Genomic DNA, 141428 nt, shown 5'->3' with positions numbered 1-141428 from the left:
GTAGTCAGAGGGCCATGTTCAAGCAGGCCATGCGTCACTGGGAGAAACAGACGTGCGTAACGTTCATTGAGAAGACAGACGAGGAAAGCTACATCGTGTTCACCTACAGACCCTGCGGGTGAGTTCGGTGAATCTCTCTGCGTGTGTGTGTGCGAGTGTGTGTGTACCTAGAGTTCAGTGGTGACCTTGTCACAGCGAGAGACGATACGGTCACTCAACAATGGCTCCACTTTCCTTCCTGTCCTGCTCCTGTTTCCCCATCCCACCAATCACGCCGCGCAGTCGACGTTTTTGTATGTTCGTGCAATTTTTTTGCTCGTGCTCTGCAGAAGTGCATTGTTCTGTTGAGTGGCAGCACGGCGGGGTCATAGTGTGTTTGTACAGTGGTGGCACTTCACCGACTGGTTGTAAGTTGTAAGGCTTTGGAGCGGCTGACATCAGGATGCTTGGGTTTGTCTCTCCAAGCTGCTGTTGTGCAGACGCTTGAAAGAGGATGTGTAGGATATTTGATACGAGCGCTGGAAGGACAAGTTGGATAAACTTGTTAGATGATCAACAGAAAATGAACCAGCAGCGTTTGTGATAATCGATTATTTAAAGTCATCGGTCAAGCAAAAACAAACAGTCACTGGTTGGAATATCAATCGTGAGGACTCGCTGCCTTTTTTCTGTATTTCATTCAGAGGTTTTGACTGTTAGTTGCACAAAAGAAGCCAATTGAAGACATCACCATCGGCTCTGGAAACCCGTGATGGACATTTTTCAGTTTTCTGATAAGCTTTCGACCAACAGTTTATCACAGCGTAGAACTTACTTCTCCTGCAATCCAGCCGGGCATATATTCATATCTTTGGAAGTCTTTGAGCCCTCGACCACAAGTTAACAGGCCTGAGTATCAAACCTCACTGATGATTGACGAAATGTGTCCACAGCGCCAAGTACTGAAAACTATCAAGTGCCAAAAGCATCGGCTGTCAGGTCACATTTGTGGTCTTGTTTATTAGTTAAATTAAATCATGGTTTTAGATTGTACTTTTTTCACATTATTCAAGTTCTTGCTTGGCTGCTTGTGCTTAATATTAACTGAATATTTGATTGAAAGGTCTGCGTGTTAACTGATGATGCTGGCCGTATCGTGCCCTGCGATAGGCTGGCTCCATCAGAGATTAGACACTTTAATCTGATGTATAAATACCCTGCAGCTTGGATGTGCAGCTTGTGTGATGGAAAGAAACGGAGAGATGCAGAAAAATAAGTGATAGTTCTTGAAAGAAACGTTACATTTGAGGCACCTGTTGTGGCTGAAGCGGTCGTGCTCTTAACTATAGAGCTGCAAATGCTGGAAGCAAAGCGTCTATCTACTCCAGTGACTCCTGAGCCTTACCCTGCAATCAGCTCGCTGGATAACTTTAATCAGATTTGCGGGCCTGGCACGGACGTCTCGGCTAACCAGAAAAAAGAAAGAGTGTGTGTTTGTGTTCTGTGAGCAGCGATATGTGAATTCTCACAGCTTTTTCACGTCGGGTTATGAAACCGCTGCGTTATCGGAGCGTTGTATGTAAATAAATCCTGCCGCTTTTCCTCCGGTGGACGTAGTACGGGGCAGGAAATCCTGAAAAGACTCTGTGTGTGCGCGCGCGTGCGTGCGTGTGTGTGAGAGAGTGTGTGTGTTTCAGTACAGCACTGCTCATGCTTTTTCCACTGCCAAACGTGGAGTCAAAATCATCCGCCTGTCTCCCTGCCATCTACTAATCATTATTAGGTGTTGTTCCTATGTGGGTCGTCGTGGCAACGGGCCCCAGGCTATCTCCATAGGCAAGAACTGTGACAAGTTTGGCATCGTGGTGCACGAGCTGGGTCACGTCATCGGCTTCTGGCACGAGCACACGAGGCCTGACCGTGACGATCATGTGACCATCATCCGGGATAACATCCAACCAGGTGAGACTTAGTACCCAGGATGCAGCGGGGTGGACAGCAACGAAGTACATTTACTCAAGTACTGCACTTAAGTACAATTTTGACTTACCTGGACTTGGACTTTTTTTCTTTTCATGTTACTTTATACTTCTACTCCTTCTATTGTGCTTTTACTTCATCATCATCGTCATTTAGTTACTGGCTACAAACAGAGTTTTACAAAGTTTTACACAACGTCCCAACTTTTGTGGAATCTTACTTTATATACATTTTCCTTATTGTACTTAAATACTACAAGTAACATTATCAGGAGTACTTGTAACAGGGTATTTTGGGGGTTTGATAGTCATATTTTTACTTTAGCAGAGGATCTGAATACTTCCTCCTCCACCGGTTGGAGTCGTTCAGGGTTGTTTCCAGCTGGGGACGTTTGTGGACGTTTGTGCAGGTTTTTCAAATTCTCACTTGTGTCCGGCTCTGCGTGTGTGTGAATGAGGCTTTTAATGACTGTGAAGTCACCTCAAGTCTCTTCTCCTCCCACGCACTCGTCTGCACCACAGCGCAATCTGACAGGTGTTAAATCACATGACAGAGCGGTGTGTGAGACCTGACCGCAGTTTTTATTTAGAAGCATGTTGCAGAGCTACGTACGCTACTGTACTGGACTTCAGTAAAATGCCATATCTACCCAGACTTCATCACTTTGATTCTGTTTTTTTGTGTAAAAAAATGTATTTCCTGTTTGCGTTAATGGTAGCACACTAAATGGTTACACTAATGCTGCTGTCCTTGCATGTGTGTGCATTCGTATGTGAATATGTGTGGTTCCCAGGCCAGGAGTATAACTTCCTCAAGATGGAGCCAGGGGAGGTCAACTCTCTCGGGGAGCCATATGATTTTGATAGCATCATGCACTACGCCAGGAACACCTTCTCACGGTAACCCGCGGCACAATCGCTCGACTCGTGTTAAATTTATAAAACAGATCCGACACTCAGTCTGCCAAAACAGATGTTTCTCAACTTTAAAGTCAGCTGTGTAACTTTGAGAAACGGTGACCGTTTTGGACTCTCTCCGTGCTGACGTCGTTCAGTGTTTTGGGGTGGAGCTGACAGTTAGAGCTACGCCTGACCAGCTTTCATCACCCAGGGCAAGTTAAGGCTCAACGTGTTAACAATTAAGACAGAAAGAGCTGCAACTGTTCTTCTTCCTCCGGACAAAGTGAATTAACCTCCAGACGTCTTTAATATTAACTGTGTTTATCATGGTTATTGCCGTGCTGTGCTTGAACAACTCTTTACTTTTATTAAGCGACCAATGTGTAACAAACAGAACAGATGTCCTGCCCACATGTGTTTGGGTGACTTTCTGAACATGTCGACAGAATACTACAGGAAACAAATTCTAAGCCAGCCAGAATGTGTAATTCCGTATAAACTAAATGCTAATATATTAGTATTTGTACACTATAACTATAATACAGATGTTAAAGAAATGTGCCAGTAAGGCAACTAGCAGAGTTTCCCAATCTTTTTAGCTCATGACCTGTCAAAACAATATCTCCTTGTCACCTTCTGTCACTAGAAGTTGTCTTCTGTTTCTGACAAGTTCAAATAAAAAGTATTTTTTTCTGTTTTTCCATATTTCAAGCAATTATAGTCAAATGCACGCATGCAGCAGGCAGCTCTAAAAACCCACTGTTTACTACCTGCTCAGCACCAAGCAGCAGACAGACACTGTTAGCAACCAGCTGGTGAACATAGTGCAGCATTTAGGAGCTAAAAGCTAGAAATGGCGCCTCCGTCAGGGGTGGTGGAGACCAAAAACAGCAAAAAGGGGCAAATATTAGATTTACATTCCCCGGGTGTCCGGAAACACGATTCCAAATAAATGATAATGCTGAATTTGTAAATAAGTAATGTTTGCACTCAGGTTTGCCATGTCAACTCAGAATGTGATGAAATGTCAATGTTGTGTTTGCAGCTTGTTACAGGTTTAAACCACTTTCAGAGACCAGAAAAGCTAAAATCATCTTGTATTTCAAATGCCAGAATATAAGAGGAAAGTCTAAATTAACACATTTTGTGCAGCAAAACACGTTTTTTCTCATGACCACATAGACTCGTCCTGCATCCCTTTGTGGGAGTTCTCGATTCTCAGGTTAGAAACCGCTCAGTGTCTGAGTTGTTGACACTTACAGTTATAACACACTTGCTTTGGAAGAAATTATAAGTAATTGCTCACCAGCGCAGTAAAACTAATGGAAACTTGCATGAAATCTGTTCCCGTGTTTGAGACATCTCCACCATCTTACAGTCAGCCAGTTGTTTGGCAGCGAGCGCCGTTACGGGTTTGCTTTCTATGCCTCCAGCTCCAGCTCAAACATCAGACAAAAACACAAACACAGCATCAGGGGGGCGATCAGTATTCGCGTTGAGGTGACGTCGCTCTCAGAACATGAATTATATTATTCTGTTTTGAGTCAAAATGTGCGTGCGTGTTGTAATCTTTGATTTGATTTCCTCGAAATCTGAGCATGATGTGTGTTAAATCTCACTTTTCCTCCCTGAAGGGGGATGTTCCTCGACACCATCCTTCCATCCAGAGACGAAAACGGCGTCCGGCCTGCTATTGGTCAGCGGACCAGGCTCAGTAAAGGAGACATTGCACAGGCAAGGAAGCTGTATAGATGTCCAGGTACTGATACATTTACTATGAGACCACCGTGTGTGTGTGTATGTGCGTGTGTGTGTTGTTGAAAAAGAAGATGACCTCTGTTTATCTTTGGTGTAAAATTTTCCCGCCCCAGCATCCTCCGAGGCACAGAGGTGAAGTTGGGTAATTTGTTTTTCCATGTGTTTCTCTGTTTTTGGGTCTCACACACACACACGTCGCACACACACTCTTCCCATGAGTTCTTGCGCACACCCGTGCTCCTCTGGCGTCCGCTCTGTCCCTGATGTACGGCTCTGACGTGATCCGGATCTGCTCTCAAGCCGATCAAGTCGCAAAGGTTTACGATCGTGAATGCCGGCGTCACATCTCGGCCCACACACATGCACACGTCCCCACGACGAGTTCACGCTTTCGCTCATCGTGTACGCATGACGCACTGTATCCGAGACAAACATTAAATAATATCCGTCGTCACTCTCGTCTGCTTAAATTCACCGATGTCACATGTAAGTCATTTAATCTATTTGTTAATGTTAGTAACTACATATTTATTACAGTATAAATGTTAATCTGTTATGATTCTAGAGAGAGCGACTGTGTTGGTGCGTCCCAGCTGGAAATAGATACAACTTCACCTTATAAGGTCATATTTGAGTGATTCCATATTCACTGACAGATGAACAGAGCCCCAGGGCATTGTGGGGGAAAACAGCATGCATGATGGGATAGGAGGGGCGCATTTGGCTAACCTCCTTTCGAGAGGGAACGACAGCGTTAAACTCAGAATGTGGAGTAAAGAGAGCAGCATCGTCCGATAATTTCCCACCAAGTCCGTCCAGCTGTACTTGTTTTCTCTGTCGTCTTCATCGCGATCAATTTGAAGTCGCTCACGCTTGTTCGCGTACAGAAAAGCCTACGACCGGGGTGTGTTTAATGTTTCTGCTCAGTGGTGATGAGGCTTAATGACTGTGGTCGGACCTCACATGCGTACTGATACACACAGGAATACAAACACGCACGCTGCAGCCTCCAACATGCAAACCTCAGACACGCCAAAGACAACATGAAACATGAGTTTGTTTGGGAGGGTGATTTTAATTCCTGTGCTGCTTTCCGAATCGGAAATACTGTACATGTCTAACAGTTTCCACATGCGCAGATCACATATTATAGAGTGTATTCTGACAAAATCCACTGAAGTATATTTATCTTGTTAAATCGGCAGTAAAAGATTGAGAATGATAAGCCATGAGTTCTTTAGTAATGCACCGATTCTAAGTGTCCGTACACAGCTGAAAGGATTATGCACAACAGCAGGACTCACCACAAAAATGTAACCCCATCTCTGTGTGCGCACGTGTGTGTGTGCGTGCATGTGTGTGTGTGTGTGTTGTAGCATGCGGAGAGACGCTCCAAGAGTCAACGGGCAACTTCTCGTCTCCTGGTTACCCCAACGGATACCCATCGTACACACACTGTGTCTGGAGAATATCTGTTACACCTGGAGAAAAGGTGGGTGCACGCACGCACACACACACACGCACACAGAGTTGTGTGTCTATTACACTGACTTACCTTCATTTCCTGGAAACTTACCCTAACCAAACATAACTTGCTGAGCCCTAACCTTAACTTAAGTCTCATTAGTCTCCTAAAATTTGATGATTTGCATTACAGACACTTGAATTTCGTCCCCTAAAGGAAGCTAATGCCCACAGTGTGGCCATGTAAACAGATTTATGTCCCCACAGCGTGAATAACACAGGTTCACATGCTCAGACAGACACACAGCAGCACCCTGCAGTGCTGTGAATGCGCATGCAGTAACAATAAGACACTGCTGACAGCCTGACTGTGTATTGATTATATCTCAACACCACAGGTACCGTCCTCTTCCTCTTTTCTGCCTCCCCTCCTCTGATCTGCAAACATCTGTATTACATACCTCAAATATTGACTTTTGCTCCTTCAGATCGTTCTTAACTTCACCACCATGGATCTGTATAAAAGCAGTCTGTGCTGGTATGACTACATTGAGGTTCGGGATGGATACTGGAGGAAAGCTCCACTGCTCGGTAAGATCAAGAAAGCGCAGGCCAAAATACAGAAACGTGTTGTGAGTGGTACAGATGACAACATCATCTGTTTCCAGGGGACACTGAAAAGTGACGAACGTGACTGGGACAGGCTTGATTCCCTGGTTTGGGACTCATGAAGTTACTGACGTCGTGTTGAAAAATGAGCTAAACTGTTGTTTTGGTGGGACAACAAGCGTGACCCAGCCGTGTTCGGGCGTGTTCGGGCGTGTTCATCATTTTTTAGTGTCCCCTGGAAACAAGTTTCTGTTATCGTCTTTACTACTTGCAGATTTTCTGTTTTTTGTCATGTTTTGTTGCAGCTTTTTTCTAAATGCTGCACACGTGTCGTCAAATCGGTGATGATGTTTTCTTAATTTGCTTGTCTTTTTTTCTACTTGCATGTGTTTTGTCCAGTTGCATTGTGTTGAGCTCTCAGGGCCACCGTAGCAAGGCCACGGTCAGGCTGACAATAGCACAATATCAGTCATATCGTATGAAATGTATTTAATGGCCAATTCATTGTTTTGCCAGCTGACACTGCTTAGCGTTGCAGCAAAATTTGTTCCAGGGTCAAACTTTTTAGCCGGATGATTCTGTGTATTTTTGCCAGAGTTGTGCGAACATGCGCTGAAATGATTGAGGAGGCTGTGTTTTATGTGCGGTCTGAACAGAGACTCTTCACAGGAAGAAGTGCGACGAGGTTTAGAAGTGTGTTTCTCAGATATTTCACGTCACACTTCTTACGCAGCTCTGGGTTTGTTCCTACGTGTGTGTTTTACAGGCAGGTTTTGTGGAGACAAAGTTCCTGATGTCTTGATCTCCACTGACAGCAGGATGTGGATTGAGTTCCGCAGCAGCAGCAACTGGGTGGGAAAAGGCTTCGCTGCTATTTATGAAGGTAACTCCTCTGCCTGAGAAACAAACAAATAATGAATGAACGCGTCGGAATTGGCACGATTCGTACATACTTGAGTTTCAGGCGGTGCTGGTCAGTGCGGTTAATGTTAATGCATCCTGTCCCTCCGTCCGTTCGTCCGTCTCTCTGTCCTGTGCAGCGATCTGTGGAGGGGAAATCACGAAGGACTCAGGACAGATTCAGTCTCCCAACTATCCCGATGACTACAGACCCTCCAAAGAGTGTGTGTGGAGGATCACTGTGTCAGAGGGATACAATGTCGGGCTCAGCTTCCAGGCCTTCGAGGTGACTCACTCCTTATGTGTGTTTGTGTGTGTGTTTGTGTGTGTGTGTGCGCACGCTCTCTCATGTTGTGTGTGTGTGTGTGTGCTCAGGAATGTCTGGGTCAAATTTCACGCTCGTATGGCCGCTAGAAAGTTAATAACAGTGATGGTGCGTACGTGTGTGTGTGTGTGTGTGTGTGTGTGTGTGTGTGTGTGTGTGTGTGTGCGCGCCTGCGTGTGCGTGTGTGTGTACAGAGACACACAGCAGGCAGTTGAGGATTAGTTGTGTAGTTTGAGCACTGTAAAAATGTCAGCGTGCTAAATGACTCAATCTGTCTCAACCTGATTTCACACACGTCGGGTCAAAGGACAAAGTTCGCGTTCACTCAGGAGCCGAGTTGAACCAGCCTCACACACTGTTTGTGTTGTGTTCTATTCTATTCTATTCTATTCTATTCTATTCTATTCTATTCTATTCTATTTGTATTACTATTATTCTTGTTGTTCTGTTCTATCATATTTCCTGTTCTGTTCTACTGTGCTCCTGTTCCGCTCTTTTCTACTTTATTCTATTCTGAGCTTTTTGTTGCTGTTATGTTAATAATGTAATATTCTGTTCTTTTCTATTGTACTCCATTCTGTTCTATTCTCAGCTCTACTGTTTTCTAGTTTATTCTAACCTGATCTTTTTGATACTGTTGTTATATTCTGTTATTCTGTTGTATTCTATTTTCTGTTCTATTCAGTCTGTTTTATTCTGTGCTTATCTTTTCAATGCAGTTCCCTTCTGTTCTGTTGTATTCTATTCTGTTCTTTTCCATTGTGTTCTACTCCATTCTGTTGTTGTTTTATTCTACTGTCTGCCTGACAGGCTCTAAGAACCATATTCTTTAAAAGAGGTTTCAGCCGCTGCAGCTCCACTGACGATGTTAAAGGATAGAGGGATGTTGTTATTGTAGTTCTTCGGTCATCATAATATTTTGCTCCCAGACTGCACTGATGAAATCTGAGGGGTAGTAACGTCGGTACAGAGGAGGAAGCATCAGGAGCAAACCTGACAAAGGGAGCGTGGTTGTGCTGCACAAAACACCAGATGTGTTACGTCACAGAGATATTTGATGGCGACGTTGACGTGACTGTAAACCTGAATGTTTTTGTAGATCGAGAGGCACGACAGCTGCGCTTACGACTACCTGGAGGTCCGAGACGGCCCTCTGGAGACGAGCCCTCTGATCGGTCGATTCTGCGGCTATGACAAACCAGAGGACGTGCGCTCCACCTCGCACACGCTGTGGATGAAGTTCGTCTCGGACGGGACGGTCAACAAGGCTGGCTTTGCTGCTAACTTTTTCAAAGGTGCGTGTGTGTGTGCGTGTGTGGGTGAGCTGATTGTGTTTTCTCAGATGGCTTTTAACCAAAGCATTCTTTATGCGTGTGCAAATATGCTCTGACGTGTGTTTTTCAGAGGAGGATGAGTGTGCCAAGCCAGACAATGGCGGATGTGAACAGAGGTGTGTAAACACTCTCGGCAGCTTCAAGTGTGCCTGCGACCCGGGCTATGAGCTAGCTCCTGACAAGAAGAGCTGCGAAGGTAACTGTGCCTGCGCATGTGTGTGTGCGTGTGTGTGGAATGCTGATTTCATGTTTGTATGTGCATTCCTTTGTATGCCCGTGTGTGTTTCTGTAGGATATGAGTCTAAGCCATCTGAAAAAAACATCCTCCATCAACAGGAAAAAACATCTCTCTGACACAAAGCCACATGCCTCAATGCCACAAATGCTGCGAAGGTCCTTTAATCCCACGAAATAAATTAACTACCCGTAATGACCCACATACTGAAACAAGCCACTTATGACGCAGAGAGAGAAAATGCTTTGCTAGTGGAATATCCAAAATGCGGTTTTGCTGTGTATCTTTGAAGAGCAGTTGTTTTTTTGGCATCTCCAGTGAAGAAATGTGTGGGAAAATGATGCAGAAAGTGGATTTTCAGCTGCTAAGTCTGCGCACACAATTACAGTGGCATTTCACCATACCTACCTCAAAAATGAGAAATGTTTGGTCATCTGAAGGAGAGGCAGAACAAGGTCAAATACAACAATAATCACTGTGGTCAAGAGGAACAACACGGCAGAGCAAGAAACTGGGTTGATGCTTGAGGAGAACCTGTGGTTAACTCTGCAGGTGTTTTTGACTAGCTCGCATCAGGTCACGCTACCTACTTCCCCTTGAAGTGAACAAACATCAGCAGTACGCGTTTGACTCTTCCTTTGAGCTGAATCTGGTTCCTCTATGACAAATATTCCCAGAGGCATCATCAGCCGACGACGGGCCTGTTTGTCCTCCACATTCCGTGTTGAACTACGTCACATCCGAAGTGGACCCCTCCTGACTCACATCAGTGTAGTATGTTCATTAACAGTGTGACACTAAAATCTGCTCATTGCTCAAACCCAGCTGCTCAAACTTGTTGGGAACATTGTGGATTTGACGGGTTCCAGGCTGAACCAACATTTCTAACTTTTAAAAGCAGTGCATTTCAAATCTAAATTGTCCTGGCTTGGCTACGCAGTGACCAGATTCACCACCGCCCGCTCACGTCCAGTGCGGTTTGGCGGGCTCCTCCCGCTATGATGTCAGATAAAACAGATCAAAATTCCTACTTTTTCAGCAGTTCCGTCCTGGTGTCCCGTGTGTCTCTGTGTCTGAGTCGTTCGTTGTGTTTCCAGCGGCGTGCGGCGGTCTCCTCTCCAAGCTGAATGGGACCATCAGCACGCCCGGTTGGCCTAAGGAGTATCCACCCAACAAGAACTGTGTGTGGCAGGTGGTCGCTCCCACTCAGTACCGCATCTCCATGCAGTTCGAGGCCTTCGAGCTGGAGGGAAATGAGGTGAGCACGTCCGTGTGTTAATAAAAGGATGCTAATGTAGTCGTCACCTTGTCGATGTGTGTTACAAGAGCCTTATGTGTGTGTCCAGGTGTGTAAATACGACTACGTGGAGGTGCGGAGCGGCCTGTCGTCCGACTCGAAGCTGCACGGTAAATACTGCGGCACTGAGGTCCCCGAGGTCATCACGTCTCAATACAACAACATGAGGATAGAGTTCAAGTCTGACAACACCGTGTCCAAGAAAGGCTTCAAGGCTCACTTCTTCTCAGGTAAGACACCTGTGTTACATCTGTGTGTGTGTTTATGTGTGTGTGTTAGTCAGGGGTGGGCAGCATTTTGTTTGGAGCACTGAGCGTACAGACTAACAATGAAGACGTTTATGATGCTGCAGGATCTGTTTGAGAAGCGTCTCGTGTGAATGTTGAATACTTTCATTTCCCCGATGGTCCAGATGAAGTCCAGAAGCCGGTGCAGATGATTATGTTGTTCTTTATACTGAAAGTGCTGCTCGAGTTTTGACCTTCTCAGACTTTTTCCCCTCTCCGTGCACCTTGGAATTTGGGGAAGTTGTGCCAGAAATATCTACTTTGTTTCTACGATACTTTAATTTCTGCATGAATTTGGCTCGCGGCTGGAATTCGCTGTAACTGACGTAAATCAGAGCTGCTGCCCTCGTCGCTGTAAACATTGAGATTTTTGTAATAGCTCACCCAGAGCTTTGCTGGTGTTTAGAGTTTGCCCACCGAATCTCTTCACTGGGCTGCACCAAATAGTCAGTTTGCAGGGCTGAACTTTCCATCGCTAAAATACACTGAAGTTAGACGAGCCTGCAGCAGCCTGCAAAATTGTTAATTGGCAATGTTTTGTCAGTTAATTACATCTACAATAATCCTCCTTAGTGACTGCTCCGTGGTTAAAACGGTGAAGTTTAGACATCTATGAAAGGTTAAGGAAGGACCATGGTGAAGTCTCTCAAAGCCAGCTGCTGCTGTTGTGTTTTGTGTCTTCTGCCCACCTCCACTGTGTGTGAATCTGTGTGTGTGTCAGCTGTTATTGAGTATGTGTGAAGATGTCCGTACGTGTGCGCACACCCCTGTGTTTTTCTGCCTGTGTACGTGTGTCCGTCTGTCACGCTGTGTCTCCTGAGCCTCCACCCGCTCCCGGGCCTCCTGCACCCACCCTGCGCTCTGCCCTCTCTCCCTCAGACAGGCTGGCTCTGTGTCCAGAGCGCATGATTGTGTTTGAGTCATGCCAGGACATAAAGCGCAGCCGCTCTCCCGCTCGTGGCCTCGTCAACAACAAGCCGGCAACCTCGTCAAAGGTCAGAGGTAACAGGACCTCACAGTCGGTCTCTGATTGGCCACGGTCTACCGTGTGATGAGGGAATGGATGGATCCTGTTTTAATGGATCATTGTTGAATCCATTCTCCTCCAGAGGGAAACATGTGCTCTGTCCCATTTTCATGTTACATACAAATAGTACTGAGTTTCAACTGGGAATGGAGATAATACAGTATTAACATTTATCGCCTTTAGAGAAGAGATTTACGCTCATGAAGAGTCTGATCTGCTTTAATGGTCTCATACAAACAGCAGAACACAGTTCACTGGCCTGAATATATGTTTGATTATTTCATATGATTTATATCATTTTGTATGCGTTTACCATAATTTGATCTATTTTTATAATTTTATACAATTTCCCTGTTATTGTTTCCAGTAGGCACACAAGAAATGGATGTACTGTAAAGCAAAGAATTAATGAAAGTCAGTCAAACTGCAGCTTTGGGAAGCTACAGCCAGTTTTTTTTGTGTGTGTGTGTGTGTGTGTGTTCCAGAAATGTCACAACTATCCACAATTTATTTCATTTTTAAATGAACTGAACTGAATTCAATTAAAGTAGATTTAATAAGTATGCAGTGTGAAACTGGGACACAGCTATGATTCCCCACAACAAACGTCCCCTCCTCGCCGTTGCGGGGATGAATTTGTTGGATGTTAACATCATAATAACAACTTCAGGAAGTTGTCCTGATGAAAAGATCCAAGTTTCTCTTTACTTACTCTTGAACTTCCAGTAACTAAAAGTTAAATGATGAAACTGATCCGACAGGCAACTTCAGTTTAACGTTTTGGCCTTTTCCTCCTTCAGAGGAAGTACAGCTGTCACCTGGATGAGCTCCTCAGAAATCACCTACCTGCAAACACCGGGGAAATGTAGTTAAACCGCTCAGTGGAGCGTGATTTCACAGAGAAATTACTTACTCAGATTATAGATTGTGTGTGTGTGTGTGTGTGTGTGTGTGTGTGTGTGTGTGTGTGTGTGTGTGTGTGTGTAGAAGTTGCTGTGTGAGTGGCTCTGCTATTGTCAGAAGCTTCCAGGGATAGCTTTTGGTTGGCTAAGATCCAGCAGCTTTAGGGAGGTCCCTTCGGCCTCCCACACACTACTAATCCATGTGAGTGTGCGTGCATGTGTGTGTGTTGTGTGTGTGCGTGTGTGTGCGTGTGGACATTGTGTGCTTGACCTGAAGAAAGCTACAATGAGCACTGTGTAGCATCAACTGCAAAGCTTCTTAGCCTGTGATAGGGTGAGACGGAGCCCACAATAGCACCGTAATACCACATCAGACACAGACAAACACACATACACACACACACACACACACACACACACACACACACACACACACACACACACACACACACACACACACACACAGCGAGAGAGAGAGAGAGAGAGAAGAGGATTTAGTGGTTTCATTAAAAGCAGATCTAGTTTGATTCACAAGCTCTTGACTTGAGGTGAGACTCGGCGTCTGTGTCTAATCTCACATCTCTTTATAGGAATCTGTCTCTAGTCACAAACACACTCTTCTGTCTCCCACACTCTCCCCGTACATGCTCTGTCTGCCCGTGCGGTCATCTGTAAATCCCCACCTCTCAGCTTCTGTCTCCGACACCATCGTTGTTGTCAACGTGGCAGCCCCCCCTCACAGAGCGAGTCTTCTCGTTGCTCCTTCCACGTCCGCCCCGCGAGCCCGGGCGCCGTTCCCTCAGTGTCCGGCCTCACTGAAGGGCCTTTGTCATCACCCAGCCATACTGAGGGGAAGCCGTGCGGTTGGAAGAAGCCACAAATTAAAGGATGAGGGCGAGAAAATGGGCGAGAAAATGGGCGAGAAGCGAGAAAACAACTCCTTTCGGTTTTCGTTTTAAGCCTATGGATATTTGAACGCTTTAACCTCTCAATGAGCAGCGGCCTGCCCGGGGTCACTCATTACAGACTCTCGCTGCAGCTTTACAGAGACCTTAATTTCAAGCTGTTGTGGGGATCCCTGATTTTCCAAAAACACCAAATATGTCAGGCTTAATTTTATGGAAATGTGCGTAAAACATTTGACAAGACATCTGGAAGTCTTGGTTTTGAATATTTCTCTCACAGTAAACATCAGTGAAGGTGTGAAGAAAATCTGCGTACGAGCGCGTCAAAGCTCACTAAACACTCCACATCTTGTTTGCTTAAGCTGCACAACAAGAAGCACAAGTTGGTTTTTATGCGTTGGACTGTTTCTTGGTCAGGCACAGCGACTTCCTGTTGTCATAACCGTAAGCAGCGTCTCAGACGTTGTGGTGACGGTATCTTGTTACCTCGGAAAGCTAAAGCTTATGCTAAGCTAAGGTAACATACCCAGCTGCTGGCTAAAACTTTATCCATAAAAAAACAGAAAAATAATTCTCTAGCTTCTTTTAGATCTCTTCTTAAACCTTTTCTTTATACGAAAGCTTTAGGAAATGTTTGACATATGTTTTATTTCTACTGTTTTTATTCAGATTTATTTAATCTTAGTTAATTTCATTCTATTGTCTTCCTCTGTGCTCATGTCCTTGGCTTTTTTTTCTGTTTTATCTGCCTTATCTGGTTTTATTTTTTTCTTAAGTACAGCACGTGGTCACATTGTTAAGAAAAGTGCTACATAAATAACATGTATTATTATAATTATTATTATTATTATTAGCATACAGGTTTCTTAATTGTATTTGTAAATTGATTTTCAGCGCTAGCTATGCTGATAAAATCATCCTTATAACACATAACTTACGTTTTTGGCCAATTTAATCCTGAAGCACTTCAGTTTATAGCCAGGTATGCTAATAAGGTGATTATTATTATTATTATTATTAATTAACCAAAAAAAATCCTGACGAGCAGCCATTTTCTATACAGCAGCAAGGCGTCACTGTGCTGTCATGAAATCAGTTCTCCTTGTTTGTGTGCAAATTTATGGAGCAAAAATCAAATTATTCATGGGGGGAGTTTGTGGTCTACATTCAGGCGTCACCATGACAACCTAATGGCCCACATATCCTACCATGATACCGCGTGGACATAAAGAGTCACAGAGAAGTAGGTCTCCAGTATCTTTCCAGAGGCTCAGGAGATCCCAACGTGGTGACAGAAGCTCACGGTTTCCCCTCAGTTGGCTGGGCGAACACATCAGACCGTACAGCTGTGGCGGTCTGGCCCGCAGAGAGCACAGCTGATCTGGAAACAGCTGTTATGGTCAGAGGCGATTCAGAGCCAAGGCCAGAGGTTGACCACAGAGAAACCATCACCATGAACCCAAAGAGCAGCACAAAGACAGTTTTACAGGCCAGCAGAACCACACACAGACGTACACACACTGACTAACTTAACCCTTTGTTGATGTTTGCTGCTGCCTTAATGCTGACTTCGGTTATTGGTTTCTTTTATTTTGCTTCCCCCTAACCTTTCTTTTGGAAAGTTCCACGTTAGTATTTCAAAACAGTTGGGCTGCAGACAATATTTAAAGCTGTGATGGCCATACCTAATTGATCCTTCACAAGCCCCGCCCCCCATAGATACTGATGCCACACCTGTCAAGCTGTCCATGGTAGCATAGCACATATGCACTTCACAGTGACAACAGCAGCAGATTTACCACTTTAAATACTTAGTATTTCATGAAACAGTGGGTCCCTGATTTCACACAGAGATGAACAGAAGCAGGTAGAGGTGCAGCATTGATCTCATGTACAACACCGGGGTTTACTCACGCTTTATATTTCCTCCTAAAAGTGAACATCACTTTAAGATGAGACAGGTATGCAGTTTATGCTAGAACAGACCGAAACTGTTCAACCCTTTCGTTACACATTTTCTCTTCTGTTTTTATGCTTAAAGAAATGCTAAAATCCAATGCTTGACAGGCCTGTGGTGCCTTGAAACAGCTGCTAAGCTGTGATTGGGCAGTTGCTGGCTGGGGGCGGGGTTTAGCTCATTGTTAATTGACCATCTGGCTTTAACTCTCAGCCCGTTAATAAAATGTTGACAGGTGAAAAATGAACAGTATCTCGCAGTCTTACACTTGTTGTGACTGTGTTTGTGTAGCATGACTGCGAGATATTTCTGTTCCTGTTTGCTCTTCGTTGCCATTTGTCGCCGTCTCTTATTTGTACCGTACATTTTTTTGTTGACCTTACCTTCCTACTCTGATTTGATTTCCGTCTGGTCCTCGCTGTTTGTCTCTCCTGTTGTCTCACTGCTCTTCTTATCACCTCTTTTTAAAAAAACTCCTCCCTTTCCTTAAGGTCTCGTCTTTCCACTCCCCCCTCCCCGCTCGACCTCTTCCCCCCTCCACCATCTTTTTTGCTGTCTCCACATGAGTGATGTGTCGCATGTGTATCTCTCACAGACAAAGATGAGTGCAGCAAGGACAACGGCGGCTGCCAGCACGAGTGCATCAACACAGTGGGCTCTTACGTTTGTCAGTGTCGCCATGGCTTTGTACTGCATGAGAACAAACATGACTGTAAGGAAGGTGGGTTTCACGTACATTCACATCAGCACACACACTGGCACAAAACCATTGGACCGCACATGCATGCACTGCCACATTCACACAAGCATGTGCTCATTCACAAGAACAGCCATCGTCCGTCATACAGCCCTTACTCTGTTTATCCACACCAGAGCCCGCCTGACAGCAGGCTGGCTCTTTCCATCTGAGGAGTGTTTTCTGTACAGTGATGGATCTCCACAGTCAGAGGCTGCAAGCAGAGCTGTGGACTTGAGGCTTGCGACGTGTCACATTAACTTCCTACAGTAAAGATTTGAGGCTCAACTTTGACTTGAGGACTTGACTGACTTGAGACTTGAAAACATTCAAGTCTCAAGCTTTGACCTGCTAAAATGCTTTGTAGCATGTGTTAAATAGTTAATTATTATATATATTCTGTAATTTTTTATCCATCTCCATTAAAGTCACTCGCTGTCAGATATCGTTCTTGTCCCAAAGGACTTCAGACTTACTCTAAAAGACCATTTTGTCATAAGACGGAAGTACAGTAGTATCATGGGTCACATTAGCTGGTGAAGTAAGGCAAGCTAGCCATTTAACATATCCACTTACATAGCATTTTGCTAGCAATAATAGAAGTGAGCAAGCAAGCTATGGTTAGCCAGCTAGCTGTAGCTTAGCTACGCTGTCGGTGGTTGCTTTCTAACGTTAGCTGTAAGGCAGCCAATTTACCAAGCAGATCCGCCCCAGGACTCTGGATGCATTAGCTGATGTTGTCCACTCAGGATAGTATTTTGCTGGCTTTTCGTCTGCCTTATGAAGAAAGCTAATGTTAGCTAACATTAGCCGGCTAAAGCTCTAATCTCTGACACATCACATCCACTCATGTATGTTGCAGAGTTATGACACAGCGTGTTTTGCATGCATGCTACCAGTCCGGCTCCAGGGGTTTTGGGCTCTCTTAGATTTACTGCGAAAGACTTGAGACTTAACTTGAGCTTGTCTCAACTGACTTAGAAACAGCTCTGCCTGCAAGTCACTGAGGGTGTGTTGAGTTGACATATTACACTCAGCTCTTTGAAGTTGAACTTTTGAACGTGTGCACGCAAACCACATCAGTACACACCTACACACCTCACTACAGGCTCCCTGCGCTGCTCATAAAAACACTCATGTTTCAAACATCTGGGTGCTGGAAAGCTTCACACGTCTTCCTGTGTGTGTGTACGTGTGTGCATGTGTGTGTTTACGTGTGCATTAGACCAGCTTTACCCAGTAACCTTGCAGAGTCATGTAAATCCATATTCCCATCACACATCTTGTGTCCGTGTTTCATAATGTACACACACACTGTATGTGCGTGTGAACGTTTTAACATGTGGATATGGACATTCGGATAGTGTGACGTGCTGTTCGCATGTTGGACTGATAGAAAAGTCACCTTTCACTGACAGTAGTCACCTGCCAGAACACTATGCAAAACCCACAGTGGGAAAAAAAGACAAAAGACTTAAAATTTGTATTCTTTATGCTCTCAGGGATCCCGTTTCTCATGAAGGGAAGACATGTGTTAAACTTGAAACTGTTTGGTTATTGACTGAACTGCTGGTAAACTTAAGATGCTGTGGCATTGTAGACTCTGTCCTGTTACAGACGATCACTTGATGATGTGGAAAGATGCTTTTGCTGCTGTGTCAGACAACACAGTCGTGGCACATGTTGTTGTCAGAGCTTAAATCTGTATCATGTAAGTAGCTAGACTTTCTAACCGCACAGGGTGTGAGGGTTGTCTGTTACAGTGGTGTGTGTGGAATATGACATCTGTGTTTAATGCTTTGCCTGTTGGGAAACTCTCCTTTACATTTATACACTGTTCTTGTGAATTCATCCATCTCATTGTGTACACAGGTTCACTTTGTCTGACTCTAAATAAAAGCTGTCACTCTGGAATACATCTGGTTGTCTTGTGCATGCCTCCTGCCTCCCACCACCTCCATGAAGCCGTGGCATTCATTTAACTCACAGCACACACACACGGACACATGATGAAACTGATCCGAAAGGGCTGCCGCGCATCGCTTCTGCTTTTTAACTGATACGAACTCTCCAGGAGGAAAGACGTCAGCAACTGCAGCCAGAAGGAGTTGCTACACAGTCGTTAGCATGCTGCCGTGTTAGCCCACAGCTGGTGTGTTGTCCTGAAATACTGTAGAGGTAAAGTTAGTAAGAAACAACCCAAACCAATCTGATAGGGCTCGGCAGCACAGAGTCTGCGAGTAACTCACAAAGCAACAACAGAGCAGTTGGCAGCAGATGAAAAGTCGCCTGTTGGCTAACCTTTGGTGCATTTAGAGAAGTATTTACAATGTGCACTGTCTTGTTTACTTGGTGTAGTACAGCAGTGCAGGTCCCAGAGGTATGTTTATATTTTTATGACAAAAGAACTTTTGTTGCTTCGGAGGAGACTCCAGCCGGAGGCGCAAATCAGCCTTTAGCTGTGCTGAGATCTGGTGACCCTGACTCAATAGCATAAGAGTCACATCATTTTCACACTGGTCAGATCACTCAGTGAACCCTAAAGAAGCATGTGAATTCGTTATGTTTCTCCGTTTGTTTATTCCGGGTTTTCCTTTCATTTGTCACTCTGCTGTCGTTGCTGAACTCGTCCAGAATGGATCCTGAATCCTAAATGTGAATTCATGCAACGAAGCTCAGTCTCTAACTGTTTTTTTAAGATCAATACTTGGATATTTGGGATCCATTTCCATTTCAGAAAGAAGTGTTAGCAGTGAGCACTGTGTTTCATAGCAATGTTTAAAAACACTAAGTAACTATACATTAGGAATTTCTGCTTTGTGTCCATGAGAACAGATCACATTCAATGTTCGGCAAACATCCTCAATAATAACATTCATTTAACCTTTAAATATTGTAGGCTTGTGCTACAACTACTGCTAACGGCTACATCTTTGTGTTTTGGCCCTCTGTGTGTTCCTCTCCATCCCTGCAAAGAGCAGAAAGCTTCCTGCCGCAGCGTTGGACGTACGCATGCATGCGTTCATGTGAAATTCACTCTGAACTTGTCATCAGGATGTTTCTTTGAAATCCTTTCTCTCTCTTTCGATTCTCTGGTTTCTCTCCTTCCTGTTCCCTTTCCATTTCCTTTGACCTTTTCCTGTGCAGCCACGATTTTAACTTCCTCTCTATCTGTGTGCTTATGTATGTGTGTGTGTGTGTGTGTGTTTGTGTGTCCAGCTGAGTGTGAGCATAAGATCCACAGCCCCAGTGGGACCCTGAGCAGCCCCAACTGGCCAGACAAGTATCCCAGCCGTAAGGAGTGCACCTGGGACATCACGGCCACGCCGGGACACCGAGTCAAGATCGTAAGTGCGCTGAAATCGAGCAGATTTCGTGGCTTCTGAAGGATTTCTCTTTCACGCTTCAAAGCCTTCAGCATTACTGGCCTTCTTCCCTTCCTCATAACAATACATTATTCTGTCCGTGGGGTCATATTGTATGTAACAGCCTCAGGCTGCGCTCCCCCCTTCTTGCTCGATGGTCTCTCTTTCCCATGTTCCACTTATGAAACCTAAATGTGAGCGGGGGAGAGAGTGCACGTTTGTATATTCGGGCTAACTGCAAGCGTGTGCTCATGCGTTAGAAACAGGCCTTGGGCAGTGGCCATCTGTGTCCTTTCTGTGTGTGTGTGTGTGAGTGCGCTTAGCCTGCATGTGCACACACATGCGTGCACGTAAACATTTACGTGTCAACACAGATAGTCAGTTCCAGATTTTTCGAGTTACTGCAGATGTACATATTTAGGAAAAAAAAACATACAAACGTCATATTTTGCTCTGCTGTGGGCTTCATGGAGGCTGAAAACTTCTTTTCTGCAGTTGTTTTTTTTTGTCTGACGGAGACGGAAAGCAGAGGAGATAATCTGAACTTCTGTGGCAGCGTTAGCTCAGACAGATGGTGTTTGGCTAACTGTGTTAGCTTTGACACAAATGGAGTTCCTGCAGACTCAGGTGCATTCACACAAGATGCTCAACTTGCAGACACACGCACATTTGAATTCCTAAACTTGCGAGGACCCTCTTTGGCTTCAGACTCTTGCTGGCCCTGACCTTAATCTAATGTCAACCACATGCCTACCCTCATCACTTGGAGCTAACCTGGAGGCTGAAGCTAAGCGTTAATCATCCAACAGCCTTTGGAAGAAGTGAGGACCAGACAAAATGTCCTCGCTCTCTGGCTCTACATCCTGTGATGCGCTCGCTTTTGACCAACATGGACAGACGGACAAGCAGATGTGAGGCAAGCTGCATTATTCACATACATTCTTGCATTTTTTGTACCTCGAGGATTAAAGTACAACCCTGGCTCCAACTGTGTAAAACAAATAAAACAGAATGTTGTAAGTTGCTTGACAATATATTTATAGTTTGACCTCATCAGCCGCAGCGGCAACAAGCTCGATTACCTTCTCTTTGAAACTTTCTGCCATCGTTGTCTTCATTTGTTTGGACTCAGCTGCTCGTCTCCTGATGCTGCTCCCTCTCTTCATGCGCCGAGCTGCGTTTTGCTGATGCGTTACTTTCATTTCTAAGGATGCATCCAAGCAGCACTGCACAGCAACTCAAAATGTGTCCAGTTAAAAGCATCAGCTCAGCAAACAACGGTTATTGTCAGTAGTTATTAGTCCCCCCAATTCATCGATTAGCCATCAGAAAATTGCTAACTACAAGCCCGAGGCGACGCCTTCAAGCTGCTCGTTTTGTCTAACCGACAGTCTGAAATCTGTAGATATTCATTTGTTTATTATCACATAACAGAAAGAAAAGCTTGACTCACAAACTCATCAGCTGATCAGTTAATCTAACATCTCAGTTCATCTAATCTCCATCCTGACACTCAAACTGGACCTCACGAAGATACAAGCACAGGCGCTCACATGCTCTCATTCACACAGCTTGCTTCAGATAATCCTCCTCCACTCGTGCTCCCAGATAGTGTCACACACACACACACGCGCACACACACACCCACACACATGCACACACACACTCTTATTCTAACCTTACCCTTCAAACCAGGTCTTAACCCTCAAACATCCCTTTGTAAGTCTGTCCAAAGTGACGTTCTCACTTCCTGAAAACGTCCTCACTCTCAAGGTGATTGGCTCTCTCTCTCACACACACACACACACACGCACGCACACACACAGTACAGCCCTCGCCTCACGTCCACCCTGCAGCCGCACACTGAGTCCGCAGCATGTTATCAAAGTGGTCATCAGCTGTCATTAGTTTTGATAATCTCTCATCACCGCTTACATAACTGAAAATGCAAATTACATCATCAGCCGTCAGGACACATTTAGCGGGTTTTGCACCCGTTTTGAATGTGTGGCTACATGTGATTTACACACAAATTTGGAAAGTTGTGTGTGTGTGTGTTGAGATTAGCAGGCATGCTCTCTGTATCCACAGTAATGACATCACAGCGGGATAGATTTAATACCAGAAATCTGAGCGTAGACGTGAAGGTCATTCTGTTATTGCTTCCTCACTCTCTGCCTGTCTCACGCTCACACACACTTTCACACACTTCATTCTCCTGGGAGTTGTAAACAGATCACAAACCGGCGTCTCAGCCGAGCCGCAGTCAGAAACATCTGGAAGCCATCGCGAGCTCGGGATCAAACGCCCCCCCCGTGTCGGTCCACCTTCGCTCCGCTCTCTCCTCCCGTCTGCTTTGTTAAAACACGGGCTCGCTGTGGCATCGGTGGCGGCGGCGTGATGGAGCTCGGCTCAGTAGAGGTGTGTGACCGTGTGTGGGAGGGAGGCCTGCAAGGTGTTATGACTCAGCTCATGGAGGCTTGATTGGATTATGAATCGTGACGGCGTGTAAGCGAGGGCTCCGCTTTGTAGTATCAAAGAATATGCAAATATTTTTACTTTGAATTGAGTTTTAAAGGCGTGAAACACTGAAGGACGCGCCTGAAAAATGAATCGCAGCAGCCCATGAAGTTACTAAGGGAGAGATTTGTCTCATTTTGTGGCTGCAATACATATTTTTAATATTAGCAATGGGCTCACATGACTGTTACAGCAGCGTCAGTGCTCCAGTTCATGCTCACTGCTGCTGGCTGATGGACACAGAGGAGCGTTTAGCAGATAAGAAGCCAGCTGGTGGAGACCAAAACAGAGCTAAAAATCCAGTGAGAGCTGGATTTGTATTCATTAAGAGGTCAGAAACGCGACTCGGGATGAATCCTCAGCTGTGGGATGAGTTCATCATGTCAGCGTAAAAGATGGTCAGTGAGGAGTTCAGTTCAGTTTGTTTCTGCTGCCAGCAGATCAGCTATTGCAGGTTTAATTAAACAGTCGCTGCTCAGAGTTTAATGGATTTTTCTAGCTTCCTCCTACACGAACTGAGCTGAATGGTTAGATCCCGGAGACACACTGAAGCGACTCAGACATCATAACAAAGGCTCTAACGAGGGACACACTCTCACACTCCGCCGTTCATCGTCGCCGTTCTCTGGTTCTCCACCTTTCTTCTTTCATGTCGTGCATTGGTACATACATTTGTGGCTTTGCTGTCGTTTTTGTAGACATTAAGAGCATCACCGACTCTGAGTTTGGCCGTCTGTCAGCTCTCAGAACAAACCGGACGCAGGCCACAAACCGGCCGGTGCAGACAGAGCTGATGTAGAGGCAGCGTTGGGAGGTCAAAGCTCCACCCTCCTTTCCCCTCACTCCTCAGAGACTGTTCTCTGGACGGCGAGGTCGACTGTCCACTCGTGTCTCACTCAGCCACCTCTCACCCTCTCTGCCTCCAGACATTCAACGAGTTCGAGATCGAGCAGCATCAGGAATGTGCGTACGACCACCTGGAGGCCTTCGACGGGGACAGCGACACGGCGGCCATCTTGGGTCGACTGTGTGGCAGCAAGATCCCGGAGCAGCTGGTCTCCACCGGCAACAAGATGTACCTGCGCTTCATTTCAGATGCCTCAGTGCAAAGGAAGGGCTTCCAAGCCACGCACTCCACAGGTGTGTGTGTGTGTGTGTGTGTGTGTGTGTGTGTGTGTGTGTGTGTGTGTGTGTGTGTGTCTCTCGCAGCACATCAGGTGTGAGTTTCTGTCTGCAAAGAGCATCTCTCACAGTGTGAATACTTTTTAAGAGCAACATCTCCCTCTAGTGGTCCGCAGCAGCACATGCATGATGAACTCGTGAAATCTGACTTTATTACCACCTGGAACAACACAGATCCTCCATCAGCCTCATTCATCAGATAAAAGATGTCTCTCTGTCCCCGTCCCGTGTCCTGCAGAGTGTGGAGGTCGTCTGAAGGCAGAGGCGCGTCAGAAGAACCTCTACTCTCACTCCCAGTTTGGAGACAATAACTATCCGGGTCACACTGACTGCGAGTGGCTGCTGATGTCCGAACAGGGCTACGGCATCGAGCTGAGCTTCATCACCTTCGAGGTGGAGGAGGAGGCCGACTGCGGCTACGACTACATCGAGCTGTACAACGGCTACGACGCCAACTCGCATCGGCTCGGCCGCTTCTGTGGTTCAGGGGTAAGTTTGCTCACCCAAAGCTCGTTTTACGCTTGTTTTGATTCTGAACTACAATGTCATGATTAAATACTGAACATCTTTACTTTGAGATTAGTTTTTATTAATTTGCGTTTGGTACAAATCTGGTCTTTTGTAATAATCACAGGCTCACCAATAAGCTTTGTGCCACCAAAGCCTGAAATATCTTATTGCTGTTTGCTCTGGAGCTCGAGATCAGATCGCTGATGCTGTCACAGCACAAAGACAAATATCGAAGTATCAGTACTTCTGACAGCTGGCAGAGTAGTTAATACCATCCTGCTGACGAAAACACTCAAAACACCAAATCTGTATTAACATGCAGATAAATTTAGTCGCAACATAAACACTATTTAGTCCTGTTTGAGTAACATTTAGTAAAAAACTACAAAACCCAGCTGTTTAAAGAGTCACTTTCTTAAAAATAAAACTGTGTTTGAGAACCAGTGAGCTAATTTAATCAGAACTTTTATGTCAGTATTGAACATTATTCCTTAAGAGCAGAATTTGCTGTTAAACAGAAAAACACATTTATATTTCTTTGAGTTTTTGGGTTTTGGCCCTGACATCCAGGTACTGTGTTGATTCTGGTACCATGTACAAATAATCGGTGTGAGGACGTGTGGAGAATCACCTCAGCTGATTTGCAGTTAAAGGGAAGCTTCGGTATTTTTCAGTTTGTGCCTTATTTTGCCGTGTTTGTGTGTCTAAATGACGAACGGGAACAGTGACTTTTGAAGCGGGTCCAGTTTGGTGGCAGCTGTGCAGCGTCAGTGCGTCCGCTGACGGGCTCAGACTGGTGATGGAGACGGTCTCTGCAGAGAAATAAAAGGTCCTCTTTACCCTTCGTGTGATCCCGCCTGTTGTCTCACCAAGTCTCGCTCAAGGACAGGTTTCATTTGGAGTCTGACAGGTGACTCATCGCCACTTGTTTATAATATTCGCTAAAAATCTTTCGGATAACACGAAGCAGCGCTTTCGGTTTTGGACAGAACAAACTGTCCCAGCTGTCTGTCCTCCCTCCAGCTGTCACTCATTCAGAACGAGACTCCTCACTCAGCAGGACTTGATGAGACACGTTAACAGACAGGATCAAGCAAAAGTTAAAGAGACACACCTGTAGGCAGGACACGGTCTTTTAGTGGACGTACATTAACCCATTTGTTGATGACGGCTGCAGCGCTGTCTCTCAGAACTGGACCAGGTTCAGAACTTCTTTTCAGTCCTTCAGACTGTGGGAAAGTTCAGTCTAGACTGAAAAATCCCAAAGTTTCCCTTTATTGAGTGACATGAACCTCTAAGAGTCTGAGAAAGCGTCTCACACGTCTTTCTGTCTTCCCGTCTTCAGCCCAGGGAGGGAATCTACTCGCCCGGAAGCGCCATGCTCATCCGTTTCCATAGCGACGACACAATCAGCAAGAAGGGCTTCCACATCCGCTACACGAGCACCGAGTTCCAGGAGAGCCTTCACACCAGGAAATGACCTCACACGCAGCCCGCGACCTCTGACCTCCGCGCATCCCCGCCACCGTTACCCCGACCTTCACCACGGCAACAAGAACAGCACAGCCTGCCCCCTCCTCTCGGACCGGCAGACGGACGCTCGCCAGCCGCGGGAGGAGGACGACGCTCACGCGAACGTTCGTCCCCCTCCGTGGCTCCGCGCAGGTCGTCGGCTCGGGCCAGCGTGGGGGACACGCGCCGCCGCCTGAGTGGAGGAGGCGGTTCTGATTGAGCTCCCCTCGCTGTGGACGGAGGGCTGCCGAGGGTCCACATCGGTTTACTCACTGATGCACAAACGCAAACCGATGAGTACAAACACACGTAAACACGCTTGAGTCATATTTAGGTTTCTGAACTGTGGACGCTCGAGGAGTCGAAACGCGTCCGACGAGGGAGCTCGACTCCTCGTGATCAGACGGCCGCTCGTCCCCACAGACTGACGCTCTGAGGAGACGTCTTCTGGCCTCATCAGCCCGGCTCAGAACAGCCGCGGACGCTTTTATTTCACGTGTCATTGTAAAGCCCGTTGTGTTTGCTGTGTGTGTGTCCGTGTGCGCAGAGAAAACCAACACAGGCCGATTCGCCCTTTCGCTTAACGCTTGTGCAGACGACCATCGTGGAATGGGGAAAAAAATAAAAATGCAAAGACTTTCCAAACGATCTGTGATGTTAATGTTGAGCCTTGCTTTATGTTGTGTGCGTCCACGCTGTTTTGTTTTTTTTTTTTGTTTTTTTGTCATGGATGTTTCCAGTTTCCACCTCAACCCCTCCAGAAACGTCTTTTTTCCGGTGGATGTCGGAAGGGAATATTTTCACAGCTGTCTCTCAGAGTGACACGACTCCGATTGAAGGAGAGATTCCCATGGTGCTAAAAATAAAAACACACTGAACGACTGCAGACGGAAGTAAAGGTTTGAATGGGAGACGGCCAGCGTGCAAACAGCAACTAGTCCTGTGGAACTACATTATTGCCTTAGAACCAAAGCGTTTGCTATCGGAGGTCGCTCCTATGCTCTTGCACAGGTGTCTTGTGTCAGCGGAGTGCTCTCGAGGTTTTTTGGCAGCGTGTTTCGTTTGTTCCGAGATCTTGAATGGCTCATAATGTAAAAACAAAACAAAAAAAAAACATGGGAAATGTAGTCTGTGTGTGAGATAGAGCGTCAACGGTGCATGTGTGTGTGTGCGTGCGTGTCATTCTGTAGCTGCTCTCGGACACACACGTCCGCGGATGCACAAAAACACACCTGTGTGTTTCTGACTGGACATATCCGAACACGCTCGTCTCTTTGGAGCGTGTGGAGGAAAATCAAGGTGCGTTCGATGGAAACGTCCAAGTGTGTGTTATAGGAGAACATAGAGAAACAATGTGCGTGTATGTGTGTAAAGTGGATGTTTTTAAGTGGACTCATTCATTGCTGTACGTGCCAAGCTCCAGGTGACCCACTGTAGTTTCTGTCTCATCATCTCCACCTGTGTGTCCGCAGCTCAGAGACACCGACACCACGTCCTCTGCGTCAGTCATTAAAACACTCACAGGTTCAAAACCACACACATCTGTGTTTCATGGATTCTTACCGCTGCGTTTTGTCAATGAATTCATGCTTTCTGGGTTTTTTCAGTCCTGTCCCGAGTGCCAAATATCCAGCCGTCAATCAAATCCTGGCATTTCCTCTCTGTGATGATTCTGTTGAAGTGTTTTCTTTCACGTGATAATTATATTCTGAAAGGGCCTCTGGTGGTGTTTAATGGTCTGTTGTAATTTATTACTCACCTTCCCGGTCATAGTCAAATGTGTAGTAAAAGACGCTACCCTGAAAACCCTGAAAGCCCGTTTGAGTGTTTTGTTAGACTGACTTTTGTTTCCTGTCTGCAGCATGAATCTGCCTCCACAGCCGTGTGTGTGTGTGTGTGTGTGTGTGTGTGTGTGTGTGTTCGAGTGAGTCAGGACAGTGAAGCCAGACTCAGTTTGGACTGTTTCAGTGTTAAATTTATTAAAATTGACGTGCATATTTGCTTTGTTTCTGAGAGTTAGATGAGAAGATTGACCACTCTCTCGTGTCCGTATGCTAAATATGAAGCTACAGCGAGCAGCTGGCTAGCTTAGCTTAGCATACTGACTGGAAACAGGGGGAGACAGCTAGCCTGGCTCTGTCCAAAGGTAAAATCTACCTTACATGATGGTTTTTGTACAAGACGTAGCGTGTTCATTCCTGAGCTTTAGGTGGATTATAATTTTACATTTTACACTTTAGTCTTCTGGTCATATTCCAGCTCACAGTTAATTTGTTTTTAGCTTTGAAAATATGTGCAAATGCCATAAAAAAGCTAAAAGATATGCAAGCTGAGTGCCAGCTGGACGTCAAATGGTGTCGACAGGAGGTCTGACTGCTCAGCCGATGACCTCTGACCCTGCACAAATCCTTCCAACACAGAGCAGCTGATCAATCAGGTCTGATCATTTTTCATGCAACAAATTTGTACTTTGTGAATGTGTTGATTTATAAACTGGTTAAACACTGAAAACGTTTAGAATTACTCTAGAAGCATCTTCCAGACTCCATATGAATTCCATATTGTACCATAGATACAACCAGCGAAGCACTGGAGCGAGAGGATTTCTAATTCTGAATGAAATAATAGAAACATATCAAAATACATCTTTGATCACTTCAGGTTGGTGAAACAGTAACGTTGCTTGTTTACTTTTGACCCATTTCAAAGACAACAGCTTGGTGGTATCTTGAGGATAAGCCACTTACCTTTACAGGATCAGGTAGGTGAGCTTCAGTCGTCACATTTGGTGCAGCTCACACCTCCAGCTGTTTGCTGCTGTACAATCAGTTCGCCACCAGAGGGCGCTCAGTCTGAGCTTTTCAGAGGTCAGCGCTCTGCAATGGTTCAACTGTTTCACTCAAAAGTCAACATATTTTTAGTGCTTTTTCTAAAAATGAAGGCTGTAGGTTTTTACCTTCTCTGAGATGGATTCACAACATTGAACATGTGTCATAAATGCCTTTTTTTAAGGCGAGAGAACACCTTTAAGTTGAAGTGCTGTAATCAGGGCGAGGCTCTGTGCATTCATGTTGAATTAACACCACATGCTGTATCAGGATGACTCGGTCAGGCTGCAGTTTCAGTGTTTTTCTGACCCTCTGAAGCTGCAGCAGAGCATCAAATCTGCTCCAGTGTTAAGCTTTGACTCCATCTACAGTTCATCCTCAGAACTGCAGGCAGACTGCTGTAACCATCACTGAACGTCCAGGCCGAGGAGAAGGACCACTTCACTCAAATTAGAGATAAATTATCTTCTTTCATTTAACTCTAATGCTCTCTACCCTTAAATAAAGTTTAGCGATTTGAATGGAATTCAGTTTAGTGGTTTGTTGCACCACAATGTGGGATTTAATAAAAACCCCTTTTTACTCATTAAACCCTGATGAAGACCAGCAAAGGTTCAAACTGGTCCGTTTTTATCAGTAAACTCGAGTAAGCCACGTAAAGAATTGTTATTATAAATTTCTCAGTGGTCCAACTCTTAAAAAAGTCAGTGCCTGAAGTTAAGAGCAGCAATTTTTTTTTTTTTTTTTTTTTTTACAGAAAACGAGAGTACCCAATGAGCACAGCACTATTTTTCTTGCATTGAAAAATTACAAAATTATTTTGAACTGCCATTAATCAGTTTCATCATCGATGATTCTGCTCGTTGTTTTCACGATGAATTGATTGCGTTTTCTCCAGAAACTGTTGGAACACAGAAAGTTTCCTCGAACCCCCAGCTTCATGTGCAGATTCCTGTGTTTGTCGGTCCAAAACACAAAGATAATGCAGTTTGCTTTCATACAAGACAAAGAAAAGCAGCAAATCATCACATTTTAGAAGCTGGAAGCAGGAAATTTTTGGCATTTTTGCTTGAAAAATGGCTCAGAACTATTAACAGATTCCTGTCAATCAGGAAAAACTTTCTAGAAAAATATTCTGGTTTCTTTGAGATATACCCAAACCGCAGTCCACAGTTCAGTGGGAAGTATTTTCTTGAAGGAAAACAGAAGATGAAATCAGGTTTTCTGCCTACAATTCCCACAATGCACCACATGTAGGAACGCTAGTTAAAGATTATTTTTGATTATTTTCTCCATGAATCAAATGATCTGTATAACACGTCTTGTTTTGTCTGACCAAGTTACCGTCTTAGATGACTAAGAAAAGCAAAAAAAAAGTGTTTCTACTAATCAATGAATTGACTAGTAATCTGAGTTTTTATGAGGATCTATTATCTGAAAGACAAAATGAAATCTGACCATTTGAAGTTTTTGAACATCCATGACTGTTGAGTCTGTGGCTCCTCGTTCTGCCTACAGTTCCCACAATGCACCATGTCTGCACTGTTGTGAGAGAAAAACCCAGAGTTTCCAAATTAAACTCAGTGTTTTTACATTAAAATCACGTCTGAGACTCCAGATTGAAAAGTTCATCCTCGACTTTCCTGTGAAACTGAAGTTGACAACTGGGCCGACTCCACCTGCCGAGGAAGACCATGTGACGTGACTGAAAGCTCCCGAGCAGCTCAACTGCTTTTTCCAAGGCCAATAATGCATTTTCAAACTTTTAAATGAACATGGACAAGTAAAGAGCTTAAACCGCTCAGAAAATTGGACATTTGCACATCCTGAACTCCCTGACGAACTCCTCCAGATGAAGCTCATGTGATACGACTGAAAGCTCCGGACGGGACTCTAAACGAGCCTCGTGTCGAGCTCGAGTTGACCTGAACACGTGAGGGGTGAGGTGCAGCTCATTTCGTCCAAAACGACGTTTTTGGTCACATAGCATCTTTAATACCACCATTATAATAATTAGGATATCAAAAGTATCGAGTATACATACATCATTTGCATTGCGGTACACAAATCTGAGCTGATTTATGTTTTAATATCTTTCATTCGTTGTTCTCATGATCGACTTTTATTGTCTCGACATTGTGCTGATACAGTGAATCGTCCTGAAGAACTTGACGCTATTTCAGGAAGGAGAACATTTAATTGGACATGTATTGTTAAGTAATATAAAAAGTTTTCGATATTTCCAAATGTAACTTGAATCCTATAGTCTACTACTTTCCAATACCAATAGTCAAGAATCTTGATATAAGCCAAACTAGAGTCCATGTCACCAAAGTACTTCAGGTAGGGTTCTTCACCTACAGCGGTCTTGATATTCTGTAGTTTTCTTCTCTTTTTTGCAGTAAAGTTCTTGAAGCTGTGGGAACAGTCTCTTGAAGCCATGCCTGTTTTTGTAACAGTCCCAGTAAATGGATTCTCAGGAGTCTGAAGATGTGTGTGTGTGTAGGTGTGAGTGTGTGTGTGTGTGTTGAGGACAGCGAGGGCGGAAACGGTGAAAGCGCCTCGCGTCCTCTCTCCTCCACCACCGTCACGGTCTCAGTCTGTGCCGCCCGTCAGACGCTGGTGATGGAGGCCAGGCAGTTCGATGACTTCTGGAGTTTCTCAGGCTGCGTGGTGGGGGGCTCCGGGATGGCGCGAAAGCTGAATGGCAGTCCGATACTACTGGTGCCAATGTGGCCGGGGCTCAGCGCGGGATTCTGCCGTCTATTGCTTTCCACTATGCTGGATGTGTTGGATGCAAGGCTTTCGCGCGTCCTGCACGAGAGACAACAGAAAGTCAAAAACACACTGAATTAAAACACCAGGCGAACGATTTCACTTCGTGCTCGTCTGCAACGCTGCTTCCAAAAAAGTGAGGACGCTTAATAGAAACAATGTGACGATTTGCCCACATTTAACTGAAAATAACGCAAAGGCAACATCTCATGTTGAAACTGAGAAATGTCATTGCTTCTGAAAAGGATATCCTCATTTAGAATTTCATTTGGCAGCAACACATGTCAAGAAAGTTGAGCCAGAGGCAACAAAAGACTGGAAAAGTTGTGAAATGCTTAAAGAAAACAGCTGGTGGGACATCTCATGGTTAATGAAGCTAACGGGCAACAGGTGAGTAACATGACCAGGTATAAAAGGAGCTTCAGAGAGGCCGAGGCTGTCTTAGGTGACGATGGGGAGGGCTTCAACACTCTGTGACAGACCGTGCTGGAAACTAGTGCAACAATTTAAGAATAATGTTTCTCAATGTAAAAGTACAAAGAAATCGAGGGTTTCATTGCCTACAATCCCACGGCGGGGAAATTAAATTACTGTTACAAACAGCAAAGAATAAAAGAGGCACAGAAAGATCAAAAAGACAATAAAAAAGGATACTGAATAGATAATAAAAATCAACTATATAAACACAAAAAAGGCCCATTAACACACTGAAAGAAAAATGGTCAGAGCTGCTGTAGCTAGCTGCCACTCTCGCGGCGCCATCTTGACACATGATGTCATTATTCAGAGAATCTGAGTAATGCGAGGGACGAAGGCCAAAACCAGAACTGGCTGGCCGTGATCTTCAGGCCTCAGACGGTCTGCACTGAAAACAGACGCGATGTCGCTCCATGGGCTCAGAAACACGTCCAAACGCCACCGTCAGTGAACACGGTTCATCGCCGCAGCCGCAAATGAAGCTGAAACTCTGCCGCGCAAACAGGAAACTGTATATAAACCAGATCCAGAGACGCCGCCGCCACTTTCAGAGTGACATCAGCTGGTCTCTTCATTTCGTGCTAAACACGAATCTGTCCAAACTTTTCTGAAACGTGATGCTGCCATCGAATTCTAAATGAGGATTTAATTCAAACTCTTAAATTTGTCAGCTTTGTGCTATTTTCAGTGAAAAATTATGTTTCAATGTTTTACAAATCATCACGTTGTTTAACATTTTACAGTGTTCAAAGCCTTTTGGACATGAGGTTGTAGACGGAGGGCAAAAGCTGATAAATTGTGCTTAATATTATTACTAATTATTACTAATTAATATTAATTACTTAATATTGTAGTTAATGAGAATAATAAAAAGAGAAAATAACCTCCAGGACAGAGAAAAGTTTCCTTCATTTAAAAAAGTTTTTTGGAGGTCATCAAAAAGTATAGACACACAGAAAAGAAAAAAAAAAAAGATTTAAACAGCTTTATGAGTGTAAGTAGAAGCCATAACATTTTAAAAGCTGACAGTTAATGACATCATATTAATATAATACATCATAACTATGTATGTCTATAGTATGTTATGCACATGTCAATGCTAAAGCTACATTATTTTTTCCTCATATATTTAATCCCAGTATTTCTGTCTAAATAGAGTTTGCATTAAAGGGTCATTCCGTGAAGTGAAGATCAGAGCAGAGTTAGAAACCGGCAGAGGGTCGAATGTCGGGTTGAGTTGCATCATGGGAAGCGTTTTTGGAGCTTAACCCCTTACTGGACAATAAAAGTCAGGATATCTCGTCCTCTGCTGCTTTGATCTTTATTTTTTTAGAAGCTGTCTCTCACCAGTACAACAGCTTTATGGAGGTGCAATATTAAACTGGTGGAATGGTCCTTCTGGTAACTGTCGGCTAAATTGCGTTCAGATGGTTCACAAGTGATTCATTGATATTAAAGTGCTGCGCAGTTCACGTTCGGCTCGGAGAGGAGGATTAGCCCGCTGCCTGCTGCACTTGTTTGTCTGATGAAGAGATGTTTACAGCTGTTTAGATGAAGCTTAAATCATTCATCTCACGTTAACACTTTTTATCCTTTTTGCATATATAAAATGTATTGGTTAATGAGGTGCTCGTTACAACCTTTACGCCCTGTTTCATCTGACGTTGAAACAAAGAAACATTTATTTTTATATATAATCTGTTTCTATTACAGTCACTTTCAAAGGTTCGTTTGCCTTTTGTTGCCATCAAGATGAAGGAAATACAGCAGTGACACACTGCAGTGTCACTGCTGTGTGATCCACGCCTGTGAATCTCCAAGCTGCTTAAAATACCACTCCGGTTATTCACGCACAAACCGACAGAATATGATCAATACGTTGTTGGATGGAGTTGTCTGTTTAGCATGAAACTGGTGGTAGTGCTTTATATTTTGCAGACTTTCATGTTTGTAATGAAAGAAGTCAAAATCTGTGCATCATATTCATTCAAATGAAGTGTGTGTGAGCTAACCCTGAAGTCCAGGCTTGGAGCGCGAGCGTCGATGGTTATCATCCAACATTCAGTAAAAAATGCTTTATAGTCGCCGATTGTGGGGGGAGGGATCTCAGCTACTCATAGATCAGTGACTACTCAGCTTTCCCATGTGTTATAAGTTTCTAGGTACTCCATAAGTACTCTATTTTGCTTAAACCTCACTTCAACTGAACTCCATCTCCTGCAGAGGAGGAATTGTGTATTTCAGTTGTCACAGACTTACTGAAGGCTACTTGTTCGTTGCTCCTTGTGAGTTCTTTCACTGCTCTGCCGATTGAACAGACCCACTACAAGCTTGTTTTTGACAGAATAAAAACCCAACAAGATTGACTTTTTGTGGTTCTTCATGCTGTAGCATTTATAGCCAAGGTTATGCCGCCACCTGGTGGAGATCCCGATACGCTACAAAGCCGTCAAACTGACCGAACTGTTACACCAGCAGCTATAACAAAACGAAACAAATCTCGGAAATAGGCGATATGGCCAAAGGTTGATCAACAACTGGTACCCACTGCAGAAAACATGATCGTAGCATCCCTACATGTGAAACCTCTTACAGAAACCAACATTTGACTAGTTATGAGAGGAGTCCTCTCAGAAATGTCACTAGACTGTTCTTAAAGCAGGAACCTGGTCCTTCTCACAGTTTAACCAACATTTTATCTGGTTAAATAGCACCACTGAAACACTATTTCACTAAGTGCTGCCCCCCAAAACAGTACAAAAAAACGATTCTCAATATAAATATGTACTCAGTTTCCACTTTATTAGGTACACCTGTGCAGTCTAATGTAATCCAACCTTAATAAAGTTATAATTCAATTTAACGTTTCTGAGAATGTCACCCAAAACTTTATGAGCTTCACAGAAACAGAGGTTATGACAGGGCGGTGTTGAATTGCACTGTACCTAATAAAGTGGCCACTGAAAGGAAGATACAAAGTCAACACCTGAATTTGACTGAATGCATGAACCTGGGCGCCTTTCTATCATCTATCAACCTGCTACAGTTTGCATTCATGAGAGTGAGCAATAAACATAAATGATAATATTAACAGGTGATCACATGACCACAGCTGCACACTGAGGTTATGTGATGACACCTGAGCACAGTCCATCCACTGAGGAAAACTGAGATGCAAACAAAGACTCCAAAAAAAGCTCGTAAACTGACCTTGAGTTAAGGTTTTTATTCTAATTATGAAGGACTTTCGGTTATATTTCGTGAATACTACATATGTGGTTGTCTGGTTTGACAGCAATGCAGCCGTTTGGAGATATTTTACATCCCACTGCGTTGTGCTTGAGTTTGCCTCCCACACTTCACCGCTAACGCTGATTTAAGACCATTTGAGTGTTGTTCGATGATAATGCTCATGCACAGTTCATTTAAGCACATACCTGGGGGAGTTGAATCCACTGTCCACCGTGACGCTGCTGCTGTCCATGCTGTCCAAACGGGCAGAGTGGGCCGACTTCTGGCTGCTGCTGTTCTCCGTCTCCTTGGGGCTGAGTAAGGTCAGATTGGTCTCCAGTTTCCGCTGCAGATCATGGTCCTTCTCCCGCTCCAGTAGCCACTGCATGGTTCCCTCCCCGCCACCGCCGCCACCTCCACCGTTACCACCCCCTTCCCCGTGGTCTTTGTTGTCCTCTGCCTTCGCCAACTCTTTGTGCGAGTCCTCCTCTGCCTCTTCCTCTTCCTCATCGTCTGATACATTATAATAGTCAAAGGAGGCGGAGGGGACTGTTGGCTCTAAGCAGCCCTGTAAAACTGCAGGTGACGCTGAGGAAGTGGCTGAATTGGAAGGCTGCTGGGGCTCAGGATTGTCTAGGGCCTCTGTTGATTTGGCATGTGAGGCTTTCCGCAATGTGCCGGACTTGGTGTAGCTGCTGTCCACGTAGCCTGTGGACAAGGCATTGTGTGGAGGTTTGAACAAAGTGTCCTTGCTGAAGATCTCTTTCCTCTTGATCACCATACTGCCTCCTCCCCCACCGGGATCTACATTGTGTTGGTGCGGCGTCAAACGGGCATTTTGCACCGGCTCCGGCGTCTGGCTTGGCGTCAGTCGCACTGAGCCGTTCTGTCCCTTTGCTGCCGACAAATCCTCTTTGTACTCCATCGTGTGAGGAGAGGTGAGGTGAGGCGTTTGGCGGTCAGCCGGAGAGCCCTTTCGGAGTCCCCCTGATGAGGTTAATGTGTCATATTCTGATTTTGCCTGAGGCGAAGGGGCAGTTAGGATTGTTTCATTTGACGTATTGCACTGGAAGTACTCATCTGTTGAGGGCTTAGGAGAAAGTCCCATTAGCTCATTGTACGTTGGCAAGCTGTCTCTGCTTTTGTTCCTCTCCATCGTACTCCGGATCCTTGACTCGTCCAAACTCCCTTTCCCCAAATCAGGCACATTAAAGTCAGAGTGGAACTTAGCAGCAGAGAACATGATCCTTGAGTAGTGGGAGGACTTCTGCGTGGCGCGCAGGGTGCCGTCATCAGTGTAGTAATGACTGCGCTCCTCCAGACTGGGTTCAAAGTCTTCTGGCGCTCCCAGCGACGGGCCCTTGAGGGAGTTGTCCATGGACCGAGAGCGTTCCTTAGCTTGATCTGACCTCTCGTGACGCGACTTCCTGTCCTGATTGTGACTGTGACTTCTTTGCACTCTGGACTGGCAGGTCCCGCGCGATGGCTCTGGGAAGGGCATCTCGGTCCGTCTCTTGGCGAGCTCCCCGGACACGTCCCACTCAGGGGTAACCGGGCAGTACGATTCAGTAATGTTGGGGTTGCTATGGACCAGGTATGTCGCGCCTCCACTTCGCCTGCGTTCCAAGGTGTACATGGCCTCCCGAGGCGAGCGAACTAACGAGTGGCTGAAGAAGCGGTAATCCCTTTCCATGAACAAAAGGTCCCAGTTCGAACCCTCAGACGGGTCTCCCCTGGAGGTTCGGGGCTTGCTGTGTGAGCGGGACTTGCCATGTGGGGCCCTCCTGTGTCCCCTCCCCCTCCTGCTGCGTGCACTGTGCTGGGCCGAAGACCCCGCCTTGTTCTTCTGCGTACGCTCTTCCTCCAGCCTCTTCATCACAGCCGTGTGCCTGGCCACGTTCTCCACTGTTAGGTCAGGGTTGATTCGGCGGATTATCTCCATCTCCACCTCTCGGGGAATGGGCGTGGTTGGCACGTCCTCGTCACGAAGAGGCCACTCCTCTGGGGGGAACTGGGCTGAGAAGGTGGCCAGCTGCCTCATTTTGTCCTTCTTGAAACTCAGCCTGAAGAGCCTGAGACCGAACCTTTTGGATTGCTTCTCGCCGCTTCCGCTGCCACCACTTCCTTCTTTCTTTTTGGTCAGAGTGTCAGTTTTATAAGGGAAAGAAGTGATGCTTTTACTCTTATCAGCGGGATCTTGAGGCGGCGGCTGCTGGGCAGGAGGGGAAGTGGGAAGAGGGGGATAAGGGTATGACGGCGGTTCTCCTCGGTGCTCCTTGGCTGACGTGCTTGGCGGAGGTTCCCCGCTGCTGTGTTCCTTGGGTGGCTTATTTTGATAAGAATCTCCCCTGTGCTCCTTTGGAGACTTAGTTTGGAGCGCGGAGGTGTGAAGCCTGGACGTGTCTTCGCGATAGGAGTTGTATGAGTCACTGTGATTCTTGCGAGGAGGCCTCTCTCTCAGGCAGCCAGGTGTGGATGGTGTGACGTTGCCAGACTGAGGCGAAGTGCATTGCTGAGGTTGCTGCTGCTGCTGCTGCTGCTGCTGTGACTGCTGTGGTTGGCGCTCCTGCAGCCGATCATCCAGGTGATACCACTTGTTGTTGGTTCTGATGAGGGAGGGAGTGATAAAGTAGGTCTGGGGGGTGACAATGAAGTAGCCCTCTGGAGTTGGGTAGATCTTCCTCTCTCGCACCAGCATGTTCAGGGTATGTCGCAGAACCTCGGAGCTGGGTGTAGGCACGCCTGCAGAAAGCAAAGTTGAAGCACAGTTGTATAAATTTCAGCTAAAGACAGAAAAATAATCGAAATAAACACGTTAAAGGTCAAGAAGGAACCCCTGAGATTTCTTGTTTGTCACAATGTGAGAACTGCTATTAAGACATGATGGTGAGATCTAACAGAGGGGACGAAGATTTGTGAGGGCAAACAAAACAACCTCAGCTTGTCAAGGAGGTAAAAAAATAGCTTGAGGCCAATTTTAATATGAATAAAATGTGTTATTTGCATGAAGCTTCAGTCACTCAGTTTACATATAACTTAAATTGTATAAAGTCATATTCAAGAGGGGTAACATGAGTGAAAGATGTGAAAGATGGTAAAAATACAAACTAATAACTAATTCTTACGACATTTTTTTGAATATTCTGGGGACCGACTAAATTGAAGTGCTGTTTAAACCTTTTTATCTTTCAAATTAAAACAAAGACGAACAGTCAACAGTTTCACATCCTGCATTTATTCTTCATCTTCTCATTCCAGCGTCTCCCTCGAGCTCTGTGAAGCTCACGTACTCTGGAACGACTTACCTGCCGTCATCAGGCTCGCTAAATCTATCCCTGCTTTTAAATCTCCTCTTTCATTCTTTTTTCTTTCATTTATTGTATTTATTGATCATTTATTACAGTTTTTTTGTGAAGCATTCTTGTCACAAGAAAATTGCTGCATAAATAAAGTTTTTCACTATTACAACAGAGGTATTGTGTAATATTTCAAGTATCTTTGGGAACATTATGATCTTACTAGAATTTATTTTCATTATTAAACCCTCGAGAAAACAACGGAAATGGCCGCATGTCTAGGTGAGCTTTACATGACATAAAATGGGCTTTTTTTTTTCATTTTTTGTTGACTATCCTAACATTTCCTCAATCAGCCCGTACGTCACCTCACACAAACCCACATGCATGTACGTCCTTGTTTGACTCGTATATCTACCTTCATACGATTGGACAATCTGAGATTTAATCTCTATGTTCAGACAAATGATAGTTAACAAGCTAAAGATGACTCCTGATGACATTCAATCAGGATCCAAAGCACCCAAAGAGCTCACCTTTACATAAATGACCTCATCAACATTAAAAGAAGTCCATTTCAAACACCATTCATAACCTTTGTCTGACGAGGCCTCGTGTTGCCTGACGTTACATCACCCCTTTGTTAGTCTCTTACACAGAAATGATGCAACATATAAGTTCAGCTAGATTCCACCCCGGCATTGTATAGAAGCAGGGATGAATTTGAAAGACGTGCTAACAATTAATTTTGACTGACAACATGACAACACAGTCAAACCTCGTGTTTTCATACATTTCCAGGCTTGTTTCACCTGCTTAAAGATCCTGGATTTAACTGCTTCATACATTTTGGTTAAGAAGCTATGCTGTTAAAATATTACGTACATTCAAACCAGTGAACACTGTGAACATTTTGCTGGAGTGCAGCAACAATTTAGAGACAGTAACAAATAAATAATATGTCTGTCCAAAAACAATGATGTTCCCTGTGTTTTAGCCAGTTTTACGCCTTATTTAAGGAGTAATTGAGGACTTAATATTCAAGTTTGTCAGAAAATACTGAAAAAGGTCCACTGTAGGTTCACAGAGCTCGATGTGACGTCTTCAAATGTCTTATTTTGTCCCGTTTACTGTCACATATGATGACAAAATCCTCACGTGAGCAGCTGGCACCTTTCAACTGACTATTACACCGATTATTAAAACAGTTGCTGATTATTTTTCTGTTGTTTGATTCATTTCTTTAATAACTAATATTTTCAGATCTATTCCTGTTGAAACATTGTGATGTTTTTTTGAAGATTTTATGGGATAAAATATCTGAATTAATCAATGAAATGTGTCCTGAGGTGAGATCAATAGATGTTTAAAGCCTACACAGATCATTACTTCGCTCTTTGAGCCTAGCTTTTATGTTCGGTGTGAGTAGAAAATGAAAGCGTGTCAGTCCTTCATTTACTGAGAGGATATTAATAAGCAACAAATCAGAAGATAATTAACCAAATTTTGACATGCACAGACGTATAAATCAACATTTCGACCTCAGTATTAAGAGTAACTGCAAATTTTCCATCACGATATGCCACAATAATGTGTTCAAAACTCAGTTTGGGCACGCTTTAGTGCAGCCCCATCTTAAGAAGGAGGTCAGAGGAGCGTACCTGGGAAGCTGGCAGTGAGGTGCTCCACCAGAGCCTCCTGGTTGACAGGCTTGTGGGCAGAGTTCATAGCAGAGATGGCCAGGCACAAAATCTCCCCCAGCGGGATGAACTGTGACTGGCTGATAGGCGACATACTGATCGGAGACACGTCACCTGCAGGAGGAGGAGGAGGAGGAGGAGGAGGAGGCACAAGCACAACTGTGAGATCATGAATGAACAGCAGGCGCAGCGTGTGAAGCTATGATGTAATGGTCAAACAGCAGCAGTTTGCATGCTGGCTGGAACAGCTCCACCCCTCCTCCCTGTGCTTCCTCTCGCTCCTCCTGTTTCTTGTAGGTTAGCAAAGCGAAGCAGCTGCTGCAGCAGCCCGAACCGTAGTGTGAGATCACCTGAGTCTTTGCAGCCCCGCTATTCATACATCCAGCAAAAAAATGGAGCTCATGGAGTGTCAGAGCCAGCGTATTCGATTTTTTTACATGACTTTTTGTGGAGTTTTCTTTTAAAGACTGGAAAAATAATACAATTGTGTCACCTGGACACAGAATATACCCCAAAAACAACAATAGCCAGACTACCGATATATACATATACATACTAAAGCATACACTCATGCATATATCCACATGCACACATATACATAGATGTGCATGCTCACCAACACAAACCTCCACCTGCATACACAACAAATATTCACATTCAGAGCTCAAACACACAAACTCTCTGCTGCCTTTGTTGAATTAATCTGGCTTTGCTGTCAGCAGGAGCGAGTAGTGAGATCATCCTCCCACCAGACGGCCCGGCTTCCAGCCCCTCCGAGAGCAAACATCTGCCCTGCTGGAAGGTCGTAAAGCGTCACGCTGAATCCGCCGCTGCAGCATCTGTGCTGTAGCTGACCCCGTCCCCTGCCCTAAATCTGCCGATCGATAGAGAGTCGCACGGTACGGTGGAGAAAACGCACCCGCAAGGCCTCCGTGGTTCATTTCGAACCTCACGGGAAGCCTCAGCAGATAACCAGCAGAATTAATGGTGCCTTATTGAGCGCTGTCTTAAAGTTCTGCTACCATCTGCTGTCCACACTTCTTTTGGCTGAGCTGAGATCAGTGCAGGGCCCTGCCTCCTCGCCACACTCAGCTGAATGGTCAGTTAAGCAACACGATGACGTTATCTCTGCTTAGTATCACAGCCCCTTAAGCTTTATGTGGCTTTACGAGGCTTTACGCATTTTTTATATTTTTTTTTTTAGTGAACACGAGAAAAGCTGGATCTGCCAGTGAACAACAAACAAACACAAACCACTCTCACCCTGCCCTGAGCTTTTGTAGTATTTCACTATTTATTTATTTTTTTTGGAAAGGTATAAACAGAGCACATCTCTGAGGGGTGAGGGAATGAGGTTGTAGTATTTAGGATGCACATCTGACAATGAAAAAAACATTTAATGAGAGGCTGAAAGATGTGATTTTCATTAGGTTGTGATGTGAGATGTCCCACAAGCACAAATACCAATCTGTCACTGAATTTGACGCAAAGGTGATGCAACTCATGCATCCTTCCACGACTGCTCAGGAGAACGTGATGGAAAAACGGAATCGATGGACGTACATTTTTCATAGCATTTCACCATTGGTTCCTTTTTTGTTTAAATATGGGTCAGTGGATACGAAGGATGTGTGAAAATATGTTCGGAAGTAAGAAAGTTAGAGAGATTTGGACCCTCTGAGAGACGGTTTAATGAATTTTAAAACAAGGCGAGAGGCGAGAGAAAGCTTTGGATTAAATAATTCAAAATATTTCTTCTTCTCTGATTCTGCTTGACCTCCTTTGATACATTAGAGAAGGAACCAAAGGGGACGTCACCAGCATTTCCTACACGAAAATATCGCCAACTTTGGCCTCTTTGCTAACTCCGAGCAGCTCTGCGTAGAGAGAGGGTGGAGCTTCTGTTGGTGGGAGTGTCAGACTCACCTGGCGCACGGTAACTTGGCGGGGACGGAGAGAAATGAGGAGGAGGAGGGGGAGGAAGATGCTGCTTCTGCACACGGATGTCTTTCTCACTACGGGAGAGATTGTGCTCCAGCGGGCGCTCGGCGAGCTCCAAGCTGGGCCAGGCCCGCCGCAGATTGCCGCTGCGGTTCTTCTTCATCGCGACCCCTTTACCAGGTGGCCTTCACCCCCGGGGGCTTCTGGGATAAGGTGAAGGAGGGCAAAGGGGGGGTCGGGTGGTGGAATGGGGAGGAAGGGGAAGGAAGGAGGGAGGTGGGGAAGGGGGTGTGCAGGGGGAGGTCGACCAACCTCAGGCTCAGTGCCTCCCCCGCATCAGTAAGAACGTCCCGCTAGAGCGATCACACACCAGACATGGCAGGAACCAGTGTGCACCTTCACACACATACACACGTCTCATTTACATCCACGAGCAAGCTAGAAACGACTGTGTTCGCACTGTGGGTGGTTGTCATCGGCTGCTGGGCTCTCCCAGGCTGATCTGGAGCGACGGCAGCGGCGGAGGTGCAGGTGATTGCGCGAGGCATCACCCTTTCATCGGCATCAGTCCCAGCCACCATTTGTAGCATCCCCATTTGCATGCGTAGGGAGGCACATTACGTAGCCGCTCTGATGTGGGAGGAGGGAGCAGGAGAGAGGTGGGGGGGCAGGGGTAGAGATGAGGGAAATGGGGCATTGGAAGCAAGGAGGACGGCGAGGAGAGATTTCAGTGGAGGTTTTGGGATCCGCTTGTTCCTTTTGAGCAGAAGGTAAAGGGGGAAGGAAGGGAGGGGATGGATGGATAGTCAAAGATTCAAAGCTTGAGAGGCCCAGTCCTCGACAATAGCTCAATTCACCACAGGAGTGCTCGGCCGATCCCCGGAAAACAAAAGAGCCCACTTAAAAAAAAAACTGAAATAAAAGCTCCATTCACCCCAATGGGCAGTGAAACCTCAACAGTATGCCAAGCACCGGAGACGCCGCGTTCACCTCCATCTTTATCCGATCAAGCACAAGACCCCATCGTCCTTTCGACAACAGCACACCAGGAGAGGGTGGGGAGAAAAAAATGGAGAGCATAGAAATAAATAAATAAATTCAAGAATAGATATCCAGCGTTTCCCGCAATCCAACGGAAGAAGCTCCCGAGCCTATCGCCGTAGCATCCATTCATTAACGGGGGGGGGATGCAAACTCCAGTCAACGGCAAATCTCTTTCAACGCTAATGCTGCAGCTGCTCCCAGCACCTCCAGGAAGGGTGTGTGAGTATGTGTGTGTGTGTGTGAGTGTGTGTGTGTGTGAGAGAGAGAGAGAGAGAGAGAGAGAGAAAGTGTGTATGCGCGCATCCGCCTGCTGCGCGCGATCCTGCGTGACCATGCATGCGTCTGTGTCTGGGTGATTGAGGCTGAGGGGAGGGGAGGAGAGGATGCAAGAGAGGGAGAGAGAGAGGGAGGGAGAGAGAGACTGAGGACATACATGAGGCAGAGAGGAGAGCAGATATCAACAGCTCCACACACACACACACACACACACACACACACACACACACACACACAGAGGAAAAAAATAAAAATATTCAGCCTCAGATGATGTCCAGGGAATAGCTCTGAATCTTTGGCTGGATCTCCATCCTCACCCTGCACTTCCTCTCCCGCTCCCTCACCCTCTCTGTCTTCCTAGCTCTGTCTTATCTTGCAGGATGAGGGGCCCCTTAAGCCCCCAGCCTCCCTCTTTTTGTGTCTCACCTGACCGTGAGACCAAAGCTACAGACTTGACGGGGGCCACGGCCGGAGGGGCTCGTTTTAAAGGGCTGCTGATTTATTTTTTTTGTCTTCCTCATCAGAGCTTTTCCACCGGTTGCTTCAGTCAGTGAAGAAGAAAAAGCCGAAGCATCACCTTCATCATGTCCGGAGTGGCAGCTCCTGCCGGCTGCAGACTCCTGCTGACTCACATGTGTGGAGTGTGAATGGACGGTCGGAGGGACAGAATAAGGAGCAAAGCGAGAGGGCAGGACGGGGCACGGGTGGAGGGGGAGGTGGGACGGTGTCACAACCAATCTGCTCCAGTTCACTGATACCGAAGAGAAAGAAGAGAGGGAGGGAAGGAGGGGTGAGGAGGAGGAGGAGGAGGAGGAGGAGGAGAGGGAGAGCGACACCACGCCGGCCATTTTATTTCTCAGTAGTGCTGCAACAGCCTTTGTTGCCATGACGACGCAAGCCGATGATCTCATAGCTGTTACCTTTGAGCGCTGCTCCCTTAAAGGGCCAGTCACCCAAGACAGAGGCAGACAGACGCCACGCAGACGAGGACCGAGCGTCTGTTTCACGGACGGAAAACGCTCCCGCGTCGCCGCCGAGGTCCATCAACGCTTCGCGCGCCGTAACGCACAATCACATCATCTGAAAATCCCAAAAAATCGGACAGGAACTTTCTGCTCGTGTGTCCAAATTCAGCTACGATGATTTTAATATCAACTGGAAAATCCTGCTGACTCCAAATGTGAGGCCATGGGAGTTGGGACGATTAGTCGATTAACTGATTAGTCTGATATTTGTCAGCTTTGATTATTGATTAATTGTGTCATTTTTCAAGCAAAAGCGCTCAACCCTCATATGTTTTTGGGGACATACATGACAGTAAACTGAATCTCTCCGGGCTGATGCATTACTGCATTTTCACTCTTTATTTTTCTTACATCTTGTGGACAAAAAGATGAATTTTGAAAATAATCTGAAAATAAACAAATGAAAATAATAATAATAAAGCCTGCATGGGTACGACTATGCTGTTGTTATTGAAGGAGGCCTTCGCATATTGACCAAAGCCAAAACTAAGGAAGATGAAATAGCTTAAATCAAGGCAATGTGTGCTTTATAATGTGTGTATTTACCTTGTTTCATGCTTTTTTGTCGTTCTTTGTCTTGATAAGACAACAACGTCAAATGTTTTGCTCTTAGTCTAGACTATTTTTTAAGATAACTGTGGCCTCTTTGACACCCAATATTTTTACTTGCTTTTTGTTTTACTTGGCTGAGTGAAATTTCCCTGTTCTGTTTGCAGATTATTTTGCTTATTTTAAGCAAAAATCCCCCCATTTTACATCTTTTTTTCTTGCTTTTGAGGGCAGATTTTTTGCAGTGTGGTCTTAGAGCCCCTGAAAATGAGTGAAAATGAATAACAACCTTTTGAAAATACAACAAAAATCTGTCTTTCTACAGTCAACGGCCGCGCTCGCAGCAGCAAGATGGAACTTTGAGCTAAATGCTAATGCCAGGATGCTAACATGCCCACAATGATGATGCTAGCACGTTGATGTCTGGCAGGTGTAACGTTTACCATGTTCACCATTGTTGTGCTAGCATATTAACATAAGATGTGTAGTGCAGCGGAGTTAGATGGTTTTGCAGAAGTCAGCTGATAATCAGTTGGAGGGGAGATGAATGTCTGTATCAAACTTTATAACAATCGAACAGTTTACAAGACTTTTCCCTCTGAGCGTCTGACGTTGTGTCCTGAGCTGTGAAGCATGTGTGACCTGTTAAACTTCCTCTCAAACAGGCCGTTCATGCCAGTGCTCTGCCCTCCAGTGGAACATTTCTGACAACACACGTCTTTTCTCAGCAGGCTCTCGAAACCTGGCGCTGAATAGAGAGACAAAAGAAACACATCCTGATCTGACATGAAGATACGCCGCAACAAATCTGTCTGCCGCGTCAAACATTTCCCCCGATTCTCTGCCGAGACCCTCCCTTTCCTTCCAGCGCAGACCCGGGCTGCAGCAGGGAATGCAGTGCAACATGTTTTCCTGAACAAACGCTCCACTTTTCCTTCCTTAAGAGCACACACTCCTCCCAGCCCATTGTTCAGGGCCTGCTAACGGATACAAAGTCCCTGAGTTAATCAGATTGAATTGTCAGTTTTAAAAAACACTGTTTCCACACAGCTGAAAATCCACAACTTTTGTCTGAACGTATTAATCCAGCTACTTCTTGGCCCTCATCAAACATTCTCAGGCAGTTCGGGGGATAATCTGCATTACATAAACTTGTAGCACTCGTGTGAGTAAAGGCACTATATGTTTAAAAATCAGATCTCAAAATGCCTTTTTAAGTGCTGTCTGTCAATTATCTTTAACATGCAGATTTTCACATTCCTGCTTTCCTGCAGCTTTAATGTCTGAGCAAACCGCAGAGAGTGTCTGAGAATTACATTACTGCCGTCTTTTGTTCAACTCATGTCCGTTAAAGCGTCTTTTCCTGTGCGTGTACTTGTCTCAAAGCAGTTTGCATGTAAAGCGTGTTGTACGCACAGTCGACGAACAGCCTGTCTTGTCCGAACTTTGTTTGAACTTGTCTCCCAAACTGAAGTTTTGACACTTCAGCTGAGACAACGAGCTCACGCCAGACAATCAATACTGCAGTGGTTTTCCTCTGTTTACTGTTATCGCTGCTCCAGGACATTCTCCACAAGAATTAACAGCAACAACGCTGCAATTAAAGATTCTGGGTACTTAAAAGGTGGAAAAATCCATCCATCAGCTGTTTCAGGTGATCAAAGAGGGAAAAAGTGTTAAAATTTAACTCCGGGTTGAAATCACATAGGTTTACCATTAAACTAAAGATTGCTTATGCCGCCCAATAATGTGGAGGCCACACAGGCGAGTACTGAAACCTGCACTGTGTAACTTTCCACCAAGTTCACACAGTATGCATCTTAGATTACGGGTTTGGTAGTGGAAAATCTATATTGCACGAACAACATATCAGGATCTAATCTGCATCTGAACCAACAGCATATAAACTCTGTTGGTTTTGGCATTATGGAGCCTGGTGAGTTATTAGCTATAAGACAAACATTCCACAGCTTATCGGTGTTTGCTTCAGCAGTGAGAGAGCAGCTACGTCACCTCGTCTGAGAGACGGACCCAAAAATCACAATCTATCCTAAGATTTACCTTCGGGCTATGACAGACCCGAACCTAGAGAGGCTTTTCAGTTCAACACAATCACTGTCTGTGAGCTCAGTGCACAAGTCTGACAGCATGACAGGAGCTGTGGAGGTGTCTGAACACTCAGGGAGCAGCAGGCTGCTCAGCGCTGCTCAGCAGCAGGTGCCACAGGTGGAGTTGTTTCGCTGAGCTGTTTGCTTTAAGTTAAAAGTTTATGTGTGAAACTTGCAGATGCTGTAACACCAGAGACCGATGAGAGCGATGTGTGTGAATGAAATCGATAAAGCTGAACCAAAACTAAGTTACTTTAAAGTACTTGCAGGCAGGTACTGTCACACCTATATGAAGTACACACTACAGGGTTTCCCCCAGGACGCTGTTCAGCAGGGGCGGTAAGACCCCGACACTTGCCGCCTTGCAATCGTTGCACTCATCAAAGGTGATATTGTTATTGATATTAGCTGAATTTGAAATCTGGTGAAGGGACTCACATTGTGAAGAAGGAGCGATGCGATACTGATGCTCCTTTTTGCCCTCCGCCAACACCTGAGGTAAAATCTGCCACTTCAGCTGCTAAACTCTTCACTTCGTTCACCTGCTAGTCGCTAAATTGTAGGTGGAGTGTGAACAAAAATCTGAAAATTGTGAGCTGGAAAAACCAAAACAGTAAACTGCGGTACCTGTCTGTCATTACCTGTAACACCTTTGGCGTTACACAACTCATTGTTTATATAAAAACCCTGATGAGTGCAGGTTTAAATACACTAAACCTGAACGATAATACACCGCTGCAAATGCTAATAATCGTACTTTCACCCCTTCAAACTGCAGAACAAATGCAGCGGTGGGACTGATGCTCTAAACTGAGGCTCTATTGTGAAACAGACATAAATAAGGTGATCTCTGACATGCTGCACGCCTCTCATTCACACACACACACACACGCACACACACACACACACACACACACACAGGCTCAGGTAAGGGAAGGCTGTGAGGGCAGCGTGACGAGTGCAGCGGTTAGACTTGCTGACAATGCCTGCAGTCGTACAAACCTGTCCCAGCACATACGTGAGTTACAGCCCTGTCAGGAGAAGATGAGTATGAGTGTGGGAATGTTCAGCTGGAGTCAAACTGGGCCGAGGTCCTTCTGTCTCGATGAGTAAGCCTGCGTGATATGAAGCGGCTGAGGTGAGGAGGTGACACGCCGCCTGAACGCCTCGCATCAGGCGAGCTGCGATTGGTTTCGTGCTACCTGCTGCCTCGACTCACAGAGGGAGCGCACATCGCATAAAAACCTCGGGGAAAACTATTTTAACTCAATTAAAAAAAAGAGGAGGGCCGCATTAGGTTGAGTGTCAATCAGCAGCACTTTCCAGCTATTAAAGAGGTGTGGAAATGTGGATGTGTGGAAACAGCCAGCAGAGCTCTGAGGAGCCACAGACTGCAGGTAAATCTGCCAGACAGATGATCAAAGGTAACAGCCTGACAACAACTCAGCCGGCGGCAAACGCTGAGAAGCTGCACGGACGAAGAGAAACGGCTGAGACTGACCGGCGTGACGTGACGCACAAAATGCTTTCAGGTTTCACGTCCAGCGAGTCGATCGAGTCTCTGGAGGGAAAGTCTCGAGTCAAACCAAATCTCTGACAGATGCAGGTTTCTTGTTGAGCACCCACAGGCCGTGTTTTTACACGTCCTGGAAATCACCCCGATGAAGACCCTGCCGCCGAAGGCACAGGCGGCATGAAGAGGAATCTTCCACTTAAAACTCAAGTCTCAAGTCCTTGAGGACACGTCCGAGTTAAGTCGGTCAATAAGGTCTCTGCACTGCGAAAAGCCAAATCCAAGTCAGATGAAATATCTGAAATAAGCTGACAGGATCTTCTTACTGGGTGCTTTTAATGTTAGAGTTCACATGTTTCAAGCTTTTTAATAAGATACCTCAACTTCTTACTCAGGTTTTATTACTGGTTCTGAGTAACTTAACGCTTGAAAGTAGAATTTCCTTAATTATAAAGCTGTTTGATCGACAGTGACAAGTACAAACGTGCTGTGTTGAAGTCTGAATTTCTTTGAATCCAGATAAATATAGTTCTTTTCTGTCTTGCTGCACTTCTTTTAAGACAGACTAGATCTTTCTAAAGTAAAATCTCCCTGTTCTGTTGAAGGATCATTTCGGTTCTTTTGAGTGAATGTTTCGCCCATTTTATTCATTTTTTCCCTTGTTTTTGAGAGCTGAGTTTTAGCAGCTTGAGCGTTAAAACATTTCCTTCAAATGCTTCAGAAGTTCATTAAGCTTTTTTGTTTAGGTCTCATTCAGATAACGATCGTCACAATAAGCAACAAGTCAGTCATCACAGAGTACTTCATCAAAACATTCACGAGTCTTAGTAAAACATCAGTGAGCTGAAGTTAGTTTGTTCCCTTCAGTCTGATGTGCAGCTATGCAGGGCCTCCCTGATGCGGCTGCATTTGTTTTTCTTATTGTTTTATTGCAATGCTGCATAAAAACCTGCCAAGTGGATGTTTTTGCACTCAAGTCTCAAGTCAGCTCAAGTCTTTTGGGAGTCAAGTCTCAAGTCTAAAGCTCTGGACGGACAAACGCACTATTAGAACAAACGCAGGGGAGTAAACATGGCCCACAGGAGTTCAAAGTTTCAGTGACTTCATTGATGCCATCGCGTCCAGTCACTCTGACAGACTGGTTGGAGGCCGAGATTTGCCAGATTTCACTGCCTGCACGTTAAAGCTGCTGTCCTTCTTTCTCTGAGCATCTCTCCTTTATAACTGCGGGATGAGTCTGCTTTCACGAGCCTGACTTTGCGCCACGCAAAGATTCTGCGCCACCTCACATTTTTAGTGCAACAGCACGGCTGCACGCACGCACGCACGCACGCACGCAGGCATCCTGACTGCTCCTGCACAGCAAACCCACCTATGCACTTGATGTCAAAGCCCTGCGGTGGCTTCAGGGTCCGCCTGGTCCATCCGTTCCTGAGGACTTGAAGGTGAACTTCTTTGCCCTGGATCAGCAGCACGCGCTCATCGATCCAGCCCAGGAAGAAGATCTCGGACAGGGCCTGAGTCAGCGCCTTGTTCCAGAAGTGCTGCATGTTCACGGATTTGAAATTGGCGAACACCTCGTAGCCGGTGTGATGCTGTACCTTCAGCGGGAGCGCGTCCGGTGATGGAGGGGGACCCTCGTTATCTTCTGCGCAAAGCTGCGACAGCACCAGAGCCAGAGAGTGCGGAGCCACCTGGAGGAACTTCTCCATTCCCGCTTCTGCCGCAGGAAACTTCACTCCACATGAAAATCAAAGAAAACTATTGTTTGATTAGCTGCGCGACATAGTTGAGACCTCATTTCTATCCCCAAAAGTTCCTGATAATCTGAACTGGCCCAGGCATGTTGGACAAATGAGGCGCAGGCTGGAAGAAAACAGCGCGGATCCAGAATCTGCTGCTCGACGTTAGAAATAAAGGCGCTCCATGTAAAATCAGGGAAATCAACAACCTGACACGACGCACTCTGCGGCCAACTAAGCCAACTGTCAGAGAGTATTAGGGCCTATTTTCAGCGACGAAAGAGGCGAGGGCTTGTGCTGCGTTCAGGCGCTTCTCGTAAACTTCTGCTTTGCCCTCGGTGGACCACCGAAGGCAGCTTTTTCTTTGTTAGAGACTGGCTCAACAGCACACCGAGATGACGAGGAAAAGCGGCCAGAAAAACAAAAACACCCTCAGCATTGAACAGAATATCAACTTTATTGTCAACAAAGGGAAAGTTGTCTCGAGTCCAACCATCTTCATCCAAATAAGTCACCCAGCAGTTAAGACAGGAGCACCATCAACATCCACCAATATCATGTAAGAGACTGACCATCAGCGGCCTCACCCTGAGATGATCGGTGGTGTCTGTGCATAGTATATTGCACATATTGAAAGATGTTAATAATGATTTTGTCCACCTCATTTACATACATAAGACGTCATCTGCAACACAATGCACCATCCACCACAAAACACAGCCTAAAAACCACCAAAGGGTTGAACCAACACGTCAAATAAATTCCACAAAGGTCTAAATTCTAGTATTTATTACAGGACCGCAGTACTGGTCTGTATTATAATGTACCAGAGAGGATCTCAAGTATTTGCTGATGATATATTGGTGGAAGGGACATAAAGGTGTTTGAATACAGAAAATTAGCCCATTAGCACCTCCAACTGGAACAACTCACAAATCATTTACTTATATAAATATGCAGCTTACAGATCAACACCGCCTTTATGGACACTTGATTGTAGAGCTGCAGTGATGCGTCCATTAGCCAAGCAACACAAAAGTCATTTATTAAAGCTCTGATGAAGTAATTTTTCAAGTTTTTGTAAAAATGACACAATTTGAATATTTGATGTAATTAAATCGGCTGTTTTTTTTTCGTCTTCACGCCCCAAATGTTAAGAAAATTAAAATGCAGGTGTGCCTGTATACCAGGAGCCTCAGGTGGGAAGATTCAGGTGCAGTTTGTTAAATCAGCATCTAATTTAGCGGTCTGCATCATTGGTGCACGTAGGTGTGGTATACATGTCAGCTGAGCCTCGTTCTCAGGTTGCTGAGTATCTTGTTGCTTGTGAAAGCCAGTTTGGTTAAAGTGCGTCTGTGCTGGCAGCGAAAGAACCTGAGGCCCAGTTTTAGTTGGCATGGCTCATCAGGATCTGGTGGCCTGGTTCCTCTCACCTCCCTGCATGTCCAATCTGAGTAATCCTGCCCTTTCACACTCAAGAAAGCGTGCACAAGCTGGCTCTTCATGATGTTTGTGGAGGTGAACTCTTCCATGAGACATGAACAAAAAGTTTAGAAAACATCTGTGGATGTTCATGATCTTCACGACTGTTACAATGCACGAAACACCAACACAGTTTTACAAGACAGGACAATGAAAAGTGGCCTTTATTCAGCACCAACCTCACAGTACAGCGGCTTACAAAACAGTGATAAACAAAAAACCCACAAGTGACGTTCATAGCAAAACGGCCCAAAATTCTACGACTGAAAAACTGGATTGTCAAACATCAGCGTGATATTTTAACAGCGAGTGATTTCGGCCTTTATTCTGTAAATCTTGCTGACAGATGACCAGGACCTGGATCGATACACGATCCAGCTGAGCTTTAAAAGCTAGATTTCACTCAATGCTGATGGTTACGTAGAAAAGTCTGACTCAGTTACACAACAGTTTAAAGGATGCTAATGATTGTACCTGTGACACTGAGGTGAAAAGGCATCTAATCTGCCGTTTCAGTCTTAAAAAACTACAGCAAAAAATGAAATGTAAAGCCGTGCCTCGTCAAAACTTCCTCTAATAAGAGCATCGTGCAGGTGGGCTTTCTTTACTCATGCATGCTATGAAACCTGACCCCCACTAACTGAAAGGCAACAGTTCATTCACAGAAAGAAACACATGAAAAAAATTAGTTCTGAGCTTGAAAACCAACAAAAACCACGACAGCTTAACGGACGCTCCTGAGTCTGGAGGTAGGCTTCGCACAACTCATCAGGACTAATCTGGTGATTATTCTAGTTGTGCAAACCTCGTGTCACTGGCTCAAAAAGACACCATGGATGTAAAAAAAAAAAAAAGAAGAAATAAACATGCACAGAAATTACACACATGATCCCATCGAAATCCTAAAAACGCTGATGCTGGAGTGCAGGAGGCCCGTCTACAGTTTCATGATTAAACACATGAAGAAGAGCACTCTTATCCTAAAACTGGCTCCCAAAAGTTTTCCCTGAAATGTGCAGAGTGTAAACAGCCAAGAGGCATCTACTGTCAGGATGGAGTTTCAGAGTCAATTACATTTCATCTTTTGAGTCATGATCATTTTTTTTTTAGAGAATAACGTAGTTTTCCTTTTAATGCCTTATTCTTCTGAGCCTCACTCAGAACCTTAAAACACCTTCGCATCTACCCTCCCAGAAACATGTAAGATGAGGTTCAAGACATGTTCAGTCACAAAGTGTAAACTCCACCTCACACACATCCTCGCGCCTCCGTGCTGCAGATGAAGGCTGGCGAGGCCGAAGTCTTCCGCAGAGACGACGTCAAGGGGAGAAATACATCTCTTTGGTCAGCATTGACACGATGCATGGGATTTGTTTCTTCGCATTAAAGCCTGGCGCGTTGGAGATGGACTCATACTCTACTGCCACCTTGTGGTTCACTCGTGTCATGATGTGAAGGAGCTCCAGTTCTTTGCCATATTTGCTGAGGAGCTCGCACAGAGACTGCATGAACCAGGACCCGGTCATAGTGTTCCGCCATGAGTAGTAGCCTGTGGACAGATACAATAAAGGCTGTATCAGTGAATGAAAAGGGAACAAGAAGTGTAGAAAAGACCCCGTGTTTGTGTATCAACCTGGAGCTGTGGAGAAAGCGTAGAGGAAGTCAGCTTCCACAGGGATCTTGGTAGTGCCATCGTCCATGCTGTCGGCTTCAATGCCCGGATCCAGATCAGTGCCTCTGCAAGCCTACTCGACACGAGCACAAAACAGGACCTGGTTTCAGGTCAGACACCTAAGCAAACAGGATGTCCAGGATGGGGGAAAAAAAGACTCTTACGATACCTGGATGAAGAAGAGTTTGGGCTTTCCCACCAGCGATTTGCAGCGATCACCTCGAAAAAGCGACGTCAGGTACCGAAGTTCTATTGAGCCGTCCGTACCGAAGAACACGCCCTCGTCTCCGTGACTCAGCAGAACGCAGACGAATGAGGCGCTGCAGCTGTGATCTTCCTTTGACACTGGAAAAGACGGCAGGGTGTCAAAGACAGCAGGAGGACAGAGGCGATTCGGGGTCATTCTGTTCGGATCCGGCATCGAACTTACCAGAAGTCAAAACCTGTTTCAGCTGCTCGACTGTCTGGTCGTTGTAAATCTTCACTTTATAGCCCAGCTTGGTGAAGACTTTCATCGCGTTGGCTGCATCGACGTCTGTCCCATTTCGCTGATTCATGCCTTTAAAGACAAAGCAAAAAAAAAAAAGTGTTCTGGTAACTGAAAGGTCACAATGAACATGCAGCTTTTCGTGGAACCAACTTTTAAGGAACCAGCAGCTGTTGCTTCCTGTTCAGTAAATTTAGCTGTTAACACATACTGTAGGTAGTCTGATACAAGACGCATTTTGATTTCTTTTCCAGTAATCCTAAAGGCCAAAGGAACCTGCTGAAGTGGAGTGCAGGCGGCATGTGATGCAGCAGCTATCACGCTGAATTTCTGTTACAATAAATGTTGAAATGCTGTGATAAACTTTCATTTTATTGCTTTACGGCTTGAAAAATGAGGAGAGTACAAAACGTTTCCCTTCGCATTCAGCCATGAAAAGCCACGTGAAAAACGTTATTACATTAGTCTCTTCAGGCTGGCACGGAGCCGCATCTGATGCTTTGTGAGCTGAATCAGAGTGAAAGCCTCCCCGGCCTGCACGAACTGCCTCTGTGAGGGTGGAGTTTTGGAGCGCACCCATTCTTTTTAGTACATGACGCCCGGTTTCATCACATAAGCTCCACATGTCTTCACCCTAATGAGGCAGAAACAGTGAAAAAGCCTACACAGGTGTAATTAATGAAATGATTGATGGCTGAATTCCATGTTCTGGTAACTTTCCCAGATCGTTCAAAGTGCATCTCGCTTAACTGGCGTCTTGCTCTAACTTCCACCTGCAGCCTAACATCACTACACTACAGTTTGCCGCGTTCTGTCAGACGACACATCCAGGAAGTTGGTTGTCACCTGCTATGTCTGTAAAAGTGTGGCTGCAGGCCACAGCGAACCTGCTAACCTTTACATCAAATCTAAAATACTGCAGCTCTTTCAGGAAACAAGCATGATGGATTGCCAAGTCACATCTCTTTGTGGTTGAACAGCGGGAAACAATCACATGAACTTGTAAATACAGGCTTAACCACATATGATGAGAACATCACACTGTTTGCAGACCCAGCAGTCATGTGTATTCAGTTAGTCCTGCTAGACGAGTTCAGCGACATAAGTCATCACACAGTAGCTCTGATGCTCTGTAAGAGCAGACTGAAGCTGTATATACTTGCATTGATGTCCAAGGTCTTCTCAGCAAGATAAGAAAGGCTCTTTCAATAATAACAGACACTGCTCTTCAGCTTTTCAAGCTCATATTGCACAAACTCCCTAAAGGGTAGGCAAGGACGGAGGTCAGCTCAAGGTTTCGTTCATCTGTTGTAGACATCCGGCCTTTATATCCTCAGAGAAGGAAGCGCTGGATAAACATTCCCCTGCAGATGCTTAACGGGGCAGACATGGTCGCGCTTCACAAAAAGATTATGAACATCCAAAGGACGAATGTGACAAAAGCTGTAATGGCTGTCTCTCTGCAGCCACCTTGGCCATTAAATGAAGTACAGGGAGAACAGTCTGATGCACAGAGTTCTGCACAGTCCACATCAAACCTGGAAGTGGAACCAATCAAACCACGTGACGCATGTCGAATCTAATTAACCGCCACGGGATGCAGCTAAGTGGCATCCACAGCAACAAGTATGAACTGGGTCCCATAGCACACTTGAAGGTGTGGATGGTTGAACTGCTTTGCTGTACGGTGAGAGCTACAGGCCACGTATCATCAGTCCTGCGGTATGCAACGTGTTAGAGCCCACCCCAAACCCTGCACAGAAGTGGCATCAACCCACAATTACGAGCAGTTTTACAGGAAGGACTCGTCTCCTCGAGCGGTCTGACAGAGATGCCTCACGCTGACTTAACTGATAACAAGTGACGGAGCAAGCTTTAAACCAGCTGGAAATGCTACTACAGCTACCACAGGTGTCTCTACGGCTCCTAGTTAAATATTATCAGCCAACGTTTGAGCCACCTGGACTACCTTGTTGGTTTAGTCTAGATTAACCACACGTTTCAAAATACAACTTGTTCAAGCCCCAGTGGGCCTTTTTCCGGGCTGACCCTGAACTCCACATAAAGAGAATAAACCTATCAAATGGAGTACGTGTACATGACTTCATTACCTTATATGATATTTTTTTCTTGACATTATTAACTAACATCTGTTCTACGGTTTCACTTTGAGTGTTTTCGTCTGGAAACAAACCGACCCGGGCCTGAGCACAAAGCCCCAGATACGCACCCGTCCGTCTGTCAAAGTTCTTGTTGTTGATGATGACACACTGGCCGATGCTCGGGAAATTCAGGCTGTATCTGAAGCTGTGGGAGCTGGCCTTGGCATCCACGTCCATAGGGGCGGAAGCGGACAAAGAAATCTCCGACCTGAGGGTTAAACAACAACAACAACAACAACAACAACAACACGGTCTTTACTTCAAATGTCAAGTAACAAAACCAAGTGTCACTTACGGGCCTGCATTAGTGCTGAATATTTAACATAAATCACTCCTGAACAGCTTACAGGACTGCACGCAACAGCTAATAAGTAATAGCTAGCAGGTGAAATAATACGCTAGTAATAGGGTAGACACCGGTTCTGGATATCATCGAAGATGAGCCGCTTCCTCATCACTGTCTGTACAACAATGAGCTTCTGGAGATAAAGATCGCTATCTAGCCAAATTAACCGTGACTCACTCTTGTCCGTCGCCTCTCCTTGCGTCTGTGGAGTCTTCCCCCGGTCCGTTTGCCGACATATTAGTTGACTGCGCGAATTAACCACTAAGCACACTGAAATTACACACCCTGTGCGATAAACAGCTGGCAGCTAAAGCTAATGCTAACGTACAGAGAGGCGCTCGGACTGAGGATGTGTGTTAGCTAGCTGCGCCAGGCTAGTAAACAAAGGTGCTGATGTCATCCGGAGATGCGCTCGTTTTATCCCCCGCGCCTGCCGTGTGAAGGGCGCGTCACACCACAACCTCTGCTGATGAGGGCCGTTGCTAGGTTATTTGGAAATAATGGCCAGAAACAAACAAGGAGATTAAGAGGATTTTTTTATATTGCATTTATTCAGTTAACTAAAATAAAAATTGCTTTGACCACTCCTCCCCGCCCCCCACATTAATGTCTACATCCTGTTTGAAAACTATTTCTCCTCCATACTGCGACAGCTCCTGAAATCTAAACTTCTACTTGAATATAATAAAACACTATGAAATTACCCTGTAAAATACTGTTAAACTGTAAGTTTCAGGTGGTGACTAATTCCCACCCAAGTTCAAAAACCCCCCCAAATCCCCGAACAGGCCGTGCCTCTGATTTTACTCCGTGTTGTGTCAACAGATGTTCATGCATATATACTTTTATTTTCGTTTACAGCAGTTTTCAAACTTAGTTCTTACTTTCTCTCACAAATAAACAGTTGCATCTCATCCTGGAGCCATATCATGTAATCACAAGCTTCTCGCTGCCTGTCACACATAAACAGACGTATTCATCAGAAGTTGTTTCAAAGATGTTATTATACTGCTCAAAGATTTATGCTGATTATCATAATTTTGATCCTTCTCACAAAACTAAACCCTGACAAATCTAAAGCCGAAACAGCCAGACTTCCTCACAATAAGGGATATGTTTCCATGGTAAAATCAGCTTGGAAAATATGAATTATTATAGAGAATAAAAAGTACTCACAACTATCTCCACATTAGCAAACTACAACATTTAAATACTGCTTGCATATTAAAGCATGAGTGGTCATGAGAGTCACTTTACTTTTGATACATTCGTCCGTTGTGCTTATAGTATTTCTACTTCTCTATTTTACTTGAAGGTAATTTTAGATGCAGGGCGTTGTCTTGCAACAGTATTGTTAGATAATGGTATTGCTTTGCTCAAGGAAAGGATCTGAATACTACATTAATACTTCTATTAATGTGACAACTGAAGGGCACACAATGCTAACACATAATTGTGGCTGAACCGGTCCTTTTCTTTTTACATATATTTTGATGTCACATTAGGAAAAGCACGGGTGTAAATTATACGACTAGTGATGGTTGAATTCCATTTAGCTGCTGAAGTCTAAGGGTCTTGGTGGTGTACTGGCTGGCTCACTTGTTGTTAGGGGCCTTAATTACCCCGTACAAACGTAGGATTAAAACTACATTAGTAAAGATAATCTTCAGCACAATATGATTTCTGTCATGGATGAGTATCATCAGTGTTTCCGGCAGCCTGTAACTCATGTAATGAATGTGGTTAATACTGTCTGTACACCCGTATAAGCAGGGTAAAACAAACATAACGCTAACGAGTTTAAGCCACTTTGTGATGCTTCGTTCAGGTAAATTCAAAACACCAAAGACATGCACTTCATCTCCATTCACACTTTAATATTGCCAACCTCTACAGTCCTGCTAAACAAAGAAAGAAACAAACAAAAAACTGCATTGGAGGACACAAAAGGTGGAAAGGATGCTGAGAACAGTGAGGCAACACATAATAACTAATGGACACATGTTTGCAGTAAGTGAACGCGGTTTAGGAAATGTTTTCAGAACAAACTCAGAACATGACAAACTCTTCAGTAGCCAGCATCAAAAGCTGACTGTCTGTCAGTGAAATCCCGCAAGGCATGAAACACAATGGATGTAATGTACGCAAGTGCAAGAACGCCTTCAGTCTACATTGTTTACAGCGACAGTCTCCACAGAGCGGGGCAAACGAGGGGAAACGAGGAGTGAAAACGGTCAAAACTTAACAACAAAAACAGTTAAAAACACACAGATGGAGCGACGGGACTGAGGAGATGAGAGCAGTGGCTACAAATCAGGATTACAGAAAACACACGCTGGAAAAGACAAACCGGACTGCAGTGAGCTCAGCAAGCTGTACGCGCCTCGCACACTCTTCTTCATCGGTTGAAATGATGTATGCAGCAGCAGTAATTCATAGTAGGGAGTGGTTCAGAGACGGGAAGCTGTTGTGGCTGCTGGAGGCTGACTCATGGTACAATCAGCTACGACCATGAAAATGCAAAAGGAAAAACAGAAGTGCATCACGTCCGTTAGATTCTCCATCAGTGTTACCAGTTAACATCACAGTTACTTTACTATTTAACATATTTACACACAAATATTTGCAACATCATGTTTTTGTGATCTTCGTTTTGAGTGTTCTCCTTTTAAGTACACTTGAATATAAAATGAAATTCAGATTTTCACACTCACGCAGTCCTTCCACTCACACGACAAACAACAGAGACAAAATCAGCGACAGAATTCAGTTTTCGTCCTCGCTTCACGTTTCATTTTGTGCCACATGCATACGCACTGAGGCACTCTTATTGCTTTCTGTTAAAAGTCTACACCTGCCACACCCTAAAGTCATCTAAAATCAAGATTAAAGCTATGAGAAGTACGCATGAAGGAAACCACAGAGCTCATTTCCCTTCACGTCACCAATCATCGAGCCAGTGGAGACCAGCACAGATCTGCTGCTCTCAGATTCATCTCAACTGTTCCGTCTCAATATTTACTTTAAAAGCAGAATCGAATACTTGGTTGATCCAAGCAGCAGTAAGAGCACAAACTTTAGGGCTGAAAATGGAGAGTCTAAAGAGCCACATTTTATCTTAAACTTAAGGATTATCTTACACACACTTCATCTCACGAGGCTCTTGCTCTCAGCAGCTACTTTCTTTAAAGAACAACTTAACGGCCAGTTTGAGCTCGAGCACGCCGCCTTCACACAGAGAATGCACCCGCCACCCCTCCCCCACGTCAGGAGGGGTGAAAGGACGTTGCCTTGTAGTTGGGGGGGGGCTTCACAAGTTTAGTGTCATTCTTAAAAATGCAGCGCTGAAGGACAAAACAAACAAAAAGACGAACTTCTGAATCCGCCGCCGCTGTAAATAGTGCCGTTGGTATTTTCATACTTCATATTTTCATTTGTACCTCTATTTCACTTCATATAGAATTCAATATGTTATCATTTTAAATAAAGGACATCTACTCTATTTAAATGAATGTCCTACACATGAAATATCATAACTCTTCGTCAATAAAAAAAAAGCATAGAAAAAACATGAAATGTCATTCTTATAGAGTGAAAAAAGGTTTAAAAACGCTCGTTCATGGAATCAAGTCTGCAGCTGATTACGACTGCATTCTTAATCTCTTCACCTTCACCACCGTCATGTGTATGTCACGTATACAGGGGGGTCAGGGGAATATCAGGGACTAGATGGGTGACAGAAAATGGGGAAAAAAAAGGCTAATATGTAGATATAATTGTTGTTTCACTTCAGGGAAAAAAGTCGCACCGCAAAATACAATAAACTCAAAGGCAAATGTCATATTCATATAGTCCAAAAGTAACTGCTGTAATATTCCACTGATTACTTCTTTAAGAGAGCTCGTACATCCAAGCATCTGATGTGCTGTGAGCCACTAAAAATGTTGGGTATAATTAAACTTTCGGCGGTGCTGTGCTGAGGAAGCTGCAATGAAGCCATCGCTAAATAGTGATAATCAGGAATGCACAACAAAGACAACACACAAATGAGACGTCAGGTAGTAGGTCAGATGTCTGGATGAGCTACGCCTTGGACAACAGTGCATTTAAAGAAAATACAAGGTGACATTATCAGAATACCGTGTTATTAACACCTGCTAAATCCAAACCGAAGGCCGCAACCAGGAGCCGAACAACAAGCAGTGGACCGAAGATAAACATCAGAGTTTGAGAGGCAGTGAGAGGGAATCCTGAACGCTAATCAGCTGCAACGCTACAATGTGCACTGCATCTACGTTGAGGGTTAAGTCCAGATGCCCTCAATCCTGAGCAAATCACTGCCGGAGAGGAGGAGCAGAGTGGAGTGATCGGATGAAGCTGCAGACACTGAAGATCGGCTGATTCCCCGCTTTAGCTGTCGTAAGGTGGGTCACCTCTTACCACCTGTGCACGCCACAGAGGAAGACGCGCTGACTGGGCCGGGATCAGAAGATGTCAGGGCACATGTCCCAGCCGCCTTGGTCCTTTTCCTCCCAGTAACCGCCCTTGTAGACGTGCAAGGTCTCTCCAGACACGGGATCGTCTAATTTCTCAAACCACAGTGCTTGGTAGTTGTCTTGATGGGCACCTGAAGGGAAAGAAAGGAAATCTTTTTACCAAGAAGAAGCTTCAGAGGGTCCTGAGATGAGGGTTAGGAAGTCACTGAGCCATGACCACACATGGTGCTTATATTAAGATCATATGACTAAAAGACGAAGGCGTGGTCTTCACATTCACCTGATTCAAAGAGAGAACTAAACAAAGGAGGGAAACACAGCCAAGAGCTCCTCTGCTCAAAACTAAATCCCCAACTACTCAGGACCAGGTCTGTGCCAGTCTACAGCCAGCTACAGTCTTCTACAGGGTTCCCTGGAGACTACCAACAAAAAGCTAAATAACAAAAATACATAAATAAACAAAATGGGGGGACAAAGGGGAGCAACACCGATGTTACTTGCTTTTGACTTGAGCTCCATAAGGACCTTCCTTGCCTTCCACTAAGAGAGGATGTAAAGAGGAAATGATGTAAGATGGACAGAGAGGTTCTTAATCTGGATTAAACTGCTAGAATGTTCGAAATAACTGCACTGTATGTGTTCAGTCATGGTCAGAATACTTGCTTAGGTGAGGGGGGAGCGATGGTCCATAAGGGGCTGAAAACAGAAGATTTAAGAGTGAATCTCTGAGAGTTCAAACATTAAGGAGTGGATATGATCTGAGAGTGAAGACAGGAAGAAGAACAGAGAGTGAAATGTAAGAAGCTACTTGCATGCAACGGGTGTATGAGGGGGAGAGTCCTCTGTGTCAGCTTAACACAGCACAGAAAAAAAAAAGATGTGAATCCACAACCCAAACAGTAACGAAAATCCACACAAATCTCCTGTTAGTGCTCATTTTAGAAGCGCTGTGTGTAGCATTTTCAGCACAACAGGCCTGTCGAAGAATACTGCGACGGCTGTACAAAAAAATTTCTAATTATATACAAAAAACAAACAAAAAAAATATGCAAAAAACAATTGTCAGGATAATTTTTGACCTCTAATTCAAACATCACTTCCTGTCACAAAGGTGACTGTACTGTCTCCCCATTTGTCCTGTAAGGCAGCAGTTCGCAATGGGGGCCCAACCTCCACTATGGATGGCCAAAGCCTTTTCATTCATTCTGTGAAGAAAACTAAATGACATTATCATTTAAAGTTGTGTAACTAGCAGAGAACAGTATAAAAAGTTCCTAAAAATATTAATAAAAGTCATCTCTGATGCAGCATTCAGGGAAATAATCTGCTTAAAATTCATCCGAATCAAAAACGGGATAATATGGACCCAGTATATAAATATATATATATTAATATAGAAATATGGAGTTAACAGCACGTTTTCTCTGTAGTCACTCTTTAAGTTATCCTTTATTGATCCACACAGGGAAATACATTCTCTGAATTTGACCCATACTAAGTCTCAGGAGCAGTGGGCAGCCACTGAACGGTGCATGTTTCTGATGGTGGGGGGACACCAGAGCACCCAGAGGAAAGCCACGCAAACACTGGGAGAACATGCAAACTCCACACAGACAGGAAGCTCCGGCAGGGAAACGAACCCAGAACCTTCCTCCTGTGAGGCTGCAGCGCTAACAGTGCTAACGGCGCTAACACTGAGACTCTGATGCCGCGGTGGCTCAGGTTAACGCAGCTCAGTTGTTCTGTACTGTTATTGTCATGCATTGAATATAATATGAAACATCCACAAAGTATGTGACGCAGTCAGTGGTTGTCTGTTTACTCAGTGACAGAAAAGGGGTCACAAGAAACAAGCCCATCGACTTCCCATGGGTTTACTATACGGATCAAATCATCCATGAAAATGCTACACACAGCGCCTTTAAAAGTACAGCACAGAAGTACATAAATCCATGAAGTGATACTTGCTTTCATCTGAAACCTCGTTTGCTTCTGCGTCAGCCTCCCCTGCATCAGCTAAACGGAACAGAAATGGATGAAGGGATGGTGAAAGGTGAAGGACGTGTGTGTGTGTGTGTGTGTGATGATGATGAGGTTAGAGGGCGTGTAGCACCATTCTGCCATTACACACACACACAAACACACTGCACAGGTGTTTTTGCATTTGGAGGTAAATCAATAGCGTAGATCAGTGGGGGGGGGGACTAAGAGAAGAGTACTTGCTTTTCAAGGGTGAATCATTGAGTGACTCCTCAGTGACAGCTTAAGGATGAGACAGAGACAAGCAGACAAGGTATTCCCAGACAGACAGAAGGGACAAAAAGATGAATGGACAGAAAAACATTGGACAGAAGCACAAGAAAAATCGAGAAACTCCAAAGCAAAACTAACTTCCTTCTTTCTTTTTTTACCTTCCTCTGGCGAGCTGGCGGCTTTAATGGCCTCCCTCTCTCTTTCTCGACGGGTGTTACGCTGTTTCTCTTCCAGCCGCTGTTTCTCTGCATTAGCCTCATCCCAACGGCCGTCCTCCATTAACCGCTGGTCGGGGCGGCGCCGGCTGTCTGTCGGCGCCACTCCCTCTTCAGGTTCATTGAGTGTCAAGGCCAGAGAGGAGAAGTAATACATGTTCTCTGCTCCCTCACTGTAAAAAAAAAAAAAAAGTTATGACCACAAACAATCAAAGTCAATCAATCAATCAGGTACAAAGTATGACAGTTTAGCAGGTGTGTTACTGCCTGTCCTCTGCAGCTCCTTCTGTTTACAAGCACGTTCACTTCCTTTAAAGCAGAAACTCACGGTAAGGGGTTCTTTGTCCAGATTTCTTTGGCTTTGAGGGTCTGATAGACAGTCCTCTGTTTGCCTTCAGCGCCGTTCTCGCCTTTACTGCTCTGCATTACCCTGGAAAACTCCATCTTCTCGTCCCAGGTTCCCGATAGCACGTAATGGGCCTTCCCATCCTTATCCGTTACGACTCCTGTTACCTGAGAGACAAACGCAGCTTTCAGTGACGAGTGTAACCAAAGAGCCAAAGTGAGGCAGGACGTGGATTTACATTCAGCTTAAACTCAGTGGCCTTTTTATTTGGTACAACTTCATGCAATTATACACAAAAGCTCTGATTAATGCTGGATGAAAACATCAACCTCTTTGGCAAAGGTAACCAGTCCTATTTTAGATATAATCTAATGACTTCAGCTATGAGGCACACTTAAACTTTGTCTTTTTTCTCTTTTTATATTGAGTATTATGTGACTTTGCACTGAACGTCTTCCTGGAAAGAAGCACATCAGCTCTGGCTTTACACACAATAAGTACTATTTAATAAAGAGAATGTCAAGAAAATCTCACCTTTCTTGGAACATCTCTGGAGAAGTAACTGTAGGGAGCAAACTTGAGGTGGCAGCGATCTCCTGTCCGATGGTTCACCACATCGATCTCCCCTGACTGGTCAATCCATAATTTACCAACAATGATGTTATGGACTGTTGTAGTCACTTTCTTCCAGGAGTAGTGATTGTTGCTCTTGTCAAATATACACTGGATAGAACCTGGGGAGAGACGGGGGATAATGTTACCTGTTCACCCAAACTAGACATGTCATATTCCACATCTATGGTACAGACTAAGGTATGAGTCTATATATAAGCCCCTGCAGTGACTAGCAGCGAATAGCAGGTAGTTTACAAGTAAACTACAATTACCGCCTCACAGTTGTTTGCCTCCACCAACCAGTCAAGTTGCAGTTCACATCCTTAAGCATAGCGTAAGTCATCATTACTGACATGCATGATTCACGAAAATGGAACGGACAGACAGCATTTTCCAACATGGAGGCATAAAAACAACAAGCTATACGAACTGAAAACCACAAACAAGCGTACACTCCTCAAGCTGGACACACTCACCCAAAGGCATGACAGACAGATATTTTCCTCTAAACTTGCTGGCCAGGGTGATCTCTTGTCTGAGCATCCAGCCCTTTTCGGAGATGGCGTGGTGAGCTGCAGCAGGTGGGTGGTGGCTCACCTGAGAGGTGGTGAGAGTCAACATTTGACCATCACAGCTATGCGATGGCTTAAGACTATTCAAGAAAAACATTCCTGCATAAACATACTTCAAGTGTTTATTTTTTAGATCTGGGATCTGGTCAAACATGAATCTGATCTTGTAGCTGAAACTAAAAACTTTCAGTCTGAACGGAAACAACTCTTGTCTGCAGAAGCGACTTGTGGTTTCCACGTACCTGCTCACAGAGGGAGCGGTAGCCACACTCCCTTAGCCGATCGAGCTCAAAGGTTTCCCCCAGCAGAGGATTGAAGGGCTTTCCTGTGCGGTGGACAGTGGTGGAGTAGGAAGAGACTGTGAAAGCGGCCACATAACACATCTGCTCCAGAGAGCTTTGACATTTAGCAGCCTTATCCAGCAGCTCGTAGTACTCCAGGTCTTCAGATAGACGCTGCAGCATTGAGAGCGGCTCGTTGAAATTCACCTAGTACGTAAAAAGTCATAGAGGTGAGATTACTTTAGATTACTCTCACACAGAAAAGCCACATGGATGCTGATGAGAGCACAGGTTGCTTACGGGCATTGGTATCTTTGAGAGCTCCTTTCCAATGCAGTTCTTCATGACGCTCCACAGATTGAGGTAATAGTTGGGCTTGTCGGGGATACGAGTCCGTCTTTGTCGTACCGGCTCGAGCTCAAGGGGCTGCGGAGACTCTGGATTGGATGCCAAAGACAGCTCGTCGAACTGGAACAAGAGAAGGACAACAGTCCAAGGGTCAGGCGACTGCGGCGTGTTGACAAACAGAAAACACAAGTCAAGAGAAATCAGCAAAAACAAAGATGACACACATTTACCGACTGGTCGTCCATTCCAGTCTCACTGCTGATCCCGCTAACGTTGCTGCCAGATCTCCTGGTGGACAGATAAACAAGAGAGCGCGCAATTTAAACAGGACTCAAGGAGAGAACATAAGAAACCCCCCCAAAAACAAGGTTTACTTTAAAAACTAAAATGACTACAACAGACGGGTATTAACCTGTGATACTTGGGGTCAGCAGGGACGGTAATAAACTCTGCCGGGTCTTCCATCGCATCAAAGAACTCATTGTCATCATCCTCGTCACTGGCGTCGCCTTTTCTTGAAACACTACCTATGGTGAAGAGAGACAGTTTGACTGCTCTGACTGGCACAGGTATGTGGTACGGCGGCTATGATCTGAGTACCATCAAGGGTCCAAAGGTAAAAGTTCGGGGGGGGGGGGGGCTTACCTTTGTTACCTAAGGCAGGATTGCTGAATGAAGGTGGGAGAACTGTAGCTCCTCTGAAAGCTCTTTCTAAATGGTTGTGCTGTTTGGCCAGCTGCTCCAGAGTCTCCTCCAGCCGTATTCTCTGGTCTCTTTCCACCTGTAAGGCTTTCTGCCAGCGCTTGCTGTGGCTCTGGGCCAGGGACAGGAAGTCTCTGCACGCCTTAGGAAGCACGCAGCAACAAGAGCAACATTTCAGCAAGAGAGTCGACAACAACACCGAAGCAATGAATTCATCGGGTGGCTTACATTGATCATGGCGTTCGAGGTGATCCTGAACAGCGTCGCTCTCTCTGTGACCTGTCTGATCTTCTCCCCCATGTCCCCTCCAGCACGAATCCCCTCCAGCTCTGACAAAGACCTGCATGTGTGGGATAAGTGGAATGAATGAAGAAACAAATAAAGAGGCAAACAGAATAAATTACCTTCACCCTTCTTTTCTCTGGATAATCTCGTTTTTTCCTGCAGTAATGAAAGAGCTCAATCTCATGACCCATACCTTTGGAGGGCGGACCCGTGCTTGACAATGAGATCATTGCAAGTGGTCAGGTCCTCCACCTTGCTGTTGAGTGTGCGTAGTGTGGACTGGACTTCTGCGTTACGGCAGCTCCCACCCTGTCCTGAGGTGGGGGGCACTGCGGGGCAATCGTCACCTGAGTCATCTGAGGGAGAGAAAAGAGAAAATGCTTTACCTGCAGAGAAACACACACATTTAAATGAAATATGTGTTTTTCTATACATTTTCCTATACGTCTCCTGCATTCTCTAAGCCATCAGTTTTCCCTCTCACCAGATTCAGCCTGCATGCGGACGGCCTTTGCCTTAGCGAGCTCCAGAGCAGTGATCCATCGCTGGCGCTCTACTTCTGAGTTGGCCTTCAAGTGGTAGGTCTGCGCCCCCCCGTTGGAGATGACAAAATTGCACGAGTCCTCCACAGCAATATTGGCTGTGGCCAAGTTGATGGTGCCTCGGCATGTGTGACCCATCTCTGCCTGGGTCCTGGAGACAAACAGAATGAAAAACGATGAAAAAGAGTCTCTGAATCCCAGTTTTGTGTAATAAGAAATCCTATTATTTGGTAAAGCAACTGATATTTGCTTAAAATTGTACATCAGATGCTATTTAAGTACTCGTTTGAATGTGCTGCTCATTTCAATGACCTTTAAAAGCAAAACTGAAAGACACTGGGGTACTGCCAAAGAAAGTACACATAACCAAAAGTTGTAACACCCTTTGTGTGCCATGCCCCCTCCCTTAGTACCACCTTGGCTTCCTGAAAAAAAAAAAAAAACTCTGAAAACTCTGTGCATTCATGACAAATTCAGTTGTGTTGCTCACCGGTAGTAGGACAGCAGTCCATTGCTCAGAACGAACCAGCGTCTCTGGTAACCTTTAATGTAGTTCGTCCATTTGAAGAGCCAACCCTTGTACGTGTCTCCAGGGGTTGGAGTAGGGGGTTTAGGCTCCGACATCACAGCAGCCTGAGGGTTCACGGGTGAAGTTAGAGCCTGTGGGGGAGAAAACCTCATCAATATTTACTGACATTTCATGGTTGGACATGCTGCTGTTAAGTGTGCTTAATGCACATATGGGGAACATGACCAAACCAAACCTGTCTTACGGCTGCTCTCCCATCACTAAGTAAATTGCGGTTAATGTTCACACTTTCCGCTTGATTAATAAGTTCATTTTAATTAGCTGTTTAAGGCGTAATGATCTGATGGTTTCACGTTCTGATGCTTGATATTGAGATATTTGTTAACATCAACAAATACAAAAATATACTAAACCATTACGTAAATGCCAGTCTGCTGTTTAGCTTTTGCGAATAGGCAATTTAAACTCTGCAATAAGGCAAATGAACGTTACGCCGTTGTGTGAATGAATGCTGGCTGGTCCACGTTGGACAATGACGTTTAAGGCTACAACAGCTGTCAGTGTTAGCTGGGTAAACATGAATCGGAGATCAGGATACTGAGCTCCGAATCTACAGTATCACTATGACAGTTGCGTTAACGTGGAACCTGCAAATTACAACAAATGGGGAAGTGCTGACACGACTCCTGCAGTAATAACCTGTTTAGCTATCGTTTAACGTTAACGTCACTACATTGTAACGGCTACAAAAAACACAGAACACGGCTCGCTCATTTTAACCCACCGGTTATTTGCCAGGATGTCATCCAAGTGTCAAGTAAACACAGCCTGGATATTGTGAGGTACTTCCAGGTACAAGACGCCAATTCGAGTCATCAAAGCTACTTAAAACAGTGCTCGTCCGTCACTAAGCTTGCTGCTAGCTAAACAGGAAACTGTCAAACAGCCGGCCACGTCGCAGACGGCGCTAACGACCATTTTCAACTGTGCAGCTCTGTTTCTTTGTCCGATACGTAAAGTGACGTTAAGACATGGTCATATTTATCGCTTACCGTGTGAGACTTCTGCTATTAATAGTGTGCATGTCGTGTTCGGTGAAGCGGTGTTAGCTCGCTAGTGTTAGCTTTGCTAACTACTTTCATGGATGTATTAAGGAGAATAGCTACTTTGCTACAGGTTGTGCAGCACAAAAAGCGTCCGTCAAGCCCTTTAGCGGTCAACGTTAGTTCCGCTGGTGACCGGCGACATGAACGCACTGACAGAAGGCTGAAAAACAAACCTGCAGGTCGGAGCCATGAAACGAAAAATAATCTGGAATCATTCACAGTCCTGATGATTATCTGATGATCTGAATGAGTGTGCGAATGTCTCACCTAAAGCACATTAGCACACATGCCATGTGTGCTGTGAAACATTACACCGTTATTTTTGTGCACTGTCAGCGTATGTGGAACACACATTCATAATGTCGGCTTTTTATCTCTAATTTGATGTCAGTTAACCAAATTCAGGCACATTATTATGCAGCTCACTTCCTGTGAAAAATCATCTTACACTGTGTAACAGATAGGATGAAACCATAGAAATTTACTTTTTTTCTCAGTAATGATCATTTTCAGTGTTTTAATTGTGGCATTATTTTCTTAAACCACAGTTAACTAAAAAAAGCTGAAAAAGTTTACTGTCTACTTTCACTGCCTATAATAAGAACCCAAATGCATTCCAAACCTTTTTGATAAAGTTTTTCTGCTTGTTAATCAATACTGGACCTGTTCCTGACACCACAAATGTACTATTGAAAAGCACTTTTTGACATTAAGTGCTATATAAATAAAGTTTATTATTAATTCTAAAATATGGAATAGCTGTCATGGAACTAAACAAAGGGGTTGAAAATGTAAGAAAATAAAGTTTTCATTAAAACAATTTTCCCACCTCACCAATTTGTAACACAGAAAATGAAAAAACAAACACTTCTCTCACTGGTATTCATTTTATTGGACAATTATTTACTACAACTACAAAGCTTGTATGAAGTAGGTGTGAGCTTAAATCAGTTACTTTACTTAAAACATCCTGTGTGTATGTGTGTATCTGTGTGTGTTTGTGTTTACGATGATTCACTATTCCCCAAAACTTATTTGGTGATGGTGTTTGCATTCATACTTTTCCCACTCCCACTAAGCACAATATATGGTGTTTTCTGGGATTTCTGCTTCTCTTGAAGCAAAGCAACCGTCCCTAGTGGGGTATCACTGCTGCTCATCTTCTTCAGCAGTGCCTCTTCCTCCAGCTTTTTCATCCTCCTCTCTGTCTTCATCTTTCCAGACCCTTTCCCATGGAATCGGTGTGAAAGCTGCCTGAAAGCTTCTTTTGGCGTGAGTTTCCGCCCAGATTCATCCACATACTCAATCTTGACGTCGGGCTTGTAGCCATCCTTCTCCTTGAATTCTTGAGTGAAGCCTCTGTATTCCTCTCGACGACTGTATTTGTCATCAAAGCCCATCTTGTCCTCGATGCAGTAGTTGTCATTCGGCAAGGCGCCCTTTGGTGCTCTGACACGTGCTACCTTCTGCATCTGAGTGTCCAACAGACCTTTGTTTTTGCACAACAGCAAGGCAGCAGCAAGGCCAGAGTTGACGATGGGCTCTTCATCCAAAATGGTAGCAGAGGCTGTGGAAAAGTCTGGTTGTTTCTGCTCTTCATCCAGGTTAACTGTGCTCCATCCAACATTCTCATCCATTTCCGAGTCTGAATCTCCAGCATCGTCTTTCTCTTCTTCTTGTTCAAAGTCCATTATGTCTTCTTGGTCCTCTCTGTTGCCTGACAGTCCATAAGTTGGAATATCACCCAGAGTTCTGCAAAACTCTGAGGTGGCATTGAAGACAATGTTGTTCCTCTTCTCAGGGTCGTTGTCATTGTCACCTTTGTCAAGCTGGTTTATCTTCTCTATCACCTTCTCCCCGGAGTCTTTGAGAAGCTGCTTTTGCTTCAGCTTCCTCTGCTTCTCCAGTTGTTTCTGCAGCTCCTGTTCTGCCTCATCCTCCTCAATTACAACTGGATCAGGAGGTGTGAAGTCTTCCTCGTCGCTTATGTCCATTTCTGCCATCCTGATGTCATCAGACATTTGAGGGGTATCCTGTGGTACTCCACTCTCCTCCACCTCCTTTATTTCTTCGCCATCTTCATCCAGCTGCCTGCGGCCTCGACCGCGTGTCCTGGAACCAAAATCGGAGTTGCGAGTGTCATCCATCTGGAGTTCATCCACCCATGTCTGCTTCTCCTTCTTCCTGATCTTTTTCACACGGCGTTTTGTCTTTTTAAAGCCCACCATTTCCTGAGGCGTGTAATACTCAGAGGCGATGGTGAGAGAGGGCATTTCCAAGGACTGGGCCTGATTGCGCAGAACCTCTCTCATCGCCTGAAGCTCCCGCTCTCGGTCCCCATCAGCGAAGCCTCCTGTATTCAACCGGAAACTCTTTTTCTTTTCACCCTCAATCTCCTCATCATACTTCGACAGAACAGAGTGGGCCTTGAATGTAACCATGTCGTCCACGCTCTCCTCTTCTTCATAGGGCTTGTAATCCGGCTTTTTCTTTTTTAACTCCACATTCTTTTCAGCTTTTTCCTTGTCCACCAGCCCCACGTTTACGAGCACATCTTCCTCCTCTTCAAGTACACCTTTGTCCTGTAGGGTCAGGATGACAGATTGACCCTCTTTGAAGGAGTCCATCTTATGCTGCACTTTGAGTCCCTTTAGATCTTTCGCCGTGTAAGAATCCTTTTTGCTTTGAGCAAACTCCTCCTCTACCAGACTGCTGACACCAAACTCCTCATCCATCTCTTCCAGGAGTTTGGCTCTTTTCTCTGCCATCTCTTTTTCCTTTGCCAGCTTCCTGGTCCTCTCAACCCAAGCAGATGTGTCATCCAGCCAGTCATCCTCTGCTAGGGTCTTGACTTTTCCCAGTTTCTGGTTCAGGATGCGTTTTTCTTTCATAGCTGCAAGCTTCTCTCTCATCTCCTTCTGCTGCTTGATGGCAACAGGGTTGATGGTCTCGGCCACTATTGGTTCCTCTTTGGTCCCGAGCTCCTTCTTGTTCTCATTTAATTCCAGAGGCTTCAGACCCAGCTTGGCTCTGAGTTTGTTTGTCTCCTCAATACTGAGAGATGCATCTCCGCTTGCTGACTGAGGCGCCACTTCTGTATTACCCTCTTCATATCCAAGATCAACTTTCTCCTTCTTCACTCGTGGCTCCCCGCTGCTCCGTTCACCTTTACTACGGCTCTCCCGCCCGCTTCTGTCCCTGGACCTGGAGCGTTTTCGTTTCTCTTTATCCCGAGTCCCATCCCGATCTGAAGCATCTCGGTCTCGGTCCTTGTGGCGATGTTTCTTATGTTCGCGACGGCGCTCTTCCGCGTCCTTGTCGCGGCTCTTTTCCTTATGTTTCTTGGACGATCCCATTGCTTCTTCTGCAGGTTACAGTAGTTGTAACATCCAAGAACACAACTGTTGTTAAAACACAGTTGCTGGCTTTCCTCCGCTAAAAACCTAGCACACGTTAGCTTAGCGTGCTAAAGTTAAGAGGCTAAGCGACGACACAACTCACGCGGAGCGAAGGCAAAAATGGAGCCTTGTATTCGAAATTGACTATTTTTAGCTGATCGCCGACAAGCGAGGACGTGAAAAAAATCTTAGCTGTGTGCTTTCTCCACGCCAGTTTCAGCCTCAACACATACACTACTTTATTCTTCAACGTCCAGCGAACGACAATATTACAGTTTCCTTCAAACACGCTTCCTGTCGTCAAAGATTAGCAAGTAGTTAATGTATACTGCCACCTGCTGTTTGGGAGTGTTTATGACGTTATCAGGCCACAATCACATCCATGACTTGCTGCGTTTTGGGACAGATAAGACGTTATTATTTATCAAATGGCTTTTACCAGACTCCAAGAGGATCTGTGAAATCTTAACTGCAATATATGAGGCGCTAGGCGACGACATTTGCTCCACTTTCTCTCTGAATGGTAATATCCATCTTCCCTGTTTTCAACTGTAAGCTAACTTAGCAAGCGCAGTTTTAAATTACATGACTAAAAGCTAGTATTTTACACTGCTGTTTGTCGTTAGCTAAGGTTAACATTAGTTTGTCCTGACAGTTTGTAAATCCAAGCTTAGTGCCATAACTAACCCAATTCTAAGCTTGAAGTTTAGCTTTGCTTATGTCAACGCGAGTGGGACGCTTCTTTGCTTGAACTTTTTATCGAGGCATTTTAAAGTTAGCTCTCTGCTGAGCAGCTCTTAGCAAGCTAGGTCGCATTAGCGAGCTACCACAGCAAGGTCGGCAACTTTCGCGACTCATGACAAGGTTCGCGACAAAAACGCTGTATTTTGGGATATTCGATCAATACAGGATCCCCTTGAGTTAGCTTGTGTGCAGAATGGGGGTTATTGCGTGTTGCCATGGTAATTGTGAAACGGAACTAGGTCACAAATGTTATGCAGGTAAAGTTCACCAATAACAAGCTAACTGCTACGTACTCTCTCATTTTAACGTCTGTTCAAGCTTACTACGGGTGCTGTAAGTTACTGGTTACAGCACGGCACTTTCTGCCCGTTAAGCTAACAATAACGAGTGTCCCTGCGGGGAGCAGAGGCAGAGAGCTCGTGCTAACTGGCAGCGTGGTGAAGGAAATATCTCATTGTTTTTCCCCGGGAATCCGAGCGGGCCACACGCACAATACCCAACGGCAGCTAACGTTAACAGACAGGTCACAAAGGTAGCCAGCAGCCATACGGTGTGTGGACTGATGTCAAGCTGGTCGTGATTGGAGAGCTAACGTTAGCTAAAGTTAACGGCTGTTTGGTGAGAAATGGCGTATTTGATTCTTCAGTGCAACTGTTAACGTTAGCCCCAACAGTTGCAGTTGGTTCTCTAAACCTCATTTCTGCGTTATTAACATTACCTAGCGTCAACGGTCATAGCAATTTGTTATATATGATGAGCAATACGTTGTAATCCATTTCACAAGTTTAATCATAGTTAAAGTTTGCTGTTGTTTTTAGGTAGAAACGTTAGATTAACGTTACAGTGACAAGTATGGACATTAGTTAACGTTAGCTAAGATAGTTAACCTCACCTGACATGTTTCCACATTCTGAAATGCTTAAAGTCCCTTTCTTGATTGTTCTTTTATTGTAGCTAAGGTTTTATAACGTGCTTTTTGTTCTGTTGTAAGGTGTTGTAAGATGATATGTTGTTTTGAATTCCAGCAAACTGAAAGTAGGCAGAGTCCTTTTTCCCACAGTGTTTTTAATGCAGATGTTGTTCGGTGGTAGTGCTCTGTGTCGTGGTCAGTATGCATTTTGTTGTGAATTCCAGCAAGCTGTAAGGGGGTGACATGGCAACTGGAGGCACTCCTTTTGATGACAGTGCAGAAGAGCTGCACAACTGGACAGTAACCAATGGCAGTCTGGAAGATCGACTCAACAACATGGTAAAGGCTGTCAGAACCTCATCGAATACAAAAGACTGTTTGTTTCATTTCCACATGATGTTATCATCTGAGGGTGTCTGCAACACCTCTAGCCTTTATTACACTTTCACCATAATTAAGTATTTCACACTGTAAAGTACACGTTTCTCTCTAAAATATCTCTCACTGCCATGTCACTATCATGGCTTATTGATGCCGTTATAGATCTGATTTGTGTGTTATACACAATGTGCATCTGTCCCTATAAAAGTAAACATACATAATAATTAACAGTGCCAATGTTTTTTCTGTTGATAAGGATTGGGGCGTACAGCAGAAGAAAGCCAACCGATCTTCAGAGAAGAACAAGAAGAAGCTGTCAGCTGCAGTGGTGGAGAGCCGCCTGACTAATGATATTTCGCCGGAGTCCACCCCTGGGGCCGGTCGCAGGAGAGCACGCACTCCTCATTCCTTTCCCCACATCAAATACACCACTCAGATGTCTGTACCAGACCAGGCTGAGCTGGACAAGCTGCGTCAGAGGATCAATTTCACAGACTTGGATGAGGTAAAAAGCTGCTATACCCCATCTGAAATTCTCTTTGTTTCACAAGCTCAATGCATTGTTGTTAATTCACATCCCAGGAATGCAAGGATAGAATTTAATTAGTAATTTTTTTTGCATGAAGTGCCACAAGTGACTCTGGTAGATATAGAAAGTGTGGACAGAAACTCTGTGCACAGAGATATCACAATGAGCAGACGATGTGACTAATAACAACAGCAGTTTATCTCTGAACCCAGTACTCAAAAGGAATGAACCCTCCACCATGGACGCCATCTTTTTTCTATTCCCAGGGCATTGAAAACATCGATAATTTAGCTATTCCTCTCATGCTTCATGCTTTACTAGTGCCTGTTGTGGAATGTCAAGGACATGGAATAACATTTTTAAAGATAATGTCGAAAGAAATAAAAATTTGTAGTTCTTCTTCAGTGATAAAATGCCAATGCACTGTTGAGGAAGTATTAGCTGAGTATTTTTTCAAAGTTTGGTACTGAGATGTTTGGCTGACCCTGTTCTGCTGTGGAAGTGATGGTGGCAGAATGGCAGAGCAAGGTATGGTTGACAAGGCTGAAGTCAGAGAGAGGATTTTGTATCAATGCAGCAGGTGCATTGTTTTTACTGCGCTAATAAATCATGCCAGTTGCAAAGTCATCCATAGCAGCATATTGAAAAGTTCCACCTTCTTACATCCATTAAATGAACTGTGGAGATCTGAAGTAGAAAATGGAGACACTTAACAGTATGTCATTTTCTAAGAGGATGTATCTAGAATCTTGAGTGGTGATTTGCCTGACTTGTATCTTCTTTTCTTACTCAGAGGAGCATTGGCAGTGACTCCCAGGGGCGTGTCACAGCCGCCAACAACCAGCGGCAGTTAGCTGGAGAGAATAAAAAGCCCTACAACTTCCTACCTCTGCATGTGAACACTAACAAAAGCAAGGAGCTGCTCCCTCCCTCGGCCTCTGCCCCAGCCACACCAGCTATCACCAAGGAAACTAAGAAGCAGAGCCCAGGATTCAGGGATACGTTAACCCCTTTGGTTCCTGCCAAGGATACTCCGAGGCTCAGCCGCGGTGGCATTGAGAGAGGGCCTTTGTCACACAGAGAATATGGGAGAGCAGAGCCAAGAATAGACAGCAGCCAGGTAACGCTTTGTTTTGTTGTTACTTAGGTTATTATAGTCAGCTCTTGCTGTTAAAGATGCATTGTAATCTGAGCGTGGGTATGGATGAGTGCAACAATGAGGTGTTGGTCTCAAAAACACACAAATCTGTCCGTCAAGTAAATGCTGAAATATTTTACTGAATAAGTGAAAACTGCTGGTGGTGCTCGAGGAAAGGTCAGAGGATCACCAAAGTAATTAGACTTTATCCTCTGAAGAACTTTAATATTAAGGTATCTTTAATCTAAAATTTCATAGCAGCAATTTCATCTAATAATTGTCGAGATAGAACCGTGCTGTGGTTAAAAAGATTTAGAAAATAACTTCATTAACTTGTAATAAATTGGGTCTTTGAAAAAAGGCATGGATCTAGAGCATGTTTTGATGGAAAACACACCCAAATTACAAAGACAGATGACACTGTAAAATGTGTCATACTGATTTAATGTACTTTGTTTTGAGAAAGATGAGTATTTATGCCTCCGCGCCTGGAGCTGGAAGTATTGTGTTTTTCGAGTTGTCTGTATGTCTGTCCATCACCACCATCCCCACACACCACCGCGAAAAATCAGAGCAGTGGCTACTACACACTGATGGATGAGCTGTCAGAGTTTGTTGCACACACTGGAGGATCTGAGTCTTCTCAGGTGGAACAATCTGCTCTGGACCTTCCTGAAGAGGGCTTCACTATTGTGAGTCCAGACCAGATTTTTTAATTGATTCGTACCCCAGGGTACTTGTATGGGTGCAACCTCTTCACGTCCTCTCCCTGGATGACAACCAGGACATGGGTCCTCCGATCATTCCAGTAGTCCACCACAGCCTCACTGGTTTTGCTGATGTTGAGCTTCAGGTTATTGATGTTGACCACGTAACGAAGCTCTCTATCAGTCATATTTACTCCACTGTAAAAATGATCAAAGTGAAGCCAGCGTGTTTCTCACTGGAAATTATTCATACATGTCAGTATAGTGATAACCTCCATTTCAATAAATAAATACACTTAGTATCTTTTATTAAATACCCTCAAAGTCTTCATTACATATATTGTATGTTTCATTGATTTAAATGGAGCTTGGCTGGTTGGTGGAGGCATTCAACTGTGAGGTGATCATTCTAGTTCCTATTTTAACAAATTTAAAGGTGCAATCAATGAAGTTTGTCTCTGAAGTAACATCTTTTAGAAGACATGAAACTACAACAATGTGAGCAGATATTTTTCCTACACAACAACAACAACAACAACAACAACAACAACAACAACAACAACAACAACAACAATAATTCTAAGAATGAATTCCTTTTCAGTCCCTTTTCATACTGTATGCAGACATTGCATAGTCTGTGTATCACTGCTCTCAGGACTGCTCTGAAACCAGAACTAGGATGAAAGTGAGGGAGAGCTGGTGCAGCGGAAACTCGCTTGTATTTAGGGCAATTTATAAATATGCCACCCTTGGTGCCCAGCGAGTATTCTGCCCAACCCCCTTTCTGCCCTTGTTTCACCCAGTCTGAGCCGTCGCTACAGATGCTCGCTCACCTTTCCTTACGTCTTTCTCTGTCTTCTTTTCATTTACTCTTCTGAAACCCACACCCATACACCACCCGCCTCTCTTTGCACGGTCTCAGGTGGTGAGCAAACTGGTACAGATCCGGGAGTACATCAGTAAGGCCAGCTCCATGCGGGATGACCTGGTGGAGAAGAATGATGTGCCGGCCAACGTGGAGCGTCTCTCCCATCTCATCGACCACCTCAAGGAGCAGGAGAAGTCCTATTTACGGTTCCTGCAGAAAATGCTGGTTAGTCTGTTCCTTCTTTATCTTTTTTAGAGCGAATCTGGTTCTTTGCTTTCTCATGCTGTCAGGCAGAGGTACACAGTTTCAGTAAAATGTGGTCTTTCACCCGTTTTGTACCTAATTCATGGTTGAAATGGAGCCTGCATGTGTTTTCATCTTGGCGGCTTGCCACACATATCCGTTTAATGGTTGTCTGTCACTGTGGCCTGAATCAGTACAACTAATGATTCATGTGATGATAAAATTAGGACATTCAGTTGCATGCTACCTTGGGTACCGTTATCCAGTGATTACCTTTCTTTTACTGTGAAATTCTGTTGAAGGCCAACATATCTGAATCTCTCCAATCAGGAAGTCCGGTGAAAAGAACTTTCACTAAAGAGCTACAACTACATATTTCATAGTTCTGTGGAATATGTGGAACAGTATTTTTCATTATGCATTCTGTTAAATTCACTACAGGTGTTTTTTGCTTCCCACAATGCCACATTTCAACAGCTCCTATATGCAGCCATTTGCATATATGGAGCATTTGGGGGAGCACGTTGCATTTTGAATCACTTTCAGCCACTGAGGTGTTATTTTAACAATGCCACAGGATTGTACAACATCTGTGTACTGAATACTTTCCTATTCAGCTGCCCGTGAGTTACTGATTGTTCTTTCCACTGTCTCTATAGACACGGGAGAATGAGGAGGATGATGTGGGGACCCTGGACTCTGCGGTGGGCTCAGGTTCACTGGCAGAGAGTACTTCTGTTAACATTGAGGTCCGCTTTTCAGACACCTCAAATGCAACGGTGTGTAGCTTTTTTTAGACTGCTTTCAAAGAATCTGTCACTTTCTACCCTTGCTCTCTGTTGCATTACACATAAGCATTACTTATTATTTGTATGAGGTAATTCTAACTTGTCTTTAAATGCAGGGGACAAGGGGGAATAAAAACTAAGCAATTTGTCCATCTCCTTTGCTTTTGTCATGGTAGGCTAGTCTCATCTGCTGTGTCCGTACCTGACAGGCCTGTTTTGCTTTTCTGTGGAGTAGCACCGCAGTGCTGCTTTTCAGTGTTTGTAATGCTATGTGGGTTTGAATTCTGTAGGGAGGGAGGGCAGAGACGGTGCGAGCCGACCAGAAGGAAGAGTTGGAGAATCTACGTAAGCAGCATGAGCTGCTGAAGAAGATGCTGGAGCAGCAGGAGCAGCTCAGGGCCCTGCAGGGCCGACAGGAAGCACTAATGGCCATGCAGGACAGTGCAGAGCAAGCACTTGCTGTGATTGAAGACACTGGTGAGATGCACACTAACAGAGTTAGAGGCCCATTCACTATCAATTAGTTTGTTTTGTTTTTTTCAAAAGAAAAAAGTTGTGTACATGACTTTTCTTGCAGAGATGCATCCAGACTAAGTCGAAATCCTCTTAAATGAAAATGTAATTGCAAGAACTGATGATGTTATGGAGGAATAGTTATGTGTCAGTATTTTCTGATAAATATGTTTCGAACCACTTAAAGTAATGCTGAATGATTGACATAAACAGCTTCCTGTGTTTAACTCCTTTTCCATGTGCGCCTGTCACTAGTTGTTACAGAAACCACGGGCAGTGTTTCAGGCCTCAGCATCACGTCAGAACTGAATGACGAGTTGAACGATTTGATCCAGCGGTTCCACAACCAGCTGCATGACTCTCAGGTACTGTGCAATCTGCAGTATCTTTTCATAAAACCACATACAAACATGTCCTATATTGAACTGTGTTCTGACTCGTGCATTGCAGTCTTTAAATAATTATTAATAACTATTGCAGCACTATGTCAATGTCAGTGTGTCAGGATATTTATTTCGTACAATTTGATGAAGAGACTATAGTCCGTGATGTTGGTATGTCCACCCCTCGTCTGCCTCTCATTTGAGAAGCTATGTCAACTAGCTATATTTAAAGTATTTATGTTATCAGGAAATGTGTTTTACAGCTTTCATAGCAGATATATGGTTCACGTTTTCCATTGTTTATACCTTGTAGACTAAAGCAGTGCCGGACAACCGTCGTCAGGCAGAGAGCCTTTCCCTCTCTCGAGAGGTGTGCTGGTCTAGGGCCCCCCAGGCTGTTGGTCCACCTCAACACAGGCCTCTCCTCCACTCTGCCTCTGGTCCCCACACCGGCCTAGACACAGGCCCAACGGCTGCCAGCGCCAAACTCACCAAGCTCCAAGAACTCCAAGACAAAAAACAAACCATGGACAAGATCCTGCAGGAGCTGCACTCACTCAGAGACCAGACACTCAATAATAACTCATGTAAGAGTGCGTCTGAAGGCTTTTTTTTCACAGTCATTTTGTGTTTTTTTCCCCATATAAAATGTGATTGAACTGCATGTGATTCCCTTCAGGCCGTGGCTTGTCAACACAGTGCAGTCGGAGCATGGGAGGATCTTCAGATTGTCCGTCTGCTCTCTGCTCTAATGGGGCTTCAGCTTCCACGTCCTTTCATCCTTCACTCACACAACGCCAGGACAGCTCCAATTCCACAGACAAGCTCAGGTACGCACGAAAACGCTCGCAGCTTCAAGCAGTTAAACAGGCAGGTCAGATATCAGCCGCAGGCAGGTGTACAGAGTGGGGGTGGTGTAGTGAAACCTTGCAGCCACAAAACTACTACATGTCCTCTTGTTGACAAGTGTTGTTGAACGAGATGCTCACCCTCCACTCTTTATAGGGCAGCTTTTCTGTGGGTGCCTTTATGCTTTAGCAGAGGGGGGATTGTCCTGACGTGTCACACAACCTTTTTAATTATTAAGCTTAGTCTTCATTTGCATCTCAGTCACACAGTTGTTCCTTTCTGCTCCCTGCAGGAAGCTAAAGGAGGTCCACAAGCGTTTGAATGAGCTGCGTGAATTGGTTCAGTACTACGAGCAGACTTCTGACATGATGGTGGATGCGGTCAACGAGAATGTGAAAGAGGACGATGATGAAGAGGAGGAGGATGAGGAAGATGAGACAGAGGATAGCTCTATGTTCGAGGCCATGTTTGACTCTGAGCAGGAGAACCGCCATCCTGTAACTAACATCAGGTGTGTTTGTCCACATTAATTCATAGTGATTTAAATGAAATGACAGTTTTTTTAAATAAATAAATGACTGGATTTTCATCGAGATTAATCCTGATGCTGGAGCTGCATGATTAGTCAGTTAATCTGTTAGCTGATGGAGAGAAAATGAATTGGCAGCTGTTTGTATTATTGATTGGATGGATAGATTGATCCAGTTTCAGGCAAAGATGCCAGGCGTTTTATGCTTTTGGTTCTCAAATGGGAGAAAATGCTGCTTTTCCTGACATTACATTATATTAAATTAGATTATTTGGGGCTTTAGCCTGTTGATTAGTCAAAAGAAGATATTTGACAGCATCACCTTGAGCTGTTGGAAATCGTAATAGATTTTTTTCTAGACCAGCGATTGATCAGTTATTGGGAAAATAAGATTAATGACAGTAATTGTTACTTACAACTTTGCATTATACACAGATTGAGCTTCTGTTAAAATTACACTGAAACGCAGCCAACAGGAGGGGGAAGCTTTGTTGTTGGTCTCATGTTACATTATGATAGCGTTTGGCTTCAGGTCACAGTGTTTGTAATTCTACTCCCGGCATTGTGATGTTTCCATAACAGTCGCTGTGGTTAATCTGTTCAGAAACCCACAGCGCAGTGGGAACTGGACGGACTTGAACAGCCTGAGCAACGGGCGCACTGTCAGGACTAGTGCCACCAACAACCGTGATGGCAGACTCAACACTGAGTGTGAGATCAACAACCGGTCAGCAGCCAATCTCCGCAGCCTCAACATCCCATCAGCCATAGGTACACTGACGCAGATCCACGTTACAGCTGGTGGTAATCTTCCCTCTGGGCGTTCATTATGTATCATTGCATTTTTCCCTTTAAGGTAAATGGGTAGCAGAAAGATTTGATGGTATACATAAAACTAAAAGCAGTGAAATTGGTTATTTTGTTCAGCACTTGAGTCCCTTTAATATTCTAAAAGCTACCGACATCGCCTTCGCCTGCAGCTGACTGTTATCCTTCCGTCTGATAATCAGCACTTTATTTCAAACTGTCTTTCATTCAGGCTTGTGTTGGCACACAGATATGCTGTATCGCGCTGTAGAATGGATTATCATTATTGTTGATGTGATTTTCAAACATTAAATCTCAATTATTTGAAAATGTCATCGTAAATGAACTTCCATTAACAGCAACCTCCATGCATTTTGACATGTCTGTAACATCCTGCCTTCAAATTAGATCATTTTACAGAATCCAGATTCTACATCTAAAACCTTCCTCTCATTCAGAGTGCCAGTACAATCGGGACACCCCCTACAATCGGGTGAAGGATGACGATGAAGACGAAGACGGTCTTGATAACGAGGCAGGGGCGCAGGCTGCGGCTCCAGACAGTGAGGTGTCGGGCTCTAGTCGAAGAAGCAGTCTGGGGAACGACGAAGGTTTTGTTCAGAAGGTTCATCGGCACACAGCGAAGCAGAAGCTCCGGCAGCTTCAGGAGCTGGTGGCCATGGTCCAGGTGAGGCAGGTGACAGCTTCTGTAACGGGTAGTGTTGTTTTTGGTGACCTGTTTTAATTTTAGTCTTAGTCTAGTCTTTGTGTCAAGCTGTCGTTTTAGTTTTTATTAGTTTTAGTCACGTTCATACTCTTTTTAGTCTAGTCAAGTTTCAGTCGACTAAATGTCTGAGCATTTTAGTCTCATTTTAGTCAGAATTATCCGTGACTATTTTCGTCTAGTTTTAGTCGATGAAAACTGATGACATTTTAGTCGAGTTTTAGTCAATGAAAATTTAGTAATGCAATTCTATTTAACCCAGTCAATATAGTATCTAGTAGTATAGATGAAACCAAAATTTTCTTTTAGCCAAACCCATTTCACAATTCAAACTAGGTTGTCTTATTATTATATTATTGTTAGCTTATAGACTCAAGAATACATCCATTCCAGACACGAAGACGCTCTGATTTGAATTCACATATATTTATTTTACCAACCAAAGCCGGCCAGCCATCGGTCCCGTTCTCTGTGTCAGCTGTCTGTCATTAACGCTAACCTACTGCAGCTGCATCTTCTAAATAATGCCGCGAGTGGAAACTAATGCCGTGACGTCGTCTGCGACTGCGCAGTGCGACCTGAAGCAGCCCCTGAAGTGAGACAGGAGACACAGGAAACAGAAATACTGCAAAATAATAAGAACAACACGACTAAACGAGAGGAAATAACGTTAGAACATTTTGTCTTGTCTCGTTTTCGTCACGTGATAAAGGTTCGTTGACGGCGATATTTAGTCATAATTTTTGTTGACGAAGGCAACCCTAGTAACGGGCATGGAGGTGTTAGCTCTGTGAAAATGAAAAGAAAGGTTGTTAAAGCCCCCAGGTGTTGAATTTCTGACTTACTTTAAATGGATGCAGGGTTACATGTTGCATTTTGTTTGGCCACTTATTTATGAGAATAAGAAAAAGACACCTTAAAACAAATAATGAGCCTTTGATTACAAGGAAAAATGTGAAAAAGTTAATCTGTAGCAGCAGTAAAGTGTTGGACAGTGGAGGTGGTGTCTCTCTCTTCACATCAACAATTACACATTTTCTAGTATAGAAACACTCGCTCAACCTTAAGATGGACACCGTGTGAATGACGTGTTTCTGTCTGTATCCAGAGTGATGACACAGATGGAACAACGGCTCATGAGGATGAAGTTTTACATCAGCAGCCAAATAATACCAGAGCTACCATGGCTGCGTCTCCGGGGACTGTATCTAAACAGAATCCCAGAGAAGTCATTCTCTCCAGCAAGGCGAGGTACAGCATCTATGTGGATGTCCCAGAACATTGCTCAGACTGTATTCTGAATGCTGACTGGTTGCTTGTGTGTTGAATGGATTCATCGGCATTGCATGAAACTCTTCTGGACACAGGGAGAAGCTGTATGAGGAGAAGCTGCGTCAGCAGAAGCAGGAGCTGAAGCAGCTCCACGAGGAGCGACAGAGGCTCATTGAAATCCAAGGCAAGATCCAGGACCTGCAGTGGGCCTGCCCGGACTTTCAGGTATTTCACACACACATACACGCACATACTCACACACACTCAAATAATGCGGTGAGAATCCAAAGTAGGATTTGATAAGAAGTAGAATCATTGTGTTGAAAAACGTGGTTCAGGTGGACTACATAAGAAGAACACCTCTCCGTAAAAATCACAAGAAAGTATAGCCTCCAAAATGGATTCAGCAAAAACTGAACATGATGACCTTCACAAAGGATTTTTTACATGGCTGTTGTATTAGACTGCGTTAGTTTTAGCCAGGTGCACCCAATAAACTGGCAGCTTTTTGTGGTTTCCCTTCTAGTCGTCTGTGTCCAGCACAGTGAGTCAGCAGGGCTTGCTGAGGAAGGTTCCAGTTACAGCTTCCACTCCAGTCACGGTCCAGGTCTCCTCTTCCTCCGGACCCAAAACCAACTCAGCCGTGCTCAAGCCCACTGCCCCAGAGGCAGCCACATCTTCAGTCACCGACAATGAGGTAACAGACTCCACCTCGCACACATGAAGACCCCTGGATACCACTATTCAAATGTCAAAATGAGATCTGCTCACGGTCAGCTCTTCCCCTCTGTCCTTGCATTGTCAGCAGCTTTGGTCGGAGATGCGTCGCCACCAGATTTTGCGGGAAGAGCTGCGGCAGCGGAGAAAGCACCTGGAGTCTTTGATGGCTGAACACCAGAGGCGCAGCGGTCTCAGTGACTCTCCGAGGCAGATGGATGACCCAGAGGGCCTTGCTACGCCCTCACAGCCTATCAGTAGGGATGAAAGGTAGGAGACATACTGCAGAACCCACACAGCAGCCACATCGTACAACATGAGCTCTCTATGCTCAGGCGTATTGTGAAAGCTGTTGTGATTGGGTGGCATTTCTTTCCTGTTTGTTTCTTGTTCCCTTTTTTAAGCAAGAGAAGGTATTTAATATGAATGATTATTCCATTTGTTAGAACGATGGCCACATGGGGTTCCACTCCCTGCCACCTTGATGATGATGAAGACGATGAGGATGAATATCGCTCAGAGACAGGTGCGGAGGAGGAAGAGGAGCATGAAGAATGCGCAGAGAGCAGCTCTGATGATGACATTCACATCTACTCAACCAGCAGGAACCACTGCTCCTACAGTAACAGGAAGAATCAAGGAAGGTCAGACGAAGGGGAGGCAGAAGGAACTGTATCGCACTGACCTCTGTGAGCTGTCTTTCAAAATAATATGCTCCTGTTTTTGTATTTTCAGCAATCTGAAGCCTCCACCAGCCTTCGCAGGTGAAGGTGGTGTGAATCCATCACTTCATAACAAGACTAAGGCCAAGCAGCAGCAGCAGTCAAGAAGCTTGAACCAGTCTGCGAGCCAGCTCGGAGGCACCCGGCGGCAAGAGAACCTGTGCTGGGCCTCTGAGCTCTCCTTCGCAGAGGGCTCATGTCACTGGCAGGAACAGGTCAGCCAGTTGCAGAGACAGCTGGATTTCAGCACCAGCATGTGTCAGACACTCCTGCAGGACCAGCAGGTCGGTGAACTGAACAAATGCACACACATACACGGGCACACACTCATAGTGGAGTTACTGTTTTCTGCTCATTGCTTTTTATACAACCTTCTCTTCTTCTCTCTCACCTTCTTCCGCAGACTCTGTCTTATATGTTACAAACCCTGCTGACAGGTCAGTACAGCATGTTACCCAACAACCTGTCATCACCACAGGTCCACCTGGTCATGCACCAGCTCAACCAGTGTTACACCCAGCTGGCCTGGCAGCAAAACAACGTACAAAGGTGAAAACAATAGTATACAGTAGCACACCACTTTATGTCTGTCAAGTAGTTCATCTTTCTAAATGGTCTTCAATCCGTCATCATCCTCAGGCTAAAGCAGGTCCTGAATGACCTCCTTCGCCAGCAGCAGCAACAGCAGCATCAGCAGACTTTGTCTTCAGCAACAGGTTGGCAGACACAGAAGCAGGGCTCCACCCAGGAGTCCAGCTCCGGCCCTCCGGCCTCTCCTGGCATCTTCCTCCCCTTCTCCTCTACCCTGCATCCTTCAGCCAACAACATGTCAACTGCTGCCATATCCCCATTTCCTCCCAGTATGATGCACTTTTCTATTTGCTCTGGGGCTTCATTCTCAGCCAAAATATGTCTAGAGTGGTGTTCATTGTTGCATTTAAATTTGAAGTATGTGCAGCCAGCTAGCTGTGCAGAAATGAAAGTCCTGTCACGACTTGATCCTTTTTTTGGACCATTAGCACTTAAAATTTAAAATTTCATTTGGTGTTTTTCTTTCACTCCACAGGCTTTAACTTATATCCACTCTTCCCTGCTCCAATGGGCGAGTTCCCTCAGGGTGCAGCAGGTCAGGCAACACCTGACCACCAGAAGCAGCAGCTGGACCCCAACACTTCAATAAAAACAGAGTACATGAGTTTCCCTCCTCCACTGCAGCGCTCTCCTCTCAGCGCCACTACAGAGAGAGGGTACGTCCATCCTTTGGCCTTGTAAAGGCATTTATGTCTATTTGTGCAAACATTATTGATCATATATTGACTTTTCACGTGACCCCTCCAGAGCGGCCGGCTGGCTGAAAACCTCCTACGCAAACAACACCGTCCAGCATCACCAGTCCAAAACAGAGCCCCAGGAGTCTCCGTCCTCTTCCCCCACTTTTGTCAACCGCCACTCCCAACCTCAAGAATTTGACAGGGCGTCACAGGAGAGCTTCAGCAGCATTCCTGACCCTGTTGATCCCACCACCATCACAAAGACCTTTAAGGCCGGGCGCAAGGCCTCTGCACAAGCCAACCTGGCCTCCCGGAGCAAGACCCCCAACTCTAAGAGTCGTCGCAGGAGGAGCAAAGGACACAAGAACAGCGAAGGTATCGTAATGGAGTCGAATCTCCTGAATTATTTGCTGTCACCTAATTGACTTAATCAGGAAAATCTCACTGGTGTTTTTCCTCTGTGTGTGTGTGTGTGTGTGTGTGTGTGTGCGCTCGTGTGTGCGTTCCTCAGGTCATGACAGTGACAGCGTCAGCAGCACTCCAGACTTTGCCCAGGAGAGGGCACCATTGTCTCGTCAGAAGGATCAGAATAAGAGTCTGTTGGACAAGCTGACTCAAGAGAAGCTGGACAACAAAACTAAGCCCGGACACAAACGAAATGACCTCTCCTCTGGTACGTCAGCCACTCGTCGTGAAACTCATGCATCCACCTCATCCCTCCTGTGTCTGTGTTCTTTCTTTGTACACATGTATTATCTAAGTTAGGCCTATTTTACGTTATTTTCCTAATTTTAACATCTTGTCCATTTGACATCATTTTAATTCACATTTTCTTTCCACGTTTATCATGAGCTCACGTTCCATTTTAATTTTAGGTTGATTTACTTTGTTGTTACTTCATTTATCTTACTCACAGCCTATGCTTGGAGAACACCCTTCCTCTCTAACAGAATTGCATGCACAGAAGCACCAGGTAAACTCATAAATCCACCTAAACATCCCATGCATGTTCTTTTTTTTGGCTTAACCTAAACCAAAGCTTCTAAGTTTGAAGGCTGGCAGACTTGCTTTAATTATTTCTTAAATTTTGAGCTCATGGATGAGATTATGCAAGCGCTCATCCGAATCTCATGCTTTAAAACCCCCAACCTGTAGATGCAAGCAGCGACTTCTCACTGTTCGAGGCGCTGAGGGAGACCATCTACTCTGAGGTGGCTACCTTGATATCTCAGAACGAGTCCCGTCCCCACTTTCTGATCGAGCTCTTCCACGAGCTGCAGCTGCTCAACACAGACTACTTACGGCAGAGGGCACTGTATTCCCTACAGGTAAGAAGTATAGACACATGCAGCTTCTTACTGATGCACAACTGCTGTTTGGATCTAGGTCAGAAGGGTTGTTTGGCACAGAATCTCTGGCCATGTGACCGGCTGCCGATTTTGATCTCTCAAACTAGCTCCAGACATAATTATGGCTTCGTCTCCATCATTTTAAACCTTCATATCTGAGAGGATCTGGACAAAATGCTTTTTTGGGCAGACCAGACCTGCAGAAGAGACAATTTAGGAGGAGGAAAAGGGGTCGGAAATGGCAGTCATGAGGCTGGTGGAGGATGTGGGTTTTAAGGACGGCTGCGGGGTAAAGGCTGGCGGAGATGTGGTCTTAAACCACTGAGGAAGCCATACAGATAAAGAAGAGGTTAAGAGCAGTCAGAGTGAGGAAAAAACGCCCGTTTTCTGCTTCATTCTGCTTTGTCCAATCCTTTCACATTGATATGTATATGTTCTAATGAACTGTGCTGTTTTCAGTGTATTATCTTGTGGTTATTTATCTATTTTGTTTTCAACATTCTTGCCGGTAAAGCTTATATGAATTTGAGTGAGAGGTTGATGAATGTGTGTGAGAGAGAAGTCTAGTCCGGATTTTCAAACTAATCTGAGCCTGCCTGTAGATAAAAATGTGAAATCCCCCGTAGAGCTCTGCGTAATTACATGCGTCTCTCCCTGTGTTCCTGCCAGGACATAGTGACCAGACACCTGGCAGAGAAGAGTGCGGCTGAAGACCAGTTGCCCCCTCTCGGCCCTGTGGCGTGGGCTGCCGGCTCCCAGTCTGAGCTCACACCCAGCGAGAGTCTGGCTACCAGTGATGCAGTAAGAAACACATTATTGCTTCCCAGCGTGGCATTCCCACACATTTCCAAACTTTCCACCGGCCCTGATGTCATTCTCTGTGTCCCTTTTTCATGCTGTCATCCTGCTCACACGTATCACTTCCCATTTCAATACATCTTTCATTGGTTTCTCTCCCAGCCTTGTCTCCTTTCATCCTTCCCCGCCTTGTCTCTTTTCATCCCTCCATGTCTCTCTTTATTCTCTGATTTTAATTCCCCCCCCCGCCCATCTTCATTGTCTTTGAATTTAACTTGACAGCAAGACTTCAGAAGCCTGTCTGTAATGAAATGACCCTGATCTCTCCACAACTCTTTTGCCAGATCAGACATGTGTTCTTTGTTCTGGGCCAAGGTCCCCGAAGTTATGCTAATTGGAAGCGAGGGCTTCAGTCTGTCCAAATAATGCCTTGGTTCAAAAATGAATGATGAAATGTCTAATTGTCCAAGTTAGGAGAAGCCACCATGGCTGTTGTTTATAGCATATGTTTCTCTTGCCTCTATGAATTCTTTAGGGAGGTGTTCGTCCATTCTTCTATAATCCAGACAGTTCGGGGTGAAAACGTTTTGCTTTGGGACATTATCAGATATATTCTGCGGGTGCCTCATAACAGAACCCTCACCTGTTTCAGGAGGTAGTGGAGAAAAACCTGAGGCTCACACAGGACACGATGAAGAAGAGGGATGATGCAGAATCCGTGGACAATGACAGCACCATGTCAACCTCCTCCAACCTGGAGCCGTTCGCTAACGACGACCTGGGTATGGTTTTGCATGTAGAAAGCATTTCATTTGGAAGCTGAAGCCTGTAAACGCGTACACCTGTCTGTAGCCTTTTCCACATCTCACATGCTTTGCTTATTGCCTTTGACTGTATCAAGCTGAGGTACCGCTTCCACTCTTCCCAGCAGGACTTCTTGTCTTGGTAAACCAACCACTTCACACCTCAGGATCAATACTACATGGCCAAATGAAAGAATGTTAGTTTTCAGGGAAGGACTGCTTTGCAATGAAAAATGGACTCAGATTATGGGATCTTTAGTGATGTGGATTAGGAGTGAGGCTGATGCTTTGTTTGATCCTGTGATGTAAATCTGGTTACAGGTGCATTATGATCCATTACAGACTTCTCTCTCGTGTTTCATCGATTTTGGACTTTTCGGATCAAGTTTCTGTCTCTTTTTCACTCCCCTGCTCTCCTTTCTTTGCTGCTCTAATAGGCAACACGGTGATTCATTTAGACAAAGCTCTGGCCAGGATTAGGGAGTATGAGCGCATGAAGCTTAAAGCTGAGTTTAACCCCTGCAACGCCAGTGCTGCAGCTGCAGGTGACTCTGAAGTCTCAAACGCTGAACATCCTTCTGCTAACCCCGCTGACCAGGTGGAAGGTACCCAATCTGAGTACACCACTTGCAAATACCTGTTGCCTTTCACTTTACTGTCGAATTCTGCTGGATTTTTGAAGACATTGTTTTTGGTGTGTGTGTGTGTGTGTGTGTGTGTGTGTGTGTGTGTGTGTGTGTGTGTGTGTGTGTGTGTGTGTGTGTGTGTGTGTGTGTGTGTGTGTGTGTGTGTGTGTGTGTGTGTGTGTGTGTGTGTGTGTGTGTGTGTGTGTGTGTGTGTGTGTGAGAGCAGGAGGTGCAGCCAGTGACGTGCGCTGTCCTCAGATTGACACCCAGCAGCTGGATCGTCAGATCAAAGCCATCATGACTGAAGTAATTCCTTTCCTTAAGGTAGGATAACCGACACAGGGAGCTGTGGGGTGAAGTGTGTCAGCAGGGAATGTACTGAAATTGAAACAACGTGAATTTCTTATATTTAAACTGTTCAATAAAAAGTGTGCCAGTGTTGTGAGTGAACACTGTAACGCTCATATTTTCTTTTATTAGGAAAACATGGATGAGGTGTGTTCCCTCCAGCTGTTGACATCTGTGCGCCGCATGGTTCTTACCCTCACCCAGCAGAACGATGAAAGCAAAGAGTTTGTCCGTTTTTTCCACAGACAGCTGGGAGGCATACTGCAGGTAGGACCAGCGCCAGTCCCAAATTCTTCAAGTTCAGTTGACACAAGAGCAGGCAGATCAAATGCGGAGCAGCCTCTCTGACATTCCTCTCTCTCCTGCTGCTCCAGGACTCTCTCAGTAAATTTGTGGGCCGGACTCTGAAGGACTGTGGGGAGGACCTTCTGGTGGAGATCTCAGAGATCCTCTTCAATGAACTCGCCTTCTTTAGGCTCATGCAGGATTTGGACAACAGCAGCAGCATCGCTTTGGCAGCCAAACACAAAAATAAGAAGTGTGCTGAGCAGCCCAGCAAAGCAAAGCACAGCGTCAAAGTTGGTTGCTTTTTCCATTCGCACTTCGTGTTTGAGGTAATAATGCACAGAAAAGTGTTTGGATTAGACTAATTTGACTCTTTGTGTTGCCTCCATTTAGGAAAATACAGTAGCTGGTGGTAATAAGTCAGTGTCTCCAGCCTCCACAGATGAAGACAAGGTCGGTCATTGTAAGACTGATAATGAATTTGTCGGTGACACTTAGTGCACCGGTTCTCTGTGTTACAATGTCTCCTTTTGTCCCTCCAGGACCAAGACGAGGCTGAGCAGGAAGCCGATTCTACCCTCCAGGAGCTTTACCTACAGACAGAGAGGAAGAACAGCAGAAGCAGCGAAGCTTCAGAGGCTGAAGATGAGGATGAAGGTGACGGACAAGGAATACCGATGTCGATCAGTAAGTGAAGTAACGCCCCCCCCCCCAAAAGAAAGCCAGATAACATCAGTGTGTTGTCCTGTATGTGCCAGGTTAACTTACTCTTACTGAACTCTTAATGCTGTGAAAAATCAGCTCAACACTTCGGCAACATGGTAATCCGTCAGCGTCAAAGAGAAGTTTCCTGGAATGGTTTTTAGCTGCGACCTCCACCTCGAGTCACTGCGTTGGTCCCCACCGAGGAGGCTGAAATTTGGCTTGGAGGTTGTGTGTGTGCATGTGGCCATGTATTACTCATGTTTTGGGGACATAAATAATAATATTTAAAATCATTCAATGTTAGGGTTAGGCGAGTAGTGGTTGATCCCACCACCATCACAAAGTCTTTTAAGGCTGAACACAAGGCCTCTTCACAAGCCAGCCAGGCCTCCTGAAGCAAGACCCCCAATTCTGAGAGTCATCGCAGGAGGAGCAAAGGTCCCAACAAGAGCAATGAAAGTTTCAAAATAGCTGAGTCGAATCTCCTCGATTATTTGCTGTAACCTAATTAACTTAATCAGGGAAATCTCACTACTATTTTTCCTTTGTGTGTGCGTGCCCGCGTGCGTGCCCGCGTGCGTGCCCGCGTGCGTGCCCATGCCCATGTATTACTCACATGTGGGGACAAAATACAGGTCCCCACAATTTTAATCATTATATTTTAGGGTGCAGACTGACAAGTGATGAAAATCCCCTTGTGTGTGTGTGTGTGTGTGTGTGTGTGTGTGTGTGTGTGTGTGTGTGTGTGCGTGCGTGCGTGCGTGCGTGCGTGCGTGCGTGCGTGCGTGCGTGCGTGCGTGCGTGCGTGCGTGCGTGTGTGTGTGCGTGCACGTGCACGCATGAATGTGTGGATGCATGCACGTACGCGGTCACGGCTATTGTGAATTTGTGCTTGTTCTAAGTTAAATGAGGTTAGTTTCAGCAGTGCTGGAAAACAGTTTTGCAGAAAAGAAGTGAAAATGCGTTTAACGTGCCGTTTACATGTGTTCTTCTGCCTGAATGCAGTTTTATATAAGCACACATACACACTGTGTCATCTTTCTTTCAGGTCTTTCCAAAGCAGAGACTCAGGCTCTGACAAACTACGGCAGCGGAGAGGATGAGAACGAGGAGGAGGAAATGGAGGAGTTTGAAGCCGGACCTGTTGATGTCCAGACGTCCCTGCAGGCTTCTGCTGATGGACAGGTGGAGCAGGAGGTCAGCGTTAGTCAGTCAAACAGATGTATTTTTCAGAAACAACCACAGCTTGGATTATTCACCACGTTTTTCTGAGTCTGACCTGTGCAACTGTGTCACGCTTCAGGGGACGACGCACAGCGAAATCCTGGAGCCCAAACCCGAACAGAGGAGTTCAGACCACGAAGGCGGTGAGCCGCTCGTGACATTTCCAGCAAATTTCCTTCGAGCTTGAAAATGTCAAAGCGTCTTTTTGTCAGATAGAAATGCGGCATTTTTAGACCCTTTGTGAGTCCGTCATTGTTGATCATGTGAGCTGTGTTTGTTTTGTTTCGCAGAAATCAGCAAGTCTGTCGGGACTGTGGATTCCACGGTGGAGGAGCGGGACATGGCGGAGTGCCAGAGTCCTGAGGGGGACGGTGACGCTGGGACAGCTGCTGCCTCAGAAGGAAGTCCTGCAGTGTCTCATGGTCAGGATGTCCCCAAGGAGTCGACCACCACCAGCAGCCCCGACACAGACTCGCCCGTCATGATCAACGTGGACGTAAGCCCGCAGCTGAAGACACGTGCTGCTCAGCAGATTCACATTTAACCAACTGCTACGTTCTACCATTACCTTTTTCTCTGGAGTGAAGGCACCAGTGTCACCAGTATCACACTGGATACTTTATGTACTGGTTCTATTCATTTTATCTCTGCAGGAGGTGGGCTCAGGTAACACCAGTCAGAAGTCGGATGAGGAAGACTTTGTGAAGGTGGACGACCTACCTCTGCAGCTCACAGTCATGTGTGAGGTGAGAGACGAAGACGTTTGTGTTCAGTGTTAATTAAAGGGAAGTTGGGGGGGGGGGGGACATCTTTTGTCTGATGCTGTGCTGTAACGTTAGGAGGAGCTGCAGAAGAGAATCGTGGAGGAGCAGCAGAATAACAACCTGTCTGTCGAGATCCTCAACGGGAACACGGAATCGCTGACCGGGCTGGTGGGAAATGCAAACGCGCTGAAGGAACCAGGTATGGACGGCCCTTGTCAGTTCACATTATAGGTGTGTTTGTGCAGCTGTCAGATAGCCTCAAAAGTCAAGATGCGGCGTCGTGTTATCGTGGTTACATCCAGGCTGGAGTAATCTGTTGTTTCGGTCTGTAAATAATAGAGTTGGGCGGTATATGGTATTACCATGACTAATTAACAATCACTTTGCAGGGCAGCGTGACATGTGCGCGGTTCAGACGGTCAATGCTCATGCTAAGAAGCACCAATCCTAACTTGTAGCATACCAGAATAACTCAGCTAAAAGCCTCTACCAAACATTGCCACCCAAACGAAACGAAATAATTCATACCCCAAGAAATTATATGCGCATGTAGCAAAAACACGAAAATAGCGCACGTCAAAGGTACTGCATCTGCTGATTTCACCACTTACCGCAAACCACAAAAGCCCGATATCATATGAAAGCAGAGAGTCCGACGATCACGAAGATGTCTGCCTCCACACTGTGCGACGAAAACTCGGCGAGCTAGCAGCCAAAGAGTAGTAGAAAAAACTTTGCTAAATCATAAAGTATGTCTTACCTTTGCTGTTTTGTGGTCAAAAGTTATATTCCAGCCCGAGAAAATGCTGCTAATGTCTTCTCCTATGACTCTGTGTTAGTTTGAGATCAATCACGAAGGTCCTGGTTGTTTACATAAAGAGGAGGGGGTTTCTAAAGTGGAGGGAGCGCTCTTCATGCGATAACCTATCTCTGGGCTTACTTCCTGCTAGATCGTCATTGGTGTTTCTATGGTGAATGTGGGCGGGTCGCTGAGCTATTGACCAGCGTAACTACGCAGTTAGTTTCACCACTCCGTCTCTTGAATGAGCAGAGCGCTCACAGAGGACCCTGCTGAGCAGCCCGAAATGTTATTTTTCTGTTTTATTTGCATTTCGTCCTGTTATGAGAGCTAAGAACAATAGCAAGCAGAAAAAAGGCTGAAAAAGTGTTTTCAACAGAGGAGTTTCTCCGTATGCTTGAACGAGATAACGGTACTCTGCTCAGATGAGCGCGTGGACACACCTGTGTTAAAACATCTGTACGACTGCTCGGGTTCACTCTTAGCATGTACTTTTACACAGTCATCTTTTAGTAAAAAGTAATTTATTTTTTTTTATGACAGTAATTAAACTGATACCGTTGCTATTTTTAGATACCATGGTATACCTTATTACGTGATTACCGCCCAACCCTAGAACATAAACCAAAAATCCGACCCTTTTGGAGAAAATGACGTGCTTTCCTTTGTCTTTTTCAGACGCTGTCGGTGCCCAGAGTGTGTAAAGCTTTGTGCTGATGTCTGGAAGTCTACTGTTTTAGCAGCACTACGCTTCTGTCTGCTCTGGATGTCTGAGTGTTGATTCGTTATCTGCTAGTTTAAAGGAGCAAAGGCTCGTCATATTTGTCACAAGGTAGCTGTGACTCTCACACAGGATACATGAAGCTAAACATCTGCACATAATCAACACTTAGTTCCTTTTATTCCTGAATGTTTACTGTGAGTTCTGGTCGCGTGGTGGTGTTGGGGGGGGGGGGGGACCTGATGCTGCTGTCCTGACGGTGAAGCCTGTTCGAGTCGTCACAGTCCTGAAACTCCTCTTCAGATCCACCTTTGTTCTTAGTTTTCTTGGTTCTGGGATCAGTTTGACTTGTGATTTATTTGTTGAAGTTTTATTTGTCGTCCCGGCCTTATCGCTGTCACAGCTCATCTTTTCTGCTCTCGATTCCTAATCCTAAAGATATGACAGTAGGGTGGAGGTTCAGCTGTAGCCTGGCTGACTTCTCCAGCTTGAACACTTGTTTCCTTTATATCAGAGCTCGAAGCTCGGACTTAACTTTTATCCCTTCAGACACGTCTTTATATGCCGTTTTGTTGTTAATCGTTAATCTCCATTGATTTTCATGTAAGTCAAATGTTGACCGCAGTCATAAGTTTTAAATAATAAAATGCTGGAACTTTCAAAAATGCTTGTGTTGACAAATTTTGTCCATCATCTGCTGTTCAGTGAACGCTGCAGCACGTTAGATCACTGACTGATTAACACCACCACAATGCAGGAACAGAGACGATTAATTGGTTGACAAGTTAAGCTGCAGTTTCAATCGCAGATTAATTATTTGCGTCATTTTTCAAGCAAAAATGCCGAGTATTCTGTAGTTAAAGCATCTAAAATGTGAAAATTGCTGCTTTTCTCGAAGATGACATCAGAGACGCTCAAATTTGGGAATCCTTTTATTAACCGGCTTTAAAATTAAAAAAGTGGCCAGCTCTCAGGGACATTAATAGTGTCAGTGCATGAAGTGGTCAGACAGACAAACTCGACTGTACAACAGCTAAAAACCTAAAGCGGGGTGGAGGCACAGAGTGGCGAGCGTGGGCTGGATTTGACAAAATGGAACAATATTTCACAATAACTGACTTACACATGAGCTTTCATCTCCCCGGCCCCGAGTTCAGCTCCACTGATGGACTCCTTCAAATAATACATATAATTACAGTAAAAACAACAGTGAGCACATTGAGTCACTTTGTACCAGTTACCCTCATAATGAAAAAATAAGTAGGATTTAATACTTTAATCAAAACTTTTAAAGCATTTGTGGAAAAAAAAAAAACAACTGTCAAAAAGACGTCCCATGGAGACAAACTTTGGAGCAGGCGATTTGTCACTGTGCAAAAGAAAAACCTCAAGTTTTGTTCCAAGATCATCTGAGCTCGTCTCCATCGCGGCTCCTCCGGCGGAGAAGCATTTACAAACTGATCGGAGGTCAGCGGCTGGACCGTTACCAGGGCATGCAGGGGTTTGGGCAGTCGCGGATGTACGACTCCAGTTTTCCCTCAGACACTTGCATCAGCGTTGTGTACGTGGTCAGCTGCGGAAAAACAAAGTGAGAGGAAGTTATTTACACTGAACTTTGAATTACTAAACACAGACATCGTTAAAAACTCACCTTGTTCAGCATTGGTTTGGTTGAGAGCATGTCGTACAGCGTCTTCAGAGAGATGTTCTGAAAAAAGACAGGTCAAAGGTTTGTCACCGCTTTGATTGAACAGGAATGAACGTGTCAGACTTCAGACCTCAGACCACATGACCAAGCTGTAACTACGCCTGAAGACGTTCACAGAGACAGCGTCCGTCCCCGGCACTCACGTTCTGCGAGGTCTGGTTCATGCACTTCATGGCAGGAGTTCTGCGATCATCCAGGAACAAAGGTTCCTTCCAGTGATCGTAGTTGGTCTCCAGCACGTACCAGCGGCCGAGCTTCAGGTCAATCCTGAGATGAAGAAATGAAAGGAAAACCTCAACATGTGACCTGCAGCCACGCCGAGCTTGTGAAACAGTTCCAATCAGGTGATCAGAAACCACAGCGGTCATCAGTTCCTGGTTGACTAAGTGGTGTTTCACAAGAACAGAGTCATTGTGACTTTTGACCCCAAGAACAAACGATTTGACAGGCGCTGCTACGTTACAATTTGCTGGTTATAGAGTGTTTATAGTTGAATACACAGCGAGCCACAGATTGTTTCCACTAAAAGCTCTAAAAAAAGCACAAAATGAGCTCCAGTACTCACTCGAGGATGTCGATGCTGAGCAGTCTGGACCTGGTGATGATGCAGCCCTGGCCGGTGCGGTTTCCTCCCAGGATGAAGTAGGCCGGCGCGAGCAGCTTGGTCTGAGCCAGGCGAGTTTTGGCCTCCTCGTAGCTGGCAGGAACGGGACAAGAAGGACCGTCAGGCAGAGACATCGTCGCTTAACATGGAGAGGCAGCGTTCGAATCACAGCTTCAACCCTCTCTGTGAGCCTCTGCCTTTTATTAAACTACACTCGGGACTGTTCATTCACATGATGCTCAGCAATGCAGTTTTCATTCTGCTGGTTAATTCATTCTTTCAAATTTATGTTTTATTTTTTTATGTGAAGCTTTGAGTTGCCTTGTTGTTGAACTTTCCAAATACACCTGTCCTGAAAGGCATTACAACATTTTATTTTCCAGAATGCTGAAAAAAGACCCCGTGGAGCTTTCATTGGAATAAAAATGAGCTTTGTTCCCCCAAACTTTTCTCCATCAGCGTTAATGTTGGTTAGGAGAAACTTTACGTTGTCTTAATAAATCTGCATACGCTTAAACTAAACTAAACTAAACTAAACAAACTTAAACTGCTGCACCAAACATTGAACATGAACATCATTCAAATATGATATTTTGTTATAAATCAAACCAACAGTCTGAACAAATACAGCTGAAACAATTAGTCGATTAACCAATGAGATAATTGACAAAAAGCAGTAATTGCCAATGATCCTGATAACCGTTTCAGTCATTTTTCATACAGAAAGCAGATTAATGAAAATGATCCTTAGTTTCGGTCTGATACACATTACTTTAAAAACATTTCACAGCTCTAAAACTCCACAGCGTGCCTTTAAGTGAGGAAGAGGAGTACCTGTTTGCGTGTTCCAGGACAGAGCGGGTGAGGAAGCTCATCCACATCCCGTCTCTCTTCCCTAAGATCCACTCCAGGATTCCTGCACGAGAACAGATGAGCACAGATGATGAAGAGCGGTCAGAGAAAACAGAGAACTTCTGTGAAATGCCCGTGGAAATACTCACCGATGTATCCTCCGTCGAGGCTGAAGCGCTCGTTCATCGTCAGACTGAATAAGTGCTGGAGAGAAAGAAGAAACATCGATTTCAAACGTGCAGAGCTGTGCACGACGCTGAGCAGCTGCCACTGATGTTAAATACTGCCGATGCTGCTCGAGTCGTCGGGTAAGAAACTACATGACTCACAGGCTTGATGCCAGTCAGCATGCCGACGTATCCAGCGAAGTTTGTGGACTTGAAGACGGTCTGGTTATTTCTCTTGAAGTCCAGGTTGACCACGAGAGGCTTCAGCTTCTCACTAATGATCCACGACTTGTTTTTCACATCCCAGCTGTGAAGACAAGTCCCTCTCATGAGACGCTATTTTACCAGATCAGAGTCAAGACTATGAGTTTTAAAATACGTGGATTTGTGGAGTTTCTTACCCCAAAAATAATCCAAAATCCAGATTTCTGCCATGAATGAGGTTACCTGTAAGGAGGCAAAGCCCAGAAGCATCTCAGTACAGATGAGGCCTTATTTTAAGTTAGCTAATCAACCCGATTGTGGACAATGACCCACCCTTATTGTCTTCTGCAACGACTGACGTGCACACAGTGAACACCTCATAGAAGACGTTGAACAAGACCACCTCACCTAGATTATAAAAGAAAGGTCAGAGGTCAATGTGGCATTTTTAAAATCAGTGAAAGATTCAAGAATATCTGTTTTCTTACCAAGAGGAATCCCTGAAACGGCTGCGATTGCTTTGATTTCATCACCGAAAGGGTTTGGGAGCGTGTCCGCCATCAGAGGCTGTCGGGCAGAATAAAACACGCTGAAGTCACAACGCCTTTCGTGATAATGAAAACATGTCGGTTATTCTGAGGAAAGCAGCTCAAGGAGACAAAATGACACTCGCCAGCGTAACGTCGACCAGCTCGATCAGCTTCCCGCTGGGCACAAAAGCATCAGCCAGGTCTCTGATGGCCTGAACCATGATGACCAGCTGAAGACAAAGAGATCATAGTCAAAACAAAAAGTGATGTTTGTGTGAAGCTACTTAAAAGCACCTCTCAGCTGTCTTACATCTGTTTTTTTGTCAGTAATCACAGCTGTCCATCTCTTGCTGGGCGGTAAGTCGAGGTCCACCGTGTACCAACTGACAGCTCCTCTGAACCTGATCAGAAAGGAAACGCTGTCAAACTACTGAAGCATAATGATGCAAACGATAAAATCCGACTCACATCACCGATCAGACGCGAGTCTTACTCTTCTGTTTTGAATGCAGCACATCATTTTATCAGACGAGTTTATAAATTTTACACTGTTTATTGATAATTTCTGGACTGATCAATTAATAGATGAATCACAAATAAGCACAGGGTTTCTTAATAATTAAAATAAATGTTGCAGCCCCGGTTTAATTTCTTCAAAATGACTGATATCCTTAGACCTATGTGCGTCAACAGTATGCTGCCTTCAAGTGCCATTGGAAATGTAAATCTTATATCTTTTATGCAATGGGAAAGAAAAAAACTGCTCATTTCAACTTGGAAAAGGAAGCAAAAAACATAAATTTTAATCTACAGGGAATTTACACAATCTACTCTTACTAATTTAAGACATACTTGAGCAATTTCCTATTGGACTATTGGGGTTATGTTATTGGACATAACTTTGGGTATGTATGTGTAGTAAATGTGGTCAGACTCAGTGCTGCAGAGGCCAAGATTCTGCTATTTATTCCCCATTTTGGGTCAACCCCCCCAAAAATAGATTCAACAGTTGCCAGTGTTTTTGTTTTCCCATCATAAGCCACATTTGATATCTTCAAGTTGCCTATTTTGCAGTGTGTGTGTGTGTGTGTGTGTGTGTGTGTGTGTGTGTGTGTGTGTGTGTGTGTGTGCAGTCAAATATTGTCTACCATTGGACAATTGACAGAAAACCAGCTGTCCACCAATTGTTCCAGCACTGAAGCCACAGCCAAGACCAGAAATATTTTCTCTGACTTTAAAAATCTCCTCCAGTCAGACGACAAGTGTTTTCTCAGGCTGAGCAGATCTACGTGTGATGTGTAAAATGACATTAATGTGATATATTGGTGGAGTTCCTGATTAATTATTCTTTGGTAACATTTTCCTCTCTTCTTTGTGACATTTGATTTCTAAAATGAACAGCGGCCAACAAAAAGGGAAACAAAACAAAGCATGAACTAAATGCAACTTGTGAATGAGGATAGTGAGGTTTACGAGGTGCAAGTGAAGGCAGCACAGCTCAGTCCAAAGCACAGGCGTTACAGAACACACTGTGCCTTGCACAGCTAACATTAGCTAAAGACCACTGGTAGGTCCAACAAAGTGGTTTTCTTTGAGCATTACAGACGAAAGCTACTTACGTGGGACCCTTTGGTGGATACATATCTGCCCGACAGTCTTCTGTATACTGTAAATGAATGCATGGATACAGCTCAGTATAACCTTACTTTTAGACAACACACCCAGCATTTATTAGAATAACGTGTTAAACAGCACAGTGGTGAGGCAGAAATGTCGCTTACCGGCGGTATAAACTGTGTGGATGCGACAGAAAATAAAGCCGCTAAAATGAGAAAAACACAGTGACCCATTTCTGGAAGACTTCGGCCAAACTGCTGTTCGTCCTGCGTCCGTTTATTTAGCTTTGAGTAAGTTTACCGCGGAAGTAGCTACTGTTTATCTCGTGATAGTGACCTCACTTTTATGCACGAGAGGGGAAACCGGAAGTTCTCAGAGGCACGTACAACGCTTTTTGTACATAAAAACAAAAAATCAATTCACATGCGTTTTCAATAATTACAAAAACCCAACAACTTATTTTCTTATTGGTTAAAAACGCGAGAGCTTTGGAAAAATGAGTAACTACGTCATAAAACACCCCTCCAAACAAATGCCAGTGGTTGTTTCCACACGGAAGCGAAGAGAAATAACATGACTCATTTGGTTGATTGTATTGCTTTGGTCCCGTGTCACCTGAGCGTCCACTGAGTCAGCGTCTTCATATATTTATTTCAAAATTTTAGGGTACTTGTTCTTTACTTCTGCATTTCCATTTTATGTTACTTTATACTTCTTCTTGACTACATTTTAGAGGAGAAATATCGCACTTTTCACTCCACTACATTTACTTAATAGCACTGATCAGATAAAATTAAAAAAACAATGAATTGTGATATTATAAACCAAATTGCAGAGGTCTGAGTTGTTAAATTCATTCCCGCTAAGCTGACAAATGTTTAAGGCTAAATGAGGTCAGATTGTAAGAGATTATTTCACAAAAAGCACAGATCTGAGAAAAGTTAGAAGGAGAAAATGCACATTTGCATAGTAATAGTTTATTAACCATGCCAAAACCCTCCACTGACCCTTTTGGGATGCCCAATTCCTGGTCTGCAAACCACTGAACTGTACAATATTAACAGTGTAATAATGTAAGATATCATAGATACACATAATACATACGTGCATCAGAAAGCAGCATAAATGACCAAATGTGACATTCTTGTCCACATACTTTTGGCCATGAAGTGTGCGATGAGGGATGAGGGAGAGTTATGTATGTTTTTCAAGTGACATTTATCTTAATTACATCAACTTATGGCAAAACATCACATCAAATACTGTCAAACTGATCAGAGTCGCAGTATAAATAAATAATACATTCTGACCTTTCATCAAAGGTTCGTTAAAGGTCAGTCGTGGCAGCAGTTTGCCCGGTGAGTATTACCGACTCAGTTATGGTTTATGTACACTCGATCAGTGTGTGCAACGGCAAAATGTGGTACAGTTACTCCAGAAACACGGAGCATCCTGTAACTCAAAGGTTTAACAAACAGTTGCTCCATAGCAAAGGGAGGTGATGGTTAATTATTTACACAGAACAGTGATGAGTCACCTGCCTGCTGCGACTGACCTCAGGTCAGCTTTGTCGAAGTTCAGCGTGTTGTGTGATAATGTGAACTGCTGCTACAACACTGCAATCTCCTTTAGGGGATGAATAAAGTACTCTATCTGTGTAAATGCCACCATTAAGACGAATCCAACAAAACTGATTTGGCCATGTCATTTTAATCAAAATATCAAAGAACAAAAACAAAAATAGTACATTAAATGCCAGACCAAATGGCAAAATCTATAAAATCGAGACGTTTACAAAGCCACGGCAGTAATCAATGACGCTGAGTCTTCACTTGCAGTACCTGTCTGCTTTCATTTTGCTTCTCCTGTAATGAAAATGAAAAACAGTCAGTGCAATCAATCTATTATCTGTTATTTTGTAATGATTCATTCACAGTCTACGCCCACAGTCACATTATGTTCAAGTTGAGATCAACATCTGAATCACATTTCTTTTCTTTTTTTAATAAATACATGTTACTGCACAGGTAGAATTAACAGACAATGTTATTTTAACACCTTGCAGTCAGTGAGACTGCAGGTTCTGTTGACACACAGATGACATGATGACATGCATTAATTCTCACTTATCCTGCTTGCTACTACTGCTGGGATGATGATGCGCAGAGATTTCTCAGCATGAGGCTACCTGAACTGCCACAACACATCTGATGCTGAAAGTAAACAATAAAACACCAACACAGGCTGGTTCCTCTGCAGTGTGCCTGCTCCTCTTTCTGTTTCATTTCATGTCTGGATCCATTCACATCTCTCTGATACATAAGTAGTAGTAGTAGTTGTGGATGTTGTCAGTGTTGGGAAAGTTCACTTCCTACATGAACTAGCTCAAAGTTCAGCTCACAAATTTCAAAATTAACTAGTTCATAATTCAAAAATTTGAAATAAGTTCACCGTTCCAAAAATGAACTAGTTCATAGTTCTTTTTTTTCCATATGTTGCTGCGAGCTATTACTTTTCAAAATTATTGCCACAGCCCATATAGAACCACAGACAGCAATTATTTTATCAGTGTTAACACTGTAACTATGCGTCAGATTAAATCTTCATATTTATTTTGAGTCCTTATCCAGCTTTACACAGAAACGTCAGATTTTTCCCATCCTCACCGACCTTGTCATAAAACTCGTTAAAATGATCATACGATGCCTCCTTGCTGCTTTGTCGCCTCCATGCTGCTTTTTGTTTTGATGACGCATGCGGCGGTGCGACACCGGTGGCTGGTGTTGCCAGATTGGGTGTTCTTTCGGCCTGTTTACGGTGTGTTTTAGCCGGGTTTTCGCCTGGAAGGCTCTATAGAAATCTGGCACCCTATTGAACGAAGTTAAACTGAGAGAGCGTGCCGTTCACGGACACCAGAATGAACGAGTTCACGGTAACGCTCATCAGGCAAAGCTGGTGAAAACTGAGAGAGCGTGCAGTTCACGTTCGCCCAAAATATGAACGAGTTCATGAACTATCGTTCACACTGGATGTTTTTACCCACATTTTTTTTATTTTTACTCAACCTTTCAGTTGTAGCTCAACATTTTATCTGGATTTTCTCTTTAAAAACATCGGAAATATTTTCAAAGGTAACTTTTTTTATGAGCTGACATTAAAGAAGAGGTTCAGTGAACCGGAAGTCAATGAAAACTTGCACAGTGCACCTCTTTACTTTGACATATCGTGGAAAGAAGTTTGTATCTAACACTCACTGATCTGGCAGCCTGTTACTGGCCTTACATTTCACTGCGTGGGAATAATGACTGAGCACAATTTGGAGTGGAAACAGTGCAGTTTGCTTGTATACATGTATAAACTTCACTTACACGTGAAGAAACACCTGAGGGGGGGTGATAACATAAAAAAATGCAAATGAGGTGTCTGAGAGTAAATATCTAATGCGCTTATTTCCACACCTGTCAAGCAAGGCCTCGTGGAACTTCCCGTCGGTTCTGGCTCTCTTCAGCGTGACGGTGTCTTCCTCGTTAACCCTGAGCCGCCGATCTTGAAAACTCTGAAACTTCTTCCTGTAATTCACACAAAAACACTTATAAGACATCACAAAAGGAAGCGCAGAGGCAAATGACTCACACACACTCGCTACACTCAAAATTACTGACATTTTCACAACTTATCCTCCTTTGAGAAGTGACACTGAGGCTCTAAGAAGCTAAATCTTTAAAAAAAAAAAATCCAGATATTGAGCCAAGAATTAAGTAAAGCAGAGAGTCTAAATGTTGACAGTGGCAGGTAAACAGCAACAGGCTGAATGGCTAATCCGACTCCCTGCCACAGATCAACATATACAGTACAAAGCCGGAAGTTTTATCAGGGATAACAGTGGAATCTGCTAATGAGGGCGGGACGTTCTTCTTATTAATCGAGCTGTCAGCCTAAAATAATACATGTATCTAAAGCACTAAAGCACTGCGCTGTGTGAGAGGCTGTGAGGACTTCATCCAGTCGCTTCTGTCAGCGCGAGCCTTCATGAATATTTTAAATGTGCGAGGGAGAGCTTAAAATAATCTGTTATTCTAATGTAAGCAATCTTAACAATATGTTCGGATATCTCCCACAACAGCGCCATAAACAACCCAGGCATCGAGTCAGAAACTTCCCCCATGTTTAGTTTCTCTTCGCTCTGCCTGTGTTTTATGATTTCCAGGCTGCACTCCATCCAGAGAGGCATTTCAGACGCTAAACACTACATCAAGACACAGGCTCAAGGGCAGCCATTATCAACATGTCAACATGATGAGTCCATTTCCCCAGCATTCATCTAAAACAAATAATAGAGACCAAACACAAGCCAAAGCACGCCAAGCAAAAAACAGCTTCAGACATATTGCCTGGAACTTAATAGGCCGCTGACGGGCTGTATATAAAACGCTCGCAGCATCGGAGGCTGAAATGTGGCGTTGCCCCCCCCCCCCCCCCCCCCCCCCCAACAGCAGACCATCAATTGCATCCTTAAGACGCAGGACCGATGAGGCGGTATCTTAAAGGCGTGATCTCACGTCCAGGGATGTGATTTTGTTGTCAAAACGCTGCCAGTGCACATCGACACAGCATGAAGATAATGGGCAGGAAATCACAGTTTTTCCCCTCAATCAGAATAAAGTGCCGTGTCGCTTATTTTGGGGGGGCTGGGAGGTATAGTGCTTACACCGTAACACATCAAGCTGTCGTGAAACGCAGGTATAATTGTTGACACGATGCGACGACAGCGTCAAAACAAATGTCACTTTAAAAAGTCACTTCCAAGAAACAAGACACAATAAACTCTGTTTAACCCAGCATGATAATATTGGTACGATCTTTAAAAAAATCATACTGTGATGACAGCAACATTTCGATTTGCTGATGTTATGATGTCATAACGTCACACACAGCAACAACAAACATGGCCGACAGCGAAAGGAACATTGCTGCAGACTCCACAGTGGAGGTTCCAAAAAGACCCAAAAAAGCACTTTAGATAAAAATGTAAGCTGACGTAAGAAGACCAACAACAAAAAGGGGTGATGGCACAAACCACCACCACCTCAAGCAGAAGTGACCATCAACAATCCAGCGAGGAGAGCTCGAGAGCTGCAGCGACGGACTCAGCGCAGCGCCGCTCAATCAAGCCCAATTCTGTCCTTTCATCAGGACAAATAATAAATCTAAGAGCTAAGGCTGGACAGACACAGCCAGAACAAGCTGCTTCTCCATTTACTTGGTTTCCAGTGTGACAAGAAGCCCCCCCCCCAACGTAATGAGGAGTGACAGTGACCCCTCTCTGAAGTTCAGCGCCACCGCCGCCGCACACGCTCTCTCCTCACTGGAAACACTTGAAAAACGATGCTGGCTCTCAGGAGTAAAAAAAACAAAAACGCTGTATGGACACACGGGCTAATTCCCCGAACAAAAGTGCAGGAATAAACACTGTTTGTGAAACTTTTAATTGTTATTGACACTGTGTCAGAGAAGAGTCGATTACACTCCGGCAATTTGTGCACAATTAAAAGCAGCACAGAAAGGCGGGCCGACCTGGCAGAGGATGACGGTTAACATCAAAGCTGCATGCAGAGAGAGGCCGGCGTGGCTCCCTTCATTAGCTACTGATTAAGTCAGAGCTTCAGGTGGACTCAGCGGAGGTTACGTACACATAATTGACCTCACAGGACTTCACGTTGCCTCTGTCCTCTTCTGCGATGTCGTCTTTCCGCTTGGCCTCTCGTTCTGTGCTCGTTCTGATCTGTTTATCGTTCGGAGGGGGAAACAAAGGAAAACAGAAAGAGGAGTTTTGCATTAAATATCAATACCTTGAACCTCGCGAGGCGAGGTCACGAACATTTCCCCCTTCCATCTCTGCAGTCGGGACCCCACAGAGGCTGCATGCTTAAAACGAAGGGATTAACATGCAACCTTGTGGAAGAACACAGTTTACACATCACCTTCAGCATCTCGCCATCCCCTGCTGTCTTGCTCTTGGCCTCGATGTCCCCACTGTCACTGTAGGAGATGAAACAGCTATTTGCTGCCAGGAGAGCCATTTTGCCCTGAGGCAGAACAGACAGAAAACAGAGGAGGAGGCAGTAGATTAGATATAACTGCTGTGGGAACGCTTGTTGTGACAGACATGAAAGGCTGCCTGATATTTGATGTAAAAGAGTCTCAAGGTTGTGCCGGGCAGGTTGTTTATAGGTTCAACAAAGCATCAAGGCGAGCAGTGCGCTGCGGTGATAAGGTGGGTGCATTCTGCATAATGAATTAGCTGCTCCTGTCTACAGCTAAGTGTTATCTCTCATGGGCTAAACTCCAATCAGCCATGAGGCGAGCCGTGAAAGGCAGGGGACGCCTGTAAAAAACCAGCCCTTTACATGATGAGCCGCAGCTGCAAAAATATATGTGTTTATGTCAAATACTAACTGATATCCACATGAGCGCCCTGGAAATGAAGAGATTTACACATTTTAAGAAGAACATATCCAGGTGATGTTGCTCCCAGCAGCCTTTGCTCTCTGCAGTTATTGTCGTTATCGATTAGTCTGCAGATTTTTTCTTCATTCTTGTTCGCTTTATCGATAAAATGTCAGAAAAAAAAGTGAAAAAGCAGCAGTTGTAGTTACATTTGAGAAGCTGGCATCTGTGAAATTTTGGCATTTTTGCTTGAAAAATGTCTAGTTTGTCTGATTACATTTCTGCTGATCTGCCTATCGGGGCGTATTCACACCTGCCTTGTTTGGTTCGAACCAAACCAAAAAAATCTTTGGTGCGGACCTTTTGGGCTGGTGTGAATACAAACCATTGAACTCTGGTGCGGACCAAACAGCCAGACCGAGACCCAGTCGGAGGGGTGGTCTCGGTTTGCTCCCAATGATATGTGAAAGTGACCGCGCTCAGTCCGACCCAGTTCTAAAAATTCTATGCCTTTTCGGACGCAACAGGCTCCCGTTGCTGCGGGCATTATGTTGTGCCAAATGCCTCAAAAGTTCTGCAAACGTCTGTAACTGTCCCGCCCCTGACCGTTTTGTCCAATGATTGAACGATCTTTGCACACAGGTGGGCTTGTTGACAAAGACAGCGGACCAAAGGACTTCCCTGGTCTGAATACGCCCTCAATTAATCAATTTACTGTTGCAGCTTGACTTGTGTTGAGGAGGAGATGACTGCACACTCAGCCCCAATGATCCTGTTGTGTAACCGACGTTTCCAGACTCAGACTTGTGCCTGACCCTTTGAGACATGGCGTAAAGACTATGGTTTTAAGATTATGTCCCAAAAATGCTCAAATGTCTCAATAACAGCTTAAATGGTGCAAAGAAATGGGCACATGGACCTGTATTCATTCAGCCATTACAAAAGTTAAGGAAATGTGCAGTGAAGATCTGAATGACACAGAGACGTACAAACAAAACAACAATCATCATCATTTCATCAGCAGGGAAAAAAGACAAATCCATGAGTCTCGTTTAGGTCGAGCGTGTGGTTTAGGGGACAATAAAATGAATATTAACAGCAGCAGGCCTGGTTTCTCTCTGGCTGGGGATGTCTGCTGCATCTCTCTCTCCATAACTCCCCGTCCTCTCTTTCTAATCTCTGTCATGGAGGCTTACAGCTACCACAAAAATCACAGGACCAAGATGGGACTAAAGACAAGTGTATGTATCTCCAGTATGAGCCTCAACAAGGTTAAATCTACACATGCACTGTGATGCAGAGACACTTACATCCTGGAAGACTGGCTCCCATTGTTCTCTGGCGCCGATGGCATCAGAGCGCCCCACCACCAGACCCTCTGAGTTGATACCCAGGTACTTGCCATATCCAGACTTCAAGGCTACCCTGCAGCAGAAGAAATAATCCAAAAAATGTAAAGTGGCAGCACGTTGGCTCAGACTATGGCTTTACAAAAACGCTTCTGCCTTTTTGACAGGATGGGTTAAATAAAATCAGAGTTAATCTGAGATCCACAGCTGCAGAGAGAGCTCCCCCACAGCCGAGGCTGGAGGGGCCCGTGAAGGGTAAAGTGCTCTCGTGCATCTCGACACCGTAAAGAGCGGCTGCAGAAGCCGGGTATTAAATCTTTAAGCGACGGATTATCTGTGAATGCAAACACAATGTGCGCTTTGTCTTTGCGTTCTCACCTTGTGTCTGACAGCTTGATGGCAGTAAACTGTTCCGGAGGGTCAGGTCCTTCATCATCTGAAACGTATAAAACAGTGTTTACCTTTTAAACGTTTTACGGCTGCTGCTGCTGCTGCTGCCTCTCAAACGGGTTTCTATTGGTCCGTACACATTCTGCAGCTTTCATGCTTTGTTGTGTTTACGTTTATTATTAATGAGACGCATCTCATCACCCGTTCAAAGCAAAAAACGTTGCGGCAGGCTGAAAGCCCAGTTATAATGTTTGACCTGTAACCAAACCCTGAGCACTGAGATGGACAGAAAAGCTTCAGCCAGACAAAAACAGTCATTTGGTATTTGATTAATCACTGTGTAACAATCACGTGCCATCAGGAAAATGCGCATACTTTTTCTTCTCACACCAAATTCCTTGAGACCTGCTTCCTGCTTTACTTATGCATTCTTGTAATTAATAATTGAAGCCCGCTGGCTAGGTAGTGCTGTGCTGATCTGGGTCCAGTTCAGCAGCACTGAGACGCTTGGAATAAGATATGGAGGGAACTGTTGTGTTGCATTTAAATGCTTTATTTCATGCTGAGGTCTTCTGGGTTCCTCATGATTTCATAGAAGTGATCTGCCAGTGATTAGCTCACCTCCTGACCTTTACAATAATTCAAACTCTGGCATAATTTGTGTTGCGTCATACAGGGTTCAGGTCAAGACGGAGCAGAGCCTGTGAGACATTAACGAGGAAAGCATTTATAAAGCGGAAGTAAAATGTGACACGAGACGCTTTTTGGAAAGGCTGATTATCTTTGAAACATGTCAGACGGCGACCCCTCAGAGCTGGCTGAGAGAGCATCAGCGTGTTTCCTCTGACCTGCAGCTGAATGTGAACATTTTTGGCAGTTTTCTAAAACGCTGCATCATCCACAGAGTGGAAAATCCAGTCAGGAGGGGGAAATCTTTAATCTCCATTTCTATACTGCTAGCTTGCGTCCTCTTTCATCTCCCAGAAATGAGCTTATGTGCATGCTGAGGATGAGGACCCACTAAGGGAATTGGGATGTTTCAATCTCCCAGCCATTTTCACTGGTTCTCACACAACGTGGGCTGAATTAATTGTTATTAGTGTCTCGTTCCGGGCAGACTGTTTCAATGAGCACCAGTCCCTCAGAAGTGCCTGCAGGCTGAAGGGAGGGAAAATTCTGGGTTTGCTCTGTCCTTACCCTCAACTCAACCCCCGTTCAGCCTTTTCAGTCTGGTGTCTGGATTTACTACTTAAATGCTTACTGCTTTGTGGACTGAAGGCAAAACCCCCCTTCATCCCCACAATGCCTGGAGCCTACAGTAAACCGAACCTCAAAATTGAGTTTTAGGTTCCTCAAGTTTGTCCAACCGTGGAGTGAGTGCATAGGCTGACTATTTTCTTCTGTACTACACATTATATTCATCATCCCGGGGAACAACACATTCATAAAAGATGTTTTACAATGTCAACTTATAAATGACAAAGAAAAACATCAAGGCCTCACATCCGAGAAGCTGGGACCATGAAATGTTGATTACTGACTAAAACCATTAATCGCTCATCAAATAGTTGCTGATTAATTTTCTCTTTCGTCTTCAAACATAAGACAAAAGGCCCTAACGACTAACTTTGTTTGGAACCATTAATTGGACATTCTTCAAAAACATTAACACCACTTCAGAATTAAACTTGAAGTACAATAATATTGATTTATTACCAAGCCGTAATCCTGAGCAACTTAAAGCATTATTCCATGTTCTACTACAACACATTAAATAAAAATACACTCACTTCTCTGGCTCAGAGGTTTATCTGAGTTAAGTCAAAAATACACTGGATCATTCCAGAAATACAAATGGAAGTAAAAATAAATGGTTAGAAGTCTTTGCAAAGTACATGTGGAAACAGATTTTGAATCTGCTGTTAATGAGTCTCTGGCAATTATTTCAAGTGCAATTAGAAAAATGTGACCTCGAGCAGCAGAAATAGCTGCTATCATACAGCCAGCAATAGCAGAAATTGCCAACTGAAATAAAAGCCTTAGAAATGTTGGGTGGAAACGGCACAAACTGTTCTATCACGCACAGAAAAATAAAAGTTTTATAGTTGAAAAGAAACCACACTTTCTTTTCTTATCCCCCCCTATTATAGATATTTTCTACTGAGCTGAGAAAAAGTGATCAATTTGAGTAAAAGTCACTGGAGCCTCTGAAGAACGACTCCTCTGAAGTAACCCTGTCAAACTCTGAAGGCACTCCAGCGCGTCTTCTTACCTTTGTGTGGTGCGCCGACTGTGAAGAGCCCGCTGTCCAGGGCATGGATGTACGAGCTGTTCTGCATCTCTATGGCAACCGTTCCAGTGATTTCACCGAAGCTGCTGACGGACCACCAACCACCTGGTGAGCAGAAAAAACCCATATCAAAAAGTTTTATAACACACAGCACTGCAGTGTGCTGGAAAGCCACGGAAACGTTAAGGTTCAGGATCTACTCAGAAGCATAAACATCTGGATTTCTGGATTTTATTCTGGAAGTTTGTTCAGGAGAGGCTAAAGACTGGGAAAGATGTGGAACGCTCCAAAAACACCTGTCTGGATCATTCCACAGGTAAACAGGCTCATTGGCAACAGGTGAGAGGATCATGATTGGGTATGAAAGGCTCAGTCATTCACAAGCTAGGCTGGAGCGAGGTTCACCACTTATGAACACATGATTGGATGAAGAAGATTGACAAGACATGCGAATTCCATAACAATATTTCTTTTTGATTATGCACTTAAATCTACCTTAAACTTATGTGGTCGTGGCTAAAACAACAATAAAAATCAGACTGGGCCTTTGAACATTAATAGTGCATATACATACCAACAATATCGACTTTTTCTTCTTCATCTGCTGCTTTTCTCTTCCTATCTTTATGCTTCTTCTTTTTCCTGTGAAAAATATAATAACACATAAAAAAAAAAGGAGAAAGTGTCCATTCGTAATTAGGTTGCTAAATGTTGAATTTCACAGGTCGACCTTGCAAGCATACCCAAATATTAACCTCTCAGGTGGGCAAGTTCATTTATGCAACGTGGACACAGTTTCTTTGAAAATGCAACTGCAAGGCTCTTAAAGTCAATAACAAATCACTGAGTCATCATTGTTGTGACTTATGGTTGTAGGACAGGAGCTGCAGGACCTTCACAAAGGCCTGAACCTTGTTGACTTTGAAGAATAAATTAACATCAGGCTGAAAAGCAGCGTTTCACTGCTCTCTGATTGAAAGCTTCAACCCTTTCCTGACCTGTGACCACACTCAGCATCACTGCTGGATGTGGTCAGCTGCACCTGTAACCACACCCAACAGTGATGTCACAGGGTTCTGGAATACACCTGTACATCACTGAGGTAAGGTGAGAAACTAAACGCCTGGAGGTCAACAGGTTACTCTTTAAATAAATTTAGCTGAGCTGCAACCTAGACTTGTATTTTTTATGACAGTATAATAAACAACAACAACAACGTGAAATCAAAGTATTTTAAATACCCGACTTTAACTGGCATTTCGGCTGCTGCTGAAACTATTTTTGGACAAAGCAAGTTAGTTTCATCACAGCTGAACCAGTTATGTTAGTTATGCTAACGTTAGTTAGCGTTAGCTTGTCAAAGAAGGGGCTAGCGTGTTAGCTCACGTTAAAGCTAAGTAACGTTAGTTCCAAACAGTTCCGTAAGATTGAAGATCTGCCGCAGCCTTTGTCGTTTTTAAAACGTTTAAGGTTGGTTTAATCAGAGATTCACAGTGAATTTACATTCGTAACTTAAACTGACCGATGTTTCACACAACGATAACGTGTTAGCCTCAGCTAGCTTTAGCTTGGGGTACACAAACCCGGTTAGCCGTAAATAGTGAACGCAGATGGTAGCGATAAGTGGTGCTCAGTAAAATAAACACTTACCCTTTGTTAAAACCTTTTAAAACCAGTTTAGTTGATTTTACGTGAGAATATTCAGCCATTGTTTTACCTAGGAGTTAGCGCAGCTACTCAACAGTGTGTATTCGCAACACCAACTACGGCGGCCGCGGAAGTACAGACGGAGTCGGAACCGTTCAACATTCAGTGTACGCATCCAGCCTAGATCTACCTCACTACCTGCTTCACCGAGGGGAATGATACTTCTTCAGTATATTTTGTGGTACAATACATTATACTGAGTGACCTAAAAATAGCAATACTTGTACACTGTACTGCAGTACAACAATCAGTATATCAGTGTACTCTATCATAACAGCCTTGTACAACACAGGCTCTCCATTTTTAAATGCTGTTGACATTGCCTTTGGGATATATATGTTTGGGCTTCATGTTCAGTCCAGTATTGGATTATATCAGTACTTAAGTTGACACACATTAATTCCCTGACATACTTAAAAAACCAGAGTCCTCCAGGGTCCATGTGAATTACACAACCTGCAGATACTGCACGTGTCCAGCACACAATATATTGGCCCAATTCCCACTATTTAGATTCCCATATACAACTATCTGTGTTCTTGTTATATCGTTATGCACATAAATTGCTTCTTTGCTCGTCTGAACAGAGTTCAGTTTAGATATTTCTATCTGTGACCAGAGGAGAGTTAAACTCCACTGAAGGTGGATTTGAAGGTATCCAGGTAGACCCTCAGAAGGTCTACACATTTTGTCCTAATGTGCACTTTTGAGTGATTTTTGAATATCCGTTTAACACAGTCAGGTTATCTACAATAAAATTATCATTGCTGTCATTCAACACAACATGCATTACTTTGAGTAAATGCCTCTTTCATATATCAGATTTAATCCCAGTAGATCATAAATCATAAGAGACATTTTATTATATGCCAGGACTGAGGTCAGAGTCAGAAGAAGTGGCATTTGCCTTCTTCAGACACCAGAAATGTCAAATGTTCTCTGAGTCAAAGCCCTGAGACCCTTCCCTCAATCGCAAAAACAGTCTCACGAGTAAGCGCAGCTCGGGGATGGTGCCCTCATATAACTGTATATGCTAATGCTGCCTCATTTAGCAGGAATGACCCAATCAGGAGCCTGTGACAGGAGGTAATAAATCATTTGTGGACACTGTCTAGAAGTAAAATAAATTAGACAGTAGCTTGTGTTATCTGCTCACTGCAGTAAAACTCAACTAGTAAGAACTCAATCATCTAACAAAAAACTGGGCAGACTGGAGGAAAAGTGATGAGGGTTGCCCCAAATCAGCCTGACTCACTAATAACAGCAAAAAACATGTCTGAAGTGATGCAGGAGAGAGACTACTGTGATACCGTAGCGAGGCTCCCAGTGTTGCTGTGTGTGAGGAAAAGTTGGCTCAGAGTATATAAGACTAATCTGGTCAGAGAAGTCTTGTAAGCTTTAAGGAAGTTAGCCAGTGGGGTTTTGAGAAGTCATGAATCAACATTTTACTCTGCCTGAGCTGAATCCCACTTGTACTCTCCCTGTCATTTGTCAAGTTCAATGATACTTTGACAGCAATCCCTGTTGTTGATGGGATTAAACAGTCATAACTCGTACTGAGAGAGCTGAGTGGTTAAGCCCGTAAGTGCTTAAAAAGAGCTGAAGGAAGACAGTGTCAAGCAAAATGGCACCGCACGGTACCTGATGCTATAGCACCTGATTCTGCAGGTTATTTAAAGGCACCGGTTTATCATATAACACCATTTGTAAAGGTTGTCTCAATATGTTTTTAAGGAATAATTCACTAACGATCACGTAGCTCTTATGGGTTGTCCCTCTTAGTGGTATTTATATCCTGTAATTACCTTTCTATATATTGGTTTTCCCTGTTAGTGGCAGAGTTCACCATTTCCGTGCCAGATTCAAATTGCCAGTCGCCGCAGGAAATGATGCTATTTTTTATTTAATCTCATATTTACATCAACCGCGTTGTTTACTGTCAGCTCTCCTAATGCCTATAACCCAGTGTCATATCAGAGCTGTTTTAAGTTATTGCCAATGCTAACTGAGATTTGGCACTGTTTATAGTTCACAGTAAAAGCATTCAACTGCCGAGAAACAGGGTGGATTTTAATGTGAAACTGTCACAGGAAATGTATTGTTATGGTATTAGACCGAACTCAGTGTTACAACCGATAACTCTGTGTGTCGCAAAATCAACTAGGACTGCAATCTTCAGTCTTAGGGAGCCTATGCAATGCCTGCTGAAGAGCACCATGCCCACAAATAACAGTGAAGTGAGTCAGTGATGTCATTTATGCTGCAGCATCTATCTGAAGTTTGCTAACATTAGCCACCACGAGCTACTGGTCATACCAGACCAAGTATGGCTGTAGCTGTCAAACTCCTGAGTGCATTCAGTTAAACCATGGTGAATATTTTTGCTTATGAATTTAAGAGCTAACTGCTGTTTATGCAGGAGAACCGAAAGACCACTCTTTCACTACCCGGCAACCAAATGTTTTTACGCATGAATGGCTTATTGATGATGTATAAAGCATTAGTAAGTCATTTATTCATTCTTAATATGGCCCTGTGGAGGGAAAAGTTTGGGCACCCCTGCTTTAATACAACAAAACTGACATCCAGGTATCATCAGGGTAATGAATTGCCATCATAAAGACAAGCTTAATGGAGTGACTGCAAATCCTCCTCGCAACATGTAGGATGGTACAACTTATGCAAATACGCCAAGAGCTCGACACCTCTCACAGCCTAAATGTTAGATCTGTCATCTGGTGAAGGATGAGTTAATTCAGGAACACTCTTATGTCCTTTGTGTCTTTCATGTCCTTGTTAAAGTGCCTTTTGTCTAACAAGTCTGCCTGCTCCATTAGCTGCCTTTCAACTGTGAAAAAGCACATTTATCATCCTTTATATGTACTGTACGAAACCGACAACAGCGCTGACAAGGAATTAATTCCTTGTTGGGGTGAAACCTTCATGTTTTTTTGTTTTTTTTAACCATCACAAACGATAGAAAAAGTGTGTTTTTAGCTTTTACTTGACATAACTCCTTTGAAGCCATGTGGTCGGTCATGCCTGTCTGTTGACCATCCACCACTTTGATCCAGACTGCTGAAATATCTTGACAATATCTTCTGTGTAGATATTCATGTCCTGCAGGGAATGAATCCTAATTAATCTGTTGATCGCCAGGTTTTCCCCTAGAACCACCATGAGGTTGACATTATGGATTTTGAGTAATATATAATAACAACTGTTCAATGGATTTCCATTAAATTCTAGCACAGATATTCAAGGTCTCCAAAGAATCAATCATAAATATTGTCCATCTGTATCTGTAGCCAATATCAGTACTTTAAAGCTTAAAAATGAGCATTTTTTTAATATAAACACAAAAAATAAACAGGGATCTTTAAGTCAATCTTCAAAAACAGTGGGTTTTCATGCAAGTCAATGGCATCTTTCAGTAGACGTCTCCTGTTAAATGTCCTTTTCCTTCAAACTTCCTGCCCAAAGTGTGTAACGCAGGTTCTTGTCAACTATTTGAAGTCAAGATTACCCTGATGACATCACTGGGGTTGTTTTTCAGACTTCAGAAAGCTTTTTATTCAAATAAAATGCTGTAGTAGGGGTGTTTGTGCGTCCCTATGGCCCATGGAGCTGCGTTGTTGGGGACAATAAATGCTGCTGGGGTCTCCCATGGCATGCCAGACTGAGGGTCCGGACATTGTTGGTCTGTTTTGACTGACGGGTCTCTTCAGGGCTGGAGTTCAGGCACAGTGCTTGCAGAATGGCAGACTGGGTGGTGGTTCCTCTTGTTTAAAAAGACGATCAGAGGATGTGCTCTAGTTATCAGGATATCACACACATGCTGAGTCTGCCTGGGAAAGCTTCTGTCAGGGTCCTGGAGGGGACGCTCCAGCTGACTGTACATCCAGGAGCAGAAATGCAGATCCTGTCCTGGTTGTGGAACAGCAGACCAGCTCTTGCAGGGCTGCGAGAGTGGTCATGGGGGTTTGCCCTCCAGTCAACACGTGGACTGACCTGAGGAGTCTTTTGTGAGAGTATTCCTTCCTTCAAATGCATTGTGCTGGACTCCGCCATCTTGTCCCTTTTCACCGATTCTATTTGTGATTTTTCTGATAGGATCTCAAGGCGCAGGTGGAGGGAGTTGAGTGTGCAGGTTGGGAACCTCATAATTGCTTCTCTGATCTTTGCAGATGAGGTGATTCCGCTGGCTTCACCGGACACCTCCGCGCCTGAGCCCGTGGTCCTCTGCTGGAAAACACTGGATTGCTGCCTCATGGCTGGGGAGTGAGCTGCTGCCCCAAGTCAAGGGGTTCAAGTATCTTGTGCCGTTGTTCATGAGCGAGAGCAAAATGGATTGATGGGCGGATTGATGCGGCGTCAGCACGAATGTGGGCGATGTACCGGACCGTGGCAGCTGAGCTGGAAGGTAAAGTTTTCGATTTATCCGTCGATCTACATCCAAATGGATGGATGGACATTAAATAGCTCCTACATGCTGTTGTACTGCACAAGCTAATGGCATCTCTCATTTCAACAGCCTCCTCACCTTTTCTAATGACTTCTCTTAGACGTGTTTGCTGCACCTCTCTCCTCTCCCTCTGTGTCTCTTTCAGCTTTTTTTCTATTTCCATCCTCCAAAAAAACTTTTACTCGTGAAGTCACTCGTGTCACCCCGCCCCCCGACCCCCCGCTGTCCTACATCTGCCACATTTAATCCTCCGGTGGGGATTTAGGTGATGGAAGGTTAAGTTGCTGACAGTGTGGAGCAGGTGTTTTCATAAGTGGCGGCGTGCTGTTACATTGCACTATGGCCTCCCTCTCACTTTGTCAATGTCACCGCTCCTTCACGACGTGCTTCCTCTGCTTTCATGCCGTGTGTTTGTACAGACTGCCGAAGTTGATGATGTGGACGTCATCCGAGACAGCGAGACGGATGAAGATGGATCAAGTAGCTCAGAGCCCTCGGCTGCTAAGTTAAAAAATGGCGCGATGATGTAATTTCCTGAGCGAGATGTCGGACAGGTGGAGGATTTAAACGTTTGGTCTGTTTAAGCCATTCAGTGTATGTAATGTGCGGTTATTTCCACTCTATATTTCACTTAAAGTGACTTAAATTTCAGGTAAATTTACAATGTTTAGGTTACACCTAAAGGTCCACGTAGAGCTTAATTAATGACAGTTAATTCATCATCCATTAATGCCATTTTCTTAATTATACCATGAAGCTTTCTGCCACTCTTTCAGGTTTCACTTGACTGAAATTACCTGTCACACGGTAAGTGTGTGATGGAATATAGCATCTCAGGTTGTGATTGAACAGGAAGGCTCTTTGGAAAAGAAAGTGTCGAGCATGCATATTTATTCTTGTACTATTAAACGAAGGCCGCAAAAAACATTTATTAACAAAAGACACACAAGTAAAAAGATTAACTTGAGAAGTGCAAGGAGAGCTATTTATCCTCGGATGAATAGAGTGCCTGCCTTAATACGTTTCATGGTGGACTGGAGTCTGGTATTACTTGACTTCATGGAGCTCTGGGTCTGGAAATTGACTACAGTCTACAGTCATTTAGAGGTCTTATGGCAATTTCGCTGCAGGTTATGGAAGAGAGGAGTTCAGTGAATGGATAAACACCTGTGACATTTCCTTTCAGCGCTATGTTCAAGGTAACAGTTTCCACAAATCCTTTTTTTTACTCTGCTCTTTTTTACTTGCTCTATTTTAAACGCCTCCTCTGAGGAATAATCTCTCTGTAGTGGATGTTACTTCATTATTTTAGTCCTTAATTCACATGACTAGCATCCTCCATTTTGCTTTTGACGTTGTCTTAATTCAAAACGTAGACATTGACTTCCTGGTAAAATTGAATTTACTGATATCTCGCCACGCCAGTGTGGCGTGAATCCACTTACATTTCCCCACCGTGAATGCTGCATACCAAATAACAAACCTGCTCTGTCGTTTGCTCTCAATGTGGGTGAAACTAAACTTGAAATAATCCAGAAATATTAAGAGTCATGCTGCCAATGACCTCTTTCAAACATATGCTATTCATCAAGGTTATAGAGGAAATAAAAGATGTTGAAAAATTTTACAGCCTTTTACAGCCTGCTGCCCTTGAAGACTGTGCTCAGTGCCAGGTTTTATAAAAAGTACCCCGGCTTCTGTCTAATTATAAACTTTCTGAAACCGGTAATTTTGCGAGCCACTGAAAATAAACTTCTTTTGGTAAGATTTTTCTCTGCGTCTTGAAATAACATTGCAGGATTGTTGCAGTCGTGTACTTTTCCAAGTTCAAAATGATGACCTGCATGCATATCCCTCTCTCTATCTCCCTCCTCTTTCTCTCTGTCCCATTGACAAGCGCTGTGGTTTTGGCTCTGAATGGTTAGTGCTCGCTGTCTGTGGCTCTGCTCCGTTTGCTTACGCAGTCTTGTTCTTGCTTCAGAGCACCCAAATCTCAGCTTCACTCCCTCTGTCGCTCCCTCCCTCCCTCCTGTCTGTTCACTCTGTGCTCACCGTCTACGCAGTCCTTTCAACCCCATCTTCACATCACAGACCTTGAGATTGCCTTCCATCAGTTGTGAATGTTAAAAGAGACTAATTTATTACCCCACCCGGGTCCCTCTGCATCAGGGCTGAGGAAGGCAGTCAGGCTGCAAGAATGACTCATCGGGGCTTGCAGTTCTGCACGAGCTCACTGGGTGGCAGTATACACGCACGGCTCTATGCATCAAAGGCAAGCCACCCAAAGCCCGGCTTGACATGCTCCCTGCAGATCACAGTTTGCCACTGAGAATTTTAGGCAGCATCCTGTAATGAATCAAGATTAGTTATTTTTGAGTCATGCATATATGTATGATTCAGATGAAGAGAGAAGACATTCTGTGAGACTTTAGAGCGAGGTTCAGTTTTGATGAAAGTCAAGTTGACAAGATCTAATCCAAAATGATCCATGTAGAATGATGCTAATTCATTTTTGGACAACATACAGGAGAGCGTGTTTGGGAGTTTTCATTATTAACACGTTTCCAGATTCACTTGCTGTCATCAAGCACTGGCAGCATAGCGCACAAGAGCGAGTTTAGCCGCATGGGGGCAAATAAATTGCCTTATTTACACACTCCACGGGTGGTATATTCTCCCCCCCTCATTATCCCACTGCTCTTAATAAACTAATTGCACCATTTTCTGTTTTGAATTTAACTGTGCTGAAGGTTTTGTGGTACTTGAACGTAGCACACATGCTGTTTCACATCAAACATTTCACCCACAATGTCTTATGTCACTGATGGTCTCCTCGTTTATTCTCCGCATTACTCACCGTGGCTCTGCAGCATCAAGTGGAAGGAGTGTGAGGGGAGTGGCTGAATAATTCACAGTCTTGTGTATTTTTAAACTCATCCTTACATTTATAATGCAGAGAAATTTGAATCATATGACAGTGACACGCTGTTAATGTTTTAGTGATGGCACATCTCTGTAGGCTTTTATCTGTGAATCACTGTCAGTTAGCAAATACATGGGATGCACTCACACTCACACGCACACACACACATACATCTGTACAAAGTGAGATTTGTAAGCCTCTGTTCATTTCCTTCTGAAGCTCCACAAGCACAGATGGCCTCTTGTTTTCCTCTCCTCTTTCTAACAGAAAGGACTTACTCGACTTGACATCACCTGCTACAAACTGGCAGGAGTCCATCAGCAGCTTCGAATCTGCTCCAGAAATGACCAATGAAGAGGAGAGATCCTTCGCTCCGTCGCTCATCTTAAACAAACTGGAAGATCCGAAGAGCGCGCCTCTTTAATGAAAGGCACCTCTGATTATCATGCAGTGTACTGTACAGTTGAGTGAGAGAAGATGGAACGAGATGGGACGTGAATCACCAGCTGGATCTGAACCAGGTTTGAACCCACAGTCTCACAAGCATATGGTAATCATGCAATAATGAACTGTTGTCTGCTGTGCTCCCTGCAAGGTACTCTCCCGAACATATTGCAATGGGTCTGTTCATACCGTGGTGGCACAGGCACTCTCCAACACACACATGCACACACACGCACAGCTTCCCTTCAACCTATTCCTCTCTTCCAGGCAGTAAATGATTGTTTTAACAAATCAAATTCAATCACCAAAACAAAGATGCACAGATTTAAATGCATGCTAAAAAGGGCAGAGTGCTGATTACGGCTTACTTACTTACTCTGTCTGAAAATGCCACTGTTATTAAATAAGAAGAAGAAGAAGAAGACTTTATTGATCACCACACAACATGCACATGCCAACACAACAACAGCACACTACATGCACACGCCATGCTTTTTGGTGAAATTGTTTCTCCACATTTGACCCATCCTGGTCGTCCTTCCTCTGCAGCAGACCAGGAGCGGTGGGCTGCCAGCGACAGCAGCGCCCGGGGACCCGGTTCCTTGTTGTCACCATTGGTCAGGTGGTGATCTTCTTGCATGTTTTTAGTGGATCGAAAAAAAACAAACATCCCCCACGTAAATACATTTATCATTGACAATAAATGTGGAACTTTTCCCTCACTTTCAACTCACATGACAAAACTTTTTGTTCACACGTTTGCCATATGTGTGAGCGGCAGGGCAGTTCAGATTCAGAAGGGATGATTTGAGGAAAGTGTAACGCCATTTTCCATCAACACACTAACATTATAGCATCCCTCTATGGCAACTAAAGCACCACTTGGGTATCTATGGCCATCAGCGAAGTGGGATTGCTTCATGCACAATATTTAAGCTTAACTTTCCAGGTGCCGATGAAATCAGGACAGAGTCAGGCGAGTGAGGCTGCATGCATGCCAGCATTCATCATAAGATCCTATTTATTAAACCTCACATGCAGCTGTTTGAACAACTGGCTTCACGACAGGCTGTGTTTATTATTATCTTCAGGCACGTGAGGTTTGGTGAACAATCGGACCACCCGTCAGTTTGAGCGCCATGGCGTCGGAAATGATGAGCCCAAAGCTCCGTGTGGCGCCGGGACGCATCCACACACTTGTTTTGTATTGTACGCAGTTATAGGCAAAAGAGGTATTGGGAATTTATCATAACTTGCAGGATTTTCTGAATCAGGCTTTCACTTTCACTTTCTCTGGAGCTGGCACAGCATTAAAACGAAGCGTGCAGACAGGCCTGGCTGAGCAACACTCGGCTTTCACCTTCTGGAGAGGATGCGCAGGCACATCTGCATTTGTAGACCAGCCAATAGAAATGCCCTCCCTGTGATATGACCTGCGAGTGGCCAGAGTCTCCCATCACAGGTTTTCTACTTTCTACGATTTTCTACAACCTAAAAACAGAGCCAAGGAGGTGCAGAAGCCTTGTTTTGTGTCAGACCACTTGAATTACAACATGCTGAATCTGGTTACTGCACAATCTTTTGCCACCGCAGCTTTAATTTTGTGTGTATGGTTAAATATTGAAACTGACTTGAGACGAGCCGTCAGTGGTGAAACACTTTGAATGGCCATCAATCACTCCTCCAGACCTTTAGTTTTCTCTGCAGTACATGAATGTCACACTTCTGCAGTGGTGCTAAATGTTACCAGTGAATGTACACCGATGGTGCAGATTAGCTGCATATTAATGTCATTTTCAGGAGGTTGGAGCATTTGGTGCTGTGCATGTTTGGGGTTGTGAGTTTTTGAGGCTTTCTCACATAAAAACCAAACAGGTGACCTGGTCGTTGCTTGCATCTAATATTCTGCAAAATCATAAGTACACCACATGAGGAAGAGGAGCCGGCTTCACTACCAGGATGCTAAGCTATTAGCCAGTTAGCAGCACAGCTGTATGGACGGCAGTGTACGTCAACAACGATCGGATGATTGTGATGAAATGTGGTTCAGGCGTCCATGATGAACTGTAATAACTTTACTGATCCTCTGACTTTTATCGAGCGCCACCAACAGGTCGACATGTTAACGTGTCCAACACTTCGGTTAAGACCAAATACCTACAACTGACATTAATTAGCATATCTTAGCATGCTAACACACTAAAATATGATGGTGAACACAGTAAACACTATGCCTGCTAAACATCAGCATGTTAGTGTTGTCATTGTGAGCGAGTTAGCATGGCGATGTTAGCATTTAGCTAACACTGCCTCACAGTGCTACTGGCATGACTGTAGACTCTGAGTTTGGTTATTAAACCTCAGCTCTTCAAACATGGACAACTTCTAGGCTTTTTAGGGACAAATAAACCTTTTTTTGATGTCTGACGATCTGTTTCAGCAGACACCTTTCTTTCATCTGCTCTCAGCAACTCACAATGATCAGCTGTCCAAACGTGAGGATCGCTGGTCCAATCCGGATCAGGGTGTCGATGTGCGAAACCTAACAGGGAGCAGAGTAAAGCAACACATTCAGACAGGAAACAGACATGAACACAAACAGACCCTGTCATACTGTACTGTACTGTACTCTCACTTTAGTCCTGAATGATGCCTGAAGACAGGCCGGCTGCATGTTTGTTAGAGAGGACTGAAGTATTGATGAGAGCGAGCGATGTCGTGTTGTGCCCTGCAATCAGACACACCGCTTAGAAAGTAATCATTTACACTGACACAGTTCAGGTGGAAAATCAATGCAGGATCCTTCACAGATTTCTTGAACTTATTAACCAGCAGTCACTGAGGGATTTACTATGATAATGACTTCAAAATACAACACAATGGTACAATTGATTTTTAATTTTTTTTTAATTACAGCCTATTTAAAAAGCAGCATTTAGTCGGTAATGTCAAACATGGAGTGTGTATTCTCATCTCATATATTAAAGCTTATGTCAATACTGCATACACTTTAAATAAGCTACAGTATGTTTAAACACAGAGCTGCGACTGTATTGGCAACCAGTCCTTTTCTTCTTGCGTCATCCTAATACCACAGAAATTGTGTTAGGATTATGCACAAGAGGGACTTTTTAGACGCAGATTTGCATGTGTGGATTAGTAAAGCCCTGTAATGGAGGCTTGCAGAAAGCTACCATCTTGTTCTGACACACGCTGAACCGATGCACGGTCGCTTTCCCTTTCAACTACCAGACATTACTCATCTGTCTGTCTGCCAGCACAGATAATTTCTTGCGGAGAGAAATTTGTTCTGTTGCTTACAAATGCAGGAAGCAGAGGGTCTCCCTTTTTTTTAATTATCAATCTCAGTGGCTAATATCCTCGCCTCGACAATGTCTGGTGAACAACAGCCACTGGATCAAATGCGCTCATTTGCATTCGAGATGTCCAGAAAATTGAGTGAGTGAAGCATGGTGTTCTGTAAGCCTGCACCCCTCTGTGACATCCAGCCCTTTTTTTAATACATCTGAAACACAATTTGCATGAATACATGGAGGAAGATAGAAATTGTAATAACTTAAACTTCTGTGTTAAAATCAGCCCCCCGGATACACCGTTATTTTCGCCACGTACTGGAGGGAACAGCTGTGAGCTCGTGAAAGTCACAGATCTCAGTAACACTGAATGATAATTTATAAGATCTGTCATTGCTATCCCTGATTTTTCTCAATTCAATTTCACTTTAATTTCTCATAGAGACTCATCGTTACCGTACATCATGCCTGAACCAAACAGCTGTATTTACAGTAGACATAAGTAAATGATGTGTGAGAAGATCAGTGCTTCTTTTATTTATTCTTAACAAACTGTATCTCACGTTGTGTGTTTCATCCATCTGCCTGCCAGCTTGTTGAAAACACACTTCCTGGCATGTCAGTTAAGTATACACACACTGGTCAAAATGACTGAGTTTGACATCTGATGAAACTGAGGGTAACATAGTGTGCAGATACTGAACAGTCACTACTGTAAATATGAGGCCTGACCAAACACTGAGGCTATTTAAAGCTGCATTTAATGATTGTTTTTTTGCACTTGGGCAGCAAACAGTGACAGAATGAACTCTGTGTTTCTTACTGTTAATGAATAATCTACATGGGAATAATTGCTGAATGTATTTGTGAGTAATTTTCCTCGCTGGTGGTGTAGCTCAGATTTCTAAGGTTATTGTTGGTAGAGAGAGTGAACACTGTCGCCTCACAGCTAGAAGGTCCCGGGTTCGATTCCCGCTGTGGGCGCCGGGGGCGTGTCCTCCACCATGCCATCGGTGCCTGCTGCTCGAGGAAAAAGGGGCCTTTCTGTGTGGAGTTTGCATGTTCTCCCCGTGTTCACCTGAGGTATCCTCCTTAAAAAAACTCCACTAAAAACATGCAAGAAGATCACCACCTGAACAATGGTGACAAAGGAAACTGGGTCCCTGGGCGTCGGTCAGATGGCAGCCCACCGCTCCTGGTCTGCCGCGGAGGAAGGACGACCATCATGGGTCCAATGCGGAGGACAAATTTCTTCTTCTTCTTCTTCTTCATAGTGCTGTAATGCCGAGGCCAAACGAACGATTAGTCAGCAGTTAATGGAGGATGGAGGTTGCCTGTTAGTTTGGCTCCATGCAGCCTTTTTGACTGTTTGCATGTCTGTGCTACATCTGTTTCGACAACACCTGTCAGGTTACATTCGTTTGGATTCTAAAATACATTCCAGCTTTGCAAAAGGAGGATATTGTTGTCTACTTGGAAAGCAAAGTATGAAACTACACATGTGAGTCGGAGTGGATTTGTGAGAAACCTTCAATTCAAACTCATCCAAAGTTCAAACTGAAGTGGCTCAAACAGAACTTAGAATTTGCCATGAGACATATTATCACCTTAAACTTGAGGATGAATGTGTTGGCCGGCGTTTGTCTGTTTACATCGATTAACATTCATCTGGAGCTGGGGGTCTGTGGAGGGACACTGGGAGGAAAATAAGGCTTATTAGCTGCTACATGCTTCATCTTCACCAGCAAGTCGTAACCTTAGTTAGGCTTTATTAAAGCTATTCAACCTGAAAACAGCAGCCTTTTGTGTCTGGAAACAAGAGTGATGCATGAAACAAAAGACTAAAGCTGGAACCAAAACAAAGAGCTGAAAGATGCCAAAGCGCTCCGGAGAGTTGAGAGGAACTCGAGTGGTGATTTTCTGAGGGTGAACGGCACTAATGTGATTCATTATTAAGATAAAATTATAGATAACAGCGGCTTTACAGACAGAAAAAATGGTCAAGGTAGAGCAGCCGTGCTGATCAGAGGAACAAGTAACCTCTTAAATATTACACACAGTCATTTAATCCCATGTTAGATAAAAATGTTCAGTGCAGCTTTACAGGCTATTATATTTGGATCAGGCCAGTTTTTACACGACTCAGCACATAACTGGTGGCTGTGAAAAAGTTGGAGTAAAGACGGACCCTGGGATGGTACGCTGAGCTGAGAGAGACTTACCAATTCAAATATAGTTTGGATGTGTGATTATATGGTTCACAGCATCTCTGTGGGTACCAGACACAGTACATTTGTATTCATCACAGTCCAACAAATGCAGTAATGCTTATGGGAATTTCAGAACAGCGGTGCTGCATTTAACTTCAAAAAATATGAATAATGTGGCTCACTAATGTTTATTACAAGAGAGATAAATAACCGGCATCTTTAAATATATGATCACGAGCCATATTCAACATGAAATATTAATGAGGGCTTTAACAGACATTATTAATTCATAGTGATGCATTGGGACACATTTTAAACGCACACACACACACACACGCACTGTTGAATCAACCAGTACACAGATCCACGTTATAAAGCAAACAAAATGAATGAAGTGACTTCTGAGTATTTCCCTCCAAACAATTAACCTTCCATCACACAGGTGGTGTGATATTACCATGCGAGCTTGTCAGTTTGCCACCATTCTGAACGATGGCAAAACATAAGCTTATTAGATGAGTCGGGGTGGATTCACACAGCCATTGACAGGCTGTCAGAGAGGGGAGGTGCGCACAACCATATGGCTCTGTTTACACAAATCACCTCAGCAGCGAGGCGTCTTTATATCGCCGCCATCGTGATGCTGTGAAGGTTATTTTAGTCGAGACAGCTTTATGCTGAAAACGTGGCTCGCACCTCAGACCTGAGCTCCGTTTGTCTGTCCTTCAACAGGTGATGCTGTTAGCAGGTTAAACAAAGGCAAGTCGGTTTGTCACGAAAGGTGGATTTTAACATTTCATTATCTCGTCTGCTCCTCCACATTTCAGAGGAAAACTCTCTACTTTTTCATCCCCTGTGGTTATATGACAGCTTTAATTACTGGTTACTTAACAAATTATGATTTTTACATACAAAACATATGAAGAGCGAATGAGATTAAACTGTACCAAACAATAGTACAGCTAAAACAATTAGAAAAGACTGAAAATTCTTTTCATTTTTCATGATTTGCTGCTTTTATTTATTATATAACAACTGTCTTTTTTTTAAAAATGATGTTGAGCTTTGGACTATTGGTTGGACAAACACGGTGAAAGTGTCACAGTTTTTTGACTTTTACAAACTAATCAATCCGATAATCAGGAGATTAATTCATAAGGAAAATAATTAGATGGAAATTTGTTCCACCTCAACCAACTGCAGCAGTAAAATCCTGCATTTACTTTAATGGATGCGCAGTGATAATCTAATGATATATAATTAATACATCATACTAATACACAGTCACTGGGAGTATTTTTCTGAAATGAGTACTTCTACTTTAAATATTTTAAATCCATTTTTGCTGATTACACTTTTTTCTAAAGTAACATTTTCAATGCAGGACTTTTACAGGTAACAGAGTATTTTTACAGCGTCGTCTTAGTACTTTTACTTAAGTACAAGCTCTGAATGCTTCCTAAACCACTGAACACAGCACACACAGAAGTTGCACTTTCTCTCCCTCTCACCTGATACGTTCGCTTCATCGCAGCTTCCACCGCTCGCAGCAGCACCCTGGGTTATTTTAGACAAATCAATGTAAGCCTCCTAGCTTTCAAACACACACGGTCATGAATATTCTCATCAGGTCCGGACCAGTGGCCGGTCAGGACCTTGCTCAGAGGACACCCAGGGGGCCACGTAGGAGCCAATCAAGCCTTAGCACAAGGGTCACTGGTGATTATGATGCAGGGCATATTTTTCATTACCATCCACTGAGGCACGACAGCCTGACACGGGCCACAGGTTGGTTACTCATTCCTTACAGCTCCTCGCTCTTTGCAACTTCAAGTCTGCTGCATTCAAAAGGGAAGATTTCACTGTGCAGAGAAGTGCAGCGGAGCTTACATTAAAATGAGACAGGCCGCTTTTGCAGTATGTTAAGTGAGTCTGAACCACATGTTTTATGTTGCCGCAGTTTTTTTTATTTTGCAGGCACAAGAGGGGGATTTAACAGGAATGGTTCAGCATTTCACCTACGGGCTCATTTGATTTCTTTTAGATGAGGAGATCGATACGCTCTCATTTCTTTCAGAATAAAGCTACATCCAGCAGCCCATTAGCTTCATTTAGAGGAGTGGAAACAGTGGAAACAGCTCGCCTGCCTCTAACAAACCTTTTGTCTATTGCACAAATCAAACAAACGAGCTATAACATGAAAATTATTAAGCTTTAGACGTGCTGGCAGGCAGATTTTGTACCTTTGGACTGAACAGAAGCTTTGTTTTCCGTCTTAATGTCGCTATTGGCTAGCTGCCTCCTTTACAGACATCAGAATCGGCTTTATTGGCCAAGAATGTGTGCACATACAAGGACTTTGACTCTGGTTTAAACATTGCACTCAATGTACTTGCACAGTTTCCTGTGCAACTGCATTGCTGTGCTGTAACTCTCCAGTGAGACAGTGAATACTGCATTTCCCAAAATGTGCTGGGAGGCGATAAGCTGAGCACATGTTTTTTTTTTTCCTTCAGCGTGATGACTTACAGTTTTAGGGGGGTTGCGTTCTGCAACTCTTTCTTGACAAGAGTTTCTTCACATTACTTCTTTTCAGCATCTCCACTGGCGGCCTGGCAACCCCACAGTGATGGCATTAATCTCAGGTTGTAGTAACTCACTCTAAAACCACATGTTTTCACATTACATATGGATGAAACAAACAAATACTGTGTGTTAGTTGTTATAGGCACTGGTATGGGGGATTCTGGGAGTGTGGACAGAGCCAGGCTGAGCGTTTCCCCCTGCCTGCAGTCCTTTTGCTAAGATTAGATAAACTACGTTGTCCATTAATTGCAGGGATGGCAGTTCGATTCCCTGCTCCTCCTGTCTAAGAGTCTTTGAGAAAGACACTGAAACCCCAAATGACTCATGGTGTTTAGGCCAGCACTGTTGCAAGCTCTGCAAACACACCACAGCCAGTCGGCTCGAATCACTCTCTGATTCACCTCAATCACTTACTGATTTTCAAACTCAATCCCGGGATTGAATGTCTCACAAGGCAGAGAAAGATTTCCTCCTTCTCTCTAAATGTATTTTACTAAATCCATTTATTGTTTGTCTCCACCTCTCTACCCCATTAGCAAGCACAAAATGGCTCATTTATCAACTGTGAATGAATTAGCAACCAGGCTCCAGATGTCCTCTGCCTTCTTGTGTCTGCTGTGTCTCCACGGATCTGTCTCGTCTCCCTCGAACCCTCTCAGTATGCCGATGGTGCCGCTTTGATTGGCAAGGCATTAGACAGACACAGATGAGAGACGAGAGGGGGAAGAAAGCAGGAGAGGGAACGGTGACGGTGAGAGTAAGTAAAGAGGACAGAGATAAAGTATAAATGTGTTTGTTGTAAAGCACCAGAGAGAGATGGTTGAGGACAGAGGACAGGGCTGAGAGGCGTAGAGTTAGGAAGAGGATGAGAAGAAAAGAAAGTTTAACATAAGTAAGTGAAAGAGTAAGTGCTTGTGCAGTCATGTGTGTATGAAATATTTCCCCTGCCCTCTCCATCGCTTGGTATTATCCCTCAAAGAGCCAGTGAGACTCCAGCCAGTGTTCTATCAACACAGGGCAGAGCTGCCTTCCTCCTGCAGATGTGAAGAACATGCAGAAGGAAAACCAAACAGCCCCACATTTGCTCCAAGATAACGCTGTCTGTGCCCACACTTTTGCTCTGAATTCAGAAATTTTAAGCAATTTCATGAAATGCATCTGAGCCACTGAAGCTCTGTCTTAATGAAAACAATCCTCAAAAATAATCTGAATCTATTAGTACTGGGATCATTGTTTTACTTGAATTTCATCAAAACAAACGTTAAAAATGCAGACTAAAATGTTCTACAATGGCTTTGTTGATACTATAAAGAAGACAAGAGACTACTGAGACACGGAAACTCCTCCTGCGAGCCTTTCGTCCTCCTCTATGACCCTTTGTATCTCCATAACTAGCGTGGTGCCCCCAGCCCATAGATGGGACCTGCATGGCACTAAAGCCGTGCATGAATAGCTTGGTTGAAGACCGTATGGCGGCAATTCTTGTATTGACTGCAGCAGACTGTCCAGCAAAGGACACAAAGTGTATGAGAGCAGGAGAACGAGTGGAGGATGAACTTTTTTTCCTCTTTGGGCGAGGAGTCGGACATCAGCTCGCGACTGAACAAGGACTAAAAAAAAGGTCACAGGGAGGCTTGACATTTGCGAAGATTCGCGCTGAAATGACCACAGCATGAAAGAACTGAGGCGGAGAGAGAGTCACATTTAAAAAAACAGCAGCTGCAAGATGATGCTAACAATGAAGGTGTGAAGCTGTGCTACTGCATAGATGTGAGCAACAGCCACATCCTCCAGCTCCTCCAGGGGGATCCTAAGGTGTTTCCAGGACACATGGGATATGTAATCCCTCCAGCATGTCCTGGGTCTGCCCTGAAGTCTCCTCCCAAATGGATGCGGCTGGAAAACCTCTAAAAATCAGTGTCCAGGAGACATCTTTATCACCTCATCTGTCCTCTTTCACCATGAAGGAACAGCGGTCTTACTCCGAGCTCCTTCTCCATGTCATTACATGTTAAATACCATCAAACCTCTGCCTGCTTACAGATCCAGCAGACGCACAGCGACACTGTTTTTCATTTAGAGTCATGAACCTGGTCACATGCCAAATCTGTGCAATATTCACTCGTCTTTTAGTTTGATGTCCACCATGCCTGAGAAAAATGTAATGAGCAGGCGTGATAAAGTAATTTCTAACCTGTTTTTTGCTGCCTGCGGGGTTTGACGAATGCCATGTTTACTGTCATTAGTGAAAAAATATCTTTTCTATCTGTAGCTTGTTCAAAATTCAACTGTGAACGAGCAAAGAACGTCATATTTTTCAATCCTCATGTCCCTTTGGGTTTCCAACCTTTTGAATCAGTTCAAACGTTTTATTGCTAACTTTTAAGGCTCTACCGGGCCCTGCATTGAGTTATATTGGTGGGCTGTTAACCGCTAAGGTACGCGTCTCCAAGCCTCCTGAGATCTGCAAAGGTTTTCCTCCTCGTCCCTCCAAGGTCGAGATTTACTCACAGAGGCGATCCTTTGCTGTCTCTGCTGTTAGACTAGGAATGAACCCATCTATAAAGATCAGGGCCGTGAAACCGGGTTACTCATTTAAATCAACTTTTAATTCAGTTCAATTAAGTGATTCAACGTTTCATTTATTTTCAAAGAACAGAGATTCTGCAGGTCCCTAAAATCCAATAATTTTAGGCCTTAAAATGTCTTAAATTGGATCACATTTGTTGTGTTGTTTGTCATTTGTTGTGATCAAAACCGACATACTGCCAATAACTACTGATGTGAACTGAGCAGCCTGGTCAGAATTTATCTGAGCACACCCAGCTAGCAACCAGCTGGCGTGCTACAATGTGTGTGTGCTAATGTGGCATCTCAGCTCTAAGGTTAAAATTGCTTCCATTAATGTTACTTAGAAAAACATAAAACCACTGTAAACAAACACCAGCAAAGTCCTGCTGTCACCCAATAGTTTTCTGTTCTCACACTGGGAGCGCACGGCACTAACAACGTTAACTCCAGCAGCTCCGGTAAGCGACCGCCTAACAGTATTTGGATCTACGCCAACATTTTAGGCGTGGGTGTTCTGGACTTTACACACGACAGGCAGTGTTGGGGTAACACATTATAGAAGTAACAGATTACATTATCTTTCTCCAATAAAAGAAATTGCATTGCAAACAAGATTCTGGTCAAATTATTCAATTGTGACATCCTGTAATGAGTTACTGCTGGCTACTGAGCCTTCAGCAGTCGTCAACGATGTCAACTCAATTCTCATATTCAACATATTCATTTTTCAATATTTATTCAGCGCCTTTTTATTGGGCAAAGAGCCCCTGACTTCTGTGGCATCAGCCAGGTTCAGGTACACCTCGGCCAACAGAGAAGGAAAGCAGGAGTCTGATGCACAGGGCCAGAAGACAGAGGCTACAGAGGATTACCTGGAGGAACTAAGCCAGAAAAGAAAACCATCCAGGAGGTTTCTGAAAGTCTGGCCACAGAGGCAGACAGGTTTACAGAAGAGGCCGAGGGCGAGGCTGGAAGTGGAACGGCCCAGCTCATAACGAAGTCAGATGCTCTGAGGAGGGCCTGCATGGAAAAGTTAGCTGAGCTCAGGAACACTGAAGGGACCGAGGCCAAGAGAGAAGAGCTCAGGTGAATGCAGCTCCTGTGTGCACACACATGCACGCTCAGTGCTCTTGCATAAACACGGTTTTCATGCTGAATGTGAATAAATCAATTTACTTTGTGAGAAACTCAGGAATAAACTGGATTTAGCTGATATGAGCACAGAAGCAGGAGCGATCGGCCGGTTCCATCCGACAGCACTTTTTTCCTTTTTTAGATGAAATCTCCTCCCATTCTTGAACACTTGAACCTTGAATAAATCAATGAAAATCCCAACGTACACAGATTACAATAAGGTCAGAATTACCCAAAGGGACAAAGTGCAACTGTACGACGACAAAGTAAACTTTGGAATATGGAGTGAAATGGAATAAACTACTCACTCATCGCGCTCCGGAGCAGAGAAGAAAGACGAAGGGAAGCAGCTCAACCAAAGCGCAAACAGAGACTGAACTCAGGACTCTCAGTGCACCTGTGCCAGCAGGAGCACACCTGCGCTCCTGTGCCCTAATCCAGCAGTCATGTGACCTCGACTGACAACACTGATTTTCCTTCATGTCCTCCTTATTTTCCCTTTTTTTTAACCTGTATGAACGTGAAATAGGTCAATAGCATTGAAAAGGTCTTAACGCCTGACTATTAAGGCTTCTTCTAAATATTCTTTTAAGTTTAAATCTTTTGCTCTTATTCTTTTTCTTATGACTTTTTTCTATTTTAATATTTCATTTCTTTACCTGAATGTGTTGTGAAAATTGCTATTTTTAAGCAATTTAAATAATAATATTATTATTACTGATCTGAGCTGCGGAGGCTGAACCACAGAGAACATGTGCAGGTCATAAAATCCAAAACAACAATGCTTAAAAGCTCTGTAGAGGGTGTCACTTTGAGTGATCTTTTTAAGATAAAAAGTGATACAAATATTGATTAATGTATGATGTGATATGAGGTGATTTGAAGTATGTACAGTTATGTGTGTGTGGATAGTCACACATGAGCAAGAACTGCTGAAGATGCTAAAAATAAAAGTACTCAGCTCAACATCTGAGGTGAAACATGCACAAAACATCCAGCAGTGGAGGCTTTTGGCTGAACACGGGGCAGGATGATGAAAGCGAAGCAGTAAACGCACGCAAATTTGTATCTTTGGACTATTTTTGAACTTATCTAAACACTGAGGTTGAGTAAAATTACCTCCTCCCACACACAGACACACAAACACACGCCGTCACAGAGAGAAAACTATGTGTTGGTAGTGCAGCCATTAGGGAATAACACTAACTGAACCGGCACTTCATTTTGAGTGTTCCCAGGAGAGTGAATAAGCCTCTGGTGTTGTTGAGAGATGCAACATAATTGATGATTGCTAACAGTTTGCTGTGGTGCTCCGTAATGCAACTGTATCTGTATCAAAACGCCATGACAGTCGACTCCCTGCCGAGAAAGGCCACTCGGTATTTCTGTCAACAAAACACAAACCCTGCTTTGTTGTTTTCTTCTCTGGCGGCTGAAAATAACAAGGAGAATATTCCCTTACTTGTTTTCTTCCCTTGTGTTCGTGCACCAGACGGAGAAGAAAATGCCAGAAGGGGAATATTGAGCTGGCTAACGGTCTATGACAGAGTTGCTTCAGTGAGGTGCGAGTGACATTAGAGAAGAGGCGAGTTTGTAGGTGGAAGATTCAATCACGCCGTGAGTCTGGTATGCAGAACAATCCTACAGACGCAGAGTGAATAATTTTAGCTCTTTGATGGGGTCAAATCATCTCAGGGCTTTTGCTCTGCTGGGTGCGAAGGGATGCTAAAGAGGGCCTGACCTGAAGGAGGAGAAACCAGGAGTGGATTCAGAGCGTGGGGGAGGGAAGAGCGAGGAGGCGACAAAGGTGAGCGCCGCCTGTAGTGGGTTATTCGAGCAGGTACGCGTGGATGTCTGCCTTTGTATTTTCCCACAACACGATATGTTAATCCAGGCTACCGGGCCCGGTGCGCTCAGGGAATCAGCCGGCCTGTCAGAGCTGTGCGTAGAGCCTGAGAATAACTGGATGACACATAAGAAAACATCCATCATGGCTCATTATCTGATCACACAGTCCGTCTGCTCGTGCTCTGGAGACAGGCGGGGTGATAAAATAATAATCACTCCGTCCATCCACAGAAAACGAGTGATGGAGGAGCGTAAGGTGCCGAGAAATACTGAAATATTCTCACACTGAGTGGTCGAGTGTGGCTACTCATTGAAATGCTTGAATCTGCTTGGTACATTTCTGGATTTTACATCTCAGATTTGTCTGCAGTTTTGAGAAAAACCATCTCAGGTTGTTGCTCACAGGGAAAAATTGGCATCTAGCAGGGAGTCAGACTGAAAAACAGGCCTGCATTAAAGCACAGCAGCAGGCTGCGTTGGTGTAGGCGTGTTATTCAAGACACTGGTGAAACAAGGAAATACGATCCAGGATGTCCAGTCAGATCAAAGGATTGATGAGTTTGGAGGCTAATCAGATGCTACAGTATTCAAGTTTTTGGGAAGACACAACCAGATGAGGTTTTTCATTGAATGACAGTGCAATGTGTTTATCATGCACACGTGGCTGTTAGCCGTTCCTTACGCTAAAGAAACAGACACACAGAGAACAAACAATGCTTTGAGGCTCGTAAATTAAAGTCGGACACGTCGGGAGATGAGGGCATTTACAATCCGATCAAAACAAATGCACCAAAACACTGCGTAATGACTCCCAGTGACTGATGGGAGAGGTGAGAGATGTGAAGTGACTAATCTCAGCACATAGCGGTATTTTCTCTTAATTAGAATAGGTGTTCATAAAAAATGGCAAGATCATTGGCTTGTTGTTACGCAGAGGAGAGTTAATTAATGGCGTAATGGGTGTGTGGAGCAGTGACGACTCGCCACGCTGATTTATCACCAGAATCTGTTTCCATGTCAACGTATATGATTCATGAAAGATTCAACAGCACGGATTTCTGTGTGGATGCCAAGCAGTGCGATTTCTACTCTCAGCTGGACTGAACCTGAACAAACAACTAATTATCAGCCGTCCAGTGTTTAGTATTTATTTAAGATTATCAGCTATTTTCAATCACGGTGGACTCCATCAAACCTCTGAATTCCCAGTTAAAACAGTGGGAACATTCTGGGAACATGTCCTGAATGTAACCACGGCCCTGTCTGGATCTGAGCCAGGTACATTTCTGTCACTTGGTATATGTCTTAGCCACCTGTGCCACCAGGATGCTGACATAACTAAATTTATAACACAGCCCTCCAGTGTTTATTGCAGACATATTTTGCATGATGTTTATTTGTGAGCTTTATTGGCCCGTAATTCTAATTTATTAGCATATGCACCAATAAAAAACAACCTACGCATCCTTTTAACTGCACTGTATATCCCCACAGCCCGCCCTCACGCATATGCAAGGCATGTTTGTAAAATCTGATGGATGACGAGATTCGCTCACAGCTTTGTTTGAGCGTGTAGGTTGCATGGCAGGACCCCTGATGGTTTATGAGGATGACAAGTTCAGGTATCGCCTCACAGACCTGTCTTCTCTCCCCGTAGATCGCGATCACAGACTGCTGCAGTGAAAGTGTCACCTCGCATCTCTAATAGGACGTTACTCATTTCCACAGTTGTTGCTTCCCTAAATGAAACCACTGGAATCTAAATGACAGACTCAAATAGAGCTAATAACAAATGCCGAGCATCTGGCGGAGGACAGTGTTCAGTATGTGACAGGAGCATATTTACAGTAAGTTGTGTTATTATAGAAAATTACAATGCCTTGTGATAAGGGCCTATATATGCAGCTTCATATCGAAATAAGAAAACCACAAATAAAGGCTGACTGTAATGGGCCTCTAAACTAATATGGCTGCCCCCACAAATGTACATCCAAGTGGTTACTTATCCATTTTCCATTTTCTCGTTTACACCTTATTTACCATCCCACCGATCTCATTTGCATTGTAATGATTAGACTGTATGCATGCAAAATAGCTTTTTAAAAATGGTTTAATAGTCCTAAATATATTCATGAGATTCCTGGGAGAGTCGTGCAGACCTGTCGGAGTGGGAACCCGCTGCCAGCACAAATAAAAATGACTGCAAAGACCCTCTGTTCTTCTTTAGGTGTTTGAAAGTTCAGAAAACACAACGCTGGGCCAAACTACAATATGAATCAGCCGTCGAGTCTGGTCTTCAAGGGAATGTGGAGGTGTTTGAGAGTAGAGACAGCATGTTAAGTTGTATTCATACACATGCTCATTTACTTGAAATGAAATGGTAAAAATGTATTTCTGATTAAAAATCAAAGCCACTAACCCAAGTAGTCGTAATACCTTTACAGTGTGACACGCTGTCGTCTGACATATAGATAAAAGGTTTCGAGGAAGATCCCTCAGTGGTTGTACATCCTTGAGCAGCTGTCCTGCATTCTTTAATCCCATCTTTATGAACTTGTCTCCTCGGTACAGTTAAACAGGGAGAGATGAGCTGGAACTGGGGGCTGCTTACGGTGAAATAAAGCTTTGATAATGTCATTGTCTTCAATTATGAAGGCTGTAAAGCTTTCACAGTGGAGCAACAGGGTACTAACTAGATGCCAAGGTCAGGCAATAGAGAGAGCTGACGAGGCTTGTGCACCCACATCACACCTTCACGATATGTCCAACCCAGACGCTTCCATGTCCTCCTTCTTTGTGTAATATAAATGACTTCTTCTCAAGCCATGGCCACATCATCTTCGGGCTGTAGCTACCACTGAGGACATGTCATCTGTACTTTTTTCCAGGAATTTAGGAGTTCTAGAAACCTCTGAGGATTAGACGCTGCAATTAAAAAAAAATATACCCCTGGTGGGTATGTTATAGGCTGTTTCCAGTACTTATGGACTCAACATTTATAGCAACTATAGTGGATTGGCTCAAAGGATGGTAACGTCGGTTGGTCCACCATTTTTTTGCAGACTGAAATATCTTGCAAACTATTGGATGGATTTCCATATTTTGAACATACATTTATGGTCACAAGTGGATGAGGCCAAATGACTTTAGCGAGCTCTTTGATCAAGGTCAGTTTCCAGTGGAACATCCCAAGATCTACTGCACTTGATGGATCGGCACGAAATTACATGCACTTATGGATTCCAGACAGACATTTGTGTGCAAGATAAAAATGTCTTGACGACTACTGGATGGATTGTAGACTTTACATGAGGATGCCTCCTTTGAGCGACAAGCGAATGTTGTAAAGAAGGCAGCTGCAATTCATCAAGTCAGGAAGCAGCTTTACCTCCACTCAGGGTTTTTCCATCATGTGTCCAATACAAAATGACTCAAGCTGCACAGAGCAGATCGAGCCAGGCAGGAAGTCAGACACAGTGTGGAGAAGCTGGTGGATTTTCAAAATAAAACACCCTATGCTGACTCCTGATCATAACAACAATAAATACACTTAAAACAGACAAAAAAGGAAACCATTTAACTGCATACCTGTGCTAGAGAAACAAATGTCAAAGAAAGAAAATCAGCAAAATCTGAGCCAGTCAGCAAAATCAGGCAGGTAAAATGCTCCATTTTCTGAGGGGTGGGTATGTGCCGGTGGGAGACTTGGAGACTGGCTATGGCTCCGTCCCAGCTGGATATGCAGTTTCCTTAAGATATCATATGTTTGGCTATTTTTGTCCCGTGCAGCACAGTTGGTTGCAGTTTCTGTGAACAGGTTTGAGTGTGTCATTGTAATTCCAAAGTCCCTCCAAAGTCAGACCCACTTAAGAACAACTGGCAAAACTTTGGCATGGTGTTCTGCTTAGCCTAAGCTGGAAGTTAAGTATAGCACAAGAGAGGAACTTCAAAAACATGGCTGAAGAGGTATGAATTAAGGGAGGGGGTAGAAGAAGAAAGCAGCGGTATTTAATTCACCCAACAGTTCTTAATTGGATTTTGCTTTGATGTCCAGTACCAGACACCATGGGATGGAAAAAGGGGCTTTTCTTCAGGGAGATTTATTTTATAGCTGGCTAAATGTTCCATATTTCCTTATTAACTGGAGACTGGAACTGCAATTACTTCAAGAGACAATAGTGACATTCGTCCCAAGAATGTCTTTGGTTTTCTGACCGTGCGACGATATTTGAAAACATTTTTCTTCTTTTTAGAGGTGCTGCACGTGTCTAAATTATTTTCAAGTGGGTTGGAACACTAAGTGATGCTGTGGGAAGAAATAATAAAATCTGTCAAGTGGAAGGATCTCACTGGAGATACAGCACACTGTGTCAGCTCTTGGAAAAACAATTTATTTGACGGAAACTCTTAAATCCCACACACCTCTAAGCCACTCCAGAAATGTTTGGCAGGATAATAAAACGCCTGAGAAAAGAAGAAGGAATTCTTGAAGCTAATTTAGTCGCCATTTAGCTCTTTATTAGTTTTTTCTTTCATCCACTGCGTCCCCGTGGATAAAAAAAGCCACTTTAAACCTCTAATGATGAATTATATTAACCTCACATGTTTGTTGCAGCCCCATGCATCCTCCAATGGTGCATGGAGATGCTGTGGATGTGAACTTTCCACAATCACACCGATAATCCGTTATTTTCTTGATTCCTCCTCCTCCCGAACACATTCAGTGAAGGATTTCTTACTTTTGAGCTGGTAGAAATGAGCTTTGTTGCTCTTGTTTTTATGATTCAAAGCACAAAGCACACAAAGCGTAGCTAATGGAGCATGATGCAGGTGCACATGTGTGGAATATAATGCTTGGTTTTCATCGCTGGACAGACCCACAGGGCGGATTAGACGAACCACAGCACATCGTGTCCCAAACTGCCTCCCTGTTTTGAACCAACATTCAATTCTGAGTGCGAGTGAGCTAACAGCAAAGGGGGGCAAAAAGGTCCTGCCACAGAAAGGTCTCTGCAGTGAAATCTGATGTCCTTGTATGGGAAGTACGAACCTGCCATGAGGGAATGTGTGGTGGCTTCGAATTAAATCAGCTTTGGAGGAGATAACACATTTGGTTATCCTGTTGTTCTGGTCCAGGTAGAATCACTGGCTCATGGAGGAGCGTTTGAATGATATCAGGTTAACGAGGCAAACAGAAAAGGCAAACTGTATCTTTAAAGGACATATCTGCAAACTCTTCTCCATGTGCCACAAGTCCAATCATTCAGCCTTTGTGTTGATAGTTAGAGACAATGGAAAAAACTGTATTTTATTTGGCTCTTTTCAAAGGATTTATCGATCGATCTATCTATATATATGCCTTTAAGTAAGATCATTTGATGCCTGCATAACCAAAAGAAATATCACAGCACATGATTGTGCATTTTGCACCTTTGACCTGGTCTGATGTGGACATGATCTCTAACGATGGCAATCCTTGCAATCAAAACTGCTGCTTATAGTCGACACATCCAGTCCTGCCCTGCTCCTCTGACTCTGGCGTAGTGAAAGTCACGGTGAGTCATCAAATCCCGAAGGTGCACAGTCACACTGCGCTGCTTTTTGTTAAAGAGGCAGGAAACCAAAGTTACCATCGTAAAGCTGACGCCAAACCTTGGCAGGAGATTCAGTCGTCTATATCAGAGACAACAGCTGTATACCGGCGCTCTCCCACAGTGCCTTGGTTCCCCTTACCAGGATTTCAGCTGTATTTCATTTACATCTTTTTAAGTAAAGAAAAGTTTGTGCAATCCGTGCACTGATCTCTAAAATTCATGTGGGACTATCGAATGCTGCCCTTACTGAGGGGGAACAGAAAGAGGATAAGCTGCAGGATAGATAGGACTCTGGATGAATATATTAAGAGCACAGCTTACGTCTGTCTGCACGTCTGCGTCTCATTGTTCAACTAAATTCAACTATTTGTGTTCGACACTAATACTTGTCAGATCCGTTTAACATAGCATAAAGCTGCAATGAAGAAAGTTTTTTTTCAGTTAAAACTTTGAATTTATGATAAAAGAATCTAACATTTGTTTATCTGCTTATCTCAAACTCAACTGGTTTTCTTAAATTACATGACTTGTGTTGATTTTCAAAATAAACTAATTTTCTCACTCTTTTATACGCTCATTGCATTGCATTGTTTTCATGTTATGGGCTAACTAGAAATGTCAAATAAACGTAGGGGAGTGAAAGATTTCCCTCTGAAATTTAGTGTCAAGTCAGTTTTAAGTTTTATGGCTGAAAATTCCCAAATCACACATTTGCCTCAAAGGGCTTTGCAGACTGTACATTATACAGCACAGACTATATATAGACCTTTGATTTGCATGAAGGCAAACTCCCTCCAACAGCTTTATTGTCACGAAGTGCTTTTTATGATACAAATCATCTCTGTGGGAAGAAACCATCTACTAGTTTGGAAAAAAATATATATATACATATTCATCTGTTGTTAATTAGATGCCGATCTATTTAAAATATTCAAAATATAGAGCACACATGGATTTGGGGCTCACATTTGTAACTTTTAAGTGGGAATTGTGAGCTCTATGTATGGAAATCATCCCCACTACCTGCACACACTGTTAGACTGATTAAAGGATTAAAAAACTGGGCTAAAGCAACTGAAGATAAATATAATTACACAGCTTACGGGTGCAATATTACTGAAACCATTAAACACTTTGTATAAGTCTTGAAATGGTGTGCAGTTCCTCGTATGTCTTAAAAAACATCTCTCTAAAGTACAGTAGCACTTTGCCTTTTTACAGTCTGAGCTGAGCAGTGATCAGCTACACTTTGGGAGAAAGTAAGCCTGACATTTGGGGAAGTAAGCCGACTGATAGAGTCATCACAGAGCTGCCTGCCATGGGGTTTAAGAAGTTTAAAACTAATACCCTGTCGTATATTTCCCACTTTCCACCAAATTCTTATAGGATATCCTTATATAACGCTCCACTTTAAGGCTCGTCATTTTCAAGCATTAGGTTTGTCCCTTTCGTTTGTCCTTATCTGCTCTTTTGCTGTGGTGACACTGTGAGTCAGTTTGACCTCCTAAATGTTCCCTGTATTTCAGAAAGTGCTCCAGACCTCCTGAGTAAGTGGCGGGGGTTTTGAGTGTTGCCTGGAGACATTTATTTGCCTGAATGTATAACCTGTCATAGTCTGACTGAGCCTCTGCTCTGCCCGGCACGTGCTGCATAATCACAGATGCAGGTGTGTAAAATTATTAAAAATGATTGCAGATACTTCCATACAGGCTGGCTAAAAGCATCCTAGCATGCTCTGGAACGTGGACAAAAACGCTGAGCAGTCGGATCACTGGGGCAGCTGTGACTCAGGAGGTAGAGCGGGTCGTCCACTGATCACAGGCCTGGCAGTTCAATCCACGTCCATATGTCCAAGTGTCTCTGGACAAGACGCTGAACCCCACGATGCTCCTGATGGTCAGTCCAGCACCTGGCGATGAAGCTCACTGCCAT

General features: G+C 44.3%; 8 protein-coding genes across 18 annotated transcripts in view; 2 read left to right on the top strand and 6 right to left on the bottom strand.

Moving 5' to 3' along the window:
- Nucleotides 1-26040, top strand: part of tll1 (tolloid-like 1) — a 45660-nt gene extending 19620 nt beyond the window's left edge. Inside the window, exons 7-23 of the mRNA XM_070977771.1 lie at nt 1-118; nt 1763-1941; nt 2753-2858; nt 4493-4617; nt 5993-6108; nt 6569-6671; nt 7456-7572; nt 7730-7875; nt 9014-9209; nt 9319-9444; nt 10581-10741; nt 10830-11010; nt 16454-16579; nt 19814-19941; nt 23406-23619; nt 23900-24150; nt 25517-26040. Coding sequence (XP_070833872.1) covers nt 1-118; nt 1763-1941; nt 2753-2858; nt 4493-4617; nt 5993-6108; nt 6569-6671; nt 7456-7572; nt 7730-7875; nt 9014-9209; nt 9319-9444; nt 10581-10741; nt 10830-11010; nt 16454-16579; nt 19814-19941; nt 23406-23619; nt 23900-24150; nt 25517-25651 — 2528 coding nt within the window. The 3' untranslated portion in view covers nt 25652-26040. The remainder of the gene's footprint in view (nt 119-1762; nt 1942-2752; nt 2859-4492; nt 4618-5992; nt 6109-6568; nt 6672-7455; nt 7573-7729; nt 7876-9013; nt 9210-9318; nt 9445-10580; nt 10742-10829; nt 11011-16453; nt 16580-19813; nt 19942-23405; nt 23620-23899; nt 24151-25516) is intronic.
- Nucleotides 26041-30483: 4443 nt separating this feature from the next.
- Nucleotides 30484-50423, bottom strand: stox2a (storkhead box 2a). 2 transcript variants are annotated; one of them, XM_070979048.1, is made up of 4 exons: nt 49819-50423; nt 39952-40104; nt 35201-37736; nt 30484-31325 (listed from the first exon to the last, which is right to left on the bottom strand). In XM_070979048.1, exons 1-4 carry the CDS (start codon nt 50156-50158, stop codon nt 31124-31126), a joined length of 3231 nt encoding a protein of 1076 aa, XP_070835149.1. In that variant the 5' UTR covers nt 50159-50423; the 3' UTR covers nt 30484-31123. The 2 variants fall into 2 exon arrangements, with proteins under 2 accessions (XP_070835149.1, XP_070835156.1); XM_070979055.1 differs by lacking the exon at nt 49819-50423 and adding an exon at nt 41917-43333.
- A 198-nt stretch (nt 50424-50621) lies between these two features.
- Nucleotides 50622-56776, bottom strand: casp3a (caspase 3, apoptosis-related cysteine peptidase a). The gene is made up of 6 exons (XM_070982060.1): nt 56515-56776; nt 56060-56199; nt 53773-53901; nt 53512-53687; nt 53304-53415; nt 50622-53219 (listed from the first exon to the last, which is right to left on the bottom strand). The coding sequence occupies exons 1-6, from the start codon at nt 56571-56573 to the stop codon at nt 52990-52992; spliced, it is 846 nt and encodes a 281-aa protein (XP_070838161.1). The 5' UTR covers nt 56574-56776; the 3' UTR covers nt 50622-52989.
- A 1424-nt stretch (nt 56777-58200) lies between these two features.
- Nucleotides 58201-68716, bottom strand: LOC139345018 (oxysterol-binding protein 1-like). Of its 5 annotated transcripts, none has more exons than XM_070983468.1 (15): nt 68574-68716; nt 67483-67652; nt 66935-67143; nt 66644-66806; nt 66394-66505; nt 66109-66307; nt 65876-65990; nt 65688-65751; nt 65416-65583; nt 65077-65322; nt 64739-64859; nt 64182-64381; nt 63630-63814; nt 63245-63474; nt 58201-60964 (listed from the first exon to the last, which is right to left on the bottom strand). In XM_070983468.1, exons 2-15 carry the CDS (start codon nt 67614-67616, stop codon nt 60822-60824), a joined length of 2289 nt encoding a protein of 762 aa, XP_070839569.1. In that variant the 5' UTR covers nt 67617-67652; nt 68574-68716; the 3' UTR covers nt 58201-60821. The 5 variants fall into 5 exon arrangements, with proteins under 5 accessions (XP_070839569.1, XP_070839583.1, XP_070839576.1 ...); XM_070983482.1 differs by having other exon boundaries at nt 65694-65751; nt 68574-68697; XM_070983475.1 differs by lacking the exon at nt 68574-68716 and adding an exon at nt 68306-68446.
- Nucleotides 68717-69501: 785 nt separating this feature from the next.
- sart1 (spliceosome associated factor 1, recruiter of U4/U6.U5 tri-snRNP) lies at nt 69502-72313 on the bottom strand. Its single transcript, XM_070986852.1, has one exon. It carries the CDS (start codon nt 71981-71983, stop codon nt 69659-69661), a length of 2325 nt encoding a protein of 774 aa, XP_070842953.1. The 5' UTR covers nt 71984-72313; the 3' UTR covers nt 69502-69658.
- Nucleotides 72314-72389: 76 nt separating this feature from the next.
- pcm1 (pericentriolar material 1) lies at nt 72390-95203 on the top strand. Of its 6 annotated transcripts, none has more exons than XM_070975590.1 (40): nt 72390-72548; nt 73904-74018; nt 74317-74565; nt 75383-75709; nt 77357-77527; nt 78205-78324; nt 78624-78810; nt 79102-79211; nt 79543-79816; nt 79909-80059; nt 80371-80589; nt 81212-81378; nt 81873-82102; nt 83247-83389; nt 83506-83635; nt 83937-84107; nt 84219-84397; nt 84574-84771; nt 84863-85133; nt 85253-85398; nt 85489-85709; nt 85916-86096; nt 86188-86495; nt 86632-86793; nt 87037-87093; nt 87276-87448; nt 88139-88270; nt 88920-89049; nt 89508-89675; nt 89923-90020; nt 90177-90311; nt 90419-90622; nt 90723-90782; nt 90872-91016; nt 92083-92231; nt 92338-92401; nt 92549-92754; nt 92912-93004; nt 93098-93221; nt 94500-95203. In XM_070975590.1, exons 2-40 carry the CDS (start codon nt 73923-73925, stop codon nt 94523-94525), a joined length of 6375 nt encoding a protein of 2124 aa, XP_070831691.1. In that variant the 5' UTR covers nt 72390-72548; nt 73904-73922; the 3' UTR covers nt 94526-95203. The 6 variants fall into 6 exon arrangements, with proteins under 6 accessions (XP_070831691.1, XP_070831720.1, XP_070831685.1 ...); XM_070975619.1 differs by having other exon boundaries at nt 84216-84397; nt 85489-85565; XM_070975584.1 differs by having other exon boundaries at nt 84216-84397.
- A 255-nt stretch (nt 95204-95458) lies between these two features.
- On the bottom strand, nt 95459-100526 carry asah1b (N-acylsphingosine amidohydrolase (acid ceramidase) 1b). Its single transcript, XM_070978366.1, has 14 exons — nt 100389-100526; nt 100227-100273; nt 98918-99008; nt 98751-98837; nt 98566-98644; nt 98411-98485; nt 98275-98320; nt 98036-98180; nt 97856-97910; nt 97689-97770; nt 96816-96947; nt 96394-96517; nt 96194-96250; nt 95459-96115 (listed from the first exon to the last, which is right to left on the bottom strand). Exons 1-14 carry the CDS (start codon nt 100455-100457, stop codon nt 96026-96028), a joined length of 1179 nt encoding a protein of 392 aa, XP_070834467.1. The 5' UTR covers nt 100458-100526; the 3' UTR covers nt 95459-96025.
- Nucleotides 100527-101797: 1271 nt separating this feature from the next.
- On the bottom strand, nt 101798-112482 carry frg1 (FSHD region gene 1). Its single transcript, XM_070980092.1, has 9 exons — nt 112351-112482; nt 111275-111342; nt 110683-110805; nt 108399-108456; nt 107982-108096; nt 106206-106310; nt 105915-106006; nt 103683-103793; nt 101798-102089 (listed from the first exon to the last, which is right to left on the bottom strand). Exons 1-9 carry the CDS (start codon nt 112407-112409, stop codon nt 102053-102055), a joined length of 768 nt encoding a protein of 255 aa, XP_070836193.1. The 5' UTR covers nt 112410-112482; the 3' UTR covers nt 101798-102052.
- Between the last annotated feature and the right edge of the window lie 28946 nt (nt 112483-141428).

Source organism: Chaetodon trifascialis, chromosome 2, assembly GCF_039877785.1.
Source record: "Chaetodon trifascialis isolate fChaTrf1 chromosome 2, fChaTrf1.hap1, whole genome shotgun sequence".
Taxonomy (NCBI): Eukaryota; Metazoa; Chordata; class Actinopteri; order Chaetodontiformes; family Chaetodontidae; genus Chaetodon; species Chaetodon trifascialis.
Note: the sequence above shows the minus strand (reverse complement) of the source record. Positions and strands in the feature narration are given on the sequence as shown.

Bases quoted from the DNA above. Each gene is read 5' to 3' on its own strand.
- casp3a (XM_070982060.1), bottom strand. From the start codon at position 56,573: ATGTCGGCAAACGGACCGGGGGAAGACTCCACAGACGCAAGGAGAGGC. The intron at 53,416-53,511 runs GTATCGTAAGAG...CGTGTCGAGTAG, and splicing joins CCAAACTCTTCTTCATCCAG to GCTTGCAGAGGCACTGATCT. The intron at 53,220-53,303 runs GTTGATACACAA...ATCTGTCCACAG, and splicing joins CGCTTTCTCCACAGCTCCAG to GCTACTACTCATGGCGGAAC.
- frg1 (XM_070980092.1), bottom strand. From the start codon at position 112,409: ATGGCTGAATATTCTCACGTAAAATCAACTAAACTGGTTTTAAAAGGT. The intron at 110,806-111,274 runs GTATGTATATGC...TCTGCTCACCAG, and splicing joins AGAAAAAGTCGATATTGTTG to GTGGTTGGTGGTCCGTCAGC. The intron at 106,007-106,205 runs GTGATGTGTAAA...AACGATAAACAG, and splicing joins GGGATGGCGAGATGCTGAAG to ATCAGAACGAGCACAGAACG.
- pcm1 (XM_070975584.1), top strand. From the start codon at position 73,923: ATGGCAACTGGAGGCACTCCTTTTGATGACAGTGCAGAAGAGCTGCAC. The intron at 78,811-79,101 runs GTGAGATGCACA...GCCTGTCACTAG, and splicing joins TGCTGTGATTGAAGACACTG to TTGTTACAGAAACCACGGGC. The intron at 84,398-84,573 runs GTAGGAGACATA...TCCATTTGTTAG, and splicing joins CCTATCAGTAGGGATGAAAG to AACGATGGCCACATGGGGTT.
- LOC139345018 (XM_070983468.1), bottom strand. From the start codon at position 67,616: ATGTCGGAGCCTAAACCCCCTACTCCAACCCCTGGAGACACGTACAAG. The intron at 65,323-65,415 runs GTAAGCAACCTG...TTTACGTACTAG, and splicing joins TCTCAAAGATACCAATGCCC to GTGAATTTCAACGAGCCGCT. The intron at 64,382-64,738 runs GTGAGTGTGTCC...GTCTCTCCCCAG, and splicing joins TCTGTCTGTCATGCCTTTGG to GTTCTATCCAGTGTATATTT.
- asah1b (XM_070978366.1), bottom strand. From the start codon at position 100,457: ATGGGTCACTGTGTTTTTCTCATTTTAGCGGCTTTATTTTCTGTCGCA. The intron at 96,948-97,688 runs GTACTCCTCTTC...CGTTCCTGCCAG, and splicing joins GTCCTGGAACACGCAAACAG to CTACGAGGAGGCCAAAACTC. The intron at 96,518-96,815 runs GTGAGTACTGGA...TCTTCATCTCAG, and splicing joins CTCAGCATCGACATCCTCGA to GATTGACCTGAAGCTCGGCC.
- stox2a (XM_070979048.1), bottom strand. From the start codon at position 50,158: ATGGAGAAGTTCCTCCAGGTGGCTCCGCACTCTCTGGCTCTGGTGCTG. The intron at 40,105-49,818 runs GTGGGTTTGCTG...CTCCTCCTGCAG, and splicing joins CTTTGACATCAAGTGCATAG to GTGACGTGTCTCCGATCAGT. The intron at 31,326-35,200 runs GTATGTGCTTAA...TCTCTCGTGCAG, and splicing joins AGTGGATTCAACTCCCCCAG to GACGCGCGAAAGCCTTGCAT.
- sart1 (XM_070986852.1), bottom strand. From the start codon at position 71,983: ATGGGATCGTCCAAGAAACATAAGGAAAAGAGCCGCGACAAGGACGCG.